The 144,179-nt window shown below is 41.3% G+C and overlaps 2 protein-coding genes across 3 annotated transcripts; one reads left to right on the top strand and one right to left on the bottom strand.

Annotated features, from left to right (window-relative positions):
* The first annotated feature begins 55,832 nt into the window (after nucleotides 1-55,832).
* SBSPON (somatomedin B and thrombospondin type 1 domain containing) lies at nucleotides 55,833-80,434 on the top strand. Its single transcript, XM_035011342.1, has 5 exons — nucleotides 55,833-56,106; nucleotides 65,742-65,936; nucleotides 74,458-74,548; nucleotides 76,179-76,355; nucleotides 78,726-80,434. The coding sequence occupies exons 1-5, from the start codon at nucleotides 55,893-55,895 to the stop codon at nucleotides 78,841-78,843; spliced, it is 795 nt and encodes a 264-aa protein (XP_034867233.1). The 5' UTR covers nucleotides 55,833-55,892; the 3' UTR covers nucleotides 78,844-80,434.
* Nucleotides 80,435-84,825: 4,391 nt separating this feature from the next.
* Nucleotides 84,826-124,231, bottom strand: TERF1 (telomeric repeat binding factor 1). Of its 2 annotated transcripts, none has more exons than XM_035011341.1 (11): nucleotides 123,909-124,221; nucleotides 116,926-117,021; nucleotides 113,249-113,370; nucleotides 111,714-111,800; nucleotides 108,334-108,483; nucleotides 107,348-107,442; nucleotides 105,762-105,818; nucleotides 104,107-104,198; nucleotides 97,591-97,617; nucleotides 97,252-97,358; nucleotides 84,826-86,611 (listed from the first exon to the last, which is right to left on the bottom strand). In XM_035011341.1, exons 1-11 carry the CDS (start codon nucleotides 124,213-124,215, stop codon nucleotides 86,573-86,575), a joined length of 1,179 nt encoding a protein of 392 aa, XP_034867232.1. In that variant the 5' UTR covers nucleotides 124,216-124,221; the 3' UTR covers nucleotides 84,826-86,572. The 2 variants fall into 2 exon arrangements, with proteins under 2 accessions (XP_034867232.1, XP_034867231.1); XM_035011340.1 differs by lacking the exon at nucleotides 84,826-86,611 and adding an exon at nucleotides 89,683-90,687 and having other exon boundaries at nucleotides 123,909-124,231.
* Nucleotides 124,232-144,179: the final 19,948 nt, after the last annotated feature.

Raw genomic sequence — 144,179 nt, 5'->3', positions numbered from 1 at the left:
TGCACAGAATGGATAAACTGCAAATATTTATCTTTCTCAAAAGTATTGACTTAAAAAGATTATTCATTTAGTCTCATGCCATTTTTATTTTCACTGAACAACTACGAGTGATTCTAAAATTCTCCTCTGCAAATATCCTGAAAAGAGAGGAAGAAGAGCAAGTCGTTCTGAATTGAGGAATACATTTGATCCTGTAAATCAGAAAGCTCCCCTGCAAGACTTGGCAAAGATGCATTCGCTGTCAGTGTTGGGGTCTTGCTTTCTTATGCCCCAAAGGACACCATGAACACGTGTGTGGATGGCCAGTTTCCTCAAATAAATCTCCTTGTGTCTCATTCCTGCTCCCAGGATAGACCACCAAGCTGCCTGGGCAAGAATGATGGCTACAAAAAGAAGAATCACCAGTCTGGCACCCCTGGAAAGAGACGACTGAAACACAATTTGTTAATGTTTCAGAGATAGCGGATGCCAATTTCTTGTTTCAAGATAAGAACCCTGTGCCCAGGAGGCTGCCTTGTTGGTTGGAGGTAGAACTGGGGTGTCCTGAGGCCTGATGCAGAGCTCTTCAGCTTCCTCTCCACGTGGCTCCATCACTGTCAAGATCAAAGAAACGGGTGTCCAGGGGCAGCCACTGAGTGGGCATAGAATGCCTATTAATCCTAGTATGTGGTGACTTCTCGGTCCAGAGCTTTCACAGCAAGTAACATAATGAAGGAAAGGTCAAGACTGGAATACAGCTGTTTAGATTTGCAGCTGGAATGTTGGAGTGAGATGGAACAGGAATAGAGGCCAGAAAATTGGCTCTGGCAGGGATCGTGGAAGTAAGAAAGTGAGTGTGCATGTCATTTCTGTGTAAGGCATCTGACTTTAACACCCCAGAATCTGTGTGTGTGTGTGTGTGTGTATGTGTGTAGCATATCATTTAAGAGTGACCGTTGTGGGACCAATTCCTACCTCTATCACTTACTAGTTGTGCACTTGGCAAATTAAGTCATGTCATCTCTCTAGGCCTCAGATTCCGTAGTTCTAAAGTAGGGAGAATTTTCGTAATTACTTCATAGGGACATTGTGAGCATTAAATGAGATTATCTATGCAAAGCACTTGGAACAGTGCCTGGTTATTGGTAAGTGACCCATAAATATGTGCGTTATCACATCAGACAACATCTATGAACCATACTTTTTAGGCTGTTGATTTTCTGGGACGCTGCCCACCAGGTATGCTTCTCACCTGTACACAAAACTAACACCTTCCATATAGACTGCATATCAGCACTTTTGTGCCTAGAAAGGGACAAGTTCACCTAACAGGCCTACTCCTCTGTGGGGCAAAGCCCGGTCCTCTAACCCCCACCTCAAACCTGCTTCTGACAGGGGTTGACGTGATCAGATGTCTACCAACCACAGCTTCTATCCCCATCCCTACATAAAATCATAGTCTCTTTCCTTCACTAAGAAATTTTGTGTCTGAATTTTCCTATGAAATACATGAGATTTAGAACTTATTCCTTGTAGTAGATCTTTCATTAAAAACAAGACAAAACCCTTTTGCATGACTAGAACAAGATCACCACATTGAATAGAAGATTTTTATTCATTATAAAAAAAAAACAACTTGCTCCTTGTTCCTTCTTTCAAATCACTTTATGGGCCTCTGGAATTCCCTGGCCTTTGTGCCTTGGTGACCACAGCTATTGAAATGTCTCTAACTAAGCCAGGCAGTTCTGAACTGACTGGGCACCCAGAGTTCTGCCCTTCTGAGGCTCCAGAGGGGGCTGGAATATGGGCAGGTCAGAGGATCTGGGGCTCTGTGGTTTCAGGAAAGATTCTAGCCCAAGCAAGTTTGAACTAATCAGTAAAACAAGAAACCCAGAGGCAACAAACACCCACATCGAAAAATGGAAGAGGACTCTGTGGTGGCTGGAGAAACTGCATACTCTCAGCAGGGGCTGAGGCAGCAAGGGCCGCTGTCTGGCTGTAGGTCACTGGGACCTGCCTGGACTGAGGCAAACGAGGCTGTTTAGTGAGGACTATACTCAGGCACCCCTGGAGGGGCCATATCTCAGGCCTTACAGGACTTGTGCCTCCCACTGATTATTGTTCACTCAAGGCAACATCACTGAGAGGGACTGTGTATCCTTAGTAGCTTCTGGGCTCAGGGCAAGTTTCTGGTAGGTCTAGAAATGTGGGTAGAGTATGGTAAATCATGGGTTTGGGGTAATCATGGCGGCCAGGACCTGCCCTTATGGTGTGGTATGGCTTCCTCTGAAGGCAGGCCAGGTCCCAGGCTAAGGGAACTTGACTGTAGATTGTGACATTCTGGATTGATAATTTAGTAATATTGTTGCCTATCCTTTTAGTAATTTGCTCCCCTTGCTCACCGACACACTCATCCAACACCTGCTGCACATCTACCATGAGCCAGACCTGCGCTGAGTGACAGAGGGATGCAGAGGAGGAGACAGAGCTGCTGTCTCCAAATGGTTGCATCTACAGTGAGAAATCTTTAGTTATGGGATTGTGATAGTTAATTTTGTGTCAGCTTAGCTAGGCCACAGTAACTAGGTATTTGGTCAAACATTATTCTGATGTTTCTGTGAAGGTCTTTTTTAGATGAGATTAAGATTTAAGTCAGTAGACATTGAATAAAACAGGTGAGCCTCCACAATGTGAGTGGGGCCCATTCAGTCAGTTGAAGGCCTTACTAGAAAAAAGACTGACCTCTGAATAAGACAGAATTCAACCAGCAAACTGCCTTTGGACTCAAACTGCAGCATCAACTCTTCTCTGGGTTTCCAGCCCGCTGCTTACCCTAAAGAGTTTGGACTTGCTGGCTTCCTTAATCATCACATGAGCTGATTCCTTACAACAAATCAATCTCTCTCACTCATTCTGTTTCTGTTACTCTGGACACCCTGACGAATACAAGAATCCAGTCTCCATTTTATTGCCCTCTTGATGACTTTTGCATTCCATAAATGATATTTATTTATTTATTTATTTATTTTTCTGTTGGTAAAATGCACACTGTGGCAAATAGGCAATTTGAACAAAGAGCATCAAGATGGCTGCGGTGAGCATCTTGCTGAAAGCCCTTCTTTTTCCTCTGCGTATCGTGGCATGTATACCCAACAAAATTGGAATCACGGGTCTTTATCCTGTCCTTTTTTTTTTTTTTAATAGCATTAATTGTAAGCACTTAAAAAATGTCATTAAAATATATGGAAAGATGTTTAGGGCCTGCCTACTAGTCTGTTTTTGTTGGGTATTTAGGTTGTTTCCTATTTTTTGTTATTATAAATAGTTCAGCTAGGAAAGTTTTCGTACATAAATTTGTGTCTGCCTCTCTGATTATTTCCTTAGGGAAGATTCCAGGAAGGGGAATTACTAAGAACTCTGGCCTCGTAAATGAGAGAATTATGAAAAATGGAAGGGGAAAATGCAATAAATTAAATGAATTGCGTGGCTCAGCTCATTTTAACTGAGAAAATAAGAAACACCTGACCTCCTCCGGGGCCGAAATCACGTTACTTAGGGAGACCAGGAGGCACGATAGAAAGAGCACCGGATTGGGATCCAGAGCTTGAGTTCTGGGCCCACTTCATTTCTCTTGACAGCCAGGAGCTCCTGGACCTCACACTCTGACATGTTCTGCTCCCAGTTCTTCGTGTAAAAAGTGGAGATACAGTAAGTGCCCTACCGACTTTGCAAGAGATCCTGAAGAGCCATTGGTGGAATGTGTGTGAACCACTCCTTCACCCACGTGGCCTTTCCTCTCCCTTTAGAGCTAGGTGGGACGCTGCTTCTTCTGTGAAGTCTTTCCAAGAAGAAATCAGAAGCTTCTACCCTACCACTTGCTCCAAGCTTTTTTTCTAACATATATGATGTTGAATTATAATGATTTGCTCACACTTCTCTTCCTCCAGTGGCCCCTGAGTCCGAGTTTTATTCATCTTATCTCCCCACTCGTGCTTAGTATAGTGCAAGGCCTGCAGGAGATGCCCAATGAATGTTGACCAAAGAAATTGTCAAGTACTCAACGAATATGGTATCACCCACAAGCATTTATTAGGCACCATAGATGTGTCTCTGAACTCAAGGCACTCACCTTACAGTAGAATAAACGTAAACCCATTGAAGGTAGCATTTGCCAAGTGCCCAATTGGTTGTGCAGATTCAAGACATCGCAGGAGCTTGGAGCAGAGCAGGGAACCAAGGCTGAGGGCTGTGGAGGTCAGAGAAGCCTTCTCGGCCCAAACCTGGGCCTCAGAGACACATTGGCCCTCGACAAGGGAGAATAAAAGATGTTATCCCAGAAGGGGGAGTCGTGTCAGCAAGGTGGTCCCATGTCGCTCCGTAGTCTGGTATGCAGTAGGACCTCCACGGAAACGTGCTGAGTGAGTGAATGAAGAAGACAGTGCTGCACCATTCATTCTGAGAACATAATGGCCAGGTGTACCTTCCCAAACAGGCTGTTTATTTTGTCCGTACAAAAATACCATGTTGCCCAATAAATATTAATGAATTGTCTAATCACCTCGTCGGTTTCCAAATACAGATATAAATGCTGTTTAGCTAGATTTCCTTGGTGCTGTGCACAAAATTACAGGCCCATGTACTTACATGTGCTCACCTACCTCACTCCACATGCCACCCTGGATCTTCACCAGACCCGTGTCAAGGGATGAGGTGCTGCTCTGTTAGATCAGCCTCCATGAGCAAGTGACATGCAACTCCACAGTGACCTGCTTAAGTCACTGTTCTTTCAGACAGATTTTTTTTAAAAAAGACACTCTGTCTGCTCTGTTTCAGCTGACATGGCCCAACCTTTCATTTGTGTAAGTCTTATTGCTTGCCAAAGACCAAGATTTGGGAGTTGTGGGGGTTTAACACAAAGTCATCAGTAAATTGCCAACTAATCATGGGGGATCATATATTTTGCCTCCCAGCATCTTACTTCAGGAAAGAGATTCAAACTTGTCTTTAAAAATGATGGGTCTCAGGGGCGCCAAGTTGGCGCAGTGGGTTAAGCACCTGACTCTTGGTTTCAGCTCAGGTCATGATCTCAGGGTCATGAGATCGAGCCCTGAGTCAGGCTCCGTGAGGCCTCTACTTGAGATTCTCTCTCCCTCTCCCTCTGCCCCTCCTGCTCCTGCTCTCTCTCTTAAATAAATAAATAAATAAATAAATCTTTAAAAAAATGATGGGTCAGTCACAGAGAGGCATTTTTCAGTTAACATTAGGTTCAGCTGTGAATAACAGATACCCACTCTCCCCCTTCCAAAAAAAATTGAAACAAGATAGTAGTTTAATTCTTTCTTGCACATAAGAAGTTCAGAGCCAGGTCATCTGGGGTTTGTTGGTTGACTCCACTGTCGCCAGATACACAAAACCCTTCTCGTCTTACCCTCAGCTTCCCTAGGATGCAGTCTGCTTCCTCACACTTGAGGTGAGAGTTGCATTATCGGCCGTCTTAGCCACTTTCCAAACAACAGGACAAGAGAAGAGAGGGAAGAGAGAGGGTGCAACTCTTCCCTACTACAGAACTTACAGAACTTTCTGGAAATCCCACACAACACTCCTGCTTAACATCTCCTTGGCCAGAACTTCGATGGCCACACCTAACTGTACGGGAAAATGAGACATGTCATCCTCTAGCTGGGGATCAGCATGCTCCGCTAAAAACCCGGCCTCAGTTCGTTCGAAAGAGAAGGAGAAGATGCATGTTTGGTGGGCAGAGAAAATGCAATCTGTTTTCTGAATCCTAGGTTCTAAGGTTCAGAGATGCTAAATCCAAAGTTGGTAGTCCCGGTTAGAGCCCTGACATGTCTGGTACCCTAGCGTGTATGTATATATGCACGGTACTGATATTTGAATAGACACCTTTTGTTTTGCAAATTCAACAACGTTTAATTGGCTTGCAAACACTCAGACCTTCTGTTTGTCACGAAAATAGAGATGATACACCTGTTATATTTTCAGATTCAATTATTTTAGCTTTATTTATTGTGAAATATACATACAGGGAAAATGCTTAAAGTAATGTAACTTACTTTGAAATAGAGCTTTCAAGTGCTTCTACATCATCGTTTCACTCGATCTTCTCCATAGCTCTGTGAGGAAGGAAGGGGACACTTCAAGTTACCATCACCCACATTTCAGAAGTGAGGAAATATGGCAGAGGTCTTTCCTGGGGCTAAGAGCCAAGGGTGGGTCCAGAACTTGAACTCGTGTCTTCCGCCCTCAGAACCCACTGTTGCCTCTCTCAGGGACTACAGAAATCTTGCAAAATTTGGCAGAGACAGAAAGAGGTGTAACTGTCTGGAAAATTATTGCTCTTTTAAAAACGACCAGAAGGGACTAGTGGTCACTGTGGATATTTAAACATAAGATAACCTGAGAGTGGTGGTGTAAATGCAGCATGAATTACAGCTTGAAATAAACAGTGTCTATCGAGAGGAAAGTGCACAACTGTTCTCAAAGATTTAAGATTTTACTATAAATGAAATGGGGGGGGAGGACACATCTTTGGCAACCCTTTCTCCTTGTCACTATTTTTGGTTCCCTGTCTGAAGAAAGTTTTGAAGATTTCCTTGTAAGGACAAGAGAAAAAAAATTATGCCGTGACCTCATGACCTTAGTAGAAGCAACCCTGACTGAATATTCTTCTCTAGCAGTTGGAAAGAATTGGTAGCGGACTGTAAAATCTTCCCACCCACAAATGGCATAAACTGATGAAATAAGTTCAACAATCTCAAAAAGTGGTCTCTGGGAATCATTAACTTCTCCATTTCAGATATGGAATGCCCCCCGGGATTTGAATAAAGGGTGCATCCCAGGAAAGAAGCAGCCTTTCTTCCTTAAGTAGGCATTGGATCTGCGCCTTTATAAGAGATGTTTGGTGATATATATTCAGTTCTCATAAACTCTTTCATTTATGGAATTTCTTCTAGATGGTGGAAAGAAACAATAAAGCGAATGTCTTGCTCCCGTGTATTTGGAGATTAGTTGTAATTGTGTGAACAAGTTGCTGAGCAATAAGGAATAAAGAGCTATTCTCCCCTCACAAAGGAATGCCGAGCTTACCCAGCTCGTTTATTTATTAAACACACACTTAAATAACGTTTATTGAGTGCCAAGTAGGGACTTTACAGATACGAACTCATTTACTACTCCTAACCACCTTCTCAGGGAGGGATTATTTTATTAGTGAGGAAATTGAGTCACACACATTTTAATTAATTGGCCCAAGGTCGAAGAGCTTGTATGTGGACCCAGGACTCATGCCCTGGACCACCATGTAGCTCTCATCTTCCTGTATACGGAAGTCCAAGAAGGATGTCAGTTTGACAATAGGATAACTTGGGGACACAGGTTATAATAAGGTATTTATTAGATTAGCAGCTTGTATAGTACATGACTAAAAAGAAAACTCCATTTCTCTCACTACTACTACTATTGCTATGTCTGAAACAAACATGTGGGGTTGTCCCCTTATGGCCCATAAGGCGAGGTATGGGGGAAGTACAGAGCTTCCATGGCCTCTCCAGATGCTCCACTATTCTGGCATTTCCATGTGGTCACCAGCTCTGAAGTTCCCTGAACCCCTTCTGGTAGGATTTTTTACAGAAGCTTCATTACATAGGCACAATTAATTAAGCCATTGACCATTAGTGGTTAACGTCAACTCCAGGCTCTCCCCCCTCCCTGGAGGTGGAATGGGGCGGGGAGCACTGAAAGTTCCAACTCTCTAATTATAAGTTTGGTTCCTTTGGAAACCAGCTCCCAACCTTAGGGACTTTCTAAGAGTCACCTCATTCATATAAACTCAGGTGGGTTGAGAGGGCTTGTAATGAATAAGAAAAGTTGGTCTTTTTTATCTTTATTGAGCCAGAACAATTTCAGGAACTGGGAACAGAAACCAAATCTTAAAACAAAAGGTGCTCCTTTCATCTGTATTGCTCTGGGACTGTTTTAGGAGCCAGGAATGAAGATCAAAATATATATATATCTTATTATATTACAGTATCATGATGGCAGAGTACTCTGTGCTCTACGGAAGGAAGGGAGGAAGGAAGGAAGGGAGGAAGGGAGAGAGGAGTGGAGGGAGGGAGGAAGGGTGTGGGGGGAGGCTGATTTGGCCATTTCGTCAAAAGGATGCTGCTGCTAAGGATGAAGCTATATCTGATCATCAATTTCCTCAGCTCTTTCATAGGATTATCACAGCTAACATGCCTTCATTATGGTTTATTTATAAATATACATCCAAATCAGCTTAATGCATGTCAAAGCACTTTAAAAAACAAATTGATATGTACAGAAGTACTCTTGCTATTATTATGATCAAGCCAATCTCTTGTATTTGTTTTCAATTTTTCAATTTGACTTTGGGGTGGAAAAAAAAAAAGAAGAAGACTCAAGAAACTAAAATTCTCATGTTCTCCAGAAGTCATTAGAGCTAGCTACTAATCTTTTTCCCTTTGGCTGAACATTCCAAATACTACACCACTTCCCCAAATGCAAAACATTCATTATTATAATGACACCTTCATGAAGGAAACATTTTCTGAATGGCATTCATCCAAAATCTTAAAGTACACTAATCTTCAAATGCTTGAGGATGTTTTATTGGCTTGCAAACATTCAGACCTTCTGTTTGTCATGAAAATAGAGATGATACACCTTATGATTATCTGTTATCTGCACCAGCAGAGCTTCCTTACACGAAGCTTCATTTTTTAGGCCCCTTTCATATTAGGCAGTTCTCAATCACAGAGCAAGGGCTCATCCCCTTTGAGGTGTCTACTGTCTCCTTTTTTCCTCTCCTTGGGCGAGTTTCTTTTTTTTTTTTTTAAAGATTTTATTTATTTATTTGAGACAGAGAGAGAGAGAGCAAGAGAGAGTGCGCACAAGTCGGGGAAGGGGCAGAGGGAGAGGGAGAAGCAGATTCCTTACCAAGCAGGGAGCCTGGTGTGGGGTTTGATCCCAGGACCTTGAGATCATGACCTGAGTTGAAGGCAGGCACCTAACCCCAGCTGAGCCACACAGGGTGAGTTTCAACTGCAGGGCTTAGGGCCATATCTGAGCGGGGGCTGGGACTGAGGGAGGGCTGTCTGAATCTGTGAAAGAACACAGGTTTTCTACGGAGTCTATGTTCAAAGTCAAATTAACTTTTGGGCTTATCTCTTTCTGTTTGTTTCATCCCCATTTCTCTTCTGTTCTCTCGGCTTGGATAATTGAGATTTAACATTTTAAATTCCCCCTCATCCATTCATTCCTCAATCTGTTCCAATCAGAATTCCACCCCCATCACTTTACCGAAGCTGTTCTCAGTTGCCTAAGCCAATGGACATGTGTTCAGATCCTGGAGATCCAGAGACAAATAATCAGCCCCTGACCTCGAAGATGGTGTCCACCCCTGGGGAAGAGACAAGCAGTATATGACACAGTAAAGGCTTTGGCAGGTGTTTTGGGGACTATGGAGGGCATCTGCGTATCTGAGATTGGTGGGCAAGTTCTCTTTACACTTCTTCTTTTGGTTTCCAGAACAATACATCTTGGTTTTCCTTTCTCTGGTCATTCCCTCTCAATCATTTTTCATGGCTCCATTTCCTGTATTCATCCCTTACCTATTGGTATTCCTCCAGGGTCTAGACCAAGACTTCTATTCTTATTCCAAAGGCTTTCCTAAGACAATGTCATCCATATTTCTGACTTAATGTGTCACAATAAGTTAGTGACTTCCACGTTCCCATTTTCCAATTGTACCTCCCTCTTTAGCTGCAGATTTATTTGTCTATCACTCACCTGGATATCCTACAGATATCTCAAACCCAGCAAGTCCAAATCTGAGCTATCATCAGGAAACTTCTTCTCTTCCTGTTTCCTATTTCAGTGAGTGGTACCACCAGCCACCCATCCCCGTCATATTGGAAACCTGGGCATCATCCTTGGCTCTTCCATCTCCCTCACACCCTCAGCCTCCAAATCCCACCAATTCTGCCTCCTCACTGCCACCATCATGGCTCACCTTCAATTGACCTTCCATACTGTGGCTAAGAAGATCTTTCGAAACACAAATCTGCTTGTATTACTCCCCTGTTTAAATGATTTCAAGGGTTGCTCATTGGCCCAGAATAAATCCTAACTGCTAGCGTTGCAGTAAAGGCTCTTAATCACTTGTTCCCTGCCCACCGTCCTGAGAAGCCCAGGCTCCCTTAACCACACTTGCTTCATTCAGTTACAAATTACTTTGCACCTTTTTCTCCTCACTCCTGAATACTCAGCTCAAGCAGTAAGCATTTGGGAGTGCCTTCTTGTGCTAGGGTACTGGTGACTGCCTATTTCCAAGGCTGGCTCATAGTCACACTTCCTCCCTCAGCAGATGTGCCTGTCTTCCAGTTGGCTTGAAATTTGGCAACTGCCACAGGTCATGGTCAGGGCTCGGACTTTGGAGTCAGACAGACTGGGGGCGGGAGAGAGGGGGCTCAGATCCTGGATTTGCAATTTATGAGCTGTATAACTTCACCTCCTGGGAAAATGGGAATAGTAGCACTCATTAGGTGATTGAGGAGATTCACTGAGACAATAAATGCAAAGTATGTAGCATAGATTAAGTGTCCAATAAATTGCAGCTAACAGTATTATTAGTCCTATGCCCAAACCTTGGAAATCTATCAGACATCTTAAAAATCTATTAATTCCAGGAGAGAATGGTGAGCCTGAGCCCTTCCTTTCTACTGAAGAGCAGAGATATGAGAAATGCAGCTGGGCTCTGTTTATTTTTCCTAAAGCCACTTCCAACTGAATAGCCTATCATCCGCATAGCTGGGGCTGTTCTTCTCATGGATATAAACACACTGCAGGAAGCCTGCTCCCCAGCCTGGGCCTGCTGGTCTCTCAGATGGTCACTGCAACCCAGATGAGCCATGCCACACAGAATCAGAGTCCTGCTTCATACAGATTTCCCAGATGAGCACTTAGATGTCTCCTTTTACCTGTGCCCATAATAACTGGGCTGTCACCCGGCCATGCGTCTTGGACAGAAGTGATTTCATTTTGGGTACAATGATGCAATTAGACAGTGAATATGGACCACCCCCCCTCCGTGCTGTAACATTTCTCTTAAATGCCCTGTTATTAGCAGCCGAGTCATAAATGGAAAATAACCTTCATCTCTTCCTTAAGAGGAAAGGGGAAAATATTACTGAAATGGAAAAATGATCAAGGAGCAGCATCAAATTGTTCCCAATGCTTGGGAAATTCAGATTGTGGTAAAGTAGAAGATATTTATATTATTTTTTACACTTAAAAAGTTAAAAAGCAAATGCAGACTATAAGAATTTGAAAGAAGCTTCTATCCAGTGTTAAATTAATTAAACAGGGAGGCCATTTGTCAGAGGTGATTCTGATGTCCTGTCGGCTGGTCTAGGAAGCAATCCCAAATCTAAGCCTATTAATGCCTCAACCTTAGAAAAACAAAACACTAAGGACAACCAGTCACAAAAAGTCGATTAGGCTTTTGTTGTGGCCAAATACTTGCCTTGCTTCCAAAGGTTCTCTGTCTTTCCTGTGGCTCCTGCCCACCCAGGGCCCTAACCACTTCTGGTTTGGTACTGTCTGATTTGAGTAAATAAATGATCAAATAAATTCTTAAAAATTTCAAAATGCCTCAGTTTATCTTTTAACACTAGAAGCAATATAAGACGGGACCTCCAGCAGTGTTGTTTAGAAAGCGGGATCCATGATAATAGAGTGTGGTTGAAGAAGGGATAATGTATTTTCAAAAATGCTGGACTTATTATTGTATTTGGGTTTGAATTGGCCACAGAACTTTCTTATTTTTATTATGTATTACAAAATTGGCATAGAGAGAAACTGGACCCAGGGGCCCCGAATGATTTTCTTTAGTGAATTTCACACAATTTATATAATGATGAATCAGATTAACAGCTCATTTACAAACAAAACAAACCAAGCAACAAAACAAAAGCAAACTCTAAATACAGAGAACTGACTGGTGGTTACCAGAGGGGATGACAGTTAGGGGTGGGCAAAATGGGTAAAGGGGCTCAATTGTATGGTGGTGGGTGGTAACTAGACTTATGATGGTGATCACTTTGTAGTGTATACAAACATCGAATTTTAATGTATGCCTGGAACTTATATAACGTTAGACATCAATTTTACCTCAACAACAACAAAAACAAAAAAGAGAGAGAGAGAAACCAATTATTCTGCATTTTAAGTGAATAAGTTCCAGTCCCTAAAACAAATGTTTTCTATAGATTAAATAAAAATTCACTGTTCTACATGCTCTGTGATTAAAGTTTACATCCTAGAAAATTTGTATTTAATTTTTAAGACCATTCTGGAAAGAAAAACCCATAAAGAACTTGTGAATATCTCAGGAAGCTTCATATTTTTTAGGAAACATAGCAACGGTCATGGTTCATATAGTTCAAATATAAATAAGACATTTTTCTCTCCTCTCTGATTTCTTTGTTTTTTATACTATTGAGATTACCAGAATGGAAATATTTTTCAACCCATCTCCCTATCAGTGACTGGTATTTGACATAATAGAATTTTGCCCCCGAGGCATCAAACTGATTTTCACCTTTAATTTCTTTTAATTTTAACTAAGACAGAATCAAAGTGGTTATGTCTCTGTTTTCTTATCACCTTATTTAATCAGATTATTGTATTTAAAAATTATTTTTTTTCACTACCAAAATGATTCTTCCTCCCTTCATTTCTTTTTTTTTTTAAGATTTTATTTATTTGCGAGAGAGAGAATGAGAGAGAGAGAACATGAGAGAGAGGAGGGTCAGAGGGAGAAGCAGACTCCCCGCCGAGCAGGGAGCCTGATGCAGGACTCGATCCTGGGACTCCAGGATCATGACCTGAGCCGAAGGCAGTTGCTTAACCAACTGAGCCACCCAGGCACCCCCTCCCTTCATTTCTTCCTTCCTTTTTCCATCCGTTCATTTCCACCTCCCCTCCTTCTTTCCTTCAACAAATATAATTTGAGCACCTACTCTGTCATATAACACATTAGATGTTGGAGATTAAAAGATAATTCAAACACAGTCTGTCACAGAAGAGGCAAGTATAGTGGAGAAAACAGATATGTAAACAGAAAATCATAGAACAGGGTAAGTGCAGTGACTGAGACATAGACAGGAAGCACGGATGAAAGGCACATCTCCAGAAACCACAGGGGTTAGAAAGTCAAGCAGGGACTGACTGCCTCCTGGCAAAGTGAGGTCCTTCCCAAGCAGGTGAAGGTGGGTGTGCCCAAGGCTTTCTAGTCAGTGAGCATGGGTTAAACAAAGGAACAGAAGTCTGAAATAGTAGACCAAGATCAGGGAGTAAAAGCAGGCCAATTGTGTCTACAGTATATATAGTGTGAGGTAGGGAAGAGCAAAAAATGATGTTAGGGAATTGGTCTGGTAGCAGATCATGGGGAAATCTCCATGCCATATTGAAGATTTTCAATAAGCATTTGTTGAATAAAGAAAATAATCTTTATGCCCCAGGAGCAGTTTTATTTACATATTAGATAGTTAATTCAATTCATTTTAATTACATATTTAATGAATGTCTAGTCTTATATTGGCCTAAACTCAAGAAATTAAAAAAAAATCTCGGAGCGCCTGGGTGGCAGAGTCGGTCAAGCGTCCGACTCTTGGTTTTGGCTCAGGTTGTGATCTCAGAGTCATGAAATCGAGCCCCGGGTCGGGCTCTGTGCTCTGTCATAAGTGGTCTTAAGCAAGACCCTCTCTCTCTCTCTGCCCCTCCCCCATGCACGCTCTCTCTCTCTCTCTCTCTCTCAAATAAATAAATAAATCTTAAAAAGAAGAAATAAAAAAATTCTTATATGGCTACATCAAATTCACTTATGCATTTCTACAGCTTTTCATAAATAGGTCGCAAGTAAGATGCACATACAAATGAAGCCCCCACAGATTTTTGAGTTCTTTGTATTTGGCTTATGTCCTCTGCAAGAGGATGCTATGTTCTGGAGTAGGCTGATGACTATTTAGAGTACGATGTAAGGCTTACCCTTAATGTGATGCCTTCACCTCAATCCCTGTATGATTCTATTCAATATGAATACATTTCCTTTATATGTATCTAGTTTACAAAGCATGTTTGCACTTGTTAAATTATCTAGACTTCTATGAAATAACTATGATTATCCCCATTTTACAGATCCCACATTCATTCAACAAATATTTACTGAAGTAAGGCAGATACTATTCTAGCTATTAGATTAAAAACTAAGTGCAAATCAAGTTCTCTACTCTCACGGGACTTCCATTCTTTCAAGGGCAGACAGCCAGAAACCAGAGAACTAAACAGAAGATAATGGTAATGGCCATGAAGATGATGAGGTGGTGATGTGGTCCAGAGGGACAAGTGTTGGGGACACGAGAGGCTTCTCTGAGGAGGTGACAGTTGAGCTGCACCAAAATGAGCATCAGGAGTCAGTCCTGGGAAGGTCCTAGGGAATAGTGTTCCAGGCAGAGGATGCAGCAAGTTGAAGGACTCTGAGGTAAAAATAAATCTGGTATGTCTAAGGGACGCAAATAAGGCCAGTGTGGCTGGAGCCTAGTGGAAATGAACGAGATGAGACTGGAAAGATAGGCAGGGACCAGATCAAGTAGGGCCTCTTGGCCCACAACAAGGCAGAGCTGGATGTTACTCTAATGACAGAGGGGAACCACTGAGGGCTTTAAGCAAGCGAGCAACTGCTAGGTGACATTCATCTATGAAATCCTCACGTTCCTGCACGGTCCAGTTTCTTTGAGCAAAGGAATTTATAGCCGATGTTTGTATAAAGAGACATTCCAGGATAGTAAAGCTTAGAGATGTTTCTCCCTCTCTCTGGAAACATCCCAATAATAAAGATAAAGCCCATTTCTTCCCTTCCCCAGAGATTGGCTCGCATTCCAAGGTATTGAGTAAGCTCTCCCCTTAGAGGGGTAGCTGGGAAGGTTACCAGCAGCCCTATTTAAGATCAGATTTTCCTAATTTCCAAGTTCATCTGCTCTAATACACCCCACAGCATGTGCCAGTGCCATTTGCCCCTTATCACATTGGGGACCAAAGCAAGATATTGCTCTAGCTGCTGCTTTTGCTGTGAGGAATAGATGATCTTTGTCTCTGGCCCAGAGTTCTCATGTCTCCTGTCAGTGTAAGTATACAACCAACCTGTGGCAGCCTAACTTTTTAGCTTGCACGTAGGGTAAAATCTCAGACCCTCCAGTTTCTGACTTACCAATAACCTAATCCAATCTGCTTCTGAAAAAAATATCATAATTAGGAGACTGCAGGTTGAAGTAAGCTGAGACCACTTGCCCAAGGTGAGGGAGATGAGGCTCTCATTGGGACTTCCAACACCAGAAGGCTTCTTAGGCACTTTTTGGGTGCTTCTCAGAAGAAACCATCCCGGCTGCTCCTTCTGAACTCCCAGGTGTGTTACAATATAGTTCCTGCTCGCAGATTACTCACACCAGTCTTCTGAAGGTCTTCTATATACTCCAACAGTGATACAAGAAACGGCCCAATGGAAGGAAGACATAGAAAGTCAGGACATTTTAAAACAAGTTATGAAAAACAAGGTAAATAGACATGTTACGAGATTCTTTTGAAAAAGAGGTTTGAGGCTTGATGAATTCCCATTTGAATTGAGCTTATCGACAAAAAGACTTCATATGAAGAGACCCTCACATCGTGTGAAAGCAGCTTCTGAGGATGCAGTGCAATCACCCCCAGACTTCTGTCTGGGATCGTTCCAGTCTGTTGGAGACCCTGGATGCTTGCAGCCCACGCACTCAGCAGCCGCCTCCCGAGGGGCGCAGGGCTCAGCTGGTGTGGGAGGCTGTGTTTGTTTCATGTCACCTGGAGAAAGCAGTCACAAAGGGAAGACTCTCTGGAGGCCTTTTTCTGTTTATTTGTTTTGACTATGTGTGTTGAACACGAAGCAAGTGACACCCTTGGTTGAACTTACTACTTCCAGTTTCTACTGAACATCTGCTCTCCAGTAAAGAATATAGTTTGGATCCAAAAGCAAAATAAAGCAAAACAAAAATCACTATTAAGGTGAAGAATCTTGTTCTTTTGCAAAGTCCTTTCCCCACTAAAGTCTCCTATAATCTCAGGGCTCACAGTGAGTATTTCCATTTTGGACTCACATTTTCAAAGGAATTTGTCCCTTCAGAATTTGTTCTGTATTAAGCTGCCATTTGCTGCAGTATTATGTCCTATTTCAGAGACAGGGAAGCTCTTAAGAACTGATCATTTGATGTGGTAGATATATACAATGGAATATTACTCAGCCATGAAAAAGAATTAAATCTTGCCATTGGCAACAACATAGATGGAGCTAGAGAGAGTATTATGCTAAGCAAAATATGTCAGAGAAAGACAAATACCATATGATTTCACTCATGTGTGGAATTTAAGAAACAAAACAGAAGAATGTAAGGAAAGGGAAAGAAAGAGAGAGACGGAAGCAAACTATAAGAGCCTCTTAACCATGGAGAACACACTGAGGCTTCCTGGAGGGGTGGTAGGTGGGGGGCGGGGGATGGGGAATGGGGGATGGGCTAAACTGTTGATGGGCGTTAAGGAGGGCACTTGTGGTATTGAGCACTGGGTGTTATATGTAAGTGATGAATCATAAAATTCTACTCCTGAAACTAATATTACACTGTATGTTAACTAAGTATAACTTAAATAAAAACTTGAAACATAAAAAAAAAGAGTTGATCATTTAGATCAATTACAATTTTCTCTGGGTGACCATTAGGGCTGTGGTTTTCAGCCTTTTGTACTGAACATCTTACCAATTGCTGGATGAAAAACCTTTGTTCCTTTCTTTATAGAAGCAAAAATAGTACTTTTTCCAAAAGAGCATTTTCACATTGACATGCATTCTGTCAGTGGCTTAGAACTTCTTTGGAAACACTGTTTCCCACCCAACTACTTCATAGAACCAGTTTAGAGTAGCACCAGCTCCCATGGTGCTCCCCCTACCCCATGGTCTTTATCACATCATCCTTTTCATGACAAATCGTGGTGCTTAATTACGAAGCGTCATGTGGTTTTACACTGATGTTTCACCAGGCTTATCTTATCTCCGAGGCCATTGTTTTAAGTGTGGATCTTTTTTTTTTTTTTAAAGGATACTTCATTTTATTTATTTATTTTTTTTTTTAAAGATTTTTATTTATTTGACAGAGAGAGAGAGAGGGAACACAAGCAGGGGGAGTGGAGAGGGAGAAGCAGGCTTCCCTCTGAGCAGGGAGCCTAATGTGGGGCTCGATCCCAGGACCCTGAGATCATGACCTGAGCCAAAGGCAGATGCTTAACGACTGAGCCACCCAGGCGCCCCATTAAGTGTGGATATTTCTTCTACTTCTTCATATCCCGTGGTGCTCACATTGTTCCGAGTACATTATTATAATGTTCAAGAAATAGTTGATTGAATGGTGATTCTTCTCATTTTGTGTATATAGAGACCATCTGTATACTATTTTATTTACAACAATCCTTCATATGCTTGAGGACTAAGGTTGTTCTACTTTTCTCTTTCTTTTTTTTTTTTTATCAAATAGCCCCAATTCTCTGCATGATTCCTGCTGGTTTTCATCTTCCATCTGTTGTGACTGGCGTTGCATTCTTGGAGATACGTTCCCTGAAACATCGTGTGAAAAAGTATTCTGTAGTTAATTTGAGACATGCTATTCACTTGTTTACTGTGTACTCTGTTCCTTTAAAACCTCAAATATATTACAAATCTTCTGAAGGTGAGTCTAGTATGCCTTTCTTAACACTTAGAAGTTTGAGTCTTTATTTTTATTTACATTAAGAATTTTTAAGCAACCTCAATCAACGCTTTATTATGAAAATGTCCTCCAGATTCTCACATCCCATCTTCAGATTTTGTGACTTATATTATTTTTATTTTGTTAGGCAGAGTTTATAATTTTGCAGTCCAAAATACCCCAAACATTAGTCTTAGTTTTATACTTGCATGGAACAATGTTCAGTAATAGTGCTTTTGTTACAGCTTTTCCATTTCTGTGTTCTTTATTTTGATTTTTCTTACAGATACCTGAATTTCACCAAACTAATTTTTTTTAAAGAAAAAATCATAGGGGCATCTGGGTGGCACAGCTGGTTGAGCATCCTGACTTCTGGTTTTGGCTCAAGTCATGATCTCAGGGTCGTGAGATTGAGCCCTGCATGGGGCTCTGTGCTCAGTGTGGAATCTGCTTGAGATTCCATCTCTTCCTCTCCATCTGCCCCTCTCTCCTCTTGAGTGTGTGTGGTCTCTCGCTTTCTAAAATTAATAAATAAATCTTTTTTAAAAAGGAAAGAATCATAAAAACAACATTAACGGTGGCTTAGTCGTTAAACCTCTGCCTTTGGCTCAGGCATGATCCCGGGGTCCTGGCATCGAGTTCTGCATCGGGCTCCCTGCTCTGCAGGAAGACTGCTTCTCCCTCTTCCACTCCCCCTGCTTGTGTTCCCTCTTTCGCTGTGTCTCTCTCTGTCAAATAAATAAATAAAAATCTTAAAAAGAAAAACCAAAAACAACATTAACTGAGTCATTTCAGGTTGAGATCATCTCTTACATTTATAAAATATTTAAAAATATTTAAAAATATTTTTTATTGAGATATAATTGACATGTAAGATTATATTAGTTTCAGGTGTGCAGCATGATGATTTGATATACGTGTATACCATGAAATGATGATCATAATAAGTCCAGTTACTGTCCCTCACCAGTTACAATTTTTTTTCTTGTGATGAGAACTTTTAAGATTTAAATAAATTAAAATATTAATTTAAAAAAATATATATCTATTTTCTGATTTAAAATATTTCCGGGGCGCCTGGGTGGCTCAGTTGGTTAAGCGACTGCCTTCGGCTCAGGTCATGATCCTGGAGTCCCGGGATCGAGTCCCGCATCGGGCTCCCTGCTCGGCAGGGAGTCTGCTTCTCCCTCTGATCCTCCCCCCTCTCATGTGCTTGCTCTCTCTCATTCTCTCTCTCTCTCTCAAATAAATAAATAAAATCTTTAAAATATTTCCATTTTATTTTTAAAATACTTATTTAAAATAATTTATTTTCTTTTTAAAAAACATTTTTATTTCTGTAATTCAAAAAATATGTGGTAATAACAGCAAAAATTCAAAAGTTACAAAGTGGCATTCAATGAAAATTGTTACTCTATGTTCATTGTTCAACATCTTTTTTTCAGTTAACTTTACATCCTGGAGATTGTTTACTATCTCTTGTTCTTTGTTCTTTTAAGTTTACAAAGTTTACATTGTAAGGAAGGAACATAAATTTATTTCTTGCATTTATTTCTGAATATAATCTGACTAGATATAATATTCTTAAATTACATTTTGCCTCAGAATTTCACACACTGTTCAATTATCTTTCACCATTGGATATTGTTTTAGAGAAATTTGAGAATTACCTCATTTCTCCCCTTGTAGGTAGTTTTATTTTCCTTCATGGACGCCTAGAGATTTTTTTTTTTCATTCTTGAGTTTTAATAACCCGAGTATATTTCATTTTGAGTGTTTGGTATGAATTTTCCTGGCATATGGTGTGAACTTTTGATTTGCCAACTCACTTTAGCCTTCAATTCAGGAGAATTTCCCCATATGATAGCTCACAATACTTTTTCTGATACTGATGCACTTATCAGGCTATTTAGTTCAGGGATGCCAATTATTCTTATGTTGGAACATCTGTGTCTTCTATTATCATATTTGAACTGCTTTCATCTCCTTGTATTTTTCTTTGAGTTCATAGTGTTTAGATCTCACTCTCTTCTTTGCCAGCAAGAAAAGTTGTAGTCATAGCTGCCTACAATGCATATTTATTAAACTATCATAAACCTAAGCATTGTGCCAGATGTTCTACTGTTGTGCTGGCTTGTGTGGTCTTAGACACATTTTTAATCTCCCCACCTCAAAATCTAAATCCAAAGGATGCTCTCCAGTCGCCTGGGTACCTTGCCACCTCAGCCTAGTGAGACTCTTGTTGAAACTGTACCTACAGAACTGTAAGATAAGAAATTTATATTATTTTAAGCCACTAAATCTGTGGTGATTTGTTATGGCAGTAATAGAAAATGAATACAGACTTTGGTACCATCAGTGGGGTGCTGCTGTAGCAAATACCCAAAAATGTGGAAGTGGCTTTGGAATTGGGCAATGGGTACAGGTTGGGAGAATTTTGAGGAGCATGACAGAAAAGTCCGAATGGCCTTGAGCAGATTGTTAGTAGAAATTTAGATGCTAATGGCTTTGCTAGTGAGGACTTAGGGGGAAGTGAGGAACATGGTAGAGAAAGCATAAATAAGGAATAAAGAACAGTTATGGGAAACTAGAAGAAAAGGAATCCATGTTACACGGGGTCAGAAAGCTTAGTGGACTTGTGTCTTGCACTTGTGTGGAAAGCACAACCAATAAATGATGATACTGGGCAATGGGTGAGATTTCCAAGGAAGGTGTTGAAGGTGTGGCTTGGTTTCTCTGCTTAGAGTAAAATGTAAGAGGGATGAGATAAATGAGGGAAGAACAGTTAAACCAAGAGAAACCAGGACCTGACGATCTGGAAAATTTTCAGCGTATCCAGATTGGTAAAGACGTTTAAATTCAGAGATTCACTGTCAGGAAAGCGTGCCATAGAGGAAAAGCTGAAGGTATGGCTGAACAACATTTTAATAACACCTTAGAAAGACCAAACATTCAGAATATTGGGTCACAAAAAAAGAAAATCTCATTGTAGATGAAGGTGGACCTCATAGATCCCATCAGCCAACTCAAGAGAGGCCAAAAACAAACATGGGGTTATCGGAGGAAGAGTTGGGGATGATCCTCTTGTCTAATGGAGTGAATCACCATGACTTACATGGAAGACCCACAAGGCTCCTGGTAATCTTATACCGGCAGAAACACCTCCTTGGTCTGAAAGTTTCAGAGAGATTATGAGCTGAAAGAAGCCCATTTGTGCTCCAAAACTCAGCGAACAGTCTGATGCAGCGACTCAGCTGCAAACACATGCACACTGACCTAGAGAGCAAAGGAATGAGCCACCGGAGATTATTCCCAGGTCCTGAAACCAAGTGGAGTTTGCCCAGCTGGATTTTGACATTGCTTGAAATCAGTGATTTCCTTTTCCCCTCTTTCTGTCCTTTTTTGAGTAAGACTATCTCTAACTGTTATCCTATGCCTCTCCTAACATGGTATCTTCAGTAGTTTCACAGGTCTGCAGATGCAGAGGAATTGTGCCCCAGGATGGATTACACCCAGAGGCTCACCCATCCCCTAGTTAGATTATTTAGATAATGAGATTGGGAACTTCTGAGCTGATGAGATTTAAGTGAGATTTTGGACCTTGAGTTGATGCTGTCTGGCGTTGAAGCTTTGAGGACCCCGGTAGGGTGAGTACATCCTGCACGGGGGGCAGACGTGGAACTTTGGGGGCTGAGGGTGGACTGCGGTAGGCAGAATTACCCACCCCCACCCACGTTGTCCACACCTTGGACATCCCTGGAACAATATCACGAGGCATGGCAACAGGGCTGGATGCAATTAAGGTTGGTAAGAGCTGGCTTTGAGATGAGACCGGAGATTGTGTGGGCAGGCTCAATCTAATCACATGAGTCTTTCAAAGTGGATGAAAGTTTAGAGAACATGAGAATGAAAGGACTGGACCCGCATTCCTGGCTTTGGAAATGGAGGATAAGGCCCTGAGCCAAGGAATGCAGGCAGCCCATCGACACTGGAACAGGCCAGGGGAACAGTCCTCCCTCAGAACCTCCAGAAAGGAATGCAGCCCTGACAACCTTTCCATTTCAGCCTGTGAGACCCGCATCAGACTTCTGACCTGTAGAAGGCAAGATAACCCATCAGGGTTGCTTTGAGCCACCAAGTTTGTGGTAATTTGTTACGGCAGTGGGAAAAGAACACATTCAGTGTGCATCAGGACACCTGGAAGGCTTATTAAAATATAGATTCTTGGTGGGGTGCCTGGGTGGCTCAGTCATTTGAGCATCTGACTCTTGATTTTAGCCCAGATCATGATCTCAGTGTCATGAGATCAAGCCAGGTGTAGGGCTCCGTGCTCAGCGCAGTCTGCTTCGGATTTCTCTCTCCTTCTCCCTCTGCCCCTCCCCCTCAAAAATAAATAAATAAATCTTAAACAAATACAGATTCTTGGGCCTCATCCCCCAGAGTTTTCTGATTCGGTGGGGCCCGAGAATTCTAAGCAGTTCACAGGAGATGCTGCTACCATCGGACTAGAAACCATGCTTACAACTTCCGCTTTCTTTCATCGGAGCCCTAAACAGCAGCAGGTCCTTCAGCTTCTCAAGCAGCCCATCCGATGTGTCTGACCATCCTCTGCAGGCTTCGGGTTGAGAAAATGAAGTGAAGTGAAAATGGGCGTTGAAAGTATGGGTATAATGAAGCAGTTATCACCCTAAGCATGCCCACAGCAGTTTGTAAAAGTCACTTGTGCTCCCTGCAGCATGTGCTTGGGGACAGGCCTGTATCAGAGAGATCATAGTGGCGCATTCAAGAGTATAATTAGAGATAACAACATCTGTCTGTGTTATGCTTTTCATGGGGCAGAGCTGGGTGCAGGGGCCCCATCACTCAGCGTGGCAGTAATCCTTGGCATGGAGCTAAATGGAACAGTGACTTCAGAAGGACAACATCGATCTTGATTTTAAACTGAGCTCAGGAATTACTGTATTCTCAGGTTTCACTGCATGTCTGGTATTGCATGAATTCTTCAGGCTTTCTTGCTGGAAGTGGGCCTTTTTAAACTCAAAAATAGTTCTATAGGCTGAGTGGGGCCCTCTGACCCAATGCCAGGCACAACAACGGGTGACTGAACAGATTTCTTATTGTCCTTGGGCAGTCCCAGCCTCACTGAAGCTTGAGAAGAATAGACAATTGTACTCTGTACTAATTTTTCAAAGCACATTTACATCTTTCATCTTATCCTGTCTGTCACAAATATTAATGACAAAGCCAGGCGGAGAATCCAGGTTTCCTGAACCCTAGCCCCATGTTCTGTCCTCCTCAAGCTGTTGGAAGACTTTTATCTCAGTCTCTAGATCACTGTCCAGAATGTTTGCCCATATGCAGAGGAGACATAGCTAGAGAGAGAACGAGACAGAGACACAGAGAGGGAGAGACACAGAGAGGGAGAGACAGAGAGAGAGGGAGACTGACAGAGACAGAGAGAAGAAGAGAGAAAGAATAAAAGGAGTAAAGGAGGGGAAGGAAATAAAAAAAAAACAGAGAGGGAAAAGGAAAAGAAGAAAAAAGAGAGAAAGAAGAAAGGAAAGAGACCCTGAAAGTCCTAAAGGACAATTGGGAGCCATAACCTTCCATGTCAGTGAACAAGAATAATAGTCTTGTTCCCTTGGAAAGAAAACATCATCCGAAGCCCGAGCAAAGCGTAGGGTGTCCCAGAGTGGTTGGCATTATGGATAGCAGTTGTCATCTCCTTCCTGTCCCCTTGTGACAGCAGCTTGGCTCAGAGTCTCTCCTTTCCACCTCCTTGTCTCCCTGGCTCACAGGCTCTGAGACAGCCATGTCTGCAGGTTACTTTGCACCATCCCCCGGCCATACTCGGGGCTATAGTGGGGCCAGGGTGGGCTAGGAAATGACACGGACATGCAGACCATCTCTAGGCTCTCAGGAGTCCCACAAAGCACCCGGAGTTATTTAAAGTAACACCAGATGGAGACACAAGAGGCCAGAAACTGGGAGAACAACCCGTCCCATCCTTTTTCAGTGTTGTCTTGACCATTATAGGATTTAGATCATGAAACCTTTCCGCAGGGAATGTGGGTCAATGTAGCACTACTTGAGTGGTGAAATGGTATTTTTCCGAACATAAATGGAGACCTACGACCAATTGTGCCAGTCTGCTGTGGCAGCTTTCACAATGGCCATGTTGGGGGGGTGGGCAGGAGGGAACGGCCAAGTAGAAATGCCTGTCGGGTATCATCGGATGCGCTGTTTTTTTTTTTTTTTTAAAGATTTTATTTATTTATTCATGAGAGACAGAGAGAGAGAGAGGCAGAGGGAGAAGCAGGCTCCCAAGGAGCAGGGAGCCCGATGCGGGACTCGATCCCAGGACCCTGGGATCATGACCTGAGCCGAAGGCAGACGCTTAACCGTCTGAGCCACCCAGGCACCCTGCGCTGTTTTGTTTTGACTCTTAGTGTCCAGAACCATCTCTCTTTGTTCAAGGATCTCTTTTACCTCATCTGTATTCTTCCTATTCTCTCTACCCACAGAGTTCTCTCTTCAGGTCATCTAGCCCCTCACACAGCTGTGAGCACATTGCAGGCACATAATAAATAAGTAGGGGGATGCACAAGACAGGGAGGGTCTGCTCCCAGGAAAAGCCAGAGCAGAGGATGCTTGACCCTTTATCTCTTGGAACCTGAGAGTCATGGATAAGATCCATGGTTAGACTCCATGACTTTCGGATGCCTCAAAACCCTAAAATTCTGGGGCACCTGGGTGGCTCAGTCGGTTAAGCCTCCAGCTCTTGATTACACCTCAGGTCATGATCTCGGGGTCATGGGATCGAGCCCTGTGTCCGGCTCCCCACTCAGTGCAGAGTCTGCTTGGGATTCTCTCTCCCCTTTTCCCTCTCCTCTTCCTCCTGTTCATGCTTGCTTGAGTGCTCTCTCTCAAAATAAATAAATAAATAAATCTTTAAAAAAAAAAAACCCTAAAATTCTATAATGCTTATGTATTTGGAAAACTTTAGGAATGCTGATATCTGCATCTGAAAGGCCATTTGTTAAAGCTTTATGGTAAATTTGTTTGTCAGAGGTTTATTTTTTTTTAAGATTTTATTTATTTACTTAAGAGAGAGAGAGATAGAGGGGGAGAGCACAGAGGGAGAGGGAGTGGGAGAAGCAGACTCCCTGCTGAGCGGAGAGCCTGATGCGGGACTCAATCCCGGGACCCTGAGATCATGACCTGAGCCGAAGGCAGACGCTTAAGCAATTGAGCCACCCATATGATCTAAATCTTATAATAGTCAAGACAACACTGAAAAAGGATGAGAAGGGTTGTTTTCCCAGTTTCTGGCCTCTTGTGTCTCCATTTGGTGTCACTGAAAACAACTCCGGGTGCTTTGTGGGACTCTTGAGAGCCTAGAGATGGTCTGCATGTCCATGTCATTTCCTAGCCCACCCTGGCCCCACTATAGCCCCGAGTATGGCCGGGGGATGGTGCAAAGTAACCTGCAGACATGGCTGTCTCAGAGCCTGTAAGAGGTTTATTAATAGTACTATTATTTGTCTTTAACATAGTTCCAAAATTTTTATTTTATTTACTTATATTCTATTTTGATAACACAATTGGAAACCGTAATCTGTGATAACTCTTCCTATTGTCATATCTTACTTTACAAAATTGAAAGGGCATGTTTTTAGAATTCCAAAAGAAAGTTGACTACTTCAAATGGAGAAAATACCAGTAAAACATAAATTGCCTCTGCCCAATATATGTGGTAAAAAGGATCAAAACTTGGGTCTTTCGGGGTGCCTGGGTGGCTCAGTCATTAAGCATCTGCCTTTGTCTCAGGTCATGATCCCAGGGTCCTGGGATCGAGCCCCGCGTCGGGCTCCCTGCTCAGTGGGAAGCCTGCTTCTCCCTCTCCCACTCCCCCTGCTTGTGTTCCCTCTCTTGCTGTGCTCTCTCTGTCAAATAAATAAATAAAATCTTAAAAAAAAAAAGAAAAAGATGAAAGGGAGCAAATATTATAACTATGAAATATAAAGAAAATTTGAGAAATATCTGACTTCTAACAACTATCATTTCTTCGTGGAAAGCATAATACCAAATAGTCAGTGTCACCAATATTTTCAAGATTTGCCAGGTTCTATGCTCTTGAGGAGGAGAAAAAACGAAGGGCTGGATAAGAAGAGTGTAGCACACTGCACACACTTAATTCACACTAAAGCAAAAATGATCTAGGCTTGTCTAGGAATTTCCATATCGATCATACCTCCTAGGGGGCTGGAGGCCAGAACCTGCGCTGAAATATTCCATGTGTTTTGGAAGGGAAGTTAAAAGAAATAACATCCCACATAAGAAGTTCCATAAACTCAAGCTTTAGCCAGTTATTGCAGAGGTAACCTTCTTTGACACTTGAGAGCACTTCGTATCAACTCACCCATGATTTGTTGATCACAAATAAAGAAGTGTGTTTTTACAAAGGAGGTTATCCCTTGTCATCACCTGAACCCACTGATCAATTTTCATTTCTCACTGAAAGTGAAAGGATAAGACATTATGCCTCCAATGTCATGCATTAGGAATACATTGCATCATTATCAAGTATCTTACCAAAAAGTATGAACCCCAATTTAATCAAGACTCTGGATCTAACCTAGCAGTTTTTGGGAAATAACAAAGGATAGAAGAGCTAGTTAAATGACACCATAAAGAAGCCAGTAGAGACATCCAAAATGTGGAAGCTTCTACAATACACCTGAGCCATTGTTTCAACATGTCAATGGCAGGGGAGAAAAATAGCATGTGTGTGTGTTGATAGGGGAGAAGCTGTTAAAGATTATGAGAGACTAAGGAAACAGAGCAAACAAATGCAACATGTGGGCCTAATCTGGACCCTGCTGAAAACTACCAACTGTTAACAAATACTGGGGGAATGATTGGGGCAAATTAGAGTATTAAGCGTTATAAGGGAATTATTGTTACATTTCCTCAAATGTGATATTAGCATAATTATTGTATAAAAAACTGACTTTAATTTTTAGAAAGGTATGCTGAACTATTTAGGGAGAAAATAGCCTTTAAAATGCTTCAACGGGTTTTTGTATGATCATAGCATCAGTTAATTCCTTTCGTGATTAAGTCCGTTTGAACTGAGTTTTCTTAGCCGTATGTGTGAATGCTTATGATAGTTACTTAGTAGAGGGAAAAAACTGACGATTCAGTAGAGAGAAGGGAGAATTTCCCTGAATGAGCAAGCTGTGCTCTGGGACAGGCCTGGTTACCCAGGGGGGCTTGTGGACCCATGCCGGCCTAAAGTCTGTTACTGATCCTTGACAAGATAAGTACAGAAGCTGAGAGTACAATTTTTGAAACTTTTATAACGATTGGACAGAGTAATTTTATGCCCATTGCTCTAATAATTTTAAAATTTGGCTTATAAAGCACAGATGGGTTTTCTGTTACTTAGAAAGATTCCTAACCAACATGATATTTGTTATTTTACCATCCCTCTTTCCAAGCGTTCTTTTTTATTATTATTAATTAATTTTAAAACAATTTTTATTATGTTCAGTCAGCCAACATATAGTACATCATTAGTTTTTGACGTAGTGTTCAACGATTCATTAGTTGTGTATAACACCCACTGCTCATTGGCACACGTCTTTCCAAGGGTTCTTGACTTGGGTCCTTGGATGTGCCTCAGGAAGTCTGTGAACCCGCTGTACTTGTACGCCTAATGGAATCGCACACAAATCCCTGCTCACAAATACCTCCATATATGTCGTATGTGCGGCACATACCCGTCAATAGCTTTCATCAGATTCCAGTAGAGGTCCACGACCCACACGGTGTTGGCAAACCTTGCCCCAGAGTTGCCTTTGAGTAATCCTCCCCACGCTGCTTAGGGTTGCCTGTGTGGACACTTTTTTTCTTCCTCTAGATTTCCAGATTTTAAACTTCTCGAAGGCAAATTCCTAGGTCTATGTATGTGTGTGGCCCCACTACCTATAGTCATTAAAGTCCAAATATCTTTGGTTATTCTCATCATTCTGCCAAAAGGTAGCTCTTAAAAACTCTACAAGGAAACCAAACTTCCCTCATGATGGCCACGCTCCCTCACACCCAAGTCAAGTGAGGGGCAGGGCTGTAGGGAGCTTTCTAAAGCCTCAGACACCAAGCATTCAATACTTGCCCATCTCGGTTTTACCAGGTTGGCAGGCTCCATTTGAACAATCCTTTTTGGCTTAGCTACTCACCACACGATTAACTGTTTAAACAAATTCCAGAAAGCACATCAATTATTACTAATGAATTCCAAATCAAATCATCCAGAACTACAAAGGGCCACCAGATGTTTCAGGCAAGGAGAAAAGAGGGGGTGGGAGGCGTGGGGAGAGGGAAGATTCTTTCCCACCGCTCTATTAACTTGGATCTGAAAGCTATAATTTATCAGGCACCTAACACAAAGAGACATCACACATTTGAAAATATTTCTTGGAAATTGTTCTAACGTTAATTTCATGTTGAATATTACTTTATATTGATATCAGCCCTATCAGAAACTTCCAGACCTCTTTTACATATATATCTCATTTTATCCTTACAGTATCTGAGTGAGGGAACGCAAGTAACAGAGAAAATTCAAAGGCTGTGACTATTTCCCATTTTTCCAGAAGCGTCAAGTAAGATAAAGTGAAACACATAGGTTTCTTTTTTTTTTTTAAATAGTAGGACTATATTTAGAAACCAGATGTTCTGAGATTACTGTTGAATACTGCCACTTCCGAACAGCCAGTGAGCTAATAGAAATAAAAACTTTCCAAGGAATAAAGTCACCGGGGCTCATACGAAATGTGCACAGTATATTTTAAGGTATGTATCCGAATAAGATTTACTGGGGCAAGGAAACCAATCTGCAGTGGTGAGCCTGAGGTTCATAGTGAGAAAGTGGGGATGGCCGTGGGCAATTGAAGGTCCCCAGTGGCTGGGCCCCTGGGTTGGGGGATAGGGAGCAGAGGATCTGAGGGCACCAGGATGCCACCAGCAAAGACATAAGAAAATTTTCCATAATGTATCTAAGGGCAGCTCATCAGCAGTCAAGTACACAAGACTAGTCCTTCTCTGAGCAACTTGACTGAAGCTGGTTCCATTATCAAGCCAACTGAGAGATTCTCACTGGATTTGTGTCTAAAACAACACTCCTCCAAATGACTGTAGGATCAGCGATATGTAAAATATGGATCACGTATGAGATGATTAATATACTTGGGAGTGAGAAGTAGGGAATCAAGAAGGGAAGACCAGGAAGGAACCTGAAAAAACATGGTTTAACTCTTTCATCTCTCAGGTGAAGGAATGGGCAGAGAGGGTACAAGACTCACAAGGGCACATGCCTTCTTTTTAGATACGAAAGTGATCATGTGCTAATGAATTGCTTTCTTCTGCTTGTTCTCATTTTTATGCTCATTTTAAATATTTATGTACCTTTGGTGGACTTTAAATATTTAAAATTTGTGGTCCAAAAATATTGGAATGAATAAGAATGAAGTGTTGGTTTTTGTCTCTCTTGGTACATATTTCTTCAAATAACCAAATTTTCTTTAAAGGTAGTTTCTAAGTTTTTGAAATAATAACACGTTAACTATCTCACAAAGGTCCCAAAGTTACAGCTTCATGAAGGGAAAAGTCTTAGTGGCTACACTTTTGTTTCTGCTGTGTAATGACTGCAGAATCAGACTGAATTTTTGTTTGTGAGCGCATTTCATGCTGCATTCCATCTCTACAATACATTTGATTTATAAACTCTAAAAATAAGACATGCTTTAGAGAAAGATGTGGGCTTGCTCAGAGTGAAAGTAATAGAATAAACAATCTCTTGCTATCACTAGCATTCCAAAATCATTTTCCAGGGTGATCATTAAGCCAAGAACTACAAAAACCATTTTCTGTAATATGCACTCTATGAACCAATGCAAAAAAAGGAAAGCCCTACTTACTGATTCAAGGACCCGTTTGTTTGTTTTCTAATTCCAAGATCTAATCATACACTTCTTTTAGAAAAAATGAGGTGATAGGACAGTTGGAACCACACCCTGCTTCTTTCTCTCCTCTTCTTTACTGGATTTTAAATAAACTTTAATTTAAAAATTATAATACATACATAAACATGCACATTAAAAATTTTAAGCTTTTAACATTTCAGTTATTGTTTTGAAATTAAGAAGTGCTGAACGAAAGCACCAAAATCGTACCTCCTGGATCATCAACCTTGTGGTTGATGCCTACTTTCTAACAGAGAGGTCATTCAACAAATATTTATTGACTGCCAGACATTTGCCAGGAGTTGGATTGCAAAGATGAGAAAGGGACAGTCTCTGCCTCACAGGAGGTCCCAGTCCTGGAGAGGAGACAGGTAAATGGATAGATAGCCCCACATTGTAACAAGCATTGAGATGAAGAAATAATAGTAATCACAGCTAATATTTATGAAATGCTTGCTGAGGGCATGGCCTGGGCTAATAATGTACCTGGGGCTGAGATAGCATGGGAAGGGGCAGAAGTGGTTAAGAAGATAGAACAGTCTGTTATATATAAAAACAACCGGCAGGAAACAAACTGAGGGTTGCTGGAGTGGTGGGGGGTGGGAGGGATGGGGTGGCTGCGTGATAGACATTGGGGAGGGTATGTGCTATGGTGAGCACTGTGAATTGTGTAAGACTGATGAATCACAGACCTGTACCTCTGAAACAAATAATACATTTTATGTTAAAAAAAAAAAAAAAAGGAAAAGATAGGAGGAAGGGAAAAACGAAGGGGGGGAAATGGGAGGGGGAGACGAACCATGACAGACTATGGATTCTGAGAAACAAACTGAGGGTTCTAGAGGGGATGGGTTAGCCTGGTGATGGGTATTAAAGAGGGCACGTACTGCATGGAGCACTGGGTGTTATACGCAAACAATGAATCATGGAACACTACATCTAAAACTAATGATGTAATGTATGGTGATTAACATAACATAATAAAAAAACAACAACTGTAGGCTGTGTACTGTCCTACAAAAAGAAAGAAAGAAAGAAAGAAAGAAAGAAAGAAAGAAAGAAAGAAAGAAAGAAAGAAAGAAAAGAAGAAGAGGAGGAGGAGGAGAAGGAAGGAAGGAAGAAGGAAAAGGTGATATATATATATATATATGACAGATGAAATGTAGTGTGGTATAGAAGTCAGACCACCTTCTTTTCATTGCCTCCTCCCCAACTCTAAACAACAGATATTTCTGAGCCTCACTCAGCTTCATCCTCACCCAGGCAATCAAAGAAGTGAAGGTCTGGGATAGACCAAAATGTCATTGGTTAAACCAAACAGCTGAGTTTAATGACCTTTTATCTCCAGTGCAAAATGTTCCAAAGCAAACTGGCTCTGGCATCACAGGGAATGTTAAAACAGTCTCATCAAAAGATGTGGCCTTCAGATCTCTAGAGCTGGCTTCTAAATCCTTCTAAGCCCGCTGAGGGGCTGGCAGTGTGATCCTGGATACGTTTTCTAATTGAATCTCAGCGTCTCCCTCTGTAGAACTGAACAGAGAACACCCACCCTCCGGGGCTGCTGTAGAGATGAAATGAGAGATTAATAAAGAACCATACCCAGCACTTGACACTCAAAATTGGTAGCTGTTACTATTGTCATTATTCAGTCACTTGCTAGTCCCCAGATGACCTTGACACCTGGGACCCACACTCAGATGCCCGAATTCGCTCTGTGTGTGTATGTGTGTGTCTCCTGGGCATGAAGCGTAAGAGAAGGAAAATGATGGGTCCGTCTATACCAGAGCTTCTCAACCTTGGCAGTACTGACATTTTGGACTGGATAATTCTTTGTTGCGGGGGCTGTCCTGAGCATTGTAGGGTAGTCAGCAGCATCCCTGTCCCCCACCCACTAGCTGCCACTACCACCCCCTCCCCACCACAGTCTTGACAACCACCAGTATTTGCAGACATTGCCAATTAGAGGCAACCCCCCGCCCCCCAGTTGAGAACCACACTGCTCTACACATTAGTCTTCTACTCTTCTTGTTGCCAACCACAGAAATCATGGAGATGGAAATGATACTTAGCCTGCCTAGGTCAAGGTTGCATTAAAGGTTTCCAACATCTGCGGAAGCAAAACAAAAACCTGCTTTGAAGGACAGACCTTGCCAATGTGATCCGCAGGCTTTCACTCACACTCTTAGCAGCTCAATGCTTTTGGTTTTTCAAGACCAAATCTTCTGGAATACTCTCCCTCTCCAGGCTTTCTGACCCAGCCACCAGTCACCTCCTCTTTCTGCATTTGTGCATGGGCACATTGTGATGTTCTCATCCCGCTCACCTTGCTGGACTCCTTTTCGCATCTTTCCCAAGCAGACGCACTCGTGACCTCTCCCTTGTTCCTCGGGATGTCTCTGTTCCCCACCCCCGACCCCAGCTGAAAGAGCCTCCCACATACTTCCTGCCTGGTCACCCTGTCTCTTCCCTACAGATCTTTTTCCAAATCCTACTCCACAGGGACATCTCTCCTAACTCTCTGTCTAGCGATCTCTCTTCCTCCAGCCACTTTCCCATGACCGCATCCACTCAACCCTCCATGAAACAGATTCTGAAAAAAGGATCATTTGATAATATGCCTGGTGGAGTAACAGGCCATTTCATTAAACTCAAAGAAACAGTCGCTGCTCTCTGCCCCTTTGCTGAGAGGCATTTGCATATTGGTGGTGGTATGTCATAGTTGTCTCTGATATTTATCCTGGTCAAACATCGGCATGTTCTGCATCTACTGATATTTCAAAATGAATGCCTACACATTAGATGATTGGCTATTTATAAAGTCCATTTACTATCAGACATGAACCACACAGCCAAACCCATGCCCTCGGGCAGTCTGCTCTCAACCTGTTCTTTGCCAATTTTGCTCTCTGCTTTAGTCCAAATTGATTTTGTTTTCCAAACTCCTCCCTTCTTTTCTGGCCTTTAGCTCTCCAGTTTATAACAGTTTCTTATAGAGCTCAATTCTCGCTATGAAGTTATAAGTCATTTTTAATGAGGGAAAAAGACTTAAAAGAAAGGAATAGGAAGTAACTAAAGGGATGAAAGTGGGTGGGGGAAATGAAGGCTTTGGGGGAATAAGCTGTATCTCATGTTCATGACTCACTTATATTAAAACATATTAACATTTTTAGGTTTATTAATGCATTTCATTGAGCCAGCAACATCTTCAAAGACTACTTAGCATACTTTCAGGAAGAAGTTTGAACACATCCTGTGCTTAATGAATCCAGTTACAAAAAAAAAAAAAAAACCTTACTCAATATAATTAGCCTGGCCTTTTCTTCTGTGTTAAAATATAGGACGTGCCACTGAGTTTTTATTTTTTTATTCATTGGTTTTCATTAAGGTAGCACGTGATGACGCATCTATGAGTCTTCCAGCTTGTTCACACATTTTCTCAATGACAAGGGAGTGAACAGTCCCTGGGTTCTTTTTATTGAGTCTTTGGTCTTTTAGCATTCCTAAAGCTGCATTCTTATTCCGCATGTCCTCCATCATCCATCCCATTCATTAGTGGACATTTGTACAGTTTTTCACCGGAAGTTGTCCATTTTACCCCTATGGGTACTTATTTTTGTCAACATCTTTTCTATTTGCATAGATAAAATTTTAAGACTCACATGGTTGCCCCTCTCTTGAGAAAGTTTAGTTCTGTACATAGCAGTTCATCTCTCTGTCATAACAGCTTTGTAGAACTCTGGAGTATAAACCAACCAAAAACCACCTTCTGGGACGATTAATAGGGCAAAAATTTGAGTTGAGGACTACCTCAATCTAATCTTATTTTACCTCTACTAATGTCTATCTACACTGGGTTTGAATCCCAGTTCCACCACTTTCTAGCTATATGATTTGGACCAAGTTACTTAATGCCTTTGGGTCTTGGTTTTTTTCTTCTATGACTTGTATTTCATAGGGTTATGATGATGTGATGAGTTAATAATATAAATAAAAGCACTTAAAACAATGTCTACCACATGGTAGGGACTCAGCAAATATTAGTGTGGTTATTATCTGGGATTGTGATCTCAGAAGAGCATCTCTTGGAATAGTGTCAAGGTAAAGATATAATGAGTCAAGATGCTGACTGTCATTACCCCCAAAAGTTAGAAATTACCAATTATGAATGTTTTTTTGAAGCCATAAACATCACTTTTTAAAGTGAATTACACACAAATAACCCAAGTAAAATATGGATGAAGAACTTAAATACACATTTCTCTAAGGAAGATATACAAATGGCCAATATGCACATGAAAAGATGTTCAAAATCATTAGTCATTAGGAAAATGCAAATCACCACCACAATAAGACACCACTTCACATTCACTAGATTGGCTAAGACAAAGAAGAAAAAGAAAGAAAATAACAAGTATTATGATGTGGAGAAACTGAATCATGGAGATATGTAAATGTTACAGTCTCTGTGGGAAACACATTAACAGTTCCTCAAAAAGTTAAACATAGGGGCACCTGGCTGGCACAGGTGGTTAAGCGACCAACTCTTGGTTTCAGCTCAGGTCATGATCTCAAGGTAGTGAGATCGAGCCCGTATAAGGCTCCATGCTCAGCACAGAGTCTGCTTAAGACTCTCTCTCCCTCTCTGTCTCTCACTTGCTCTAAAATAAATAAATCTTAAAAAAAAAAGTTAAACAGGGGCACCTGGGTGGCTCAGTCGGTTAAGCATCTGCCTTTGGCTCAGGTCATAATCCCAGTGTTCTGGGATCGAGCCCCTAGTCAGGTTCCCTGCTGAGTGGTGAGTCTGCTTCTCCCTCTCCCTCTGTCCCTTGCCCTGCTCCTCCTCTCTCTCTCAAATAAATAAAATCTTTTAAAAAAACATTAAACCTGGGCGCCTGGGTGGCTCAGTTGGTTAAGCGACTGGCTTCGGCTCAGGTCATGATCCTGGAGTCCCGGGATCGAGTCCCACATCGGGCTCCCTGCTCGGCAGGGAGTCTGCTTCTCCCTCTGACCCTCCCCCTCTCATGCTCTCTCTCTCTCTCTCTCATTCTCTCTCTCAAATAAATAAAAAAAAATTAAACCTATACTTACCATACGACCTAATAATTCCATTCCTATGAATATACCCCCCAAAATTGAAAATAGGTATTCAAGGGTGCCTGGGTGGCTCAGTCGGTTAAGCCTCTGCCTTCGGCTCAGGTCATGATCCCAGGGTCCGGGGATCAAGTCCCACATCAGGCTCCTTGTTATGCGGGGATCCAGCTTCTCCCTCTCCTCTCCACTTATGTTCTCTCTCACTATCTCTCTCTCAAATAAATAAGTAAAATCTAAAAAAAAAAAAGAAAAAGAAAATAGGTATTCAAACAAATACATGTAAACCCATGTTCAAAGCAGTGCTATTCATGGTAGCCAGAAGATAGAAACAACCCAAATGTCTATCAACAGATGAATGGAGAAACAAAATGTGATATATCCACACAATGGCGTATTATTCAGCCATAAAAAGGAATGAACTACTGATACATACTACGACCTGGATGAACCTTGAAAATCTTATGCTAAGTGAAAGAAGCCAGACACAAAAAGTCACATACTATATGATTCCATTTATGTGAAATAACCAGAATAGGTAAATCCATAGAGACAGAACACAGATTGGTGGTTGCCAGGGGCCGGGGTGGGGGGGGCAGGGAGAATTAGAAGTAACTGCTTATTAGGTACAGGATCTCCTTAAGGGGTTAGGAAAATGTTTGGAACTCAGTAGAGGTATTGGTTGCACAATATTGTGAATGTACTAAATACCTCTGTTGTCTAGCTTTTATTACCCCACTGCAACTTCAAACACTCTGGTGGTAACTAAATGTACTTTTTCTTCGTTACCTGTCCAGCTCAATGAAACCAAATTGCACTGAGTCTGGCTTTGATGGCTGAACGGCTTATATTAAAATGGTTAATTTTGGGGACGCCTGGGTATCTCAGCCAGTTAAGCATCTGCCTTCGGCTCAGATCATGATCCGAAGTCCCGGATCGAGCCCCGCATCGGGATCCCTGCTCGGCGAGGAGCCTGCTTCTCCCTCTGCCCCTCCCCCCATTCATGCACTCTCCCTCACTCTCTGCCTCTCAAATAAATAAATAAATAAATAAAATCTTAAAAAAATGGTTAATTTTATATTATGTCAATTTCACCTCAATTAAAAAAAAACTGCAATGAATTACTCACTTGCCAGTGAGGGTGATTTTTCGGGGCATTTAATATATTACTGAAATGGCAGGCAGATTTTCTTTTCTACTGTATTTCTGTAAAACTAAGAACATTTTGCAGAAATACTTTCTTTGAAAAGCAAAAATCCCAAGCAAGACTGGTAGTGAACTCTGGACTTGATACTGCTTGTCAGAGTACAACTGCATTCTCCCTGCCAGGGCCGAGCAAAACCGTGACTCTGTGGCCACCCTTGCTTGGGGAGCAGCTGGAGCATTGGCCGCCTGAGCTGAGGATGTGCGTGACCAGGTGGGTGGGTGTGCCTCCTGCCTAGTAGTGCATCCGTGGTGAAGCTTGCTGGGTGAAGAGGGAAACCGAACAGGATAGCTAGGTTACTTTTTTTTTTTTTGATGAAAGAGGAATGATTGGCTCTCTTGTTAGAGTCTTGCAACCTACTGTTAAGGTACACATTATAATAGCCCCTGGAGTGCTTCAACCCAGAAGGGTTGTGGGGGGGAATTCGAGGCACCAAGGCCGAGCAGTAATCAAGCAGATGGCATTCGTGGCGTGGGACTTTCCACTCATTTTCTGTGCATCTCTGCTTTTTTTTTTTTTTAAAGATTTTATTTATTTATTTGAGACAGAGAGAATGAGAGAGAGAGAGAGAGCACATGAGAGGGGGGAGGGTCAGAGGGAGAAGCAGACTCCCCGCCGAGCAGGGAGCCCGATGCGGGGCTCGATCCCAGGACCCCGGGATCATGACCTGAGCCGAAGGCAGACGCTTAACCGACTGAGGCACCCAGGCGCCCCTCCGTGCATCTCCCCAAGCCCAGGAGTGCAGCCAGCAGTATTGGAACAGAACTGCTTTCAGAACCATTGTTTAGCTAATCCGAATGGCCCTTTTGACTAACGATGCAGCTAACTGAAAGCTCAGTTAGCTCTGTGGTTTTAACCACATAAAGCCTTCTGCTGTCCACGGGCCACGTAATATTTTCTGTGATGTCCCATCTCCAGTGCATCTGTCACTTCAGTTCAGCTGCCCTTGTCCACATCGTTACTCTATGTGGCTTCCAATTTCCTATCTCCTATCTTTGGTTGCTGTCCAGGTTTTATTACTCCACTAAAGCCCGAATACTCCAGTGGTGACTACATGTTCTTTTCTTCGTTATTTGTCCAGCTCCACGAAACCAAATTGCACGGAGTCTGGCTTTGGTGCCAGTTGACTGGCTCCTTTCCAGGTGTTAATTATTGAAGAACTTGTCTTACTATTTGATATTAATTACTCTGTGTGGGCTTCAGAGGAAAAATAGAGCCCAGAAATGGAATGTGACATTAGAAACAGATCCAAACCCTGAGTATCCTGCCCACCAGACCCGCGTGTACTGAGCTTTTTAACCCTGGGAGGAATGAGGCAATACTCATGGGTACATTTAAGAGACTTCAAACACGGGTACACCTAAAGAAAAATGAGAAGAGCCCAAAGAGGAAGATCAACGAAAGAATACAGAAAGGTAAGGTCAATGAGGGGGCAGTGACTCCTGAAGCATTACCTCTTAACCATCCTTAGTATTAACATGAGCCATAAATGGTTACATTTCATGTGACTTTGCTAAGAGGCATAATGGTTAAGACCATGGACTTGGAATCAGAACAGTGTGGGTTTTAATTCAGGCTCTACCAGCTAGTTGTATACAGGCAGACATTCTAATCTGTCAGATCCCTAGTTTTCTTATCCGTAAAATGGGGCTACAGTTGACCACAGATTGTCTCTTTCATGAGGAATGTTTCAGTTAATGTATGCAAGATCCTCACCGCAGACTAAGTGAGCAATAACTGATACCTGTCCCCACAATTATTATGGCAGCTGCGCTTTCTATAGCACTTTACCTCTTCCCCTGCTCTTTTTGGATAACTTTATAGAAAAGGAGTCTTGCGTAGGTACTAGAGATGACCTCCTTATTCAATTCTGAGCTATTAATACAGAGCTAACCAAGTACGCTTAAAACAAATGTCCACTTTTTCTTTGTTTGGTTTTTGTTTATTTTGCACTAGACTCAAGCTGAGTTCTGAGGTGCTTGGCTGGAAAAGAGAAAAAGGATGGAACTGACCCTTGGAAAGTCACTGCGGAGCCAAGAGACCACACAGGAGATTGGGCAGCAGGCAGATGCCAGGGAAGTTTACAGGGGGGCAGAAACAAGAGCTCACAGGACAGATCAATGGGAGATGGGGTAGAGCCTGAAGATGACCTGGGTAGTGGTCCCCAAGCTGGAACACTAATGGAAAAACTTGGCGTCCCATCTATGTTTCTTCCCTGTGTGTCTCCTTTACTGCTTTGGTTATCAAATGTATAGAGTTTGCCTCACCACAAGCAAGTCTCTGGGACACCAGCCAGGTGTTCTTTGATTTAATTCAATTCTGACACTCTACGCAGAGATAGCATCAGATTCCACAGGGTAAGGGCTCGGTCCAAAGAGACCGCCTACCCCCTAAACACACACACACACACACACACACACACGCTTCAGATGCCAGGCCCAAGCTCAAGTTGTCACCTGTGCTTCTCACCAACAAATCACAGATTGGAGGCTCCTATAACCTCCTCCTTGGGATCAACTAATTTGCTAGAGCAGCTCTCAGAACTCAGGAAAACAGTTTACTTACATTTACCGGTTCATTACAAAGGGATCTGATAAAGGATACAGATGACCGTCCAGATGGAAGAGATGTGTAGGGTGAAGGTTGTGGGAAGGGGCACAGAGCTTGCATGTCCTGTCCAGGCATGCCTGTCTTCCAGAACCTCCACATGATCACCAACAAAGAAGCTCTCCAAACTCCATACTTTGCCGATTTTATGGAGGCTTCCCTGTGTAGGTGTGATCAATCAGTAACTCTCTTTTCAGCCCTTCTCCCTTCTCAAGAGAAGCAGGGTGGGGTTAAAAATTCCACATTTCTCATCATGGCTCAGGCTTTCCTGTGACTGGTCCTCACCCAGGAGCCATCCAGTGCCCACCCAGAGTCACTACCCTAGGCGATCCTCCTACCACCTGGGAAATTACAAGAGTTTCAGGAGTTCTGTGCCAAGAACCAGAGGCAGAGGCCAATATATATTTTCCATGATCTCACAAACACTTTACACTGGAGTACGCAAAAACTTTCCCAAGAGTGTGCAGCTCACAGATAGCTTTAGGAAAATGATGTTCCTAGACCTCAACATCCATATACAGTAGTAGCCCCCCCTTATCCACGGGGGATCCATTTCAAGACCTCCTCAGGGGATGCCTGACACAGCAGTTAGTATCGAACCTTAGATAGACTGTGTTTTTTTCCTGTACATACGTACTTGTGATAAAGTTTAACTTATAAATAATGCATAGTAAGAGATTAACAACAATAACCAATAATAGGACAATTGTAACAATGTACTGTAATAGAAATTTTGTGAACGTGGTCTCTCTCTTTCTCAAAATACCTTACTATACTGTGCTCCCACCATTTCTTGTGAAGATGTGAGATGACAAAATGCCTGGGTGATGAGACGAAGGCGGGGGAATGACGTAGGCATCGTGATGTAGCGTTAGGCTACTCTTGACCTTCTGACCACACGTCAGAGGGAGGATCATCTGCTTCTGGTCCGCACTTGATCGCGGGTAAGTGAAACCACAAAAGTGAAACCTCGGATAAAAGGGGACTTATGTATATACTTCTTAATATGTCTTTGCCGAGTGGGGCACTTGTAGGCTGGAAGATGCTGATTTTCCATCTCTCCTTTCATAACTGTCCCTCTTCCATTTTACAGAAGAAAGCTATCCTCCGTCTCTAATCTTACTACACTGCATTGTCCTGGGGTGGACAAAACTCTGGGCTGCCTAGCCAAGAGGCAGTTTGACAGCTCGTGCTGGTGTCGGTTGGTGTGGAGAAACTGAGTGCTTCTTAGGGTCAGGTAACACCGTATGTTTGCAACTCAGGTGTTTTCCCAAGTATTTCAATGAAACTGAAGGACGACCTTTTTGAGCTGTAAGCTGCTCATTAAAAACCATTTTTGATGACAGAATACTCTACTGGAGTTCAAAGAGTTGAGGGACTTTCCTGTAACAAAATATCTTCCATTTCATATACTTATTTATGTGAACAATTTTCTCAGTGCTCCTATAAAAAAAGGAATAAAATTTATACTGCCCTATCTCATTATAGGAATAAGTATATTTATTCACGGCTATATGAGTGAATTTTTTTTTTTTAAATCTCAGCTAACTCATTAAGAGAGATATTTTAGGACCATTCCTGCACCCCTGACCCCCTCCCCGCAGGATACCCTAGAGCCTCCTGCTACTGAGATCCCTCCTTGCAGGTTCTGTGGACGTGAGAGAAGCACTCTACTGTCCCTTTCCTGGGAATGTGCACACAGGCTCCTTGGCTGGCCTGATCTACAGGCAACCCTCTGGGGTTCTCCTCGGCCCTTTCACACACCCTAGCTGAATTAACTAAAGGCAAAGGCCTGGTTTTTTCGGTGAAAACATGGTATAAGTAGATTATTGAGCCCTCAGAACTTGGTTAATTACAAACACAAAAGAGTTCAATTTTTTTTTTTAATCCAATTGTTGCCTTTCAAAATACTCTGTCAATACTCTGTCCTACAACTTTTGGGTCACTTTTGGTTTTTAAAAAGTCAGATCTAGGGAAGTCTAAAATGGAGTCTCCTATTCAAATTAGTGATTGGCCTATATTATTCCATCGAAAGTTCCTTTCTCCCACTAAATAGTTCATTAAGACAAGCACCTTTTGGGGCGCCTGGGTGGCTCAGTCATTAAGCGTCTGCCTTCGGCTCAGGTCATGATCCCAGGGTCCTGGGATCGAGCCCCGCATCGGGCTCCCTGCTCGGCGGGAAGCCTGCTTCTCCCTCCCCCACTCCCCCTGCTTGTGTTCCCTCTCTCGCTGTGTCTCTCTCTGTCAAATAAATAAATAAAATCTTAAAAAAAAAAAAAAAAGACAAGCACCTTTCATGCTCATCCCACTCTCGGATGAGGCCACAAGTGCTTAAGGGAGCAGTTTTCAAAATATTTGTTTATGCTCCCACACCCACAAAAAAATGTTGTAAACCTTGTTACTCTCGTGTCTAAAAAAAAATTGACATCAAAAATTTTTTTATCATTGATGTAATTTGATGCAAAGGATGCAATTTCCATTGTAGTATAAATATTGATACTTAAAAATAATACTATTATATTACTCTTTTAAATATATCCACTAACTACAAATACCATCGTTATTGTACAACCGCTGGTTGGTGGGAAAGTTTTCAATGTTCCTTCTCCTCCTTGAACTTGTATTTCCAACCCACTTCTCCCGTAGAATTTTATCCTATTATCTTGTTACGCTTGGAAGTTTTAATTAACCACTCTATCATAATTTTCTACAATCAAAATATGCATATAAGTGTAAACGTTTAGATTTCCTATGACTCTAAGCTGTACAGGTTAAAAATGTATTCCAGAGTGAGTTATCAAAGATTAGGACTCATTGGATCGAAACAGCATACACATATTAAAATTTTTTAATAAATATTAGACATAACACATACAATTTTACTGGAAAAATATTTGAGAGAGCTTCCAACTTCTTCCCCAGCACCATCCTAACCACGGTGCCTGTGGGCAGCAAAGTAAATGCCAGGAGAAGAGCTTCTTTCTCTGTGGCAACAGAGCTGGGAGGTGGCGGGTGAGGAACGGAGGCCGAGACTTGGGCCGGAATGACTGTGCCTCAGTCCCGTCCCAGAGGCTACCTTCTTCCGTGGATCACTTAGCCTCTTTGAGTCTCCATTTCCTGTCTTTGTACCCTGGAGAGAACATAACACACGCCCTGTTTCCGGTGCAGAACTCTAGAAAGTTTCACCCAAGAGAACGTAAAAAATGCTATGCATGCAGCAAAAACAAAATACACGTGTTCATTGCTTTTATTCATAAAGGAGAGAAGTGCTCGTTCTGGAATGTTGACCTGGGAAGCCCAGAATTGAAATAGCAGTTTGATAATTACAAGGCTAGTTTAATCTGACCTGTCTGGTATCGCTTTAGGCTTATTGGTATCTGAGATATTTTTTTTTTAATTTTTTTTTTAAGATTTTATTTATTCATTCATTAGAGACAGAGAGAGAGAGAGAGAGGCAGAGGGAGAAGCAGGCTCCCAAGGAGCAGGGAGCCCGATGCGGGACTCGATCCCGGGACCCCGAGATCATGACCTGAGCCGAAGGCAGACGCTTAACCATCTGAGCCACCCAGGTGCCCTGGTATCTGAGATATTAAAATAAATGTATTTTCTTGAAGAAGAATAAGGGTCTTTGAGGGAGCCTTGAAGTCCTCTTAAAAATAAAATGAAAAGGATTCTTATCAGCCTAAATGATTCAATGTTCATCTTGTGAGAAGTTAGCTCTCAGCCCCCAGCAGGGGCCTGCGCCCCAGGAGGAAGGCAAATCACCACTGGACAGCTAGGAATGAGTTTGTGAATCACAGAATCACACACCGTGTGCCTAACAGCCAGACAGCTTCTGGTTTTGAGGACTTTTCATCCTAGATTCTTGGGGAAAAAAAAAGAGAGAGCGAGAGCGAAGAGAGATCTACAGAGTAAGTAGACACAAGGAAATAAGCAAGTAAGGGAAGAAGGGGAAAGAAACACACAAAAATGCAGCGTGTTTGAAGTCTCCCCATCTTGATTCCATCAGTTCAAGCCCAAGGAGAACACACAAAGTGAGGGGGCGTGTTTGTCGTCCGGCCCTGGGCGGGTCTGCAAGGAGGTGGATGGCAGAGGTGAGGTGGGGCTTGCCCTCCGCTGACAGATCCTAGTCTCAGCTCCACTTTGAAGTTGACCTGAACGATCCTTTCATCAAGTTCTCAGTATCGCCGTGGCTATAATTTAAACTTGAAACAGGAACAAAGTGTTTTTACTATTGAGTAAACCTTCTGTTAGAAGAGCAGATTCTCCCTAGGCAGATGGCGTCTCTCTCTGCTTCTCTTCTGGGTGGTGCATTTAGCCTCCACTTCTCACACTCCAAGTGTGAAGAACCGTCCCTCTGCAGAGCAAGTGAACAAAACATACACCAGGACTGGCCATGGCATCTAAACAGTGAGAATACCATCCCTGAAGTTCTCCCTCCCTCCCTTCCTTTCTTGCTTGCTTCTTTTCTTTTCTCCTTAGAAAAATAATTTTTTTTGGAAGATTTTATTTTATTTATTTGACAGAGAGAGAGAACACGAGAGAGGGAACACAAGCAGGGGGAGTGGGAGAGGGAGAAGCAGGCTTCCCGCTGAGCAAAGAGCCCGATGCGGGGCTCGATCCCAGGACCCTGGGATCATGACCTGAGCCGAAGGCAGACGCTTAACAACTGAGCCACGCAGGCACCCCAGAAAAATAATTTTTCATTCTTTTGTTTTCTTACTGATCATTGAAATCATTTGGGGCTTTATAAGACATAGAGATTCTTGGTGTCCTGTCTCAGATGACACAATCAGAATCTCTGGAGAGAGAATAACAAACCAGGACATCTCTATTCGGGCAGACTCTGTCATGGCTGCTGGCTGGTTGCCCTGCAGTCAGGGGTCCAGTCAGGGCCACTGAGCTGTGCCCAGGGCAGCCAGGCTTCAGGAGGCACATGGGGTCACTTCAGAGTTGTGATTATGGCAAACTCCATAATACGTATTTGTGACCATTCTCCTTCCAGGCCATCCTCTTGCCACCAGGGGATTTTAAAAATATATCCTAATCAGGTCATGTTCGCTCCAGCTTAAAATCCTTTAGTTGATGTCATATCTTTTTAGATAAGGATCAAAATCCTTCACATGGCTTACATGAAGAGAGAGGTAGGGAACAGATTTTTTTTTTTAAGATTTATTTACTTATTTTAGAAAAAGAGAGAGAGAGAGTGGGTGGAGGGGGGCAGAGGGAGAGAGACAACCTCAAGCAGACTCCCTGATGAGTGTGGAGCCCAGTGTGGGGCTTGATCCCAGGACCCCAAGATCATGCCCTGAGCCAAAATCAAGAGTCAGATGCTTAAACGACTGAGCCACCCAGGTGCCCTGGGAACAGAGTTGTTTTTTTTTTTTTTTTTTTAAGATTTTATTTATTTATTTATTTGAGAGAAAGAGAGAGAGACAGAGAAACAGCATGAGAGGGGAGCGGGTCAGAGGGAGAAGCAGGCTCCCCGCTGAGCCGGGAGCCCGATGTGGAACTCCATCCCAGGACTCCGGGATCATGATCTGAGCCGAAGGCAGTTGCTTAACCCACTGAGCCACCCAGGCGCCTGAGATTTTTTTTTTTTTTTTTTAAATGAGAAAAACTAATAGCAGAACTGACTACCTAGGGACCTGGGTTCTGGTTTGGATCCTGCCTAATCTTATCAGTCCTATGACTTCTCTGGCCTCAGCTACCTTACTGTAAAAGTATATGGTAGGATAAGATGATCTCTAATTCTCTCAGAATAATTGGGTCTGTACCACTATTTGGGGGACAGGAGGTAATTCCAGAGTGGGGGATAGGATTTGGTTGGAGCAACTTGGCTCATGAATATGTTCATGGATATGTTCTCATATTAATTGATGAGAAGTAAAAGTGAAAAATCAGTGGTAATAAAGGACCCTATGTGCAAGATCTCGACCAAACATGGTGTTATAGACGACAAACAAACTAACATGCTCCTTCTGGCTTATGATGATGCAATTAAATGGATCTAATGAAAATTGGGATTCTGAGATTGTCCTTTCAAAGAAATAATTCCAAAGCCTGCTTATGAGTATGTCCAGGTTTTAGCTCAGTGAGTACATGGCAAGTGCTCAAATAATTCAGTCCCAAACAAACTGTGAGTATTGGTACAAGTGGAAATGTTGTGAAACTAACTACCAAGAGAAAATGAAAAGTTTCTATGGATGACTGGTCACATTGCAGCTCTTAATAGTCATCTGCAGGGTAGATGAAATAGTGTGTCAACAATTCATTGGTTGGATGATTATAATGACCTTGTAAATTGATGAAGAGGCTGGAATTGCAATTTTTAAAGCAAGTTCAGAAATACTTCATTCACTTCCATTGGGCAATGTGTATGTCGCTGAGGTCAAAAATGGCATCCATCACTTTGACATACTTGGGCCTTTAACCAAGCAGTAGACGGAGACCAGTTGTTGAATGGAAGATTGCTCAAAGACTCTGTCATCTGCTCTCCCACTTGTATTCACCATTTACTTTCCAGTTTGCCCTCAATGTGCTAAAATGCCCTTCTCTTCTGCATGCCAGACTTTCTCTCTCATCATTCAATCATTTTACCTTCACCAAGAAGACTGTCCTTTATCGGATGTATAGGGGCTGATGACTTCTGATTCCTAGTGCTTAATGAACCATTCCATCTTCTGTTGCCATATCATCTTATAAATACCACTATTATAAGACTTGGAGTATTAGCTATGTCTGTCTGCCCCTCTATATTGGATATTTTTTCATAGCAGACATCATCACTCACACGTTCATATCTCCCGCATCTACCACAATGCCCAGCATATAACTGTTACTCATAAATACTTGGAGAACAAGAACTGTAGTGATGACTTGGCAGGCGGAGTGTTAGTTACCATCTCATAAGGACTTTTATTCTAATTTATTTTATAACAGGTAAAATACTACATATCAACAATGAAAATATAGCAGAATGTAATACAGTTTGAATATTAGTGATTGAAGCAGAAAAATGTTGTGTAGGAAATGCTTACTTTGAGTGACGGTGCTTAAGGAAGAGAAAACAAAGTGGTTTAAATAGAGGGGGTGAGGAAGGATCTTCTGAAGAGAGATCTTGAGTGATTCTAGGAGTTGCTCACACCTCTACCCAGGTTAAGTTACATTTCAGAGCACGTGGCCTTCTTTTTCCTAGACTTGGCCATTCTTACATGTTCCCGTTATATATAGGATAATTTACAGGCTGACAATGTAGGTAGGAGGAGGCAAGAACAGAGAATGAAATAAAAGATTGCCTTGAGGTATTTGAGCAAGTTAGAAGGAGGGAGGAGGGGAGTTTTATGGGTTGAATTGTATCCCCCCACATTCACCTTTTGAAGTCCTAAGAACCTCAGATGAGTCCTTATTTGGAAATAATATCATAGTTGTAATTAGTTAAGTTAAGATGAGGTCTTTGGGGGCGCCTGGGTGGCTCAGTCTGTTAAGTGACTGCCTTCAGCTCAGGTCATGATCCCAGAGTCTTTGGGCTCCCTGCTCAGTGGGAAGTCTGCTTCTCCCTCTCCCTCTGCTCCCCCCTTTACCCTCCCCCAACTCTCAAGCTCTCTCTCTCTAAAATAAATAAATAAAATCTTAAAAAAAAAAAAAAGAAGAGGTCTTTAGGGTGGCCCCTGGTGTAATATGACTGGTGTCTCATTTTAAAAAAGGGAAATTTGGACACAGAGACACGCATAGAGGAAGAACGCCATATGGACACAAAGATGGCCATCTGTGAGCCAAGCAGAGAGTCCTGGAACAAATCCTTCCCTCACAGCCTTCAGAAGGAACCAACTCGCTGACAACTTGATTTCAGACTTCTGGCCTCCAGGACGGTGAGACAACAAATTTCTGTTGCTTAAGCCAGTTTGAGGTGCTTCGTTACAGCAGTCCTCGCAGATGAATCTAGGAATGAAAGAGAATGTGTGCATACATGGAAAAGGACAATTGCCTAAAACGGAATGAACTGAATTGTGAACTGTGAAATACAGAAGTAAGCGGGAGTTCTGGGAGCTGGTCAAAGAGAGTTCTGAGGAAGGAGAGGACATTGAGTCAGTTCCCGGTGCTAGCCAGCAGATGGCGCTGCTGATTGGACTAGCTCTCGGGTAGGGGAGAGAGCCAGTGGGTCTTTCCAATTCGTCAGCGGCTTGCCGGTGAAGTAGCTGGAGGTGGTCATTGCTGGACACGCAGACCACTGCTAAGCTGTGTCCAGCATCCTCTGTGATTCTTGGAAGACTGCAAACAGGGACTTGTGGGAAATATTTCTGGTGGTTATAATCAGATGGGTGAGCAGTGTGGTATGTGGCATGGAATTTAAACTTTTGCTGCCTCCGACTAAAGTGCAAACTTCTAGAAGGTTTGTCACTGTGGCTGTGCCGTCGCATAGCATCTTACACAAAGTTAGAAAATAGTTGTTCTTTGTGATGATAATTTTATCCTTTTAAGCCTACTAAAAAGAGGCATCACTTTTTCTTCTTCTTCTTTTTTTTTTTTTTAAAGATTTTATTTATTTATTTGAGAGAGAGAGAATGAGAGACCGAGAGCATGAGAGGGAGGAGGGTCAGAGGGAGAAGCAGACTCCCCGCCGAGCAGGGAGCCCGATGCGGGACTCGATCCCGGGACTCCAGGATCATGACCTGAGCCGAAGGCAGTCGCTTAACCAACTGAGCCACCCAGGCGCCCTCTACTTACATCTTTGAGGCATGTTCCTATTTACTTCTTAGAATATTATTAAGTACCATTTTAATATAGAAACTTCAATATATATATATATAATATATATTTTTTAAAGAATCCAACAGTGACCGAGAAATAATAAGTGTTTACAAAGCCCTTTGCAGTGTTCTATAGTGTCATCAACATAGACCTTGTGCCCTGTTTTACAGATGAGGAAAATCGAGACTCCTGGAGTGTAAGCACAAGTAGAAAGTAGCAGAAGAAAAACCAAACCCTAGTTCTTCCAACCCCCAGTTCAACATGCTCTATCATTGATTGAGTGTTTAAGGATTTAAGGAACTGTTAAAAAATGCAAATCGAAACCACAGTGACATATCCCCACACCTGTCAGAATTGCTATTATCAAAAAGACCAGAAATAATAAGTGTTCATGAGAATGTGGAGGAAAGGGAATCCTGTGCACTGTGGGTGGGAATGCAAACCGGTGGGGCCACTCTGGAAAACAATATGGAGGTTCCTCAAGGATTTAAAAACAGAACTACTGTATGATCCAGCAATTAATCCTACTTTTCAGGATTTATCTGAAGGAAATGGGAACACTAACTAGAAAACATCTCTGCACCCCCACGTTCACTGCAGGCTTATTTACAAGAGCCAAGACATAGATAGAAACAAGCTAAGTGATCATCAGTGGATGAGTGGATAAAGAAGCTAAGATACGTATAAATACATATGTACACATACATATCTACAATGGGAAATTATTTAGCCATAAAAAAGGAGGAAATCCTGCCATTTGTAACATGGAAGGACCTGGGGGGCCTTATGTATGATGTCACATATATGGGGAATCTAAAACCAAGAACAAAAACCAAACTCACAGATACGAAGAACAGATTGGTGGTTACCAGAGGTAGAGGGAGGAGGGAAGGCAAAATGGGTGAAGGGGGTCAAAGGTTACAAGTTTCCAGTTAGAAAGTAAATAAGTCATGGGGATGTAACGTACAGCATAGTGACTACAGTTAATAATACCGTGTTGTGTATTTGAAAGGTGCCCAGAGAGTAGATCTCAAAAGTTCTCATCACAAGAAAAGAGTTTGTAACTAGAAAAAAAAAAAAGAATTTAAAGAACTGTTAATAGAAAATTATACCATATAGTTTAATGTCCTCAGTTTTTTTAATGATTGAAGTGTGTGCTATTTCTCAAGATATTTATCATAAAGAGCCTATGAAATTTTAATAGAAATCCAATTGTTGATTATATAATTAGCTCTGAGTAGGAAAAAAAAATGAAAACTGTTGAAAGTGCACAGAACGGGTTTGAACCTCTCTAGGTTGGGCAAGATATTTAACGTCATCGAGCTATAATTTCCTTAACTGTCAAAAATAAATAGTAATACTCGACCTCATAAGCTTTCACAAAATAAGATACATTATTTAATGTAGTTCCTGGAACCAAGTAGTGTTTTATAAATAAATGGTAGCTCCATAATTCCCTACAAAGGAGAGAGTATCTGGAGGCCTAGCGTGCAAAGAACATGTCTTCTCTCACGCAAATGACTAGGATCAAGGTCAAAGTCATAATATGCAGCCATGGACCGACTTCACACCTGCCAGGCTGCTGGGCGGTCAGTGAGCACACTCACTTCCCACTTCTTAGAACTAAATGGAGTAGGAACATTCCTCTGCCTTGAAGGGGCACATTTCTGTCCGGCTTGTCATGTGGCGGGCACGTCTCAGGGCTTTGTAGCCCTGCACTGACCAAGTGGGAGTTTTGAATGTAGGAAGCAAGAACAATTTGATAGAAAGATCCCTGCTGTGGATCGGAGGAGGTTATTTTACCGTAAAAGGAGCAAATTACATGACTTCTTTAATGTCATCCAGATGATTTTCTCCTTCTCATCTTTTAAGCTTTGCTTACAATTCCCCCGTATTCCTTGGCAGCATGGGCTTGACTTGGCACCATCCATAGCTTCACCCGTCGTAAACAATGCTTGCAGGGCATGAGCTTTCTGGCTGTGCCTTTTTAATTTCAGAATTCCATTTTATGTGACCCTTCCATACAGATGAATGCTATGGAGTTTACAAAGTGTTTAATGGACATTAGTTCACAGAATTTTAGAACAGATGTATTGACTAGAGGTCGGCCAGACATTTTCTGTAAAGGCCCAGGCAGTAAATATTTTCAGTTTTACAGGCCTTGTAGCTTCTATATGCTGCAACCACTCAGCCCTGCCCTTGTAGCAAGAAAGCAGCCGGAGACAATATGCAAGCAAATGGGCGTGGCTGTGTGCCAATAAAACTTTATTTGTGGACACTGAAGTTTGAAATTTGTTTCCTCTTCCCATGACACAAAATAACTTTTAGGATTTTTTTTTCCTTAGCCCACAAGCTGTACAAAGATGGTCATAATTTGTCTATCCCTGCACAGATTATAGTCAGAGAATCAGTGGTAGATCTGCTGGAGACCTTTTAGAGCTTCTCAAGGCCCCTCCTTGTAGAGCTGAGATTCTGGAGCACAGAGAAATGAAATACTTTCCTCAAAGGCATACAGCCTGTGAGTTATAGAGACGAAACTATAATCCCCATGTCCTGCTTCCTAAATCAGATTTTTTCAAAACCACGGCGTTCTTCAATAATTACCATGACTTGCACACATCCATGCAAGCCTCTATGATGAGCTTGTAATTAAACTGTGGGCATAACTGTCTGTCTCCTTGTTAGTTAGCTCCTCTGACCTCAACTGGGAGAGACTCGGACTTTGCGTAATGACTTCCTCAGCTGTTGCTTGCGGCCTACTATTAGGGTCAAAGACAACAAGTGAGACCTCTCTCTCATGACTTAAACTGCTGCTTAAGTTAAATATTAGAATTTTTGAGCTAAAAGCGTCCCTGGAGATTTTCTTGGCTCACACCGTAACATTATATGGGGGAAATTAAGATCCAGGGAGCCTAAATGAACTACCCAAGACCACTCACTTACGGTTCCAGAAGCCAGGTCTTTGGACTCCTAGGACAGAGCTGTTTCAATTGCACCATATTGACCGACACAATAGTTTATGTAAAGGCATGTTATTACTCATAATGAAAGCACACCTTTTGTGTTAAAGTCCAGAGCACAAATAGAATGATTGCCATCGATTGCCAACTCATTGTTCTGTATTAAGAACCATCCCAGGCAAACGCGCATGACAAGCTTTCCTTGCTTATCTCCACTTGATAGATCAGGAAGCTGAGGCTTGAAGAGTTTACAGGAATCTGTTCATGTTGCATAGCTCATATGTGATAGAGCCACAGCTCAAATCCACTTGTCTTTTTAAAATCTGAGCTCTTCACTCTCCATGGCACCTCTGTTGGGTGCTTTTGTTCGAAGCCACAGAAATCCCAACCAAAAAAGGCATAAATAAGAAAGACTTGGCGCAGGGGACTGCAAAGGGGAAGTGTGACTTCAGGCGTCATCCAGTCCAAGCCCTGCAACCCCTGGCTCAGACTTCCTTGGCTTGTTGGCTAAGATCTCGGGCTGGCTTCACTGAGGCCACTTTGCATCCTCATTCACATCCGGTAAGGGTCAAGGTGAAGCCCGATCATGTATGGAACAAACATCCCGAAGCTGGAGCTCTGATCGGGCCCATCCCTAGATGGGTCCTTAGGCTGAGGGTGGAATTAACCCTCAGAGCCCATCCCTAGAGCTAGGAGTGGGGTCCATCCATCCAAAAAGATCTGCTGTCACACAATGGAGGGAAGGGGTACACTCTTCATAAGCGAAAATCTGGGGGCTTTAGAAAAAGAAGGGAAGAATGAATACTTTGGGGGCAACCAAAGAATTTCTTTACCACTTCCATATCCAGTCTATGTTTGTTTGTTTTTTTAAAGATTTTATTTATTTATTTGACAGAGAGAGGAGAGAGAGAAAGAGCACACAAGCAGAGGGGAACAGCAGACTCCCCGCTGAGCAGAGAGCCCGATGCGGGGCTCCATCCCAGAACCCCGGGATTGTGACCTGAGCCGAAGGCAGACGCTTAATGACTGAGCCACCCAGGCGCCCCATCCACTCCATGTTTATTTGGTTGATACGGTCAAAAATGCAAAACTGGCAGCATAAACTTTGGCAGTGGTGTTCTTGAACACTTGGTGGAAGGCTGTAAGGGGAGAATTGCTCCAGGTACATGGTGTACACCAATCTTAAACAAGTTTCTTTGGATACTTGTCTGCATTTTTGGCATTATTAAATGAATATGTATTGGCCCATGAAGGCAGGACCTTCCCCAAAAGTATTCAATCTTTTCCTACCGGCTATATCTGTACTTTCCAGGGAGAAAGCGAAGGGACCCAGTCCTCGTCTTGTATGACTAGGATTTTTGTAACTCCTCCTAGTCTTTATAACTAAGAATTCATTATAATTCCATCTCCCACTTGTCTGGCCAGCTCCAGTGTCTCCAACACCCCAGGATCCCCATTCAGGACCACTCTCATCACAACACACGGTGAAAACTTCATATGCCTAGCATCTCCATTCGACCTCAGTCTCTTTAGTTTCCTACCCATTTCTTACCATTTCTTACCCATCTTTGGTCCTCAGCCTGGAGGAGCATCTGACCCACAGGAAGTGAATGACTATAACCAAATGAGCAGAGCTGGTTCTGAGGAGAGAGCTGGGCTTGCACCCACAGACTACTGGGGAGGTCATTTAGCCCCTCGGAAACCCACCATCCACAAAATGAGAAAATTAACATCTGCCTTACAGGATGAACTGAAAAACATGCTATAAAATGTAAATGATGAAAGTGCTATCTCTTCCTATTTCTCATTAATTCTAAGATGAACATTTTCTCATATTTTAACGTCTCTAAAACTGAGATCCATTCTTGCAATGGACTGAACATTTATGTCCACCTCGAATCTATATTTTGGAACCTAATGCCCACGGTGGTGTTATGAGGATGTGGGGCCCTTGGAAGGTGCTTAGGTCATGAGGGTGGAGCCTTCGTGAATGAGATCAATGCTGTTATAAAAGAGACGCCACAAAGCTCCCACCCCCTTCTGGATCTTTCTGGATGTGAGGTTACAGCTAGAAGGCACTGTCTATGAACCAGAAAGCAGGCCTTCACCATACACCGAAGCTGCAGGCCCTTTCATCTTGGACCTCCCAGCCTCCAAAACTGAGAGAAATAAATTTCTGTTGTTTCTAAGCCACCCAGTTTATGGTTTTTTGTTACGGCAGCCCAAGCAGACTAAGACAATCCTGCAATCCATGCATAAATATGCACCATAACTTATTATTCTATGGTAGTTTTTTCCTTATGTCTTACGTACCAGATTTTAGTGTTGCATAAGATAGGGCTGACTCTTACAATCAAAGGTGGCTGGTATTCAACAAAATACAATGCTATCAGTATCCATGCAGTACTCTGCCTCTGACAAATGACCCCAAACCGGCCTCAGATTCGACTGCTCTGTTTGTCAACTTCAAGAGGGTCCCTCCACCTCCCTCACAGCATTCTGGGTGCCTTTAATAACCCCCGATCCATCTTATATTCTAAATGTATCCAAACGCTTTGGGAAATGATTTGTATTTTCATTTCCCCATAAACTAGTTACAGTATTTAGTATAAGCACTTAATCTTACTTGTCTCTACTTCCCATTACCATCTCCCCACCAGCAGCAAGCTTGAAGTAATGGGAAGAACTCTGTAATGTTTTGGAAAGAATAATTTTAGTTCTAGTCCCCTTTTGTCACTAATTAGCTACATGTCTAATCTCTGTCATCTGTTAAATGGGGGTGCCAATATTTTCCTCACAGTTATGCAAGGTTGAATGAGATCATATATGCGGATGTCCTTTAAAATGACTGCATTCTGGAATCTGATGAACAGAAAGGCCTCTGTTCCCCTCTGTAATTTTACCAATCTTGAATAGCTTCCAAAGACAACACTTCAGAAGAAAGGGTGACTTTTAAGGTGCATTTGATTACTTCCTATATTCATCCACATGACCACTGAGATGACTCCTGTTCTCCAAAAATCTACGGGACATGGAAAACAAAGTGACAAATTGTTACATTTGCCTGCACCCAGTTTCCAGTAAGTATGTGGAGTCCATTGCTTTAAGTGTCAGTGTCGTGGACTTTGCCCCATCCTGCAGGAACTGTTTCCTTTGCTTGGGCCTGCTACGGAGGCTTATCTTGATGTTTACAAGACAGTGCAAGCTTTAACTTGAACCATGAATTTTTTTTTTTCAATGTTACTTATCAGAGACAAGCTCCCTTTTATGTTTGGCCTTAACATAGTAATGTTTATTTGTTGTTTTCTTTTTCACATTGTGCTTGCCTCTACTTTGCACATGATTAAAACCAACTTTATCTTTTACTTGGTTTTAGGCTTAAATTATGGGGTGGGAGTGGGGGGAACATTAGGACACTAGTAGATATTAGTGCCCACTTTGTGCTCAAATTACACATATTGTCTTGTTTCTGTAGACAGCTCAGCAAATGGAAAAGGTGTAGCGCTCTGTGTTGGAGGGGAGGATACTGAGGTGATCTGTCAGAAGTCAGAGACTCAGAAACGGACCCAAACCTCCTGAGCACAGACCACCAACTTTCTGTTTTTTCTTTTCGGTTTTGGTTTTGTCTAGGCGTAAGGAAAAGGGCGGGGCGGGGAGTGCGGTGGGGAGGAGAAGGATATTTGAGCAGGCATTTGACATTATACATTTAATCCTTTTAAACCAGAAGTCATCTTCTTCCACTCCCCGTATCACTTCATTTCATGTTTTATTCCTGAAAATAAACTTAGTGGATCCTTTTCCTTTACATTTATCTGGAACAATTCCAGATTCTTAAGGCATTACAGAATCTGTCTCCAGCTAAAGGCATTCCATAAAGGAGACAGCCTTAGGGAAGAAGGCAGGGGATAAATTACATGAATGAGTTAGTACAAAGCTGCTAATAAAACCTACAACACAGGTAAAAGGCAGAGGGTGTAATTTGCCAACAAAGTTTTAGTACCAACTACCGAGAACTTAAAATATAAAACATTTTAAAAGTATGTATTATTTATTTAAATTGCCAAACTAAGAGAGACTTAACCAAAGAGTAAGACAAAAATGAATTTCCAACCCTGAGATTTATTTGTATAAATAATCACCAAGAAAGAATTTCTTTTTGACTTTACAGAGTGTTTTCCTTAAAGTTCATAAGATACAGTTCTTACAATGTATGAAATCTTTTCCACTTCACAACTTTTTATTTTTTTTTTTGTCTTACTATTGGTACAGTAAAAGATTTTTTAAAAATTTTTTGTTATTTGTCTCTCTGAAGAGTAAAGGAAAGTCCTCTATAAGAAATCTTTGCATGAGAAAGAAAAAAATCAGTCTCTGAAATTCATTAGAAATCTTAGGTTCACATATACAGAAAACTTCATATTCCTGGTTTCTCACCAAAACCGTAATAGTCTAAATGATTTAAGAACATAAAATAAAATGAAATTTCCAGGATAGTTTTTGGCTAACAAAAAGAGTGAGGAGCAGAAAATGTAATAAATTTGGAGAGAAAGGGGGAAGGAAATGTATGAGGAGTTAGATGAGAGCTTTATTAAAGCGGGAGTTACTGCAGAATATCATTAAGCAGGGCTTCTTTGGGGAAATCTGCTTTAACAGAAAGCAGAGCACAGTTTATTTTTTCTTATCCTTTCCTTAACATTCATCAACTGCCTCTTCGGTGAATCAAAGTGGCATTTTCTTGGTCCAGGAAAATCTCATCATAAAATATAGCAAAGAAAGGATGCTTCTTTGGTGTTATTTCCTTGCTTCTAAGGGGCCTCTGTGGCCCGCGGGGACTGGTGTCCCGGAAAAAAATACAGTATGAGTTCTCCTGGGCGAAGACAGGGTGCCCCGCTCACACTGTGCGGCGGAGACCCGTTTGTTGCGCATCGAGCGCTATTCGTCTCCAGTTTGAGAGCAAAATGCCCACTCATGAACGTGACCCCAGGCGTTAGGAAACAGGCTGGAGGCAGGAACTGTGGCCTCCCTGGCCGAGCTAGTGGCGGACCCGACGCTCCCCGGGCCGCGGGGATCCCCGAGCACCTGCTGCTCGGCTCTCTGCCGGGGCGGTCCCGCGGGCGAGGGGCGCAGGGCCGCGGGCGGGCTGGCGGCGGGCAGGGGGCTGGTGCTCCGAGCGCTGATGGCCGGGCGCCCCGGGGAGACGCGCCCTCTCCGCCTGGCAGGGGGCAGCCGCAGCACCCGCCCGGACCGGCGCGCCGCCAGGGCTGGGGAGGGGCGGCGCGGAGGGCGGGGGCCGGGCGCGGGGCAGGGCCGGGCCGGGCTGCGCGTCGCCGGCCGCTCGGGCTGCTCGGGCCCGCCGCTCCCGGACGCGCTCACCACTCTCCCGGAGCTCTGCGGCGTGGCAGGCGCCGCCGGAGCGCTGGCCATGAGGACCCTGTGGATGGCGCTGTGCGCGCTGGCGCGGCTGTGGCCCGGGACCCTGGCCGGCTGCGCCGAGGCGGGGCGCTGCTGCCCGGGCCGGGACGCCGCCTGCTTCGTGCTCGGCTGGAGGTTGGACAGGGTTTACGGGACGTGCTTCTGCGACCAAGCCTGCCGCCTCACGGGGGACTGCTGCTTCGACTACGCCAGGGCATGCCCAGGTGGGTGGCGGGGCCCGGGGAGGGGGGCGGGGGGCGCCAGCCCTTCGCCAGCAGCCACGGGGTACAGGATCCCACACCAAGAACCGCAGCCCGGGAGCCAGGATCCCCCCGGCCCCTTCCATCCTGGCGTGTCCGGACCGTCTATCCTGGCCTACCCCTCACCCCTCCATCCAGGTACACCTCCCTCCATTCTAGAGTCCGCCAGGCTCCTTCATCTAGGTGCACTCAGCTCCTACCCCCCACCCCATCCTAGAGTCCTCCAGTCCCCTCTCTCCCTCCAGGTACACCCAGCTCCATCTATCCTAGGGCCCTCCAGCCCCCTCCATCCAGGGATCCTCCAGTACTCTCCATCTACACATAGCACTCCAAAGCACCTCTCCCCATGAGAACCTGGATGGAAGGGGCTGGAGCTATCTGTTCTCCTGGAAGTGTGTGGGGTTCAGGAACTCCAGCCTGATAGGGCCCCCTCCTACCTGGAAAGATGGCATGTCCTTGGGCCAGGCTCCACTGCGTTCATTCTGTTAACCTTCAGGGATCTTCAGGGCCTTGTGAGCCGTGCAAAGGGAAGGGATGTGTAATTACCCCACTGGGTGCCCAGGGCTTGCTCTGGTAGGGTACCCACTTCTGCAGAACAAGTTCTCAGAAGACCACAGCGGTCCTCACTTCTGGACTCCAGCATGTGCCACAGCCCCTTTCTCCCAGGAGGTGTTTGATATGCTCGTTGAATTCAATTTTATCTCTATAGCATGATGAAGGTTTTTATCTGGGGGTTCCTATTATGTTTTAATCCTGCTGGTTTTCCTGTAGGGTCAGTCTTTTGCATCTTTCAATTTCCCACAGTATCACAGCCCCTGGTAAGGGCTCAATAGATGCTGATTTAAGTAAATTAAAAGATGAAGAAATGGTGAGTATAGTCCTAAAGAACAAGGTTTACCTGAGAGAAGCCAGCTCTAGAAATAAAAGTAACCTTGTTCCCTGCTCATATGCCTCACGTATGTTAGGGTTTGGCCTCAAGGATCCCCGCGTTGATATCCACGGCGTCTTCTTGGGAGAATAACCCGCAGGTCCGTGTCATTATTCGGGGAATCGGATGCCCTGTCGAGAAGCTGGAAGAGGCCACCAGCCAGGCAAGATAGCACCCAGATCTTCTCCTGAAAGAACACAATTGAAAAACATGAAGATTTTTTTGATCCTGTTTGAAAGCTAATGATTAACCTACAAATATTGATCCTCTTTTTGATAAGCCTCTCTCCCTTTCCTGCTTCAAGGCCAGGGTATTTTACTACTCAAGTAAGGTGAAGAGTCAGTGTTTTAGGAAATGCAGTGCCCCCGGGCCCAGGGTCCCCAGGGTGTCCGAAGAGCATTCGATGCAAACTCCTGTCTTCCCGTAGACCAGATAATGTGCCCCGCCCTGTGGGAAGCACAGGGCTACAAAGAAGATGAAGACACAGTCTCTGCTCCCTACGAGTTCACAGTCAAGCAGGGGACTACCCCTGCGAACCACCTACAACATGCTTGGTGCCCAAATGAGGGGTCCAGGAGGCTAGGAAGGGAAAACTCGGAAGACCCAAGGGATTCAAGGAAAACTTCCCGGAGGAAGTAACATGCAAGCATGGTCCTGGAGAATGAGCAGGAAGTCTCCAGAAGGGGAAGGAGAATTCTAGCAGGAAAGCATCACGTGGTCACTCGCAGCACCTGTGGTGTGGGAACTGGGCTCGGTCCTGAGGCTATGCTGGTGGACAGGGCAGGAGGCGAACCCAGCTGGACCCGGAGAGACTCAGGCACGGAAGAGGCATGCGTAGAACAGCCCTGGGTCATGAGAAGAACTGGCTTTCCAGTGAGGGATGGCAGAGTCCTCAAAGTCTTCATTTGGTCACAAATAAATCCTGTCTTTTCGGTGCAGGAGGTTGAACTGTTCAAGCAAAGAGCCTCTCATTGGAGCGGGGATGTGTTGGGTAAGGAGGAGCAGAGAAGAGATGACCTGACCATCTTGGGAAGGTCTCAGCAAGGAGTCCCGGCACCTTGGCGCCTGAGGAAGAGCTGCGAGCAAGTGGAGGGCATGGGAGCTGAAACCAGAAAAAGAAAGGAGCCCAAAAGAATTTTTAAAAGGAGCATATTCAGCCTAAACTGCCCTTCCCCAGGGAGTTAGCGGAGGCCCTCAAAGGCCCTCGAAGAAGCAGACACGGGACCGAAAAGGCTCCTCGTTGAGTAAATCCTCTGCGCCTGGAATTTCTGGGGAGGAGAGGAGAAAATAGAGACGGTTGGAAGTTGGCCACTTGGAGGTTGGCCTGCTTGCTCTGCCGAGCTGAGGGTGAGAAGGGGCATGGCAGAGCCAAGATGCTCCATCTCCTTAGCTCCGGCCAGGCGTCCTGGCTGTGCACTCTCCGCTGGTCTTGCCGGAGCGTTGTACAGACTCGGGAGCTGGGGTGTCCCAGGGCTCTCCCATCACTAAGTTAACATGAATGGGCAGCACAGGGACGTCTGAGCCCATGGCTGTCCGACTTCGGGCTGCCATCTGCCACATCTGCTGTGCATGGTTGATATTGATTCCTAAATATATCAACATTCGGCAGCTCAGGGCCCGCCAGTCACTCCGTAGACATAGAACCATTCTGCCCCTTAGGATCTCTTCTCCTTACCCAATGTTATGTTACCTGTCGATGCCATCTGAAACCTTTTTGACTGAAATTACGTTACATGTGAACCAAAAAGCTGTGTCAGTAGAACTAAGAATGCCTTATTTCTCTGCCTTCTGATTTTTTTCTTCTTTGTAAAGACTTTTTTTTTTTTTTTTTTTTGGTGTAGCTAAGAGATGAAATACTGGAATTTCTTTTTCTAAATAGGACTTTTTATTTTTACTTAGTCAAAATAAAAATAAGTTATTGGATCTGTGGAATTACTGAACTGCCAAAAATATCTGTTCTGAAACAAATGATCTCAGAAAAATCTCATTATGATGTTGGTATTGGTTTCAACACCAATTATATATCTCTATACCCCTCCCCCCCCAAAAAAAAGGAATAGAAAATTCTCCATTGGCTGTGCCTGACCAGGGGAGAGGTAAAGGAGGACACAGATCCAAGTTACCTGCCCTGGACGAATTTCTTAGAAGGCTTCCTTTATTAGGCTCACGACGCCCCGGTCTCTAGCTCATCACCTGGGTTCCTAGAGCCTCATTCCAAGATCATAGAAACAGTAGGCTGCACTGGATTTTTTGATGAGCAAATTCAGGAAAGAGTAATAATGAACCCAAGGGGAGCAGGGCAAACATTGAGTAGCCCATGTGAGCCAGTCTTTTCATGTAGATTTCCCGGGGAATCTAGAAACCTAACTGGCCCAAATCTGCTAACCACATATCTGGAAGGAGAAAGGGCAAGTGTACTGGAAAATATGGGCTCTAAAACTCATGCAGAGGAAGGATGTCACCGTCTACGGTGATTTAGAAAAGTTGAGGCTTTACTGGGAACCATAGCGGCCTGAGAGACAGCATGTGGCTTCCCCTGCCTTTGTCTCTGTAGGAAAAATGAGCAGGGCCTGGCGCCAGCATTCAACATGACTTGACTTTGCAGGCTTGGGCCGCAGCCCTGGGCATTCAGTGGAGGAGGGTAAAGTTGTTAACCCTTCTGCCACACTTCCTCCGTGCCAGGCACCTCACAGTTCTAGTCTTACTTAAGTCTCCCAACCCGCCGCCGTGGTCATCAGAGCACTGGGAGGTTGGGAGATTCATCCCAAGTCATATGGCTAACAAGTGATGGAGTGAGATTTGAACCCAGGAACTCTAAGTCCAGAGCCCTTATGTTTAAATGTTATGCTTTGACCCTCCAAGGACTGAGGCTTTATGAGAAGCTGTGTACTTGGCAGGTCAAGCCCCAGATAAATACTGGTAGAGTGAGTGAGCCTTCTCTCTCCTTTGACTGATACTCCTCAAGGGCAAAGAAGTGTGTCCTGCCCCCCCTGAGAGCCATGGTGGTGTCACTGAATTATGTTTGTCTCAATAGCCCTAAGGGTCATTCCACCAAGGGGATGTTATCTGTGGCTGCAGAGGGCGCCCCCAGCTGGGCTGGAGCCACTTGTCCTTTTAAATACGACTCTTTCCTTCCTTGTCTGCAAAATATGTTTGTTGCAGAAAACTTGGGAAATACAGAAATGCACAAAAGAAGAACACAACTCACCTGGACACTGACTACCGAGTAAAAGCATAATTATCTTTGTGATTTGTATGCCCTTTTTCTCTGGGCTTACATGGTGTATAAAATTCTGTTTTTTTCTAATGAGGGAGTCCTTTTTATTGTCCCTCTAGGATTTCATGAACTTGTCCAGTTAATATCTCAAAAGAAAACAAAAACCCACTGGGGGTCAGATAACATGGTTTCTGCAAGAGGAAAAAAATACTTGATCATTTTATTGGAGCTTTCAGAGGGGGCGGTAAATAGGCACTTGGGCAATGTAGTCTCATTTGACCTTCAGGGAAGATTTGACAAGATTTCTCAGAAAAGGGGATACATGAGGAAAGACAAAAAGGCCTATGACATTTAAAATCATGTTACCATGAGGGGTATGTGTGTGTGTGTGTGTGTGTGTGTGTGAGAGAGAGAGTGAAGGGGCTGTTTTATTTTTCTTCCGCAGAATGTCAAGAAACAAAAGCTATTCGTAAATGCTACTGGTGTGGGTAAAGTGCAAGAAGAATATTTTCGTAGCAGTGACTTAGGACTATTTGAACTTAACAACGTGAGGGAGAAAGCACTTGCTCGTGGGTGGCCTTAAACTTTTAGGGGGCAAAGAGCCAAGCAGGCAGGGCCAGATCCGTGATTAGCCAAGGAGACACTGCATGAACATGAGGGCAAGGTTTTATATTAAGACGAAAGAGCCCAAACTCTACGTAGGAAAGGAAGGATCAGCTGTCAGCTCAGTTTGTTGCTGTGAGTGTGTGTGTGTGTGTGTGTGTGTTATCATCAAGAAAAAGAGTAGAAGATGGGTTTTTTAGTTACCTTTTGGCACCTAAGACTGAGGATAGTGTGTCTAGTTCTGGTTGCTCCTGCTCACAGAGGCTGTGAATGGACCTGGAGAGGGCCCACTGGTAATTCTGAGGCGGGGGGTGGCTCTAGAAAGATGGGTCCCACAGCTAGAGTCATCAACCTGAAAGGTTCCTGCTAGAGAGGAAAGGACACCTCCTGAGACATGAAGTCCCTGAGCTGCATGGATAAGATAAACATAGATGGTTTTTTTTTTACCATATTCTGAAATTCTTGAGTGAGGGAAATTTGGATCAAATAAGAGGAAATACCGCTCCATGCCACTGATAATAAAATGAAACAAGCTTGTTATTTTCAAGATGTGGTACTGGCAGGAGCTATAAATGGATTTAAAAGCATTTGAAGGATTTGTGGCTGCCAGGAGAGGCTGGGATCTACATAACCTGAAGGCACAGAAAGCCACGCTCCTTCCAGGGACACCTTTTGGGGCCGCCATTGCCGGGAGAGCCCAGACAGCTCTTACCTTGTTAAGAATTCCCATATTTTTGGGGCACCTGGGTGGCTCAGTTGGTTGGGCGACTGCCTTCAGCTCAGGTCATGATCCCAGAGTCCCGGGATCGAGTCCCGCATCGGGCTCCCTGCTCAGCAGGGAGTCTGCTTCTCCCTCTGACCCTCCCCCCTCTCGTGTGCTCTCTATCTCTCATTCTCTCTCTCTCTCGCAAATAAATAAAATCTTAAAAAAAAAAAAAATTAAAAAAAAAAAAGAATTCCCATATTTTTGGCTCTGGGAGCTTCTGATTTATTTTGCTCCTGTCCTTTAGCCGGCTTTCCTTTCCCACTCTGGAGCCTTAGTCAGTGCTTTGGCTTCTAACTAATGATATGAACCAACCAGAATCTGTGTCAATGTAGAAAATTTGTTTAGGAAGGAGGAGGAATTTGTCCAATGCCATTTCTTTCATTCACTCATTCATTCAACAAATATTTATTGAGCACCTACCATGTGCCAAGCACCAGGCACGAAATGAAAAGCTCAATGACAATAAAAAAGTAAATAAATATGTAAACTATGTAATTATGAATTAGGGAGATATTAGAAAGCAAGGAACACTGAGCTCTGAGAGGAAGTAATTTTCAGGTGTGGCAGGTGGGAGGCTGGAGGTGGCACTGGGAGAGTCCTTAGATAATCTGGCCAGAGAAGGACTCCCTGAATAATTCATCTGGGACTTAAAGGATGAACCAACCCCAGCCGTGCCCCATGTGAGAAGAACATTCCCATCAGAGGGACACACGGCCAAGGTTCCGGAGTGTGAGAGAGTTGGTGTAAGGAGGCCAGACTGGCTGGAGCTTGGAGCAGGGGGGGCACCTCCAGGTGGGAGGGGAGGGACACAAGCGGGCTCACCCAGCACCTTGTCGGTTGCAGCGAAGAGTTTGATTTTTTTCCAAATTCAATAGCAATGCACTGAGAGAGTTTTAATTATTATTATTATTATTATACATTTAAAGCTTAGTGGAAAATCTTTTAAGGTACTTGTACTTGGATATGACTGGCCATCCCTGTGAGGACATGTGAAAAGGTGCTCTACTCTTGCTTTGGGCAGATTCCCTACTGAAATATATAACGTATTTCTCTGTTGTTGGCCATTCTCCTCGTGGTTGTGGTAGGGACATTTGATAACCAGAAAGCTCTTGAGGAAGAGGGACTAGCCAGAACTCCAGAAAGGACTTGATAATTCCTTGTACTCTGGATCTATCCATTATCTCGTTTCCTAGTGAGCTGAGAGCCAGGCTTGCCCACCGGGCCTAAAGCAGGAACTTAGGGATCTATGTCTCTGTTCTTTCTGTGCCTACTTCTCTGTCTCTGCTCTTATTGCACTTCTTGGGACCAACTCCCAAATAAATTACTTGCATTGAAATCCACGTCTTTATGAGTCTGCTTCTGGGAAACTCCACCTGAATATTATATTGAGTTTAAACAAAGGAAAAAAGAAAACAGCTTGCCGAGCATTCTGGCATCCGTTAAGCCTAAGCTTCTTTTTCTTCTGAAAGGGATGGGATGATGTCATTAAGTCCTAACCATTAGGACTTTGGGAAGCTGGGATGAGCTTGGAGTCAGGGATGATCACGTTGCTCACTAGGTCTATTGGCCTCCAGTAATAACTAGGGAAATGTGAAGATTGAGAAAGTCAGATTTTAAGAAAGAATATTTTGACATGCTGGCTATAGATGTGAATACTAATGGAATAATTCAAAGGAAATGTGTGTCATGCAGCTGTAATATATGACTTGAGATGATAAATCTGTCAGAAGTTCTCGTACTTCCCCTAGCCTCTGTGGCCAAAGATCTCTTATGATCTATGATGAATTGCACTCCAAACAATCAGAAGTTCACAAGTTAATCATGAATATAATCTTTTGTGTAACATAGGAATAAATACCTCAGATTCGCCTTCCAACTCGAAATATTTTTTGGAACCCCTTTATACTTGTATAATTCTATGTGAACTTTTTTTCATTTTGTCTTATAATGAAGCCGTCAAGATGATGCTCAGGACCCAGAACTTTCTGATTTTCTTTATGAAGCTGTTAAAGTCATGGATTGGAAATATGAGACATAGCATTTTCCAAGGTCAAATGTTAACTGATAGGAACAACAACTGATTCAGTGATTCTGTGATTTGGGGATGTTAATTGTGGAGCAAACCAAATAAAATAAATAAACATTGCACATGAGACACAAATGTTGAAGAAATACCGAGAAACTAGCTTCTTTCAGAAAACTGTCCCCAGTATCATCTTTTACCGTATGGATAGAGTGTCTTCAAACCGAGGCCATATTACTAAATTCTGAGTTAATGCCACGGCAAAGTTGTATTCTATAGTGATGTCCAATGTTAATCTTTTTTTTTTTTTTAAGATTTTATTTATTTATTTGCGAGAGAGAGAATGAAAGACAGAGAGCATGAGAGGGAGGAGGGTCAGAGGGAGAAGCAGACTCCCCGCTGAGCAGGGAGCCCGATGCGGGACTCGATCCTGGGACTCCAGGATCATGACCTGAGCCGAAGGCAGACGCCCAACCGACTGAGCCACCCAGGCGCCCCCAATTTTAATCTTTGAAATAAGTGTCCCGTTTTGTTTTTTTAAAGTATAATATTAAGCGTCGTTCAAGGCCAACACATCAGGGCAAGACTAACTAGGCTCAGGGATGAAGAGATTTGGGTGACAGAGAGAGTTGTTGGAAGACTTAAGGCCAGAAGGAGTGCTTCTCATTCAGCTCCTAGCCCAGCAGGCAGTCTCTTTCAGTGTGGCTCTAGGGCCCAGTGAAATCATGGGATCATGAAAATAAAAGGGGAAAGATCCACAAGAAATGACAAGAGCAGAAAGTGGCCTGTAACTGATTTTCCAAAAGATGTGTGTGTGGCAGGTATGGGCGACAAGTCTCACGTGCCTCACCCTTGCTTCCTTACCTACCTGATGTGGGACGCCTGTGAGTTTTTAGATGATTAATAAAAGCATGTTTTAAAACAGTCTGAAGTTTTTGAATTACTGACAGATGTTTATGTTGTATGGGACCCTTTTCGTGTCAGGGTGAGCTGCGTGCTGCCAAAGGATTGGTCTTCCAAAATCCATGAACCCTAAAGAGAGTGTGCTGAGAGGTCAAATGAGTTTTCAAGTACAAACTGTCAGCAGTCCAAGTCAAGATTTCAGAGAAGTTAGAGTGCTTTTTTGGTGAAGACTCTGTAAGCTTGAAAGTATGAGGATGGTAGGGAAAGTGGGTCACATTTTGTGGGAAGGAAAGAATTTGGGCCTCTAGTTCGGAGGTACATCTGTTGTTTTCTTATTCTTTTTCTTATAAACAGTCTCAAGTCCTGAAGTAATTCCACTGAAAAACTCATTATATTCATTTTAAAAGATTTGTTAGGACTTTCAATGGGAAAGTTAAGTATGCAACCACATAGATTTTCCAGTCATGGCCAGAGAATTGTCACTATAGCCAAATTCTTGCCCCAGACCTGCCCTTCATGCCCGACCATGAAAGCCCAGTCTTTACCTCTGTAGGCTCTCATTGCTCTTCGGCAAACCCAACTCTGCTGTGTAGGGGTCTAAAAGCCATGGAGGATGAGAATAGAGCGCCTAAGAGAAGTCCCAAGTCTAGAGGTCCTTTGGGGTGGCCCTAACCCATGACTGATGGAGAGACACACTTGGGGATAAGAAGTGACCTGGGCATTTTCTTTTACATTTTTCCCTCGATGCTTTCTACAATGAATACGTATTGCTGTTACAATAAAAATGTTCTGGTAGGGGAGGATAAAGTTATAATCAAGGAACTGTAAGAGCAAGGATCTTACCTAAGCCCACGGAGTATGAGGAAGTGCCCGAAGGCGTCACTCTCTTAACTCGGGGGCATCCCTGGCTCAGACCCACCCTCATGACCCCAGAAGAGCTGCCCATCTGCCCCGAAGAGGTGCGGGGTACCAGCTAACCATCCCTGTCCACTGAGCCCTGCTGAGACCGTGCCGCCCTCCCCACCCCACCCCACCCCCCGGGGCGCAGTCAAAGCGCGGTCTGCGAGGGCTAAGCTCGGCTGTTGGTGTTGGCGGCGCAGCCTGGCGGCGGCTGGGCTCACCCAGCCGAGAGTCCCATCCCCGCCGTGCTGTTTTTCAGCTCGCCCGTGCATCGTGGGGGAGTGGAGCCCCTGGAGCGGCTGCGCCGACCAGTGCCAGCCCGCGGCCCGCGTGCGGAGGCGCCGGGTGCGGCAGGAGCCCCGGAACGGCGGCGCGCCCTGCCCGCCCCTGGAAGAGAGAGCCGGCTGCCTGGACTACTCGACGCCCCAGGGCCAGCACTGCGGGCGCTCCTTCGGTACCGAGGGTTTCGCGGTGGCCGCCTTTGTTGTCTGTGTTGACTTTGCATGTCGTCCTCCCCTAAAAGGCCATGTGCCGGGCGGGGGGTGGGGGTGGGTGGGGAGTTCCGTGCGCGGCGGGGGAGTGGGATGGGCCAGGCCACCCAGATAGGAAGCGCAGGACGTGCCTGATAAAGAAGTGAGTGTCAGCTGCATCAGGGCCTCCCTACTCCACCCTCTCCGTGGTCGGTGTGTTCTTAACCCCGGGATGGCCCCCCACTTCTGTGTGTGCCCTCCGCGGAAAGGACACGTGCGTTGTGATGCTTGGCAAACTCAAGCTGGCGACAAAGGACTTTAGGTAGGATGACAGTGTTTCACACCGGATAGTAAGTGTCCATAAGGTAAGTATTCATCTTGCACCTTTAATTCCTGGGTAGTCAGGTCGGCTCATCACACACGTGTGAAGGTAATAGAAAAATTATTAATTCCTAAGCAGTGATAAATTATTCTCATAAAACACCTGCTCCTCCTCTCCAGCTGACTGCACTGGGGCTGATGTGATCAGATTTGTGATTTGAAAAGATCATTCTGGTTGTGGAGTGGCCAGTGGAGGGGCCAGAATTCCGCCGATGAATGAGTCGGGAGCTGTACAAATCTCACAAAGAAATAAGCCAAAAGACCAACACCAATGTGTTGACCTCGATTGAATCTGATAGCCGCAACACTGACTTCTCAGGATAACAAAGGTCAGGTGTTTTTCATAGGAACTTGGAAATGTTTATACCAATATGACACTCATCAAGCCATTTTGCTCCTTTTTTTTCACTCTATGCACAAATATTTATTAAGAGTCTACTGGTTGCTGGGCACTGGGCTGGGTGCCAGGGTTCCATTGGTGACATAAGCTGATGTGAGCCTGCTGTCATGCAGATCGCGGTGTGGTGGGGGGTGGGGGGTGATAATCATGATCTTAGGAAATCAGTCCCAGAAAATTACAGCTGCAGTTTGGTGCAGCTGATCCTGAACAAGTGAGTTGTCTGGAGTTATGAGTGTGTGTAATAAGCTGATTTCCATAGGTCTTGGGGGAGGGGGGGAGCCACAGGAGTGGAGAAGGGAAGGGACTTCCCTAAGGAGGGGGAGGTAAGGCAGAGAAATGTACAACTTCCCAGACAGAGACTGGCATGATGTACCAGGTAGTCAGGTATAGGGGTTCGAGGGATTTGAGGGCTGATGTAGGAAAAACCGGACCACAAGAGGCGGTAATCCACAATAAGCTTTTTTGGTTGGTGCTTGGACAGAGTTGCAAGAGAAGCGGAAGTCCAGAGGCTATGGTGTGGGGACCACCATCCAGAGCGGGAGGAGAGGAATCTGCCAGGGGCTCTGTGTCTAGGGGATGGCAACTAAGCAGCATGGTCGGGAGTCTCTGGGTCAGAGAGTTTTGAAGGGCAAAGGGTGGTAGCAGCTTGGGGTCTTACAACTCCAAGGCTTTTTAGCTCATCGATGGCAGCAGATGCCAGGTCTGGTTTCACAGGGTATGTAAAGCAGGCAGGGCCTAAATGGCTAAAAATCTGCTTGTTTGGCAATTTTTAAAACAATTTGGGGGGCGCCTGGGTGGCGCAGTTGGTGGAGGGGCCGACTCTTGGTTTCCATTCAGGTCATGATCTCAGGGTCATGGGATCAAGCCCTGCATGGGGCTCTGTGCTCATTGGGGAGTCTGCTTAGGACTCTCTCTCCCTCTGCCCCTCCCCCCATGTTCGCTCAAGCACTCTCTCTCTCAAAATAGATAAATGAATCTTTAAAAAGAAAAACAATTTGGATGCATAAAAATTTGAGTTTGCTGCCAGTAGGCTTTGGGGCTAACAGTTGTCAGCCCGCTGTGCAGAAGTAAACAACCTAGAGACCATCTTGGGCTCATCTCTCTAACCCCGGGGAAGCAAAGGCCCATTTGCGAGGCTGAAGGAAGGCCGGAGTCTGGGGAACACAGAGAGTGGGGCTGGCATTGAGAGGGGAAGCGTCTGTCCTGAGCTCTGCATTTAGGATTTTGGTCTTTATCTTAGGAGCCCTGGAGAACTACTGTAGCATTTTCTGATGTGGTCAGATCTATGGTTTGAAATGATGCCTCTGGTAGGGGAGTGGCTAATGGAAGGGCCAGGGGGGAGGTGTCTCGTGGACACGGCAGTCAGATGAAGCTCCCAGGGAAATAATTTAGTGCTCCCAGAAACAGTCGTGTAACAAAACCACAATCAGCTCACGTACTCTGCAGAGCACGACAGAAAAGGCTCGGGGAGGATGTCGTTGTAGGACATTATTGGTTTTTTCGGATGACTCTTAAAACCTATAGCTGATCTATCAGGAAGCAGCTGCTTTGCTCATTTACTGGGTCTGGCTGCTAGAAAGGAGATCGTAAGTACGTTTGACTCTTTAGGGCTACACCAGTCTGTCACAGAACCCCTTTGCAGCCCCGTATCTCTTTATAACAGCATAATGCAGGTCACGGGAAAAGGGACAGGAAGGTCAATGAAGAGGACGCTATGGAACATGGGCCAAGGGCACCAGGGAGCACTGGGCCCACACCCTGCCCCCCAGGGTTCTCGTCTCTGCATGGAGGTGTCCTCTCCTCTGTCCTCTGGGCAAAGCCCCCCGGGCCTGTCCATCTCCACATGTTCTCGTGTTCCCAAATTACCCCTCTCACCCACACTTCCCACCAAGCTCCAGTAAGAGGATTTTATAAAGCAGCAGTCTTCATAGGTGACTCCCCGCAAGGTGTTCGTGACTTAGAAATAACACCAACAGGATAGATCTGTGCTCAGTGGCCGCCTTTCCTAATAAGGTGAGGTAAAACCCGGTTTGGGAAGAGAGGAGAAATCTCTCCTGGCATTTGCAGCCCTGACTTGCGTTCCTGAGATGCACGTTCCTATGGTAATTCCGTGGAAATGATGACTGCTATCACAAGCTGGGCAGGGAAGACAGGACCCCTCGAATATTCCAGCAGGGTCTGCCTCAGCTGGGAAATTGTTAGAAAGGCAAGTTCCTCCGGCCTCACCCAGACCCACGAGATCAGGGTCGCTGGCGCTGGGCTTAGCACAGTGCTTGGAACCGGGCGTCCAAGGGACTCCGCTGCTCACCGATGTTCCAGAAGCGCTGCTCTAACCCAAATGTGGGTGCACACCTCTTCCCTCAGCCCTTGACTCATAGCTGGATCCCTTACATGCCACTTTCCTGAGGGCAGAGGCCCCCAAATGCAAAACAGGGGTTTAGTCAGGAAAACGTGGGGTAAATCAGACCATTTTCTCTAAGGAAGAATTTCTCAGAGGCTTTCTTATGCTAATAAGCATTTTCATTCTACAGGAGGGAGATAGGATATGCGATGCTTTCCCACCTTATTGGATTAAATGGCCCCTTTCCCCAGGGGATCTCACCGAATCACTAGTGTTCTGTGGAATACACCTGGGAAAATGATGGACAACAAAAGGAAACAAGAGCAGTGACGCGAAAATGCAGTTTGGTGGATCACCCTGAGCCCTGTGTCACCGCAGTTCCCACACATTCATTTACGTGGGTCATTCATTCAAGGTTCACTGAGCATCTACTACAGCCAGCGCTATGCTGGGTTCTGGAGATGCAGACTCGAATACCGAACCTATCAGCCAACTCCAGCTCAGGGTGCTGAGCGAGCGCCGTGATAGAAGGATGGGCAGATTGGTGTGGAGGCACGGAAGAGGAGCACCCTCCTCCACCCGGGGCTCTCAATTGGGCTGCGCGGCCACCTGTGCCCGCCTCCCCGCTCCACTGGACTTGCTGCTGGCAGGGCGGGAGGCCTGGATGCAGGGCAGAGCAGTCCCTCACAGCTGCAGGGCGGAGAGCTTTTATCGACATTACTGATTCAGTGCTCATAGCGATCCTGTAGGAGAGCGTGCTTGCTTCCCACGGCCACTGTCACAAATTACCCCAAACGCTGTGGCTTACAACAACTCAAATGTATTATCTCAGGGTTCCATGGGAGAGAAGTGCAACCCAGGTCACCCTGGGCTAAAAGCAAGGCGTTGGCAGGGCCTGCATTGCTTTTAGGGAGGCTCTGGGGGAGAATCCGTTTCCTTGCCTCTTCCATCATCCAGAGATGGTCACCATTTCTCTCCTCAAGGCCCTGCCTCCTCCTTCACAGCCAGCTACATTGCATCTCTGTGCTTTCTTCTGTAGTAACACCTTTCTCTTCCTCTTTTTTTTTTTTTTTTTAAGATTTTATTTATTTCTTTGCCAGAGAGAGCACAAGCAGGGGGAGCGGCAGGCAGAGGGAGAGGGAGAAGCAGGCTCCTCACTAAGCAGGGAGCCGGATGCAGGGCTCGATCCCGGGACCCTGGGATTTTGACCTGAGCGGGAGGCAGACACTTAACCCACTGAGCCAGCCAGGCGCCCCTCCTCTTCCTCTTTGAAGGACCCTTGTGATTACACTCAGCCCACCAAGAGAAGCCGGGATCATCTCCCCATTTTAAGGCCAACTGAGTAGCAAACTTCATTCCATCTGCAACTTTAATTCTTCCTTATGAAATAACATAACATATTCATAGGTCCTGGGGATTAGGGTGTGGAAATCTTGGTGGGGCCAGTATCCTGCTGACCTTGAAAAGCCTCATTATCCTTGAGACCAAGAGGACATTGGAGCTCAGGGAGGTAACAGCATTTGTGAAGGACTTTCAGAATCTAACGCTGGATCTCAGGGCTCTAAATCCTGCAGGGTTTTCCCTCTTGATATTGCTTTGCTGCTCCTGTTATCATTGGAGCTAACATTGCAATTGCAGGTTCTGGTAACTAAGTATAGAACTAGAAAGGCTCTGTGAGACCTGTGAATGAAACAGGATCACCGAAGCTCTCTTATTAATGATCAAGTAGCTATTGAATTTTTTCCATTTCCTTTAATGCAGATCTTGACTCTATCTTTACCATAAAAACAAATCCAAAAAGCCCTATTATTGTATTAGTTGTACATCCTGACTCCTCCTAAAAGGAGATCGATGTGTATCATAAGCTGTATGCTTCTGGGCCGCTGTTATTTGTCACATTTTCATTCTGTTCCCTTTTCCGCTGTATCTACAGACCACTGGTTCTAAGCCTACCTTGGTGACAACCCATTGTGTCAGAGGGCTTTATGAAATTCCCTGAGCAAATTCAATTTATTTTCATGTTCAAAGTAAGTATGCGTGGTGCCCTGCTTTTAGAAGTGGAGTTGTAAAACCGAACAATGGTAGGCTGATAGGACTCCAGAAAAGTTGGCAAATGGCCTCTTAACACAGAATCTATTACATTTGGATATTGTTGCCAGGACGGGGGAAGATGGGGGACCTGGCTTTTATTGCGAGGCTTTGTCCCTGGGCACCTGGCTATGTTCTTCCACACATAAGCAGCAGTGGGACTGAAGGCAAAAATAATTTCTAAATTACTTACCACTCTTAAGTAATGGAAATTAAACTGGGGGGAGATATTAAAAAGTCACGCTGGCTCAGAGACCCCCAAGCAATGTGGCTGCTGGTCTGGTTTCTGGAGGTTTCTAGTTCAAGGAGGAAGTGCCCCCTCTCAGTAGAAGGTGCCACTGAGCCAAGCCAGGGCTCGACGGGGCAGGACACAGAAGACACAAGGCCCGGGGTTCCTGGCTGGCTTTTAGGATAGGTCTTACGTACTGCAGAGGCTTGGCACTGAACGTGGACAGGAGATCGAAAAACCAGAAGCAATCTTCTGTGTTGGGGTCCTTGCTTCATCAGTTACTGTGAATTTTCCCTTCCTTTAATGTCCTTGAGTCTCAGTTTTCTGAGAACACATCAGGGCACCTCTTCACAAAGCTTATGTGGGGACCAGTCACAGAGGATGAGAAGGTACTTTGTAAAGAAGCAGGCTGGAAACATACAAGGTGCTGTCCTAGCAGGCATTAATCTGGGCCCACCGCGAGCCCGCCCCCCACCCCGGGAGCCCCAGGCCCCATCCCAACCCTCCCCCTCTCCCAGGGGGGCCTGAAGGGACACCAGGTAGGGGCTCACAATGTTCCTTTCCTCCTTTAAAGTTACTTCATATTAAGGACACATTAGGGACAGAAAGGGAAGATAAAACAGATGGGAGCCTTGAACATCTTCCTTAACCTCTCTGTGCCACAGTTTCCTCATCTGTGGAATGGGGAAATAATAGGACCTATCCCAGAGGGTGGTTGTAAGAATTAAATGCATTCACACATGAAAGGTGCTCAGCATTATGCCTGGAAACTTAGAAGTGTATCATTGTTAGCTTTCATTATTATTATTATTATTATTATAGAACTTTTTCTAAGGATTTTATATCAGATATTATAATCATATACTTGCCCTTTACCTCCTAACCTCATTTCCCCTCCCTGCCCCAAGCTATATATTAAGTGCGTTGCCTTTGAACTTCTGTAATAATACATGCGGTACAAATAAGGAAATCAAATACGTGTTTTGAGCTAAAGAAACACATCCTGAAAATTTCATAGTTTGACTGGTCCAGTGCCACGTGGACTGAGCAGCAATTGTATTCTTCACTTGCTGAATAAACTCTTAAATGCGTCAGAAGAACAGAAATGGAAACAATACGTGGGAAAGCGAAAATCCTTTCAATGTTTGTGTTCCAGAGAATTAGATCTAAGAGAAACAGTAAGTTCCTAACATACATGCGCTCCCTTGTTCTTTCTGATTCTGTCCACAGGTTTGGGAAGTCCCAAAGCTATGGTCACATTTAGAAGGAGTGGCATGTTCTCTGGAAAACAATTAAACTTGTTAGCGCAGCAAGGAAGGATCTCACAGCTGGGACTCTGAGGGCTAATGCTAGATGGGAGTAATTTTCACACCAAAGAGATTAAGCACCAAACTACGTAGGACAAGAAGGATACCTGCAACTCTCAGGAGCAGGTGACTACCTGGTGTTTGGCCACTCTGGTCTTACGTTCCCTAGTCATAGCAAAAGGCCTCCCTGAGAAAATCTAAAAAAGAATTCGGGCTGCCATCTTGTGGCCAAAAGGAGCCAGTAAGGGGCCAGGGCAAATGAACACGTAGGCTTGACGCATCTGTTTTGCAGCCCTCTTGCCATTTTGCTCACATTGATGATGACTCTGGCAGCGCACGAGCCAACATCAGCTGGTCTCTACCCTTCCTGGGACGGTCCAGTTTCTGAAACGAAAGGTAGGAAGGATTGTTGAGTCATCTCAGCCACAGGGCTCAGTGTAGGAACAGAAGACCACAGGGAGGTAGGGCCCGGAGGCTTGGTGGCAATTCCGTGACTTCATTCACTCATTGAGCCACCATTCGTTGCCTATGTACTTACTGAGTGTGTCAATGTGTGAGGGCCACAGTGATGACCAGGGCAAAACCCTGCCTTCCTTGAGTTGACCCCAGAATGGCATCGGGAGGTTATCTGCAGGTGCTGTACGTACCTAGCATCAGATGCTTCCCCACAGTTAGCGGCCAACAGGAAGGAGGCATACAAACAAAATCAGTGAAAGGAGAGAGCAGAGGTGGGAGGATTCCTGGCTCCCTTTCTTCTCTCCGGGCCAGAGTGTCGGAGTTGGGTTGGGGCTGGGGACAGGGAGGGGAGGGGAGGACCAATCCGACTTTCCTTCCTCACACCGCCCCACCCCCCCACCAGGCTGAGGGTTGACATGGGGAGGATGCTGTGCTGGCCGGCACCAGGCAGTCACCCTGAGGCCACAAGGCAGGTGGGGAAGCTTCCGGGCTGGGGTCGCGAGGACCTTATTGGGGGGGGGGGGCACTCACACCTCTTCCCTTGGTACTTCTGTTTTCTCCTTTTCACATTTCCTCTTTCTCTCTCTGGTGGTCTTTTTTTCTCCTTACATCCCCTTTTCTCTCTCTTTTGTCTTCTTCCTCTGTCCTTTCTCCCTCCTATTCTACTTTATTCTTCCTGTCTTTCCCTTTTCTCTTCCATTTCTCTTCCTTTCATCTTTAAAAACCTTCTCTCCCGGAGTGCCTGGGTGGCTCAGTCGTTAAGCGTCTGCCTTCAGCTCAGGTCATGATCCCAGGGTCCTGGGATCGAGCCTCGCATCGGGCTCCCTGCTCGGCAGGAAGCCTGCTTCTCCCTCTCCCACTCTCCCTGTTTGTGTTCCTTCTCTCCCTGTGTCTCTCTGTCAAATAAATAAATAAAATCTTTAAAAATAAGTAAATAAAAATCTTTTCTCCCTTTCTCCATTCCCTCCTTTTCCCCCTGACTTACCTGCATCTTTCACTACTTCCTCTTGGTTTTTATTTCTGGCCCCCCTTCCTCCCCTTTCACACAGTATCAACTTATTACCAAGGGCAAGCCTGCCTGTCAGAGGCCTGCAGTTCTCCCTGCCCATCGGCATGCACACAAATCTTCTTCGAACTGGGTTCTGGGGACACGGTAACTTGGCCCTGTCCCATTCCTGGTGATGTGCCGCGGCCCTTTGCACTTAGGGATGGGGGGCTCGAGACAGGATTGACATCAAGTTTGGGAAAGGTCGTTCCGAGTACTTTAGGCTGCATGTGTCCAACGCCCTTCTCTCTTTCCTAGTCCCTGCCTTTATAACTACCTCTGCATTCAACAAGGAGAGAACAAGACAAGCTGCCTCTCCACAGTGGTCTACAGTCACAGAGGACGCCGGGTAATTTAGTGTTTTTGTTTTGTATGGTTTGGTTTGGGTTTTTCAGCTTATGCTTTTCCAGGTGTATGGCCAAGTCAGCCCGCAAAGCTTGTCTTAGTGTGATGGGGGTTCTTCTCTTACTTGTTTGTTGACTTTGGGTAAAACATGACTCTTTACCACAAAACTGGGACCTACTTGTCTCTTCCATTTTTGTGAGGCCGCAAAGATTTGTCTCTGAGGTCTCATCAACAAGAAACACGCTATATAAAATGATGGTATCACTTCATCAATCGTACTCAGGATGTTCCTCTTAGAGTCATTAGGAGAATATGGACTCTAGCACTACCTGTGTTTGGTTAATTTGAAAGTGGCCCACACATCAGCTCTGAGAATTTCTGTCAGGACAGAAGGCACAGCCTGGGTAAGCCATGGTTACCTGAAATCCGTTCTTCAGCTGTCAGCAGAGGGACCCCAGTCTGCTGCATGTTCAGACCACCCCCACCATGGCCATGCACTAGCCGTAAGACCCTGGATGTGCTGTCCCACCTCAGGTTTTCTTCTTGAAAAATGAGAATATGAACGCCTACCACATGGCGTTGTAAGGAGAATTTAATGAGAAAATAATGAAGAGATGTCTGGGTTAAGCTGTCTGACTAAAGTTAATTGAAGCTTCGCCATAGAATTTCTTACCTCACTACCTAACGGTACCTAATAAATGGTCTACCCCTGTTAAAGCTCGCGGAAGCAGACCCTCCAATCACTTTCCATCTAACCTAGGACAGCTCATAATTCTATGGATAAGAAACTAGCCCAGTGGAGCTTAATTAGAACCAAAAACACAACATGCAGGAGTTTTACTATGTTTTGCTTCCCTGAAGAATTGTAAAATTATGTTGCTTTTTAGTACAAGACTCTAAAGTATTCACCCATGTCTGGATGCTCCCCCCAGGCCTTCGGAGTCTAGTCACTATAGTGCTAGAGATTTCCACAGTTCAGTGTAAGGTGACACTAGGCTCTGTCACAGAAAAACGTCTCCAGCTTCCCATTTCCTTTTATCTGTGATGCCCAATATAACTTTGATGCTTGGATTCAAGTCCAAACTCATCATTAGCCCAGATCCAGCAGGTGAGCTGGGTGGGGAGCATGGGGAAGGTCCCTGGGAACATCGGTGGGGCAGAAAGTCATGGGTGTCGGGCAGGGCACTGAGGACCAGCCCTCTAGGGGCTCACACATTCTCAGACTTAAGACTCAGCAAGTTCTTACTCCATTTTCTTATTCTTTATCAGCAAAGTTATTAAGTGCTATTTTCTTACTGAAATGTGCTTTTTATACACAATGTGGTGGTTAGATTAGATAGAAAACAGTATATCCAAATTTCTGCAGACTCCTGTTGACCAGGTAACTCAATCAGGGGTTGGAATAGAGCCCCAAGCTTCACTGTAGTTGCCAGTCGGGCACCGTCCATCATCACAGTTCGGCAAATGAGAAACTTTACAAGGCATTCTGTGGCCAGTGCATTGCCTGTGAGGATGCACCAGACCACGTTCTCCAGTCCATCAAATGTCCGTGGGGCTTGCAGGCTTCCTAAGACTTTACAGCGTTAGGCTGTCTCTCATTACGGCAGGGGCAAGTGTCCCGTTTTCTGCTCTAGATACTGTGTGGAGTTCAAGACAGAGTCATTGACTCATCACTGCGCTATGGAAAATCACCCCCTGACTCGATGGATGCAGTATCTCCGAGAGGGGTACACAGTGTGCGTCGATTGTCAACCCCCAGCTATGAACTCTGTGAGCCTTCGCTGTTCCGGAGATGGCCTGGACTCAGATGGGTAAGGGAGGAACACTGGTTGAAGGACGTTCCTTATTTTTCATTTGAAGAGATCTGTCCTGTGTCCCGAACAGCAGACTGTTACGTAGCATATCAGGGCGTGATTTGGGAGTCTAAACACCAAGTAAGGAGAACCCTCTGTCTAGCAATTCCTGAATCCAGGGCCCAGTTTACACTATGGGACTCAGAGGCTCTATAGCAGAGATGAGTGGGTAAATTTGGATATAGGGGTTCATATCATGCTCCCAAATGACCACTGGAAACCTGATCACTCCAAAGCAGTGTTTTGAAAACCACTTGAATCAGAACCTCTTGGGATGCTGATTCAAAAAATTCAGATTCCTGGGGCACCTGGGTGGCTCACTTGGTTAAGCGACTGCCTTCAGCTCAGGTCATGATCTCAGGGTCCTGGGATCGAGCACCATGTCGGGATCCCTGCTCAGTGGGGAGCCTGCTTCTCCCTCTCCCTCTGCCCCTCCCCCCCACTCATGCTCTTTCTCTCTCATAAATAAAAAATCTTTTAAAAAAATAAAACATACAGATTCCTGAGCCCCACTTGAGATGAACTGAATCAGAATCTTTGGGGGTGGATTTTTTTTTTTTTTAAGATTTTATTTATTTGAGAGAGACAGAGATAGAGAGAGATAGGGCATGGATGGGGAGGAGAGGGAGAAGCAGGCTCCCCACTGAGTAAGGAGCCCCATGTAGAGCTCGATCCCAGGACCCTGGTATCATGACCAGAGCTGAAGGTGCTTAACTGACTGAGCCACCCAGGTGCCCTGGGGGTGGATTTTTAACCATCTTTTAGGTCAGGAGTAGGCAGGTAGTCGATAATTTCAGCTTTGTGGGCTCTCTGGTCTCACTGCTCAACTCTTGCTATCACAGCATGAAAGCATCCCTAGACTTTATGTGAACAGATGAGCTTGGCTTTGTTCTAAAAATACTGTATCTGTCGGGGCGCCTGGGTGGCTCAGTCGTTAAGCGTCTGCCTTCGGCTCAGGTCATGATCCCAGGGTCCTGGGATCGAGCCCCACATTGAGCTCCCTGCTCCGCGGGAAGTCTGCTTCTACCTCTCCCACTCCCCCTGCTTGTGTTCCCTCTCTCGCTGTCTCTCTCTCTGTCAAATAAATAAATAAAATCTTTAAAAAAAAAAATACTGTATCTATGGACACTAAGATTCAAATTTCATATAATTTTCATGTGTCATGACATATTCTTCTTTTGATTTTCTTTAAAAACAAAAAACTATTCTTAACTCACAGACCACACAAAAACAAAGGGTGGGCTGGATTTGGCCCGTGGGTTGGGGTTTGCTGACCCCTGCCCAGATGATTCAGTCCCACAGCAATGTTTCAGAACCACTGCCCAATGGGAGTAGTCCTAAAACCATGACTGAGAGGGTGGTAGGCTCAGCTTTGCAGGATCAGAAACCTACAGGAATCTATAGATAGTCCAGAAGAATTGACTCTGAAAAATCTATCCCAATCCTATACTCATTTATCAGTTAAATCTGATAATAACACTCTTCCTAAGAGAAGAGTAGACTTCATGCTGGTCAGCTATTGGACAAAGACCAATTTAAGTCACACGTGGATTATGGTTTTAAGTATGTCAGGTGGAACTCGTAAAAATACAGATTAGGAAGTAAAAGAAGGACCTTCCCAGCTAGTCATTACTCCCATAATATATTTTAATATTTAATAACTTGAATTTATGTTTACTAGTCACTTGTGCCTAATAGCCTTTGTAAGGAGTATACCACATGGATAGTAAAGTAGGTAAGACATTCATATCAAATAGAAACCAAATCTTTAGACTTAATATTTTTCTGAATATCTCATCCATATTTTGTCTTTAGGTGAATTTGTAATTGAATTTGTCCTCAGAAAGTACCTTAAACCCTGGCTGAGATTCCAATGACTTTAAAAGTAATAATTTCAACAATCTGGCTTTGCTTTTCCTGCTTCTCCCATTTTTTCATTATGGAATCAAAGAGTTGAGGATTACAAGAGCTCATTTGGGCAGACCCCTCTAATTTAAATATACATGAAACAGGGACCCATTTTCCTTTATGTAATACTTCGTATAGTCAGATCAAGTGGGAGAAATGAATACAGTAACCTCAAACCGCTCTCTCAACAAGAGGGTATCCTCAAATAGAGATTAATTTGTAACTTGTTTTGATGGAACCCCTAAGAAGGGAAACTCAGTTTGTGATCATTTTTTTTTAATTTCAATTTTTAATGCACTTTAAAACTCCAGGTATGATCATTCTTTGATCAACAACAAAACACCTCAATTTATGATCCTGTAAATTAGAATTTTTTGGTTTGCTTTCAGCGTAACTAACATTTTCAAAATATCGTTTCAGAAATCAAACTCTCCATTGGCAAGCAATTGGCAATCCTCGATGTCAAGGAACTTGGAAAAAAGTTCGGCGAGTAGATCAGTGTTCTTGTCCAGCTGTTCACAGTTTTATTTTTATATAGATTGCGATGTAAATATTTCACAGTGTGTTTGTCAACATGCTAAACCTAACCAAGTCATGTGAAGTGCTTCATAAACCTTCAAAAATCATCTGGCCAAAGTCCCTAGAACACTTGTTGTTGCCACACTCCGAAGTAGAGAAAGAAAGTGCACGGGCCCATTCTCAAGATGCCCAGTACCTTTGTTTTTATGTTTACTACATTGAGGACCTACCCTAAAGGTTCCTGTGGTTTTGTGACCTTGGCCTTCTACAGAGTCCTCTCATTCAGAGGTCGCCCACACAACACAGAATGCATGTCCATTTGCACTAAAATGACTACAATATGGTCCATTTATTGGTGAGTAGTTGTCATTTAAGGGCATCCGTGCTTTGAATCTTGCATTCCTTCTTTCTGTTCTGTAATCTCTTAAAAACTTCTCACTTGAAAAAATGTATACAGATATATGTATACTCTCACACGTACAGATTCCCATATATTATTCCATAAATTGTGAAATAATGATTTTAAGAAAATAGTCACAAATGATTTTCACAGGACAAGTTAAGATTTAGTAAGCGTTTTGTAATGAAAAGCCAACAGCTATGTTAAAAACACTTTTTTGAAGAAGAAATTTTCTTTGGTTAATTGACAATCAAATGTTCATTCTAGGTCAATAGAAGTTCCTTAAATGCTATAATTTTCATGAAGAGAATTTTGGCACCGATGAATGAAACAATGCTTTAATTATGAAAATTTTACCATCATTAGCACCTAAGATTATTTCCAAGGCTTAAAATTTGAAGCTGACTAAAATAATCTTTCAGATTTAAGTTTAAACTAACTTCAAGCTTAATTGAGGTAAACTTACTACTTTTTTTCTACAGCATACATTTTCTCCTGTTTGGGGTAGAAGGCAGTTATAAATTACGGAAGACGTGGATTTTATCACAAATGCGATGATCACACACACACACAGAAGTATTCGTCTTCTATTTTATGATTGGAAAACCAGTGAGCCAGAGACAAAGTGGCTTAAGGATGGGTTATTCTGCAGGTCAGCCAGAGCCCACTCTCAGTTTCTCATCCAGGACTCACTCAGCTTCGATGAAAAACCTGACTATGCCAAAGATAGCTGGGAAAGCTAAGTCCTTTTCAATTCTGAAACAAATTTTAAATTTAGGGTATTTCTCTGGAGAACTGCATCTTAAAATTTAAACTCCTGCAGTTTCATTTATATAAAATATTATTCACTAACAAATGATTTACTAAAATACATATTTCTTGGTACTTACGCGTAATGACAAGAATGACAATAGCAGACTTAATAGGGCTGGAAAAGTCCCTAATATTTAATGCTGAGGGTAGCAGTATTTCTGACTATATATTCATTTAACTGTCAGAGTTGTTTTTATGGTAAATTCTTCAGGGATTAATAATAAAAAATTTGAGTCTCATCAAGGTTAGGACCTTAAACTGTAAGTTCAGTATTAACATTTTAAGACCATTTCTAACCTTTGTAAAGCAAGATTTTTGAAGATATATCTGGGTAATTTTAACGTTACTTAATTAAAATTTTTATACCAGTTAATAAACTCTCTGTTCACATTTTTAAGAGGTCTTTACTTGTTTGACTTGAAAATACCAACATTTTCTGGACTGGTCAGAGAATGAACAAAATTTCACCAAAAACAAAATTTAAAAAACCCCTCAGAATTGATAGGCATACATATGGAGACTATCAGCCATAAAGCTGCTGTATTTATGGTTCCAGGGTGTGTTATATCATTTAACATATTTGAGTTGTATAAAATCATTTTTCACCTTATGTATTTAGTTTTTAGTGCTGACCATTTATTACTTTCACAGTGAAGTATATTTTTGTTATTTCTATTCTTGAGAACAACTTCATAGGCTAGAAGACTTAACTATTAGTGTTTTTTAAAAGCTTGTTATTAATTCTAACGGAGTCCTAGGAAACAGTTCAGAACTGAAAATTGTAGTCCAAGCGATTAAGGAAGAACCAAAAGTTTTATTTTCAAGGTTAAAGATCAAAGTATTTAAGAACTCTTCAGTATTCGTTCTCATTGAGTACAAAGGGCTGGCCCTGCCACAGGCATTCTACAGTGATATGCATACCCTAGAATTACTTAATAGGTTGATTTTTCAAAAGTGTACGTGGTAATTTGAACAAAAATAAATATACCAAAAAATTATATGTGTGTATATATATATATGTTTATATATGTGTGTATACACACACACACCCCCCCCAGGAAAAATGAAGAAAGGAATTAGGGATGGTGATCACTCAGAAGGGGAGAATGATAAAGAGATGGAAAAAAAAGAAAAGAAAAGAAAAAGGATCAAGGTGAATTATAATCACACTATTCTCTTTTTAGGATCTTTCTTGGGATGTTTTTGAGAATGCTATAATTAAGCATAAATATCAACAGCAATAATTTAGCCATCTTCTCTGGTTATGCGCAAAAATGATGCAAAATAAAACTGGTTATATTCTCTAAGAACATTCTAGTGAATATTCATATAAATAACTCAAGTTGACTTAGAAAATAAAGACCTGGACATTCTGAGGTATAAGCAATCAGGTGATGAGCATATTGAAAGAGAGGTGAACTGTCTAGACTAGTGACAAATGGATACACATTTACCCTCTCTCCTTCCCCAAATCCAATTGAGATTACAGGATTCACAGCAGAGAAGTCCATAACATAGCTGGGGAGGGCGGAGGTGGTGGTAGGAATCACCCCAAAATCAGAAACTTTGAAGAATTTTTTTGAAGACTGCAAGAAAATGGGCTTCTCCTGATGGCTAAACCAAAACAGAGAGTGCACATGTAGAAAAGAAGGTGGAATCAGAGGTGAGAGCCATTCTTCCTGGGGTGGAGAGGTCCCACTGAGCAACAAACAAGATGCATTTTAAACATCCTACCACTAGAGACAAATTTGTGAAATTTAAAATCAAGGATAAAGAAGAAAGAGAAAGAAAACCCAGATTACCTACAAAGGGACAAGAATTTTCATGAGAAGACACAGTGTTCTCATCAGTATCCTTGGATGCTTGAGGTCTAATGGAATAAAGCCTCCAAGCACTGAGGGGAAAATAATTTTGAAACTAGCATTCTCTGTCAGCCAAACTACTAATAAAGTGTGAAGGCAAGATACTGATTTTCAGAAGTATAAGGACACAGAAGCTTTAGCAGAGTCCTAAATAGGGTTTTGTTTTGTTTTGTTTTTCATTTAAACATGGCAGGTTGAACATATATTTGCCTCCCAATTTCCAATAAACTTGAAGGACTTTTTTTAAAAGATAAAAAATATAATGATAAGAGGATCAAGAGAGACAAAGATAGCAGGAAAGGGATGGCCACCAGATTTTGGACCAGAAAAGCAGATGGCTGTCTAAGAAGAGAGGAGAAAGCCAAATGCCTACTGGAGTGAATCTGGATGAGCAAGGTAATTTACAGCACCTTGGAAAGGTTCCAGATACTTCCTTTAATGGAATGGTTGACAGTTGGTATAAGAAACAGAGCCTTAAATTCTCTCCAGCCAGGCAACAGCCTGACAGGTCTACTCTTGGGAGGGACTCCAGATTGGAAACACCGGAGACAGCAACTGAGAACGGAAACTGAGTGAGTCTCCATTCTGAATGGTGACCCCCAAGTCTCTCCTCCACATGCTCTGAGAATACTGCAACCAGGGGTGTATACTCCCCTCCCACACTCCCACTCTCATCCGCTCACAGCAGTTTGTTAGATTCCTCTCTGAGGAAATCGATCATCCAAGAGAAACGACTGCAGGTACTGACAGCTAAAATAGCCAAGTTCCTGTCCCATCACTATACAGGGATACCTTGATCTTGACATGGGAGCACTCATCAGTGCTCACAGAGCCTCCTGTCAGCTTTTTTTTTTTTTTTAAGATTTTATTTATTTATTTGACAGAGAGAGAGAAAGCGAGAGAGGGAACACAAGCAGGGGGAGTAGAAGAGGGAGAAGCAGGCTTCCCGCTAAGCAAGGAGCCTGATGCGGGGCTCGATCCCAGGACCCTGGGATCATGACCTGAGCCGAAGGCAGATGCTTAACAACTGAGCCGACCAGGCATCCCTCCTGTCAGCTTTTTCATTCTCCCTCATAAATATAAATGAACAGCCCAGGACAAGCAGATATTTGAGGAAAACCACTAACAGAGAAACCAAAATTAAATAGAAAAAAAGCAATATAACAAAACTCAGAGGCAATAAACAATGCCAGGATCAAAAGAGATGAAATAATATCAATCATGAAATAAGAACAGGATGCCCAGAGAAGGAAACATTAAAACTTCTTAAAAAAGGAGAATTAAAACCTCTTGGATATTAGAAAGATTGATAATAGATAAATGTTGTAACATTTGGAAGTTAAGCAATATTTTCCCCAGAAAGTAAACAAAAAAATTAAACACAGAAATTAGGAGACAAAAGATAAAAAATTAGAAGATCAAAGAGACCCAACATCTGGATAATGGGAGTTCTAGAAAGAGAGTACAAAGAAACTAGGAGGGAGATTACTCAAGAATAATATTTTTCAGAACTTAGCATATACATTGCCAAAGCCACTGAGTGTCTGTCTCATTAGTTAAAAAAAAAAAAAAAAGATTCCTATTAAAGCACATTGCCATGAAATTCTAGATCACTGGACACAGAAAAGAATCTAAAAGCTTCCAGAGAGAAAAATGTAGGTCACATGCAAAGGATCAGTAACCACAATGGTTAACAGACCACTTGAAGCAATATTTGACCCTAAGGAGAAGAAAGCAATGCCTTTGAAATTCTGAGAGAAAGTATTTTCCAAATTAAAATTCTATATCCAGTAAAACTGTTAGTCAAATACAAGGATAGAATAAGAATATTGTCAAACATGTAAGATAATAGTTTTCCATTCTATGCATCTTTTCTTGAGAAGGTACAGGAAGAGGAGCTCTACGTAAATGAGAGTATAAACCATAAGAGAGGGTCCAGGAAGTAGGAAATCGCATGAAGGAGAGATGATTGGGATCCCCAGGACAAAGATAAAGGGACATGTAAGCTTGACAGCTGTGCAGCAGGCCTGGAGGGCAGCCAGACGCATGAGAGCAGGAGGAAGGAGGTCACCAAGAAAACAACGAAATCAACGGAATATCTGACATATTTCACAGTATATTCAGAGATTTTTCAGCTGGGTCAGAGAATTTGGAGATCATAAATGATGGGTATACACAGCTCAGGTGTACGTAACAGAAAACTATTATAATACAAACACTGATTACTGACTTAACCAAAAATGGATACAAATACTCTGGAAGAACTGGGGAGGAGAAGCATATGTATGGTGCAATGTGTGTGTTTGCAGGGGCTGGGGGGAGAGCATGCAAGAGACCTAAAACCTCACCCTATATAGTGGGGGGGGGTCAATAATCTAATATCTCAAACTGGAAAATAAACAGCAGTGTGAGCGTATTTTTTAATAAAAATTTTTAATTTTAATAAATTTTTATTAAATTTATAAAATTTTAATAAATTTTTAATTTTTAATAAAAATCCGCTCCCTTGAGAAAAGAGTTGAAAAAGTTGAGAATGGTCACCTTTAGGGAGAATTGAAAGGCAGTGGAAGGGAAGAAATGTTTTCATTTTAAACCATGTAGAACAATTTTATTTTTAAAACTATGAACATGGATTACTTTAGTAAAAATGGAAATAAAATTTCCAAGAAAAAACTGAAAATATAAGTATGTCAAAATGTGAAGCAAACTAAAATGTGACATGGTTTTGAGCTACTAGGGTAGGGGGGATGGATAGAAAGACACAATGAGAGAGAGAGAGAATACAATTTACCTTGACACTTCTTTGAGTTGCAAGAATTCATGATTACAAGATTACATTTTTTGAGTTAGTCACACTCCTAGGATCTCATGTGAATAATACATGGTATAGTCATAATACAGGTTTATTGGTTTCTGATTTTTTAGAATTACTCCATATCGAAGGCACAAAATATTTCACTATAATTGTTAGACTGAATGCTAAAAATGAATCAAACCAATCCAAACAAACAGAACCCTTGGCAATGTAATAGGGACGGGCATGGGAAGCTGGGGAGAGCGGAAGTGCTGAGTTTAGGGGTCCTGATTTCCTCATCCTACATTGGAGTCAAGGAATCCTGTCTACAGCTGAGGGCATAAGAGAAGCTTTAGTAACTCAAAAAATAAATACATTGGAGGAAGCTCAGGAGGAGCATGGGAGGGAAGGAAGGCAGAGGTGTGAGGCGAGTTAAATGTCTCCTGTGTCCTATCGGGGAGTTACGGTAATAGCAACAGCCAAGCGTAAGTTATCAAGATATGGAAGCACAAGCAAAAGGACTCATTATAGGATTCATTTGGATAACAACTCATCAAAGTCGTTACTGTTGTTTTTATCCACTTGGTAGTGGTAGAAAGCCTTAGAATTAGAGAAACTTAAAATAGCATCTCTGAAATAATGAAAAAATTCTTGACAGTGAAAAATACACTTCAATTACAGGCATATTTGAGGAATTCTTGTATATTTTACTTGCTGCTGCAGCTGCCAAGTTCCACTAGTATTGAGAACACTGAGCTAGGCTTTTTTATGAGGGACATCAACATTCCTGGACTAAAGAGGGAAGAGAATTCTGCCCCTTTTTTCTGATAAAGAAAACTTCTAATTGCGGGACATCAGCAGTACAATAAAAGTTCTGTCACCAATGCGATTCTGCCAATGCAAGTTAGAATAAATGAAGCTTGATTCCTCATCTGTGCCATGTAATTATTAATACTGTTCTGCCTCCTCATCAGGGTTTTGCAAGAGTTATAATCCATGCAAAGTAAAGCGCTCACAAATTTATAAAGACAAAGACAGATGTGAGCTCTTCATGGACTCAAGTGGAAGGGAAAACATTCTTTAAATAATTTTCTTGTAAAAAACAAAGACACTGAAAAAGTATTCTTTTCCTTTGAGAGGTGTAGATTATATAAACCATCACACTTCTTGTGTCAAATTGTCTTTTTATTCTTGCTCTCTCAACACAGGATAGGTTTAAGTGAAGGCTTGCTTTAAAGTATTTTGACATATGAAGGTGTTATGTTATGTTTTTTGGCTCTCAACTGCAAATCCCTTTCTCTGCCCTGCTTTGTGATCCTAGAGCTAGAACTCCTGCACACAACTCTTGACATAACGGTTAAGCTTTATCAACAGAGGGCGCTGGAGTGACTCCGAGTGTCGGTGACAGCAAGACCACTCCCTTCCAGTTCCGGCCCTGTTACATAGTGTGGGAGCCACGTGGATGAGCTCCGTCATCCCCACACCGCCCAGTAATGGTGGGCTGCTTTTTCAGACCAGCACCACCTGTACCCTCTGCCAGTCTCTTCACCTGCAGCAGGCTGTGCTCCACCACTCGGCAGAGGGAGGGGGGCCCATATACAGCCAGTAGTTACCATCTTCTCTTGCTCCGAAATGGGGGCAGAAAGCAAAGCCCAAGGCCAGACCAAGGTGGGATGTAATTAAACAAGGATGCCAAAAGACTGTATTCTTAGAGGAAGACTGAGCTGGAAGTAAATCCAAAACGGTCCCCTTCTCCCTAAGGAATTGTGGGAGTATTACCTTGGCCTAATGAAGGCTGTCACCACAGTCTGCTGTCTTGTGAATCTGCACCCCAGATTCTCATCACCAGGCTGGTCTTTAGAAACCCCACGCTGTTAATTTACTTTAAAAGTGGTTCCCAACTTGGAAATTTCCAAACCTGGAAGGAAAAAAATGAGAATTGAAAGACATTCCCAGTTTCAGAAGTAACTGCTTCCCAGAACAAAGTCCTACATATGTTAAAGAAAACAAAATCTAGAACTCAAAGGCCAGGGCCAGCAAACTACAGGCTGCAAGCTAAATCTTGCTGCGGGCTGTTTTTGTAAATATAGTTCTACTGGAACACAACCACACCCACTCATTTAGTATTTACGTGTATGGCTAATTCCAAGCAGACTCGGCAGGCCGTTCTGCCCAAAAAGCCTAAAATATTTTATCTGGCCCTTTATAGAGAAATCTTGCCAACCCCTGGCTCAGACCACTGACATTTAATATAATTATTGACGTGTTTGGATTCCAGTGTGCCAATTCTTGTTTGTCCCTGTGGTTTCTTTTTGCTTCCTGTTTCCCCTACCTTTCACTTTCTTTTGAATTATTTGAATAGTTTTTAATATTCCATTTTTAATTTATCTGTTGGCTATATATGTGTTCTTTAAAATGGTTCCTCTAGGGATTACAGTATCATACCCAGCTTTTCCATTTATTTAGGAGTTAATATTATTCCTAATATTAGACTTCATGTAAATTGGAAAAGCCTTGCAGCAATAAACTGAAACAACTTTGAGCCGGAATATAAAAATGGACAATGGGTAGACCTTATATGACAACAAACTCTGACCCTATGACCTCTGCGGCAACCAGTTTAGGGCACCGAATGAAACCCCTGCAGCCGCCCACTCAGAATGGTCGAGACTCAGTTGATGACTGCCAACATCCTGATTTTTTGTCCAGACTCAGGACCGAGCAGAGAAAGGCAAATATGTTCCCCCAAACAATCATGTAAGATGCGTGCTGCTCCAGCTTCCTCATGCCAATGACCTCCAGTCAGAGCATGCCTGCAGCTTTGTTTCTCACTAGAAAGCTTTCCCATTACAAACTTCAGCCTGCGTCTCTGCAAAAGCCCAAGTAGTCGATGGCTGCCTCCCTTGCTAGAGCAAGCTCTGAATAAACAGCCTGAATGGTTAAATTTTGAGTGGTGTTTATTTCCATAACTCAAATGTTTAACAACATAAATGTGATACAATCATATATTACTGTATACATGAACAAACTACAGCTACATCCACGAATTGAAAGAAAAAAGGCCAAAAAATTAGAGTTATTTCATTTAATTTCCTTAGATGTCTCAAGTCAAAAAGAAAAGATTATTTTCCTGGCCTTAACAGATTGGCTTAGTTGGGGCTCATTCAACGGGTAGCCAGATCACTTACAACTCTGCTTTATCCTTCACCTCCTGTACTTGTGAAGCTCAAAGATCAGAGGTGGAGGCCTAGGGTCCTCCCAAGTCTTCTCTGAGACTGTGCAGTCCTGGACATGCGGGCGGCCTTCCGGATTCCTACTCAAGTCCTTCAAAGCCTTTCTTAACCCCACACCACCGCCCCCTACCCCCTTGTATCTTCCTCCCCAGACTTCTGGTTTGTGGGGCATATGACACTAGACAGCTGTGGGTAATAGGTTTTTAAAGCCTGGAGACCTCAGAGGGGGACAAACAAAGGCAAATTTCTGAATTAAACCCTTAGGGAAATGCCAGATAGGTCAAGACACAACAATGTGAGAACAAAGTGTCCCCTTTGGCACCATCAAGCCACACCAAGAATTTCTCACAAAACTTAGTGCCTCTTTATTAAGCACTGTTCCAGTTGTTTTGATTATATCCCAGAGTTTCAAAAATTAGATTTTAACAGTTTCTGTCAGCTTAATAGCTGTCTCAGTAAAGGGAAAAGTCTTTGGAGCTCCCTACTCCACCATTTTTGGTGATGTCACTATGTCACATTTTAGAAAGATGACCTTTTAGGGCGCCTGGGTGGCTCAGTTGGTTAAGCGACTGCCTTCGGCTCAGGTCATGATCCCAGGGTCCTGGGATCGAGTCCCGCATCGGGCTCCCTGCTCAGAGGGGAGCCTGTTTCTCTCTCTCCCTCTGCCTGCCACTCCCCCTGCTTGTGCTCGCTCTCCCTCTCAAAGAAATAAAATCTTTTAAAAAAAATAAATAAAAATAAAAAGATGACATTTTAGAAACGGAGGACAGATGAGTGGCTGCCAGGGGTTGGAGGAATGATGCAGGTGGGAGAGGAGCAGCAACAGGAGGGATCCTTATGTGTTGGAGCTGTTCAGGATCTTGCCTATGGTGGTGAATACATGAACCTACTCAAGTGATAAATTATTTAGAACTAAATACACACATACCATACAAGTAAAACTGGGGAAATGTGCATAATGTTGGTGAATTGTATCAATATCCTGATGGCGATATGCTGTAGTTTTATGAATATTCAGGGGAAGAAAAATCGGAGGAACAAAAGTACAAGGAATCTCTCTATCATTTCTTAGCAACTGCATATGAATCTACAATTATCTCAAAAATTTTAATTAAAAAATTCAGATTTCAGATTTAAGATGAGGAAGTTTTAGAAACACATTATCCAACTTATTTTGCTTCCCTTTTTATATGCATCCAGAAGTTATATGATAGAAATTTATCTTTAAATAAATCTAAAATAGCTCTTTTAAGAAGTAAAATACAATTCTCAAGAAAGCACCATACTATAGTATAATTACACTGATCTTTTTTAGTGGCACATAAAATAATTGAGCATCTCCCAGTTAGTGGAAACAGGATTTGATGATTTATGGTATGTTTGGAATGAGGTTTACTTACAGGTCCATTTTGGTTCATGTCGCTAGCTTTGGCACTAACCATCAACATGTCTGTAATAAACAGTGACAGTGACTAGTGGTGTAATAGGATAGATGGAGCCAAGAAGCATACAGTAATTATCCACATTTCTGTTTACTATATGTATAAAGACATAACTTCAGGAACAATGGGAAAGTAATGTATGTGACTTTAATACAAAATGAAATATAAATTATTAAATACTACCATTTAACTCTGTACACCAATACTTCAGTATTTCCACTCATTGAATAAAGCACATATAACTCAAAAGGCTAAGTAATTCTTAGTTTATGACTAAATTCTCTAAAGAATAAAATGCTGGTGAAAAGTCAAAATTGTTCAGTAAGATATGGATGACCTTATTTATTTAGCAATTATCACAGACATCAAAATGATCATGGGTAACACTAATTTAAGCACTTACAGAATACCACTTAGGCCCAATACTGATTTATTAAATGAAAATATAGAGGGGAAAAAAAAAATCAAAGAAACTGGTATTTATGGCACCAGGTTAAAGGCAGATTTAAAACCACCTTTGTCAAGGTTTTAACACTGGAACAAAGTTAAATGTACCTAAATGGGACATGAAGCTGTTCTTGGTAATAGTACAAACTTTGTCCTCCTATGGGTATTACTATTTTTAAGTTTTCTCCTCTATATGAAACAACTGAAAAGAAAATTTAAGAATGTTACAACTCATGAATTACTTTGTACATGCATCATTCTATATACAAATGTATTAGTAACTAATATATTAAGGCCATAAATCAAGTCTTAAAAAAACTTCACTTTTATGTGTGTTACAAAGGTCAAGTCAGCTTACAGACACAGAATAGGTTAATAGGAATAAATATTTTTTCCCTTACCAGATTTTCAATTTTTTTTTTTTAATTGGAATAGGATTTGGGGGTAGGGTTATTGAAAGCACCAGGGTTCAACAAATTTACATTTTATCAGAGGAAAAAGATCCTTAAAGAATGCAATGATGGCATATAATCTTACTCTTATAGCATAAATCTTCATATTAGTTGAAGTGATACTATAGATACTGTAATGCTTTAGACAAAAATTTTAAGATACATCAATGACCACCAAGTTTCAAACAAAATGCAGTGATCAAAATATTTAACTGTCCTTCTATCAAGCTTTTACAAACACATTCAGTCTTCACTGTCTGAGCAAATCAGTTTTAGCTTCTTCATAGTCCTCCATCTGTCTTTCAACATGACGCCTGTTCGGTTGTTGAATTTATAATTTAACAGTATTTTAGACCAGTTTCCCTCTCCGTATTTCCTCACACCGGATCTCAGATTCTTGTCTTCTTCCCAAAGCCATGCCTTTTGATAAAACGCGAACAGTTATTCACAGAAACAATTCTTTAAAGAACATACTATAAATCCAACTGTTTTTAATCAAAATAGTATTAGTTTCTTAAGGATGGAAGAATTTGCATATACATTTCTTAGATTTCTGTAAGAGCTTATGTTTATAAGATTTCTCAGGGTCCTTACTATTATTGTTCATTTTACATAAGCACAGTATGGCTCAGCTGCCCAAGATCAGATGGCTACAAAGTGACAGAGCTAACCCAATCCAATTTATCAGACTTTAAGCCTACATTGTCTCTTACAATGCTTTTCTACAATTGTTATCAAATTGGTACTCCCCCCCACCTTTAAAAAAAGATTTATTTATTTTGAAGAGAGAGAGAGCAAGTGCATCATTCGGAGGAGGGGGCAGAGGGACAGAAGCAGACTCCCTGCTGAGCAGGGAGCCCAACCCGGGGCTCAATCCCACAACTCTGAGGTCGTGATCTGAGCCAAAACCAAGAGTCAGACACTCAACCAACTCAGCCACCCAGGCACCCCCAGATTGGTACTTCTTAATCCCACTAAACAGAACTTATGAATATTTAATACTTCAATAATGAACTCAGTGAAAACCCAGTTCTATGTTAGGCAAAGTATACACAGCCATAAACCTCAAATCTTCCTTAAAAACAAATTCTTAAAAACACAACTAAAAAAGACTTATTCAAAACATATTATTTTATTTTGGAGAAAATGGCTGAAAAATTTTAAAAATCAAGTTAGCACCATACACAGAAAAAAACTGATAGTTGGCATTTGCTATAGTGACCAACTAACCTATCCCTTTTGCTGACATGCTGAAGGAGCAAATGACTGAGTGATTATTTACTGTGTCTAGACTATGATTACTTTCCCCAGCTGAATTTCCTATTTTCTTTAAAAATCCATTCATCATCAAGTCATGAAAAGATAAATAGTGTATGATTTCGCTTACATGAGGTATCTAGAATAGTCAAACTCACAGAAACAAAGTAAAATAGTGGCTGCCAGGGGATGGGAAGAAGGGAGAATGGGAAATTGTTTAATGGGTACAGAGTTTTAGTTTTGCAATATGAAAAAGTTGTAGAGATTGGTTGCCTAAACAATGCGAATGCACTTAATGCCACTAAACCATACACTTAAAAATGATTAAGATGATAAATTTTGTTATGTATGTTTTACTACAAAGATATAAAAAAGTTAAAAAATGAGCAAGGACTTGATAGACATTTGTTCAAAGATACACAAATGGCCAATAAGTACATGAAAAGATGCTCAACATCACTAATCATTAGGGAAATGCAAATCAAAACCACAAAATATCACCTCACACCCATTAGCACATCTATCATCAAACAAAACAAAACAAAACAAAAAACAAAAACAAAATACCACAGAAAATACTAAGTGTGGGTGAGGATGTGGGGAAATTGGAATTCTTATGCACTGTGGGAAGGAATGAAAAACTGACCGCTGTGGAAAACAGAATGGTGGTTCCTCAAAAAAATTAAAATTACCATGTGATCTGGTAATTCTACTTGTGGTATATATCCAAAAGAACTGAAAGCGGGGACTTGAAGAGAAATCTGTACACCCATGTTGGTAACAGTGTTAGTAGGCAAAAGTTGGAAGCAACCCAAGATATCCACTGATGGATGGATGAACAAAATGTGGTATATAAATACAGTGAGATTTTATTTAGCCTTAAAAAGTAAGGAAATTCTGACACATACTATAACATGGATGAAACTTGAGGACATTATGCTAAGTGAAGTAAGTCAAACACAAAAGGACATATATTGTAGGATTCCACTTGTATGAGAGGTACCTAAAACAGTCAAACTCAGAGATAGAAAGTAGAATGGTGGTTCTACTTTCCACTTTACAGAGGCATGGGAGAGGGGCAAATGGGGAGTCCGTGTTTAACGGATAAATAGTTTTTGTTTTGCAAGTTGAAAAGAGTTCTGTGGATGGACAGTGGTAATGGTAGCACAACAATATGAATGTGTTTAATGCCACTGAACTATATACACTTTAATACAGTTAAGATGGTAAATTTAATTATGTTTATTTCACTACAATTCAAAAATTCCAACTCAGCTGTCTGATGCACTATTAAAAAGAACTCAAGGTGCCTTCAAGAAGACAAACCTGAGATGAAAACTCTTGTGTATGGCTCAGTGCCATAAAACTGGCAGTGACCATAATTAAACCCTTGTGTAAGTTTGTCTGAGGTGCCTCGTCTTGGCAACCGTGCTGTCTTCGAGTGCATGGTATGCATGGCTAATTGATCTCTAGACAAAGACAAAGAGGACATCCTCCTGTGGCGGTCTACCATGACCAACCCAGCCCACTTCTCTTATCAGTCATCACTCCTACAAGCTTCAAGTCACTGCTTGTCACTGATGCAAAACCAAAAGAGATGTAAATTTTCCGTGTGTGGGTGAGGAGTTTAAAAAAGAGAGAGATGGACTTACCAATTAAAAGTACTTCAGCAGTGGGTTATTAATCTTTGGGGTCATATAGATCTTTGAGAATGTGATAAAAGCTATGGATCCATCTCACAGACAAGTGAAGATATACAAAATTTTACATAACATTTCAGGGGCCACTTAGACTAAACCTAAAATATCGTTTTTACAGTCCCCAAGTTCAGAATTTCTGTTGTGTAAGAAGTTGCTATAGTTTTGTTCAATTTTAAAAAGTAGTCCTTGGTTTATGTAAATTTCATATATACAACACAGTTTTCTTGTTCAAATATGAACTAATTACTTTTAATAGAGTGCACAGATGATATCTGATACAATACAAAAGCTCATTTATCTCAAGAAATAAGTAATATTCTCTGCCTGAATCCTATTTAGGTTCCTGGGTACAAGTTTAAGCAGTGTTTTCCAGTGGATCCCATACAGCAGAGGTAGCAAGCTACTGCCAAAATCCACCCTCAGCCTGTTTGCACTGCCCAGAAGCTAACAACAACAAGCTAACAATATTCAGTGTTAGAACAGAAAGAAAATATAAAGGTAGTACAATTTCATGAGTGTACTCTTTTGCTTACTCTTTTTCATTTCTTCGATTTTATATCCTTGACTTATTGTTCTAGATACCATTCATAATGTCACAGAGTTAACAAAGAGTTTAAGATGATCTATTTTAGGACATAAAAAAAAAAAAATCTGTGTTCTTTGTGCTATTCTGTCTTTTCCTTTCCATGAAAAATTAAAAATAGAATCAATAAAAAAATCATAACAATCCTGGTCAAACCCAAAACCCAAAAAGATACAAAGAGCACATAAATTCAAACACACCAATCCTTTTCTTTCCTAAGGCTAAAAAGTTTTTATATAACTTATATTTGAAAATTGTCTATCATTTTTAATGCCTTTCAGAGGAAAAAACAATGGTCTATAATGTCTTAAAATGATACTATTTATAGTAAAAAAAAGTTATAGTAATTCCATTATATACCATCTCTGGGGAAAAAAGTCTTCGTTGTTGAAAGACATTTACTTTCCTTGTTTAATAGAATAAATTTACAAAAGGAAGTCTCTCTGTAAACTGGGATGAGGCTGGCAGAAATACCTTTGTCTGTTTAACAGACAAATACAACAAGGAGAAATTGTCCAATCTGGTACAGACTACTGCAATAAAAATTTTTTTAAGAACCAAAATGTTAACACAAAATAAGATAAGATCTGTCACTCATCTGAAAAAAGTCCCACTCAAAAAGCCAACAGGGGAAAGTGAAAAATAAAATGAGACACTTGTGATAGCCACAGAATTCTTTTTTGGCATAGTAAACAGTGATAGACAATATCATCTATATTCTGTTCTTTAAATTACATAGTTGATTACCCACATTTTGTTTTGAATACAAAAAAACAAAAAACCAAAAACCAGAGTAATTTTTTTTTTTTTTTTGATATACGTCTATAAATAACACCTACAATCCCATTCAGAATTGTTGCCAGAAGAACTACAGGGAAAGATCACTTAAAATATGAGGCAGAGACTTCTAGTTTTGGGACCGACATATAAAAACCTTGGAAATATCACTCCAGTCCTCACAACAAGAAAAAAACTAAACCAACTCAAAGTCAACAACTCTTTGTAGATCCATCAGAGAACTAACGTCAACAGGCAAACTGCTGCCATAAAAACTAGAAAAACAGAAAGGTAGATACAGAGAATCACAGCTTACCAGGAACAGAAGCTCATACCTGGAGCCAGTACTGATAGAAACACTTAACTATCTTGGATGAACTGATGGGGGCTTACTATGGGCAAGCCTGAGTTAAGAAACTCCAGGTGCCCAATCTTAGTGGGGCCCACAACTCCAACTCATTTCCACCTAACTCCAGCCCCCTCTAGCCTTCCATGTCAGGGAGGCTAGAGTATTTCCGGAGGGTATTTCCGGAGGGAAATACCCAGCTTCAGCCCCTTCTAGGCTTCCTTTCTCACTGAAGAGGGGGAAATAAAAGCTGAGAAGCACATATGAAGGTCTTAGTCCAGGACACAAACTCACTGAAAATCACACAAAACTAGAGAATACTTCTCTCCTTCATCTTACCATATTATTTGGGATCCTGTAAATCAATTGCCTTAGTTGAGAGAGCTGCCTCAGACCCTTACTAAGGAGTCTAGGGAAAACCAAAGACAGCAAGAGAGACAAAAATAAGGAAATTTTAGCCTCTGACATCTATGGCTGCAGCGAATAGGAAATAAAGCCTAACTCCTGGCTAGACAAACATAAAATCTCACACCAAAGGTCAGTTTACCTCTGCTCTTTTACCTGATACATCATGTTCAGCTACCAGCAAAAAATGGGTAAGGTACACTAAAAGGCAAAAAACCACAATCTGAAGGGACAAAGCAGCATCAGCCTTGGCTATGACAGAGATTTTGGAATTATCAAAGTGGTAATTTAAATAACTATGATTAATGTCAAGCGCTCTAATGGAAGAAGTGGACAACATGTAAAAACAGATAGGTAAATGTAAGCAGAGAAATGTAAACCTTAAGAATCAAAAGGAAATGCTAGAAATCAACACATAGTAATAGAAATGTAGAATACCTTTGATGGGCACATTAGCAGACTAAACATGGATGAAGAATCAGTGAGCTTGAAACTAAAAAGAGAAACTTCCCAAACTGAAAAGCAATGAGATAAAAAGAATGAAAACAAAAAAAAGAGAGAGAGAGAAACAGCTAAGTACTGTGGGAAAATTACGAAAGAGGTGACCTATAGATAATGGGACATCAGAAGGAGAAGGAATAGAAGAAAGAATTGAAGTAATAATGGCTGAGAATTTTCCAAAATTAATGACAGACACCAAAACAGACGCAAGAGACTTCAGGAACACAAAGCAGGACAAATTCCAAAATATCTACACCTTCGTACATCATACTCAAAGTGCAAAAATTCAAAGACAAAAAGTATGTATGACTTTTGGCTGCATATAGTGTCATATGGTTGGCATTTCCCCATTCTCCTTTGGGAATTCATCCAACAGCATCAAGGAAAGAAATAAAATCTTAAACTCTTAAAAAAATTCAAAGAACCCTATGACCTGGAAGGGGTACACTATTGGTGGAAATTGACAAAAGATATGCAAAGAAGCAGGGCAGAGCCACTCTGCCTATAGATCTCAGAAAGCCTGTGATGTGCAATTTTCCAGAGTAAAGAAAACATAGCCTGAGGTGCACACCTTGAATCCCCGGTCTGCCAACAGCAGGAGCCTCCCTCAACCTGCAGTTGCTCTAAATAATAAAGGTGGTGGTACTAAATAAGGAATCACATGGATAAGCAATATTTACAGGAAGCAAATCAGAAGTAGGAATTGCTTGCTATGTTCACTTGAGACACAAGAGATATTCCTAGTAGCCTGGAATTTGACCCTAGCCCCAGTGTCTCAACATGGACCATTTACAAGTAGCTTTTTGAGAAAACAAAACAAACCAAATCACATCTTAAATAAAGGAGAATAAGAAAAGAGCACACGGCCACCTTCAACTTCTAGCTAGATTTATTTACTTGCTATAAACAACTAGAAAACCAAATAAAATACAGGAAACAATGGTTTGAGACACTGGACAGATGCCACAAGACTATAATCACTGAGTGCAGAAATGAAGTGAGTCGTAAAACTGACCCATCTTAACTTTCTGTATAGAAAAATTCCCTATCAAATGGTTTCTTCTTTTTTTAAGGCACAGAAGGACCTTATTTAAATTGGATCCCTATTAGGAAAATATGAATATAAAAGCTTATAATGTGGATTTAAGTCCCACTTTACATTGATATATAGACCTTATGAGAGTATCACAATAATTCTAAATAAATATCATTATCAGTACCCAACTTAAGGCTATTTTAAAAATACAGGTGAAATATTTTTTTTGGAACTTAGAACAGGTGGATTGGCCTGTTGGCAAAATCAAAGATAGTTAAGTGGAAACATTTTACATTCAAGATCTTTTACGTTTGAGCAGAAATAATGTGAAATAATCACAATTAATGTCCATTAATTCTTATTTAAATATAATAAATACCTGTTTTTTCCTAGATCGATGTTTTTTAGAAGTTACTGGCTGACTGTTCAAAACATGTCTTCTCTCTTTTTCAGCAGCTTGTCTCCTGAGTCTTTTCATTCTTTCACCTAAAAGTAGAAATAATCATCAAAAATTGCTTCACATTAAAATAAAAAGGGGGCTATTTTTAAAGGTTACCATTAAATTCCTATCTATTATTTAGCTATTTTAAATAAAAAGAACTAATTTTTTCCCCTTTGAATCTGGAAGCAGCACAGTACAATGCAAAGATCAGTTTCTGAAAATCATAGGGGGTTACTGAATGCTGATTCTTTTACGTCTTTAAATAAGTTATCTCACCTCCCAGAACGTGTCCTTTTTCATTACCTGTTAAAAAAAGGAAAAACATTTATCTTACAGGATTGCTAAAATTTTCTTAAGATAATGTTTAAGGAATATTTTACCTAGTGTAAGAACTATAGCCCTTCCCTCATTCCTTCTTTCTTATTCATAGTCAGTTTAGTAAGAATGTATATGTAACTGAAAAGAGAACTGTTAACTACTGAAAAAAATTGTTTATATAAAAAACCTTAAAGAATCTACAAATAGAATTAAAAAGAGTTTAGATGGTTGGATAGAAGATCAATAAACAAAGCTCAATAGTATTTGTTCATTAGCAATAGTTAAAATATTTAAAACAATCAAAAGATAATGTTTACAATACTAACAAAAAATAGAATATTCTTAGGAATAAATCTAGCAGTGGTCGGGCGCCTGGGTGGCTCAGTTGGTTGGGCGTCTGCCTTCGGCTCAGGTCATGGTCCCGGGGTCCTGGGATCGAGTCCCGCATCGGGCTCCCTGCTCTGTGGGGAGCAGGCTTCTCCCTCTCCTCCCCACTTGTGCTGTCTCTCTCACTATCTCTGTCTCTCTCTCTCAAATAAATAAAATCTAAAAAAAAAAAAAAAATTAAATCTAGCAGTGGTCAAGATCTATATGTAGTAAATTATAAAGTTTTACTATATATGTGTATATATACACTATACATTATAAGAAAATATATATGACAATCTAAATAGAGTAATATAGGGGCACCTGGGTGGCTGAGTCGTTAAGCGTCTGCCTTCGGCTCAGGTCATGATCCCGGGGTCCTGGGATCGAGTCCCGCATCGGACTCCCTGCTCAGTGGGAAGCCTGCTTCTCCCTCTCCCACTCCCCCTGCTTGTGTTCCCTCTCTCACTGTGTCTCTCTCTGTCAAATAAATAAATAAAATCTTTAAAAATAAATAAATAGAGTAATATACTTCTGTTCATGCATAGGAAGACTTAACATAATTAATATAAAGTCTATAATTAATACTAATATATAATAACTGTGTCTGTTCTTTCCAAAAGTATCTATTGTTACAATGCAATTTCAAATGAAAATTTCAACAGGGCTTTTTGTAGGACTTAACATTATTCTAAAATTATGTGTTATGAGAAGTAGTCCACCACTGGCCCCGAGCATCCCTGCAGATTTTGCTGAATGTACAAGGCTTATTTGTTCCCTGATACTAAACAGTTTTGTAGTCATATAGGCACCTAAGTAGATCAAAGGAACCATAGCCTAACCACCATGTAACTACCTCTCCTGGGAGGGGACTGGCTGGTTTGCTATCCTGTTTTGCTGCTTACTCAAAAAGAGGTAGGCCCTTGGCACTAAGTTTCTCAGTTACAATACAACCTATCTGCCTGCACAGCATCTACCTGGGGCCATTGCACTGCCTATGGGACTTGGAATAAAGAAACCAGCACAATTATGCTGATGCCATGCTATTTGTTGTGCTGTAACTGTTTTGCTCTGACTCATTAAGTCATATTGCCTACTTTGGGCACCTATGGAGAGGTAGCAGGTTTATTGCTTGCAATCCTCTATGAAGTTGGGTTTTTTCCCTGACAACATGGAAGACCAAAACAGTCAAGAATAGTCAAGATATTCCTGAAGAACAGTAAGATGAAGGGAATGTCCCTGTCACATACTGAGTTATTATGAAACTACAGTAATTGAGATAATATGGCATTGTTGCAGGAACAGACCATTATGTGCTGGTCAGGCTCCAGTCAGGAAAATGGAAACCACACTAGTTATGAACAGAGATTTTCATATTGCAAATTGTTTAAACAGGTGCTAGAGGACTAAAAAAGCAAAAAAGGAAATTAACAAATTAGCAGAGATTAATAATTAACACAGAAATTTATAATTACAGTTGGAGGTTTCAATACTGTCTCAGTAATTGTTGGAACGAACAGGCAAAAATAAGCAAGCATACACAAAATCTGAATAGCACTATGAATCAATTTGACCTGATATTTTACAACAGAATTCACATTCTTCTCAAGTATATATCAACACTCACCAAGATAGACCATATCATGTACTATAAAGCAAATCTTAAGGTAAAAAAAGAATCTTAAAAAAAGAAATCCTACAAAGTATATTCTCAGTCCCAAACAGAATTAAATTGGAAAGCAATAATAGAAAGATACCTGGAATATCCTTAAATATTTGGAAATTAAGCAAACAGCTTCTAAATAGCCCAGAAGTCAAAGAAAAAGTCTTAAAGGAAATGAAAAAATATTTTGAACTAAATGAAAAAACATCTCAAAATCTGTGGGATGAAACTAAAGCAGTAATTAAAGGGAGTTTATAGCATTAAATGCGCGTATTAAAAAAGATCTGGGAATCTATGAGTAAAACGTAACTCATATACAAAGGGAGGAGAAAGGCTGACATCAGACTTGTCCACAGCAGCACACATAAAGTCAAAAAATGCATCAATATCTGCAAAGTTGTAAGAAAAGTTTCTCCCATGGGGCGCCTGGGTGGCTCGATTGGTTGAGCGTCTGCCTTCGGCTCAGGTCATGATCCCGGGGTCCTGGGATCGAGCCCCGCATCAGGCTCCTGGCTCAGCGGGGAGCCTGCTTCTCCCTCTCCCTCTGCCTCTCCCCCTGCTCATGCTCTCTCTATCTCTGTCTCGAATAAATAAATAAAAAAATCTTAAAAAAAAAAAATATCTCTGAAGAATATTATATTTAGCCAAATTTCCCTTTAAGCAAAAAACAGTACACACTCAAGGTACAGCATAGTTCCCTATGTCAATGGTATTGTAATAATGTTGTATGGGGACAGATGGTAGCTACCCTTGGGTAAGCATAGCATAATATATAGAGTTGTCCAATTACTATTCTGTACACATGAAACTAATGCAACATTGTGTGTCAACTATACTTCAATTAAAGAAAAAAGAAAAGAACATCTTCCACTTCAGTGATGATAGGAACATCTATCTGTCAGAGGTTGCCACTTGAAGAGAGTCTGCCTGGAAGGGAAGCCATCACAGAGGAAAGTAGAGCTGAGAGACATAGAGGAAGCAAGTCTGATGAAAACGCTTGAGTAGCTGGATCCAGCCACACTTGTAGCTAATGTACCTCTGAACTTATGAGCATGAGGCAGTAAATTCCCTTTCTCACCCCAAAAAGAAAAAAGAGCAGACCTAAATTTAGAAATTATAGTACCTATAATCCCATCTTTTAAAAAAACCTAGCAAACAAGAAGTAAGGAATGGGGACATAATGGTCAAAGGGTTGGTAACCAGCAATAAATCAGTTTAAACAGATTAAACTACTTTGGGATTTACGGCTAGAAAAGAGAATTCTACAAACCTTTATCATATAAAATAAAACTAAGAAAAACTGGAAACTGGTGGGAGAGGTTGGTTTTGGTTTTTTTTGCTAATATCACTTTAGATAAAGTCAGTCAACAGTCTAAAATTTAAATTTACGACTACAGAGGCAACCTGATCCAACCTCTTGAGGTATTTCATATTCTATATCCTTCATTTTGGAGGAATCATATAGGTTACTGATATACTTCTTATGAAACAGCATTTACATGAAGTTCAAAATGGAAATGTGTTTTAAAGTAACATGTAATCTAATCACATTTTCCTAAATTTTTATTTGACTATCTTTCCACTGACATAGTCTAGCCCAGCAATTAGAAGCATAGGCTCTGGAGTCAGAATGTCTAATTTTGCCTGGCTGGCTCATTTGGCAGAGCATGAACCTCTTGATCTCGGGGTTGTGAGTTCAAGCCCCAAGTTGGGCATACAGTTTACTTAAAAAAGAAGGTCTAATTTTTTTTTCTTTTTTTAGATTTTATTTATTTATTTGAGAGTGAGAGAGAGAGTGCACAAGCAGGGGCAGCAGCAGACAGGGAGAAGCAGATTCCCCACTAAGCAGGGAGCCAGACTCAGGGCTCGATCCCAGGATCCTGGGATCATGACCTGAGCCGAAGGCAGACACTTAACTGACTGAGCCACCCAAGTGCCCCAAGAAGGTTAATTTCAAATTCTAGTTCTGTTTACTATTTCTGTGACGAAGTATATTTTACTTAATCTCTTTTTGTGGTGGCTTCCCATGTATAAAATGGGGATGATTAAAAAAAAGTACTTGTAAGATTGTTGAGGATTAAATGAGTTTACACATCATTTCACTGAATGGTGGTAAGTTTTTTTCTGCACAGAAAGAATTTAGGTGATTTTCTTTCTTTCAAGTTTTCTGAATCACTTGATTTTTTAAAAGTACATGGCAATTTTGCAAATCTGAAAAAAACTGTTTAGCATAAACAAAACTAATATTCTCTAACTATGAAGAGAGGATACTGCATGCCTTTTAAGCAAACTGGAAGTAAAAAAAAATATATGTATGTATATATTACTAACATGTAACAAAAAGTCAAAAAATGTACTAAAACTCACAAGATCTTCTAGGCTCAATATCCATAGTCACTGTCAAACCAGTCTGCAATGAGGTTATAGTTCTCAGAGTTTAACCACTAATCAACTATTTAGAATCTAAAAAAATATATGCTTCCACTTATTTGAATTTTGTATTATGAAATTAAAAGTCCAGAATCCCCAAATTATTTTATTTTAGAATTATGATTACTAGCCATTTTGCAGCAATAGACGCAGAACAATTTTGGAATAACAACATGAAGCAATTATTTCTTTGAGCTTAACTTTACCATCTTTAAAATGAGGATGATAATATCTATGGATGTAAATGTTTTAGAGCTATAATTTACAAATATTAGTTAATACTGGCCCTGTCATCAGCCATCAGTTATGAATAAATTTATTCAATTAATACTTATTGCAGCCTTACTATGTCCCTGGCATTAAGGTGGTACACCTATTATTTTTATATTGACCTCAGGCTGCTAGGTATGGATCAATTAAGTTTAAAAATCCTTGCTTTCATTCATTCATTCCATACAGTACCTAGAATGTAGTGTAGGTTCAATGAACATTTGCTGAATGAATACATACCAAGGAGAAACTTACAATCAAATTGTAATTTAAAACAATTATGGACTACTTTCTTTTTTTTTTTTAAAGATTTTTTATCTATTCATTTGAGAGAGAGACAGAGCACAAGCAGGAGAGAAAGTGGCAGAGGGAGAGGGAGAAACAAGCAAACTTCCCACTGAGCTCGCAGCCCAACTCGGGGCTCGATCCCAGGACCCTGGAATCATGACCTGAGCTGAAGGCAGATGCCCAACCACTGGAGCCACTCAGGCGCCCCTATGGACTACTTTTAAGATATATATATATATATTTTTGGTTATTGTTGCTTGTTTTTTAAATCCAGTGATGCCTTTTATAAGAATAAATTCTAAATGTAATAAGGAAGGTAGCTAGATTCCACAGTCAATCCTCATTATTCATGGATTCTGTATTTGTGAATTTACTTCCCTGCTAATAATTTGTAACTCAAAAATCAATACAGAGTGCTTTTATGGTCACTGGTGGACACGCACAGAGCAAAAAAAATTCATCTCACCTGATGTGTGTGTTCACAGCTAAGGTTAAGCAAGGTGATGCTCTGCCTTTGTGTTTTAGCTCTGTCATAAATGTCTTTTTTAGAGTCTATTTAATGCAACATTTTGTATTTTGGGGTAATTTAGCTGTTTAAAATGGCCCCAGATGTATTGTGGAAGTGTTGTCTAGTGTTCCTAAGTGCAAGACTAGGATGTTCCCAACAGAAAAAATCTGTGTTAGAAAGCTTCATCCAGGGACGCCTGGGTGGCTCAGTCGGTTAAGCATCTGCCTTCGGCTCAGGTCATGATCCCAGGGTCCTGGGATCGAGTCCCGCATCGGGCTCCCTGCTCCGTGGGGAGCCTGCTTCTCCCTCTGCCTCCGTCTCTCTCTCTGTCTCTCATGAATAAATAAATAAAATCTTTAAAAAAAAAAAAAAACAACAACCCAGGTGGCTCATCGCTACCATATAAAAAAAAAAAAAGAAAAAAAAAGAAAGCTTCATCCAGGCATGACTTACAGTGCTACTTGGCCACAGGTCAAGGTTAATGAATCAACATTATATATTAGTATTTTTAAACAGAAACACATAAACACACTGAACAAGGTTATGTATTTATCAGTTGACAAAACTGTAGTGACAAGATTCTCAAAGGAATCTAACCCTGTAATTCCCCAGTAATGGTTTAGTAGTCACCAACCACAGCGACTTTATAGAACATAACTATCGTGATAACAACTGTATGTTTCAGATTAAGTAACTATTTCAAGTTGCTGAATAAAGTTAAGGTAGAAAATCAGTGTACCATCATAGCAAAAGTACTCTAAGCTAGGCAATCAGAATAGCTTTCTAAATTAAGCACTAACTTTCTAACTCTATGAAGGTACGGCATTTAATCCATTGTGCTTTAGTTTTCTGAAGTGTGTCTGAGTGTTGTAGTGGGGAGGTCAAGGGCTGGATCACTTTCAGGGACAAATCAATTCTCCACTTCTAAAATTGTAGTAAGAGTACTCACTTTGAAGAGTTTCCATTCTTTCTTCTTGCCTATTAAAATCCTGTTGTTGGCATCCGTGTTTTGACTTAGATACAAAGAGCTTCTTGTGAGACCTAAATTGAACATAAAAGCATGGGATTGGTTCCGCAAAGAGTAGAAAAGCTATGAAAGAAGGTAGATGATTTGTCTTAATCTCTATTTTAGGACCTTCTTCTACTTTGGCCTGTTTCCTTTGGTACTCTCCTTGCTGAGTGCCCCATCTTAACCTTTGGCCTCTTAAGATTTTTGTTGTCTGACTTCCCTCTTCTCCCATCACTTATTTCCTCCATTTCATCTACTAAGAAACCAAGATTCTTTTGGCCTTTTAATTAGATAGGTGAAGAAAAAAAAAATCCTCAGACGATCAACTATTGACTTTCATTCTCCCCTAGGGCTTTTAAGTTTATTTCCCAAAAGAGAAATTCCAAAATTCCTTTACACATAATGGTAGGTATCACTTATCTTTACAGCTTCCAAAGAGAGCATTTTTGAAATGAAGGCTGTTTGGAAACACAGAGTGTGGCAAAATTTTGACAACCCTGCAAAGTTGGTATTATTCCCACTTTATAAAGGAGCTAGTTTAGATGAAAAAATAGTTCACCTAAGCTTAGGAAATGATTTTATCACCACCTAAAATCTGTATTTTTACCTAAGTACACAAGAAACCTGCTAATCCGTTCCCTCCCTCCCTCCCAAAACCTATTGTGCTCTCTGGAATGCCATTCTCAACCCCTTTACCAGTTCCCCTACATCTTCGCTTTGTCTAAAATCTCCCTTAGGGAGAATATTTCTTTGTGGCCTGCTCAAGTAGACAGGCTTAATCTTCTACCTTCTACAAACCCAGGGTCCCAGAGGTGGGTCTCTATACTTTCCATTTCCTAACAAATGCCACTTTCAGGATACTGCTTCCATAAGAAGCATTAGCCCTTGAGGATTCATCCTACTGATGTATATCACCAACTACCATACTTTGCCTTGCAAGCACTTCCCATCATTCACAGATCTTTCTCTACCCCAAGTGATGATTTTATCATGTTATTTCTGTGTTCTCATGGATAACCCATATACAATCCTGACCTCTCAATTCCTCATTTCCAATGACCTCCTCCCCCACACTAAATCAAAACCTCCCATTATGGTCCCTATTCAGCATCCTAACTGCTCTAACTCTGAAATCATTCATGCAGACTTTCTGCTCTCTGAACATGTTATATTGTCTGTCACAAAATTTCCAGTAGATTAAACACAGTTTTTCAAGTAATTTCATAAAATTAGAATTTGGGATGTTCACCAGAACTATAACTGCCCCCCACCCCCCCGGCAACATATCCTTATTTCTAGGACAGAATAAGAGTTTATTAAACATCTGCTTTAAGTTCAAGCACTCCCTATACGAGTATGCCAATAATGGCCTTGTGGGAACAATGTGTAACAGCCCAGGATCCCAGAGGCAGGTCTCTATAGTTTGGAATTTCAAGACACGTCAAGGTCTTGAATACCTGTTGAGATAAGCAGGCACCTATGATATTCTCAAAAATCACACCATTTATATGACAGTTATAAAATATCTAGATCTGCATGAAGTGCTTCAATCAAAGATTTTAAAGATAGAGAAGAAAAATGTCCATTTACTTCACCTCGATAAGGATACTGTACCCCCTGAGAATTCAGTTGCAGACCGTTTGTCACTAATACTTTAAAAAAAGAAAAAATATGTTAAGAATGTAAACAAAAGAAACTTCACAAGGTTAGTACTTACTACATAATCAAGTCATATTGCAATTTATACAAAATATCTTTGGAAAGAAACTCTGTAACATTAGGACATACAGAGTCTCCATTACAACATAGATAATTTTTGCACAGATGTACCTACCAGATATTGAATCAAGCTTTCACAAACATAAGTTAAGCAGAGTTAATGTTGTAATCAAGTATTCACGTCACTCTTTCAAAAACTCTCCATGGATCTTTATTTCTATGGATTCAAGTTTAATTTCTTGCCCTCCCTACCAGTCTCCAACTGAACTTTTTAACAAATCCCCCCCAACTTTGCTGAAGTTAAACTTAGCTTCCAAAAACACAGTATAACCATTTACGCCTTTGTGCCTTCACTGGAACTATTCTTCTATCCTAAAATGACATTTCCTCTTCCATCCAACTGAAAAAATCGTAACTATCCTTCAAGGGCCTGCACAATGCCCAACCCTCCTTGAAGCTTCCATCTCAGCTTCTTCAGCATTTAAGTCTATACATTTTTAACAACAAATTATATAACGTTTGCTGCTGTACCTGTTTCCTGTCTATAATTATTGCCGCAAAATAGTTTATAAGCTCTAGCAGAGCAGTTTTTATTTCATCTACCACTGATAACATGAAGGTTTCATCTTTCCTATTATTTGTCTGATTTCACAATCATACTTCTATCCTTGTTCACTTGTGTCCTGCTGATTTTTGTCCTGAAACTGGTGAATCTGATGCTTTACTTGTCCTGATTCTATTTGCCTCCAGGATGGTCTTGATATTTGCTTAGTTCTTGACCTTCATTTTTTCTCTAGTTTTAGTTTTATTCCCTGTGTCTAGTGCATTGCAAATTCTAATGTATGCCTGGTAATGAACTAAGTACCAAGCACACAGCTAATTAAGAACCTTTAAAGGATTCTCAGTCTAGTGAGAAATACGAAAGGTAAACAGGTATGTTACCATCCAAGATAAGTCCTTTTAAGAGATGTGACTCAGTGCTGTGGGAGCACAGAAGTGACAACTGATCAGAGAGCTCAATAAAACATAGGTGATCTTTGAGCTAGACCCTGAATGGCTAGTAAGGGCCTGCCTTGGAGACAACAGAAAGAAGGGAATTCAAAATTGAAGCAAGAGACAGGCATGAAAGACCTCGTAATATTTGAGGATCAGGATGAAGTTCTGTGTTGCTAGAAAGTACCATTATGTGGGCAGGGAGAGGTTAATGCTTAGGGATAAGGTTGTATATGGAAAAAAAAAAAAAAAAAAAGAACAGAAAGGGGCTATGTACGGCTTTGTAAGCCAAGCCAATAAACTCTAACTCCTCTAGTAGGAAGTAATTGTACAGTACTCCAAATATCCAAATGTTAATAATCAGTAAAACATACCCTCTATAATAATTTTGTTAAAAATGGTTCACTAGCAACACTTTCACATAAAGATGTATCCATGAGACAAAAAATATATTAATGAATTTACAAACCTTTTTCCTATATCCAAATTAGCTTCGGTTTCCATTTCAATAGGTTTATCTTGAGTTGTTCTTGCCCTTTTACTTTCCACTACTTTTGCTGCTGCCTTAAAACACAGGGTTGTAGAAGAGAAAGGAATCCATTAAGCCATTTTGAACAAATAGCATTAAAATTAAGCCTTCTAATTCTTTGATAGTCGTAACCAATATATCTGTTCACAGGTCAATAAAGGGACTGTGCTGTGTTTTCTCCAGTAACTATGATATCAACAGCAGCTGCTTTAGTTACCTGCTTGGTTTATAAGCCTTATGGAGAAGATCTTTCCTTGTACATGTATTTGATACATACAGTGTTTACTAGGCAATTTTTAGATAAAAGGTTATTTAAAAAGAAAAATCAATAAAAATTCCAGATAGGGGCACCTGGGTGGCTCAGTCTGTTAAGCACCTGCCTCTTGATTTCAGCTCTGGTCATGATCTCAGGGTTGTGGGATCAAGCCCTGCATTAGGCTCCAAGGTCAGCACAGAGTCTGGGATTCTCGCTCTCCCCTGCCTCTCTAAACAAACAAACTCTTTAAAAAATTAAGTAAAAAAATTAAAAAAATAAAAATTCCAGGTATTTATACTCCCTTAAATTAATCAGTGCTCCACTATAAGTTAAAATTTTCTGAGGCCAAGACTGGGGCATAAAATGTTATTAAAAAAAAAAAAATCTTTTTAAAGGCCCTTCTTTAGTCCAATTTTATTTTCCAAAAACATGCTAAAAATTTCTTTGATCTGTTCTCCCAACTTTTTATTTTGAAAAATTTCCCCAACTCTTATTTCAAAAAAGTTTAAAAATGCTGCAAAAATCACCAATAAACCCTGTAGATTTACTAATTTTAACATTTTGCCCTTCTACAAAATCACTTTTTTAAGGATTTCTATTTCAAGTATTCTCCTCTATTATAACAATTTCTAATTACTCTATTGTTAGAGTCTCTCTGAAATATACATACCTTCATAAGAAAGGCTGATGATTTTTCATTTATCACAAAATTCACATAACTCTTAATTTTCTCCATCATGTTGTTGTAGCTGAAGTGTTGAAAAATTGAGTGGAATGTATCTCTCTGAGAGATTACCATAAGCAATTTCCTTTTTAAAGGCTAAAGACAACAGGAAAAATGAATTAACACATAAATCACAAGTAAGATTATAGAAATTTTGTCTTATTTAAAAAAAATCACATTATAAACTCAGAAACACGAGACTTTTAAAAATTCTCATTTTAAATGGCCCACGAATGTATTTTTTTCTTACTTAAACTACTTTGTATTTCACACACATACAAAAGGATAAAAAAAATAAATTATGAACCTGAATGTCCATTGCCAAGAAATAAAACATCATCGATTACACCTCCAGCTTCTCCTCTCCTCAAGGTAGCCATTATCCTGAATTTAGAATTTACCGTATCTACGCATTCCTTTACATACTTGCACTAAGTATGAATGTACCCATAAATATGCGGTACTATTTAGCATATGCGTATTTTTCTGAAACTTGTTATATTTGCTCAACTCTGTGACATTTATCCCTGTTGATCTGATTTTTTTTTTAAGATTTTATTTATTTATTTGTCAGAGAGAGAGCACAAGCAGGGGGAGAGGCAGGCAGAGGGAGAAGCAGTCTCCCCGCTGAGCGGGGAGCCCAATGCGGGGCTTGATCCCAGGACCCTGAGATCATGACCTGAACTGAAGGCAGATGCTTAAACAACTGAGCCACCCAGACGTCCCCATGATTTGATTTTTATAGAACTAGTTACTTTCACTATCATACAATATTCCACTGATCAAAAATACCATTTGTTCATCTATTCTTCCAGTCTTTTGAAAGCTTTTAGAGGCTATTTTCTATTATTGCAATACTGTTAAACATTTTTCTACAGGTCTTCTTGTACACAGTACAAGCTTCTCGTGGACATTAGTTCTTTCAAGACTGGTTGCACAATAAAAGCTATAGAACCTTCAAAAAATTCTACTTCTCAGGCTGTATTCCAGACCAACTGTCTTAGTGGGGCCTGTTTGTTTTTTTTAAATAAAACTTCATGGCTTTTAGGGACCCCTGGGTGGCTCAGTCAGTTGAGTGGCCAACTCTTGATTTTGGCTCAGGTCATGATCTCAGGGGCCTGGGATTGAGCCCCAAGTTGGGCTCTGTGCTCAGTGGGGAGTCTGCTTGAGAGTGTCCCTCTCCCTTTGTCTCCCCACCCCACTTGGGCACGCTCTCTCTAAAAGAAATAAATAAATCTTAAAAAAAAAAAAAAAAAAAAAAAAAAGCCTTCATGGCTTTTAAAATGTGCAGTAGGGGCGCCTGGGTGGCTCAGATGGTTAAGCATCTGCCTTCGGCTCAGGTCATGATCCCAGGGTCCTGGGCTCAAGCCCCATGTCTGGCTCCTGGCTCAGCGGGGAGCCTGCTTCTCCCTCACCCTCTGCCTCTCCCCTGCTCATGCTCACTCTCTCTCTCTCTCTGTATCTCTCTGTCTCAAATGAATAAATAAAAAAAAAATCTTAAAAAAAAAAAGTGCAGTAAAAATAAAAACAGTTACTCTAGGGTATTTATCTAGAAGTAGAATTGCTGGAATGCATACTTACAGATTTTGCTAAAATGCTCTCCAAAGTTTAAGCACTAATTTACAGCACTAAGAAGGTATGGCAGTCTTACCATTTCCCCACTCTTCAAACGAACTGTTAGTATTCTAAGATATTTTAATCATTGCCAGTCTGAGGTACAGGAAATACTATTTCAATATATTACTTGGGATTGCCCTGATTACTCATGCTAGTGAGGTTAAGCATTTCCTCTTATGCTTACTGGCTGTAAGCTTTCTTCTGTGAAGTATAGAGTGGGCTTTTCCAATAACCTCACAGTGCTAAGGCAAAAAAGTAGGGGCAGGGAACCCAATAAACAGATCAGGCTTTCATCTGAAATCTCTGGAGGGTTATACCCTAGGAACAGCGGCAAATTAGAGATAGACTGAGCCTTAATAAAACTTCAACCTACTCTTGACTCAGCTCAGTCCCTCAAGAGATTAAGGTAATCACCCCCCAACTGTATTGAAGCATGCTCAAAGGTGCTCAACTTCACTAGTCAAAGAAAGAGAAACCAAAACCCAATGTGATACTCCTACCTATTTGCCAGAATGACTAAAAGGAAAACTACAGAGAAGGTCTGTGAAGCAAGCGGAACTCTTCCACACTGCTGAAGGAACGGATGTAACATAACCACTCTGGAAACCTGTTTGGCAGTATCTACTAAATCCGAGTATGTGCATATCCTACAACTCATCAATTCTATTCCTAAGTATATATCCAACAGAAACACATATATTTGTTCTACAAAAGATATGTAAAAGAATGTAACAGCCCAAAACTGGAAATAATCCAAATGTTTCTCAACAGCAGAATGGATAAGTTGCATATTCCAACAATGGAACAATGAGAATAAATGAACTATTGTTACAAGCAACACCATGGATCAATCTTACTTAAACTTGCTATGTGATTACATAAAGTTTGGAAACAAGTAAAACTAATCTTAGATGTTATAAGTCAGGACAGTGGTTATCCTTGAAAAGATGGGAAGGACAGTGACAGGAGGGTGCTGGCAATGTTCTCTTGATCTAGGGGGTCATCACAAAGCGTGTTTCTTGTGAAAACGCATCTCTTTATACACTTATAGTACATGTATGCTATTAAAGGTATGCTACTGTTCAATAAAAAGTTCGCTAAAAATGTATAAAACTATTTTTTATTTCTTTAATAAGCTTAATTTATTCCAACACTTTTTTACTATTTAAAAACTAAGTTCAATTGACCTTAACATTACACATAAACACAAAAACTACTAATGATCATGTAAGAACCCTCAAGAAAAATAAGCTAATTATAATGCTTTTTTCTGGGGGTGCCTGGGTGGCTCAGTCAGTTAAGTGACTACCTTCAGCTCAGGTCATGATTCCAGGGTCCACTGGGCTCCCTGCTCAGAGGAGAGCCTGCTTCTCCCCCTCCCCCCACCCATGCACGTGCTCTCTTTCTCTGTCTCAAATAAATAGAGTGTAAAATATCCCATCAATACTTTTTTATGTTGATTAAATGTTAAAAATGATGTTTTTGGATATATTGGGCTAAATGAAATATTAAAATCCATTTCACTAGTTCCTTTTAACTTTTTTAATGTGGCTGCTAAAACACATGTGACTTGCAATTACATTTCTATTGGACAGCACTGTTCTATACTGTTTAAAAGATAAAGCATCCCTTTCTTCCTCCAGTGCTCTTTCATTTACCTCACTCCATATAAGCAGTTCTAAAATTCTGATTCTAATATAAACAACTACCTCATAAGAATTCGGGTCATCAAATATTCTTTCAAAGACTTCTTCCGCTTCTTTAAAATTGCCATTTTCCATACAAACAGCTATAGCCTAAAAGACAGGATGACAAATACAAACCTTAGATTGCTTTTTAAAAATGTATAATTGTTGTTTAATATTGAAATAAGTCCTGGTTAAGTCTCAACTACTTCACTTAAAAATCTTGATACATGACATAAAATATCTTTTCAAAGATGAAATAACTGTGGTTTGAAAAAGATGTAAAAATTTTTCATTGGCCCCTTTGCATATTTACTGATAAATGCCCAAAAATTCTAGCTCTTTCAAATTTAGGCCAATTAAAAGCAGACATTAATAAATAAATTAGGAGCTACATTATGTATATTTAGGACCCACCTAAATATTACTTTGAGCAAAAGGGAAATGAGAGAGGAGGTAGATGGCGTTCATGACAATTAGGATATATAAAATTAGCTAGCAGGATCCCTGGAAAATCTCTAACAGAAACCTAGGAAGCCAGATGCTTCTGAATGATCGATTGATAAACTGGTCTTTCTAATACAGTATGTAGTAAAATAGGGAACCATCGTTACCATCTGGGTAGCTTTGGCAAGCAATTTAACCTCATGTGCCTCTTGTTTCTTTGTATGGAAAATGGTGGAGATAATAGTACCTATTCGTAGGGCTGCCGTAAGGATTGGAGTTCTACATGAAAAGTGCTTAGAACAGTACCTGACAAAGAGTAAGCAATGTATTGCATATTTGCTATGTATTTATGGCAACCCACTCAACTTTATACTAGTATATTAATGATGGCCTCCTTCTCTAGAACCCCCCAAAACTGAGATAACATAACAAATTTCTTTGTCCCAGGCTGAAATTCTTAAAAGTAGCAGTCATATTTCTGCCATTCTCTTCTGGTCTTAATTCTACTTGGCAGTCATCATACTAACAATAATTAATTTTGGGGAAGGTGAGATATCATCTCGATTTTCTCTCCTACCCAACCATAAAATAATTTTCTAAAAATGAGGACAAATTTATTTAACTAGAACAATCCTTAGTATTTGCTTTGCTTGTTAGCAAAACATACTTTCCCTGCTACTGTATCTTTGAATAACTTTTTTAGCTTTTCACTCTTTAATAAGGTGACTCCTAAAATTCCCTCTACATAGTTAAAATTTTACATTCTCTTATTTACAAAAATCCATTGATTTCTTTTTAAATATTCTTATTTTTTTCATATTTATCATCTTGAATAGAAATTGGGAGAGCACAAATCACTGGTTTTTGAAAGCTGCTTTATGATCTTTAAATCAATGTTATGTATTTTCTCAAATGGGGGCAATATATACTTACGTAGCAAACAGTAAGTCCCCGTTCTCAGAGCTTGCGTGAAGACTATAAACCAAAGGTCAAATTTCTGAAGAGAATGATTATATTAAATTTTACTTTGGGTTTACTGCTCAACTTCTATTAAGTGGTTCTTAATTTCTTTAGATGTTATATGCAAAATAATAATAATGTAATACACATACCTGAATTTTAATTAAATTCTGTATCTCTTCATGAAGTTTGTCATGTTCTTTTTCAATGGAAGCCCAAATTGTCAGAGCTGATTCCAAGGGTGTAATTCGTTCATCAGTTTCAAACTGTGCATCTTTTAAAATCAGGACAAAAATAACTTAGGAAGTGAAGTAGAACCTTACACTTTGTCAATTTTTTATGATTTCATTTCTTTAAATATTTACTGAGTATGTACTATGTGCCAGGTACTATTCCAGTCCGTATACAAAAGTTTAGGCAAGTGATTTGATTTTTCAAGTTAATTTCCTTTTTTTTTCCTTTGAAAAACTAGAAGGAGCATGTAATTTAAATGTTAGCAGTTTCAACAATTTCTACTTTGTAGAAACAATTTCCTGTTTTCTCCTAATTGTTTCTCCAACATTTTAAACATAAAAATATCTTAATTCATATACAAAAAAAGTCTCTTTATATCCCAGGCCCTGTGCCAGATACTTAGGATCAGACCAGGAAGAAGAAACAGTTCCTGCCCTTATGAAATTTGCACGCTAGCTAAGAAGAAAGACAAACCAATGTGACTGGTACTTTACTAGAATTATGTATTATGCTGGTGATTGTCAACCGTACCTATATCTCAAAATCATCTGAGGAGCTTTTAAAAAAACTCAGATGCCTAGACCCATCCTCTAGAGACTGGTTTAGTTAGTACAGGGTACAGCCCATGCATCTGTATTTTCTAAGAAGATTAGTTCTATTAAAGGATACTAACAAAGAATCTTTTATGAAAGAGAAACCATCCAAATTAGGACATTGAGGATAAACAGGAGATAACTAAGTGAAGAGGATAAGGATGGGAAGGAGAACATTTCAGGAAGGCAGCAGCAGAACATAAGACAGAGGACAAAAGATATTCACACTCATAGTCAACACATATTAAGGTCCTACTATGTGTTAGGCACTATGCTAAGTGTTTAACATGCAGTAGCTCCTTTATCCAAACAGTTTCTTTAAAAGGGTATATAACATTATCAACCTTGTCTTATAAAGTAGGACCTGAGACTTAGAGAGGTCACACAGCTAGCAAGTAGAAGAAGCAGACACCAGAACCCTTAAAAACCACTTACTGTGTCTCAGAAAAAAGGTGTGTTTTCAGGAATAACAAGATGCCTGGTAAGGCTAGAGTATGTGCTGGAAAACATTAAATATGAAAATGCAAAGGCAGATTGCCTAATCCTTCTTCATTTCACATTTGTTTTTCTTTTAAAAAACTCACTTCAATATTTGTATTTCCTATTAAGTCTTTCTTGACTGATATTATCTAACCCATCTCATTAATCTGCTGCCTTCTTATAAATGTGAGATGTAGAAAAAAATGTACTTATAGAAAAAAGTGTTAGATCTTAACTTCAAAAATTTTAGAGTAGCCTTTTACTTTCAGGTAGAATGCAGGATATTGCAGTAGGCCAATGCTCCCATTACGACCAGAAAAAAGTGGAATAAGTTGCAAAATTATATTGCTAAAGACATGGGATAGTAGTGGAAGCAAAAAGAACTAGATGAACTACATTTCCAGGGGTTAGCGGATGATTTGCAGCTTTTCTTTCCTGGCCTCATTTGCTTATAAGGATGAGGATTCAGTGTATTCCAGGCAGGGAGATTTTACTGGGGTAAGAGAAATGAGGAAAAGCTCCTGGTGGTTTCCTTGGGACTAGTTGGTGGACTGGAAACTAGAGGAACTGAAACACATGGTTGGTTTTCCCCTCAGGACACTTGCTGAGTTCTGGGGCGCTGTAGAAAGCTGGAGTAGAAAGGAAGGGAAGTCTCCCAGAGTTGTACAGATCTTAAAAAATAAAATCCCATGAGATGAGGGTGGCTGTCATAAACAAACATTTCCCCTCCAAGACATTTACCGTATTTTAAAGCTATTTGCGGCAGGAAACTAAAGCTAATGTGGTAGCCACTGGCCATATATAATTAATGAGCCGTTAAAATATGGCTAGTTCCAAATTGAGATGTACTTTAAGTTTAAAATATACCCCAGATTTCAAAGACTTACTGCAAAAAAAGGGGTAAAATATCTCATTAACATGTTTTATATTGATTATATGTTGACATATATTTTAGAAATATTGGGATAAATAAGATACTGCTAAATTTAATTCCACCTATTTCTTTTCAATTACATATGTAGCTCATCTTATATTTCTAGTAGGCAGTGCTGCTGCTGAGCAACCACTTAAAAAAAAGGCAAAGAGTTATGTATAGCTAAAAAACCAACATATAAATTGAAATAAAATTTTGCTATTTTCACTTGAGTCCATTATGGTGAAATACATTGATTCTTGATAATTGACATGGGCCTATTCTAAGATATACCTACAAGGGGATCCTGGTGAATTTCAATATTAATGGGGTTACACACAAAATCTGCATTTCTTTTCAGAAAGAAAGGGTTGTCAGGGGAGAAAGTAAGATCCACTGAACAATTGCTAACATGTGAAACACAGTTGGGCATTTTATGTTGTCATATTTAATTTAGAAAACAAGTGTTAACAACCATGCTAACTTATTGTCTACATGGTCAGGAATTCTCCAATTACGTCCACATCAAGATGGTTTTCTTCTTTAGCTACAGGCCCAGACTACCTATAGTTCTGTCTCCCCTACATTTACTCTGCTTCTAGTCCTATTCACATATGGTCATGGCACCAACTCCAGACCTGGCCTCACCCCCAACAAGAAGCATGCTATGTGAGCCAGAGCTAGGTAGGGAGGGCCATGAGAATGGTACAAACACACTGGGATTTTATGTAACACAATAGGATTGTAAGTAAGTGGTTTCATTTTAAGTACCGCCTACCACTTGGCACTGTTGGGAAAGCATTTTGTATACTGTAAAAACCAACATAAATATGTAATTATTCGGGCTCCCTGCTCGGCAAGGAGCCTGCTTCTCCCTCTAACCCTCCCCCCTCTCATGTACTCTCTCATTCTTGCTCTCTCAAATAAATAAAATAAATAAAAAAATCTAAAAAAAAAAAAATATGTAATTATTTGCATCAAAAGATCCTTTAAATGACCATGTTGTAAATATCAGCCATTACTCATAAACTGAAGCAGGCTTACCCATTACAACCTAAAATAACCTGTGGAGATAAAAGAGAGAGCTATTATAGCAAAAATCATATTCGCCTATCTAAAGAAGTGCTGAAATCCAGTTCAAATAAGAGGTGTCAATTATCAGAGTTGCTACTAAAATCAGTGTGTATAATAGTAAGAGTCACCACAAAGTTACCGTACAGTCAAATCTGACGTAAACGCTCCAAAAGACAGTCCTTGAAGTGTGACTCCCCAAGAGCAGTGTCAGAATCACCTGGGAACTTATTAGGAATATAAACTTCAGGGCCCCTCTTATCCAACCTATTGCATCAGGAATTCATGGTGGAGAATTTTTTTTTTTTTTAAACAAGTTCTCTAATAATTCTGAAGCAAGCTAAGTTTGACAACCAGTGCTCTAAGAAGAGTGGAACTATATTTCTTTTAGTTGCTTTAGATATGCTTGTGTAGATGAACGTACCAAACACATAGTGCCAACTCTCAAAAATAACAGATCTCATCTGTTTCTTCTAATTGTTTTACCTTTAGACATAGATTAAAATATTTCCAACATAAGATAAAAACACATACTTACCGAGAGATTTTCCTGCTGCAATTCTTGTCAAAAACTGACATATGTATATAGTTCTCAATTGATAAGCTGTTAGACTGGACATTCCATGGATAATAGCTGAAAAAGAAAAACATTAAAACATTTTTTTTAAAAAAGCCAAACTTGACCCAGCAGTGCCTCTGTGTGGTTGGTTGAGTAATTAGGTTACAAACATGCAAAAATGATCACAAACTGAGAGCTGTATGCTTTTGTTTATAGGCATTTTTTTTTTTTAAAGATTTTATTTATTTATTTGACAGAGAGACACAGCGAGAGAGAGAACACAGCAGGGGGAGTGGGAGAGGGAGAAGCAGGCTTCCCGCGGAGCAGGGAGCCCGATGCGGGGCTCGATCCCAGGACCCTGAGATCACGACCTGAGCCGAAGGCAGACACTTAACGACTGAGCCACCCAGGCGCCCCTGTAGCATTTTTTTAAATGAGAAAAAACAGCAAAGAACACTTTTCTTACAAAGTAAAACAGATTTCCACATGCAGAATAATAAATATTTAATAGTACTTCCACAGGTAGCACTCCATACTAACAAAAAGGGAGATTTAGATTCAAACTGTAAAATGTGTCAAATCATTAGCTGGAAGCTTTATACCTTATACTCCTAATATTGTAGGAAATATTTTATATTATTTTGGTCAAGGTTTCAGTTAAGTGAGTCTGTTAAGTTCACAAAAACTTAAAAAAAATATATTTATTGGGGCAAGATGGCCGCAACAGGGATGGCCCAGGTGGTGACGGGGTGCTAGACCCTAGGCCCCGAGCCTTTCCCAAGGGCTGTGCGGGTCCAAAGAAGTGAGCTCACAGCCCAATCCAACAAACGTGTGTTGGCCTTTCTCGCCATGGCGATGTTGCAATAAAGCCTCTGCCCCAACAGGCAACTCCAGCATTCTGCAGCACTGACCTGGAAGCCCCGACCTGCAGTATAAGCGCCAGAGGGAGGCAGGAGGCCAGTCAAGCTGGTCCTGCTGTCCCGACAGATGCATGCGACACTGAGCACCCCAGGCCTATGGGCCCAGGGAGGCATGGCCTCCCTCAGGGCAGCCACCTCTGCTGGTTGCACTGCGCTTTCACCTTAACACTCTGCTATAATGCTCTGCTAAGCAGAGGCTCCTGGGAAAGCGGAGAAGTGAGCACGTCAGACCTTCCATGCTGGCTGGTGGAAGAGTCTGTGGTGGCAGAAGAAGGCACTCCATGTTCTAATTCCCAGGCTAAAACCACCTCGAGTGTGGTTTCTCAGGGCATGTGGAAAAAAATCATATTCAGTTCATCTAAGAGGAATGTTCAAAAGCTGCCACTCAGCTCTAATGTAAAAACACTTATTCTGGAAATTCAAAGGGGCTGTGGTGGGTGTGGCCTTGGTTTTCGCTTTGTTCATTGGTGACAGCTGGAAAGAAAAGCAAATCGAGTCCATCTAGCTACCTCTTACCCTTTGATAGAGGTCTTAAGGATTGTACCTGACACAGAGACAGTACAATGAATGGACTTATGCCCTTCATTCTTGGGAACTTGTGGTCACCCCCTTCTTGGTCTCCTGTCTAGATCATCAACCTAGCAAAATAAAGATAATAGTTCCCTTCCCTATTGTAATTTGGTTTGGGACAGGAAGTCATGGGGGCAGGCATGGAAAGGGGGTAGCAACTTTAGGCCCCAGTTTACCAACTACCTATCTTCCCCTTCTGCTATTGGTTTAAAACTTTCAGGATACAATTTCAGCAAAAAAAGTTTATTTCTCCATCAAAACCTCTGTTTCTCCACAACCCTAACTCCAAAGAAGAAAGAAAATTGCAGATGTATAAAAACAAACACATTTATTAATATTAATCTCCCAAATATTTGAGTGCCCACCCAGATGTTATGTTAGGCAGTGAGTATAATGGTGTGTAAACCATAATTCTGGACCTCAGTAAATTTATTACTATGTAAAAATGAAAGACAAATGATTAAGCAATTAAAGTAAAAACATGGAGAAAACTGAAAAAGACAAGTACGGAGTGCTGTGGGTGCAATATAACAAACCTTAGAGTGTGTTTTAGTATAGTTGGAGGGAGAAGATAGGAAAGCTTCTCTGAGGAAATAATGTTTAAAGTAAAACCTGAAGATGCCACTGTTATACTTCACCCAGGGCTTGGTTGGTGTATTTAAAGATTAAATCAACTAGCAGTCCTGCAGCTACTAAGGAGATAAAAGACAAATACATTTATTTGTATTTATTTCCTCAATTCAAAAATAGCATAATCTTATACTATACTAGAGATTATCTGGGCCAAATACAGCCACAATTTAATTAAACAGGATGCAGAGAGAGCACAAAATTTATATAAAATTTAAACAATTCATTCAATATTTATTAAACATCTACTGCTAGTCAATGTTAGGGGCTGATAAGACAGTCAGCCCCCTGGGGTGCCTGGGTGGCTCAGTCGTTAGGTGTCTGCCTTTGGCTCAGGTCATGATCCTAGGGTCCTGGGATCAAGCCCCGCATCGGGCTCCCTGCTCAGCGGGGAGCCTGTTTCTCCCTCTCCCACTCCCCCTGCTTGTGTTCCCTCTCTCGCTGTGTCTCTCTCTGTCAAATAAATAAATAAAATATTAAAAAAAAAAATAGGACAGTCAGCCCCTGCCCCTCAGGAAGGTTTTAGCTTGAGAAGACATAACCCAAAATTTATGCAAGTTATTAATTAAAATCTTAATGCCACAAAGGTTAAAAGTATGGTATAGAAGCAAAACAAAAGAATCTACTCTTTTCTAGAGAAGAAAGTCAGACCTCTATCTTCACTTCCCTCCGCCTTCAATTTAGTCCACTATGCAATAATGACGAATCTCTTATACACCCCTGCCCTTCTGTTCTTTGTACCTGCTAGACAAAAAACAAAACAAAAACAATGAAAACCTCGTTGAACCTTGCTATCTGCTTTTTCCTCACCTGTAACCAAACATTGCTGACAGAAAAACACATTAGGGAAATCTAATGACTAGCTACAATAGCAACCATATTTAAGCACTTGTAATACCAGGCACTAGTCTAAGCACTTTACACCAGTGATTTTCAACTAGAGGTCATTTTTGTCCCCTTGAGGACATCTGGCAGTGTCTGAAGACAATTCTGATTATGAGTGGAAGGGGGATGCTCCTAGCATCTAGTAGTTGAAGTCAGGGGGGCTGCTAAACATCCTACAATGTACAGAAGCCCCACCTTCGCCCTCCTCCACTCTCATGCATACACAGAACAAAGAATTATGTGGTGCAAAATGTCAACAGTGCTGGAGGTTGAGAAACCTTGCTTTATACCTATCAACAGCTCTGTGAGGTAGATACTATTACCACGATTTTACAGATGAGGAAATTGAGGTACCAAAAGGTAAGTAACTTGCGTCAGGTCTTATAGCTAGGAAGTAGCAGAGCCAGGAATCAAATTCAGACAATTTATTCTGGAGCCCATGCTCTTAATCACTATCTTACACTGCTTCCCATGGAAAGAGACAGGTTAGGAATAACAGTCCGTAAAAGGCATTATCTGAGTTAAGTGAGGTGTGAGAACAATTCTGAGTCAGAATGAAAGAACTAAGAATTTTCTAGAAAGCATCAAGAGTTGTGTATTTTTACAACATTGAAAAGTGTAATAAATGAAATCCTATAAAAGATAAAAGGGAGTCCTTTCAGTCAAAAATGGAAATACAGAGACAACACCATGTTCACAATTTATGTTACTGATTAGCAGTGCAACTTTAAAAATAGTTTACTTGCTCTGGGTTTCTGTGCCCTTAACCTTAAAATAATAGAGGTGGCCTAGATTATTCCTTGGGTCTTGATCTAGAACCTCGAAAGGAGTCTTTATTTTTTAGAACGGTTTTTAATTTACACAATTATTGTGAAGATGTAAGTCCTATATACCCTCCACCCAGTTTCCCCTATTAGTAACATCTTATATTAGTGTGAAATATATACATTAACAAGCCAATGTTAATACATTAACTAACGTCCATTCTTTATTTGGATTTCCTTAGTTTTTACTTAATGTCCTTTTTCTGCTGCAGATCCCACCCAGGACACATTACATTCAGTTACCAAATGTCTCTTTAGGCATCTCTGGCTATGAAAGTTTCTCAGACTTTCCTTGGTTTTGATGACCTTGGCAGTTTTGAGGCATTTTGTACTGCGACTTGTCTGATATTTTTCTTACAATTTGACTGAGTTAAGGGGTTTTGGGAGAAAGATCAAAGAAGTTCCATATTTGACACATCATATAAAGTGTACATACTACCAACTGTCACTGTTCCTGCTGACCTTGATTACCTAGGTGTGAAGTAGTGTTTGTTAAGTTTCTCTACTACAAAATTATCCTCCCGCCAATTCCATACTGTAGTCTTCAGAATAAAGTCACTATGCACAGCACACACTTAAGGAGAGGGGTGTTATACTTCACCTCCTTGAGGACATAGTAGCTACATAAATTACTTGAATTCGGGCGCCTGGGTGGCTCAGTTGGTTAAGCGACTGTCTTCAGCTCAGGTCATGATCCCGGAGTCCTGGGATCGAGTCCCGCATCAGGCTCCCGGCTCAGCGGGGAGCGTACTTCTCCCTCTGACCCTATCCCCTCTCATGCTGTTTCTCTCTCTCTCAAATAAATAAATAAATAAAATCTTAAAAAAAAAAATTACTTGAATTCTTCTGCATGAGACTTGTTTCTTCTCCCATTTATTTTTTCCATCATTTATTTACATCATTATGGGCTCATAGATAATTATTTGACCTTTGGGTTCTAATCCAAACTATTTCCTTGCTTGAGTTGCTCTGCCCATTGGGAGCTTTTGCAATTGGTTCCTGTCCCTTTGTACTGCCACCACTATGGATTTACTTTCTGGCACAAGATGCTCCAGGTTCATCTTGCACATTTCCTGTCCCAGTCCCAGAACCAGGCCATTTCTCCAAAGAGCTCTAGTTGTCTTTTTCAAGGAATGGTATTAGAAACCAAGACTCGAGTGCTAGGTTGCTATTTAGGTTTACATTGCTTCTGTGCCCTTTCTTTTTTTTTTTTTTTAAAGATTTTATTTATTTATTTATTTGAGAGAGCGAGCGAGAGCACATGGGGGGGGGGAGGGTCAGAAGGAGAAGCAGACTCCCCGCTGAGCAGGGAGCCCCATGCGGGACTCGATCCCGGGACTCCAGAATCATGACCTCAGCCGAAGGCAGTCGCTTAACCAACTGAGCCACCCAGGCGCCCGCTTCTGTACCCTTTCATCTAACAGAACGAGGAAATATATGAGTATATACTAACCCGTGTCTACATATGTATAGAAATACCCATATATACTTGTATATGTAACCACCGTTAAAAGAAAACCACTGGCCCAAACTCGGGCTTAACACCAAATCTAATTGCACTTTCAACCTCCCCCAGAAATATAGTCTTAACCTGTTGGTAAGGAATTTTGTGACTGGAGCCAGAGAACCTGCCGAATGGGTCCTCTCCATCCCCCAAAGGAAGAGGAGGTAATTTGCCTAAGACCCCCTTCCTCCTAAGGGAAAGTACCTAGCCTGGAACAATCCTTTTCTTTTGCTAATAACTTTCTTGCCCCGCCTTCCTTCCTTTAAAAATCTTCCATTCTGTACAACTCCAAGCTCCCCCCGCCACTTGCTGGTGGGATGCTGTCTGCCCAATTCATGAAATTGCTTATTAGATCTGCAATTAGATCTGCAAATTTACTTGGTTGAATTTTGTTTCTGAACACCATCTATACCTGTATTAAGGCAAACAGGAGGTCATACTGATGTTTCCAACTCAAATTCATTTTGAGGTAATTCTACGTAGATAGATAATTCTACCCTCTTCCCCAAAGTGGACTTTTTAAATAAATCACTATAATAAACTAATTTAGGATTTAGCTTTCTCATTAATGTTAATTAACCATGGCTCCAGTGTTATCTGATAGAGTTGGAAGAAGGGTTCTTGAATTGGAAGATAAGGCACAAGTGTGGAACATTCCTTTTAACCTACCAGTGTTTGAGGTTGCTTAATTAGTCCATTCCTCTATAAACTAAAATTACTTGCCTAAGGAATGGGATGACCATGAAGATGAAATGTGTCAATATAGTTTTCTGAAGTATTTAATTTTATATTAAATAGCAGAGCATCTTTCTGTCATCACTGAAAAAGCCAGGCTAGTCTTCTCTGAGTCTGTGTCTCTGTCGATCAGATACAGTCTGTGTTGGCTAGGGAGTACATTTCATTGACAGTTATTTTTATTCTGCAGCCTATACTGTGCAAGCAGGCCAAATGGGGTTCTAAAAGCTCACAAAAGCGTCTGGGTGGCTCAGTCGTTGGGCGTCTGCCTTCGGCTCAGGTCATGATCCCGGGGTCCTGGGATCGAGCCCCGCGTCGGGCTCCCTGCTCCGCGGGAAGCCTGCTTCTCCCTCTCCCACCCCTCCCTCTGCTTGTGTTCTCTTTTTCACTGTGTCCCTCTCTGTCAAATAAATAAATAAAATCTTTTAAAAAAATAAATAAAAGCTCACAAAATAACAGAAAACGCCGATGCTTGGGTCACTTGGAGGCCATTGTGACCGCTTCATAAATGCCATCACGGGAATGTTTCGAAAGAAACAATTACAAGCGCCAAAGAAGAAAAAGGACGTGGGACACTGGGCAATTTTATACGTTTTCACTCACTGAACCCTGTATCAATTCTAAAATGGGAGTCTTATTCTTTTTACCGAAGAGAAAAACAGAATCTGAGAAAAACTGAGAAGCTGGAAATAGGCGGATGCGGGATTCGAACCACCGTTCACCTCAGAGCCTCGGTCTCTCCCCGGTCGGCCGCCGCAGCAGCCCCGGTCCCTCGACCCCACTAGGCGCACCGCCGCAAACCGGGCCTCGACCGTCCGCCGCGGTTCTCGCCCCGCTGCGCGTCGTCGCCCCCGGCCCCAGCGCAGCCACCCGCCGGTCGCACCCGGCGCTCACCCTCGGCACTGTCGCGGGTCCGGTGGAAGTCCTCGGAGCGGCCGTCGCGGAAGGCCCGGCAAAGAGACAGGCAGAGGAAATCGAGCATCCAGCCGGCAGCTACCGCCTCGGCCTCGGCCACCGGGCCCGGGTCCTCTTCTTCCTCGGGGCCCCCCACCTGCACTTGCCACTCGAGCAGTTCCTGGCACTCAAATTGCTCCTGATCATCTCTCGGCATTTCTGCCATCCCCTCCTCTTCGGGCTCTGCGTCCTCCCCATCCGCACATCCCCGCGGGCTCGTAGCCTCTACGGCGGCAATTTCCGCCATGTTAAATTACTCGCGCGGGTCCGCCCCTCCAGGCGCCGAGCGACGATTGGCTTGCGCTGGAGGACCCTGGGCGGTGCCCCCAAGGGTCTCTTCCGCCGATGGGAAACCACCAATCACACTGCCAGGATGGGCGAGCGACTTGAGCCTTGCTTTTGATTGGCCGAGGCCTGCTCCCGCCTCTGAATAAATTCCCAGCCACGCTGGGGCCGGGCTTTGTAGGTAAACTGGACTACAGCTGGCTGAGCTACCAGAGAGGTTAGGAAGTAAGGGGCCTGCTTTATACTCCTGATAAAATGCAACATCGACGGGAATGGAAACACGGTTAGTTAAAATAGAAAAGCATTTTACCTGCAGTGTACTTCAAAGAGGTAGGTTATTAGAACTTGTCACGTTATTCAACGGTAACGCTATATACGCTAGTATTCACCTAAGACAGTACGCAATCACCAGCTAAAACCATTCCAGCGGACTTACATCCATGCCTCTCCAATCTGAGCGTGCATCACAATCAGCTCGGGGGCTTGTTTAAACATAATTGCTGGGCTCCACTCCCAGAGTTTCTGTTCTGTAGGTCTGGACTGAGATCCTTGAATTTGCAAGTCTAACAAGTTCCCAGATGATGCTAGGCTGCTTGTCTGGGGACCACATTTTGAGGATCACTGCTCTAGAAAGAGTATATTACTATGGAAATGAATTTAATTAGGGTTTTAAATAGATTATGGAGTTCAGCTTTTAAACAATAAGTGAATAGTTATTTTGAACTTTGAAACTTAGAGCATAAGAGGGAACAGGGGGCTCTGGTTATATTCTGTTTCTCTACGTGAGTGGTAGTTATTTTGAACATGATTTATGCACTTCTCAATATTCAATATGAATAAAAAGTCTACCTTAAAAGCCTTTTTCTTTATAACACATCCAACATTATCAAGGCTTTATGTGTTTTAATTTTACACATTTGTTATTGCCTTAAGGGCATAGTTTAAATGTTGAGTCATTTAAAGCACTATATTGTAGCCATTAAGGATGCCTAGGTTGGAATGTCCCCTGCCAGTTATCCACTAGCTGGGTGGTGATCTTGGATGAGTTGTATCTCAGTTTTCTCTTCTGTATATTGGGCATAATAATAATATCCCCATCATAGATTTTTTGGGAAGATTAAAGGACTTGACAAATGTAAAGAGTTTAAAAGGAAACCAGGTACATAATAAGTGCTTAATTAATATTAGCTGGAAAAGTGGGATATTTGGACTATCTGGAAGAGAGTGATGAGTCAGAAGGGATTGCACCTTAAGGCTTTAATGGTCCCATAGAAAGTGAGTCCTGTTTACAAACAGTACAGGGGAACAGGGTCTAAGGGAGTAAGGGTTAATGTACATTATGAGCATAGCAAACGAACCCCAGGTTTCCAAACTGAAACTTTTTTGTCATTCAAGGCTCTCACGTGGGGCCTGCTTTTTCCTCTTTCCTCCAAGGCTCCACTTCTTCCCATCCTGGAGTTAAGGGTTATTCTTAGGTATAGCACCAATTTATTCAAAGCCACAAAGTAAACATATTTTCCTAAGGCATCCATTTACTGAAAGGTTCAGGGAAATGAAATATTTTTTAATATTTAAAGCAATGCTATATAATGAAATGGGGTAAATAATTTCATTAGGATTTAATCATAATCATGAACAAAATTTTAGTTTAGGGGCTACTTCCAGCTACATATTGCACTCTCTGTCCTCTTCCCTTACTGGTATTTCACTGAAGAATATTTAAGAGGGACTGGCCTAATAGGATGAATCAAAAATTATTTTAAAATTTTATCCCACCAGAAAATCAATAATATAGAATTTTATTGTGTTGTGGGCCAGAAAATAGGCCCGGATGAGGAGGTCTCATAAAAGAAAAAAAATTATTAATTTTTTAAACCTGCCTATCAACTTGAATGGTAGATTTATTCTTCTGAAATAATAGTTTGACACTGCTATGATCAGAAAAATCAGCTGTGATCAGTGTAAAATAGCTACAATAAAACTTGTAATATATAAAGTCCCAATAACACTTAAGCTGTATGTATTTTAATTTAATGGTATGATAGATAAATCAAACACATGGCATTTCAGGAAATCTTATGTAATTAGTAAACATTCTGAGATGGGGAAAAATTTTTTTGGCAGAAAAGTTTATAAGGTATCATTTCCTTCATGACTGCTTTTCAGGAGATGGATCTAGTAGTTTGAGGTGAAGGACTGGGTGAGTCAAGAGAAAATCTTGAGTGTGATTTTGAAGTCCTCCCTTGGGTAAAATTAAGAGATTATATTTCTTGCAAACTTGAATTTGTGGATTGAGATCCATAACTGCTACACTTATCTTTAGTTAAAGGAGTGTTATGAGAGTAGAGATTTGATTTGTTTTGGGATGTTCCTAAGAGCACATCATGAACCAAAGACTGAAGTTTGGGGAATACAAATGTGACTTCATATCACATGTGCTTTCTAACCATTAGAGCATTTCCACAATGAAGTATTGCCAGTTAGTGATTTCTCACCACTAGAACCATTGGTGTAATGGCTGGCTGATCACTGGACAAAGATACTGTGGAAAGATTCTTCTGTGGACTGAATTGTATCACCCACCCCCAACCTCAAATTCATCTATTGAAACCCTAACCCTCAATGTTACTGTACTTGGAGATTGGGCCTATAAAGAGGTAAGTAAGGTTAAGTAAGGTCATAATGGTGAGGACCTGGTCCTGTAGGATTAGCATCCTTGTAAGAAGAGACACCAGAGAGCTCTCTACCCTCTTTCTCTCCCCAGCCATGGGAAGATGCAGTGAGAAGGTAGCTGTCTGCAAGCCAGGAAGAGAGTCCTCAACAGGAACCAAATCAGCCAGTACCTTGATCTTGACTTGCCAGCCTCCAGAACTGTGAGAAAATAAATGTATGTTGTTTAAGCTACCTAGTCTGTGATATTTTATATGGAGCCCAAGCTAACTAATATAGATTCCCATAAAGTCTAGATGGCATTCCCCAGGTTGTAGCAATTCCCAAGATTGTTTTTGCCTTGGACTGTTTTCTAAGGAACACCTTGAAATCCTTAAGTCTCTTAAATTATGTTTACCATGTTGAAAATTTGTCACTACTATAAGCTAATGGTCTCATTATGAATAATATAAACTGTTTTATTTCTGTACTTATAAATGTCTTTTCATTATCCAAATTACATACAGATTTTCCTTGATTTAAGATGGGGTTCTGTCCCAATAAACCCATCATAAGTTGAAAATACTGTTAAGTCAAAAATGCATTTAATACATGTAACCTACTGAACATCATAGCTTAGCCTGCTTTAAAAGTGCTCAGAACACTTACATTAGCCTACAGTTGGGCGAAATCATCTAATGCAAAGCCTATTTTATAATAAGGTGTTGAATTGATCATGTAATTTATGAATACTAAACTGACAGTAAAAATAGAGTGGTTGTATAGGTACAAAATGGTTTTAAGTATATTGGTCGTCTACCCTTGTGATCACATGGCTGACTGGGAGCTTCAGCTTGCTGTTGCCCGGGGTCGTGAGAGAATATCTTACCAAATACTGCTAGTGGGAAAAGATCAAAAGTCAAAATTCAAAGCACGGTTTCTACTGAATCACACCATCATGAAGTTGAAAATCATAAGTTGAACCATTGTCAGTTGGGGATCATCTTATGTACTTTTAAAACATCCTTTTTTATGAAGTACCTCTTGTGTGAAGTGCACTTGGCTAGAATGGTGCATGGTAAACATAAAGATGTTATCCCTCTCCTTCAAGAATCATAAACCAGTTGGGACACACTCATGCACACAGACACCCACTGTACATAGACATCAGACTAATGAATGATGTCTATAGTAACCCTAATAGGAGTTTGGTGGAGGGAAAGGGTCTAAGGCAATGATATTTTGGTAAGAAGGTTTGAGCAGAGGTCCTTCTATTCTTGCAGGCAGAGAGGACAGAAGAGAAAGCTGGGTGCACACTAATTCCTTTTTCAAAAGTCAGCTTTATGGAGCCAAAAACACTAGTTTTGCTGTCCTCACAAATAGTTCTCAACTTCAGTTGTGCATCAGATTTTCTCAGTTGGCTGAGGTAGACTCCAGATTCACTAAATCAGAATTTCTAGGGGCAAAGTTCGAGCACTTGTGTTTTTCAAAATTTCCCCAGTTGATTCCAATACCGAAACAGGATTGATACCTCCTGAACCACAGAAATAAAATGCTACTAGATAAGGGCCAGATTGCCACGCCACTTTGAGGTAGTGGACACTACTGGTAAATAAACACACACACACACACACACAGACACACACACACAATAATAACAGTAAAGAAGCACGCTCTTACTTATGAAGACTTCTTCCTTTTTCAGAATCAATAAATTAATACCAAGGACTAAAGGAATGTTTAGAACTAAAACGAAGCAGGTTTCAGAAAAGAACATATTATTTTAGACAATTCTAATTCTTTAGAGCTTTAAAAATATTTAGAAGATCTTTGTAGCCCCTTGAGATATTTTAGGAGGTATTACATGCATTTCAGTATTCGCGTGGGATGTGGCTGACAGAATACGGGCATCAGAGAGGGGCCGGCTCGCCCTGCAAGGAGATGCAGCAGGTTGAATGCTAGAGTCCAGGATTGACTCCCCATGATCATTGTATTTCCCTGCTTTATTTAAAAAAAAAAAAAAAAAAAAAAAAGAAAAACGTTCTGGTGTATGCCTTTAACAAGTCATTGATTAGCTAATATTTTTAATGAAATGCATCTGCCAAAAGTGAAAGCAGTAACATTGTGTGGGAGCAAAAGAATACGGCTGCAAACAGCTGGGGACCAGAGGAAGAATCCCGTTTCTACCTATTTGCTCTGGAAATAAACCGACTCTGGATAAAACAACATATCCCGGTGAAGTATTATACCCCCGGATAGAAAAATAAAGGGAAATCTCTTGATCACAACACTAAGCAATAAATTCTATGGACAGCCTCTACTTATTAAAGCAGTGCATGAGCCACATAGGTAATTTTTAATTTTCTAGGAGCCACATTTTGAAAAGTAAGAAGAAAGAGGTGAAATTGGTTTTAATATCATAGTTTATTTAGCCCAGTATATCCAAAATACTGTTCTAATATGTAATCAGTATAAAAAATTACTAAGATATTTTACATTTTTAAAATGTCTTCAAAATCCTGCATATATTTTACATTTATACACAGATCAATTTGGAGTAGCCACATTTCAAGTTCTCAAATAGCCAAATATGGCTAGTGGCTACTGTATGGGACAACATAGTACCATGCAGCTAGAATTTCAGGCTCTGGATTCAGAAAGATCTAGATTTGAATTTTTTCTCCACCAATTTCTAACTCTTTACCCTTGAGCAAATTGATTACCCCTTAACACCTCTTTATGTTCCTATGTGTTAAGAATAACAACACCTGCTTTGAAGAGATGCTTGATGGATCAAAGACTCAATAAATAGTCTTAGCTGTTGATAGTTTATCCCAGTGTTATTTTTCCACTGTGCCAAGTGAAAAGTGGATTTGTTTGAATAACTGTGTTCAATCTACCTCTTTCACTGAGTAGCTTTGTGTGACCTTGAATATGATTCTTTACTTCTCTATGCCTCTTTTTCTGTCTTATAGGAAATAATGGTACTGCAAAGCAGGAAAAAGGTTTTCTCAACACTCTTCAGGTCCCTGGCTGTGTCTGAAAATTAAACTGACAAAGACAGATTCATAAGAGAAAAATATACAAACTTTATTGAATTTTTACATGTACGTGGGAGGCTTTACAAGAGAATGAAGAGCCAAAGAAGTGACCAGACTAGGAAGATTTTATACCTTTCAGACAAAGAAACAAATTTATGAAGCACTGACAGACAAAAGGGTTTAGGCTAGGGGTAGTAAATGGTGAAGAATTATCTAGGAAAATAAGGGTTAGTTTAACAAGGCTTGTCTATATAGATTTCTTGGCTCCAAATTCCTTGTCTCTAATGATGTCTTCCCTCCTCCTGGTACGGGGAGGGGACCTTTCACGTGGGAGTTTTATGGCCTGTTTCAGGGAAGAAGTGTGATGGGGGCGGGGAGGTCAGAGTGACCTTCTTCTGCCATTTATACACATTTTTTTCAGTTTAAGATCTTTAACATGCCAAGGTGCCACATTTTGGGGTAGCAAAATGGGGTTTGGGGTTACATCAGTATGTAACTCAGAGCTGGCGTGAGGGTTAAATGGGGTAATATATGTGGAAGTGCTCTACAAACCCTCAATAAACATTTCCCTAAGTGGAGCTAGAGACATTCAAAGTTGACCCGATCCATGATTTAAAATCAGTTGGGGTGGTGGTTACATGATTTTATGAAAACTCATGAAGTTGTATACCTAAAATGGTTAGATTTTACTGCTTGTGAATTACTCCCAATAAACTCGATTTAAAAAAAAAACACACACACAATTTGGGAAATTCCTGGTTTTAAAAAAGTAGCAGTTCTCCTTTCCATGGACTTCTCAGAGCCACATACTAATCCCATCCCTTTCTGGTTTTCCTCACACCTCACTAGCCACTTCTCAGGATTCCCATTGGCCATGTCATGTCTCGCTAAACTCTAAATGTTGGAATAACCTCATCCTCAGCTTTTCAACCTCTTCTCGATTCTCACTATATTCATTCTCTAGTTGATCTTCTCTCCTCCCATTGTTTAAGATCTTGTTGAGACCCAAACATAAGTCTCCCTCCCTAACATTTCTGCCAAGCTCCCCCACATCACTGCTTGGATTATTACGCATCTAAATTTGGCAAGTCCAAATGTAACCCCCACCCTGTCAAACTGGATCCACCCCTTATCTTCCCTCTGATGGGGTTCAGGGCAGGCCACCTCAAAATATGCCACTTTGATTACTGATTATGATATTATTTTGATTGATATTGATTACTTTGAATTAAAGTTACTTATGAAACAGCTGGTACAAGGACACCCTGACCCTTCTCTGTCCCCCTGAAATCAGGAAAAAATTTCTATGTGAAAGGTAAAAGGCATCCTTCTCACCAGAGATGGGGAATTCAGGGCCCAGGAGGCTGTATAAACAAACCTTGTTACTTCTCCATTCATTTGCTCCTTCAAGCCCAAAACCCCTTGACTTATCAATTCTTCACAAATTTATTGTTTCTTTGTCTCAGGTATAAAAGCTGCCTGCTTTGGTCACTTCTTTGAGTCTCATTTTTATGAGGTCCTTTATGTACAAAATTAAATCTGTTTTTTTCTCCTGTTAATCTATCTTATGTCAATTTAATTATTAGAACAGCCAAAGAAACTAGAGGAGAAGAAAGTTTTCCTCCCCGGGACCTCAGAAAATGGCAGCTCCATCCACTTAAGTAATTAATTGGCTCCCAAACACAGGTTTCATCCTTAATTCCTTTCTTTACCTCGCAGAACACGTCCAGTCCTTTAACACCTTTGGTCGGCTCTACTTTCAGAATAGATCCAGAATGTAGCTACTAACCATCGTCTTCATCTCCACCCTCAGCCATGGATCTTCATCTCATTTGGACCCCAGTAACCCCCAATGGATCTCTTTGATTTTACCATGGTCTTTCTTTTTGTGACCTGCTCAAAACCTATAATGATTTGCTATAGCCTGCTATAGCCATTCTGACCTTCTTGCTACTCCTTAAATAAACTACATTCACTCTTGTCTCAGGGCCTTTGCACTTGCTGTTCCCTCTGACTTGATTGTTCTCTCAAATAATTGCATAGATCTCTTGCCAACCCATTGCATTCAAATGCTACCTTCTTCAGAGAAGCTTTATTTTTTTTTAAGTTTTTGTTTAAATTCTAGTTAACAGAGTGTAATATTAGTTTCAGGTGTACAATTTAGTAATTCAGCACTTCCATACAACACCCCGTGCTCATCACAACAAGTGCCCTCCTTAATCCCCATCATCTATTTAACCCATCCTCCCACCCACCTCCCCCCAGGTAAACCATCTGTTCTCTGTAGTTAAGAGTCTGTTTCTTGGTTTGCCTCTCACTCTCTCTTTTCCCTCTATGATCATTTGGTTTCTTAAATTCTACATATGAGTGATATCATATGGTATTTGTCTTACTCTGTCTGACTTATTTTGCTTAGTGTAATACCCTCTAGCTCCATCCACACCATAGGCAAAAAATAAATTCAAAATGGATTAAAGACCTAAATGTGAGACGGGAAACCATCAAAATCCTAGAGGAAAACACAGGCAGTAACCTCTTTGACATTTGGCCGTAGCAACTTCTTTCTAGATATGTCTCCTGAGGCAAGAGAAACAAAAGCAAAAATAAACTGTTGGGACTTCAGAGAAGCTTTCTTTGATCACTCTTTCTAAATACCGCTCATCTGCAGTACTCTGCATAGCATGTATCACTAACTGATCATATTTATAGTTTTTCCTTTGTCAGTTTCTCTCATTAAAACGTAAGATTTTTGAGGGGAGATATTTTGTCTGTCTTGTCCACTGCTGTATCCCCAGTGCTTAGAAAAATGCCTGTACATGGTAGGTGTTCAATTAATATTTATTGAATGAATGGATTCATTCAATACAGTTTTCTTAGACATAGCTAGAAGAAAATTGATACTCAAAGGAATAGAAAACATTCTTACCAGTGAAATTCTTTATAGAATTTGAAAACTTCAGCTAGTAAGTACTAAATGCTACACTAAGATTTGTTGTATCCATTCACAAAAAACCCAGAGCCTTCCATTTCTGTCTTTACCCCCTTTATCTTTAGGAGGTCAGACCAGGTTCCATCAGCTAGATACTAATGGTGATGATGAAAATAATGGTCATATCAACCACATCTAACATTTATTGCATGTTTAATGGGTGCCAGGAACTTTCTAGGTGCATTTTATGTATTGCCTCATTTAATCTTCACCTCAAGTTTATTAGGTAGATACTATTATGATCCTACAGTTTTATAAAGGATGGACCTAGAGCACAGAGGGGTGTTAAGTCACCAATGACCTGTAAGTGAGTTAGCTAGTTAGTAAGATAGAGACCCAGGACCTGAAAACAGGTGTTGTGACTCCACTGTTCCTGCTTCTCACTAGAAGTCTCCCCTGGGGAAGCAGACACCAGCCAGAGTTTATTTTCCTTGTTGCTCTTACTTGGGCCTAGAGGTCTACTTCCCCTTTCTCTCTGCTAAAGAATTAAAGCCAAAAGCTCTCATGCATATCAACTTATGCAAATAAGTGCATAGCCCTGCTAGATCCACCTATTTAATGACTTAGGATGTCACTGCACATTAAATTATTCTTCCTCACAACAAGATTATTTCAAATGGAAAAGGATAATATTTTGCCTTGTCTAAAAGAATGGATCCAGAGAAATTATTATATTTGACTTATCTCAGGTCATAGTTGCTGGAGTCAAGAACAAATCTCAGTTTTTCTCGTGCCAAGGGACCAAGAGGTTTTGCATGGAGGAGGGTGCTCAACTTCTGGTCAGTGAAATTTCAGAATAGAGAGAAGAAAGCCACTGTCAGCACCCTTTGGGGCCTGGCTAGGAGTCTCAGAATGCTGCGAGGAGGGGAAATTGGTAGAATTCAAGTGCATCCACATCGGCACTAGATTACAATTCTTTACAAGCCTCATCTACACATCATAGTTGAGAGCACGGAGTCAGAGGGGGTTGGCTTCCTGGCCTGGCTGGCTGCTCAGCAGCGTGACCTACTTGTTACCTACAAATTAGGTAACCTCTTTTCACCTTGGTTTCCTTCTTTGTAAAGTGGAGGTCACTGCAGAAGTTGTCTTAAAGAGTTGCTGTGTGGATTAAATTACTGAACCAAAGAAATCACTTAAAATTCTGTCTGGCATATTGTAAGCGCTCCATAATTTTAGCTCCTACTGGTTTTCTCCTTTGTCCTGATTTTCAAACATTTCTGTACAGAATCCCACTGGAAACTATCAGACCTACCTCTAATATGAAGAATCATGTTTTCCTTATCAGTTTAAGTCTCAATGTTTTGGTTTTTTTTTTTCCCTAAGGGAGGGGGGGACAGGATCACAATAACAGGACAATTCAATGAGCAGAAAAGTGTAAACTTCAGAATGGGGTGTGTGTGTGTGTGTAAGCATATTTGTATAAAAATTTAAAACTTGCCACACGTTACTCTATAGTATATATGAATACATTCATGTGAAGGAGAAGTAGGAAAAAATTCCTGAGAAAGATGAAGGCCACGTCGTGCCCTCTTGAGAGGGGAGGAAGGAACTGTTTTCAGGAAGGGGGATGTAAGAGACCTAACAAAGATATAATTATTTTACTAAAAGATCTGAGTTAAATATGGAAAAATGTTAACATTTGATAAGAGTGGGTGGCAGGTATGTATTTATTATATTTTTCTCTATCCTACATAAGTTTGAAATACTTCCCAGAATCTTTTTAAAAATAAAAATATTCAGAGTACAATTGGGCCTTAACAATTCTTTTTTTTTTTTTTAAAGATTTTATTTATTTATCTGAGACAGAGAGATTGAGAGAGACAGAGAGCACATGAGAGGGGGGAAGGTCAGAGGGAGAAGCAGGCTCCCTGCCGAGCAGGGAGCCCGATGCGGGACTCGATCCCGGGACTCCAGGATCATGACTTGAGCCGAAGGCAGTCGCTTAACCAACTGAGCCATCCAGGTGCCCGGGCCTTAACAATTCTTACTAGCAGATTTGACCAGCATTGCCTTTCCAATTTAACCAATTCCTTGACTAAACTGACTGATTTGGCTACTTACTTTGTCAGCCCTGGTGATCTATTTCTTCTTCCCAGTAGAGGTCACTATGTAATGAAATATTTGGTTACACAATAGAATACATAGTATAGTGCTCCCTCATGCAAATATTTTCAATCTTAACAACAACAAAAATTCTGTGAAATTCTTTCTTACTAGCTCGCTTTAAGTCCAACAATCAAAAGAGTAAAATGTGAGGTGGGATGGGGGCCAGAGATCTGCGAAGCTGGTTTGAAAGCTTCTGCACAAATACAAGTAACATACATCTTGTGGTTTACTATGTTTCTTTCCTGTTTTGGCAACCAACATCTGGAAAAGCATGCCCTTACCCTATGTATGGGAGGTGACCATTCTTGCCTAGAAATACAATAATTCTCCCTTCTCACTGGAAGGATAGTTTGAATACAGGATGCACAATTGGAAATTGCTGGAAGATAATTGCTCCATTGTCTTTTAGCATCCAGGAATACCATAGAGAGCTCTGTTGCTATTAAAGTTTTTAATCTTTGTCTGGAAATCAGTTTTTTTTTTTTTCCTGTCTGGAAGCTTTTACAGTTTCTTCTTTATTTATAGTCATCTGCAATTTCATGATACTCTTTTTTGGTGTAGTTTTGTTTTTATTAATTGTACTAGACCCTTTGTGATTACTTTGAATTTGGCAAGTCTATCCTATCTTGTGTGATGAACTATCTTGTATAGCTGATAAACTTGAAATGACAAATTACAATGCATATTTTTAGACATTTAAAACAAGCAACATAGAGGTTTCCACAGAAGTTTCTTATAAATCACTTTTTGTAAGTTTAATGTTTCTACCATTGACTGATTAACTCAGGATTGTTTTGTCCTATTTGAGAATTATCTTTCCATTTCCTATAATTTTTGTTTTAAAGTTCTATCTTCTTCTAGTTTTTCATCTTTGTTTGTAGCCTTCAATTAAATACGTAACAGATGTTAAAATGCCAAGTAAGGTGCCACCAAGAAATAATAAATGTGAAATTTCAGAGTGAGAGACCAAATCACCATAGGTTTTCACATTTTCAGAGGAAATAGTTTAGAACCTATTCTCATTTCCTTACCCATGTTAAGGCTGTAGAAGGGTCCAGAGAATGGGAAGGGGGATTTGTGAACTTTTTTTTTTTTTTTTTTTTGCAGAGTTGTCATTATGTTATGAGCCTGTACCTCTTCCCTGTAGACGGTGTGAGAGTAGTTTCTATGTCCTTCATATAAAGTCTAATGAAGCTTCCACAGAGAGCTGGTGAAGTTTCTCACACAGGGGTCTTAGTTTGTGGCCCAGCAGTTGTGGGCATAGTAGACTGGGGTCTACTCCTGCTCAGAAAACATAGAGTTGACAGGAAGAGCTACCTCTTGCTTTGGTGGGAGTGCAAAAAAATACAGCTCTTTTGGGAGTTTGTTAGGGCAAGGGAGGTGTGAGTGTTTCTCATGGGCCAGATGTGGGCAGCACCCAACAGAGTCAGTGTGGGTGCTCTTGGGTCTCACCAATTAAAGCTGCCTTGAATAGTTAAGGCACTCCCAACAGCAAGAAGCTGAAGGTGAATGCCTCCAAGACAAAGCAATGCTAAAGACCCATCTCTCATAGAGATAATCCTGCAATTTATCAAGGGAAGAGGGAAGTACTGGGTCTCTTGCAATCCACTAACCACCTGGAGTCAGCATCAGACTCTACAGGTTTAAGGGCATGGTCCTCAACAAGACTGCCTTTACTTAAGACACTGCCTGCACTTTGGAGGTCCCCAGATCACCTGCACTTCTGACCAACTGGCTATAAATTTAGGGGTTTCCACTATTCCCTCATTTATTTGCCATAATCTTACAGAACTCAGCAAAGTCCTGTACTTATGATTATGGTTTTATACATAGGACGAGGTCTGGGAAACAATGCAGAGCTTCCACACCCTCTCCTTGTAGAGTCAGGGTCTGTCACTCTCCTGCACATCAATATATTCACCAAGCAGGTAGCTCCACTGAGTCTTTCTGTCCAGTTTCTACTGGGGTTTCTTATTGCATAAATATGATTGATTAAATCATTGGTCATGTGATTGAACTTATTCTCCAGCCTAATTCCCCTCCCCAGAGGTCTGGCCGGCCCAAAGTCCCAACCCTCTAATAATGATTGTCTCTCTGCTAACCAGCCCACATCCCAAGGGCCTACTAATCATCACCTCATTATCATTACAAAGATTCTTGTCTTTCAGGAAATCCCAAGGGATTTTAGAAGCTCTGCACCAGGAATCTGGGACAAAGACAAAGACAAGATACTATGCCCTGAAAGGTTCAGTGGGAAACTCTGAAGAGCCCATGAAAACACCAGGAGACAAGAGAGTCATCCTGAAACTTCTGCCTGACCCAGAGTGTGAAAAACCAGCTGATGACGGTAATAGTTCAAGTAATACCTTTCCTACTTCTCTTCTAGTGTGCCAGGCCTGGAGGGATAACACTTAAGGGAACAGAGAAACAGAGATGCCAACTGAGTTCCCATCCCCCATCCCACACCAGGCTTCCCCCTGAACCAAACTCAAGCTATGGGAAGAGAGAAGATTTGACATTAAATCAAATTCAGAGTTTTGATTAGCTTTCTGGACTGAACATTCTAATTCCTGAATTTGGCCTGTGTTTGCCCATTACAGTGACCATAGGACCTAAGAGTGAAGAACAGAAAAGTCAGGGATTTGGCAATAATTTTCATCAGGGGTTGTGGTGAAATGATCCACACTAAATGAAATTTAAAAGAAAGATAAAATGAAAAAAATACATGAGTTTTGATTAAGTCATGATTGGTGCTATGCAACATACCAATTTCAAATACTTAAATACACACAAAAAAGTGCATTTAAAGCAACATTTCATATTCTCAGCACTGTTGCCGTTCGGGGTGGTGCCTTCTTTATCGTGGGGTGCTGTCCTGTGCACTTAGGGTGTTTATAACAGCCCTGGCCTCTACCCACTACATGCCTGTAGCTCTTCCCTGGACTTCCCATCAGTTGTGACAATCAAAAATGTTGCGGGGGGGGGGGGGGTGGGGGGGGGGGGGGGGGGGGGGGCGGTGGTTACAAATTGCCCTCAGTTGAGAAACACTGATTTAAAATAATGCTTTTTTATTTAAATGAAAAAATTTTTGCAATTCAAATAATCTTCTAATTTGCTTGTTTTGAAAATCTGGTTGGTCACACATTATGTTTTTGAAAAGCAGGAATAGCTGCAATCCTACTTTTGTAGTTGTTCTCATCCTGAAACAAGTTCATAGAATTTTTGTGGAAAATTTGTCTCATATTGGTCAAAAACACTGACAGAGTTTGGGGCCAGTCAAAACGAATAGTCTGTTGCTTAATAGCTATATTATGTTTACAGTGCCTTTAATCTTATTATATGAAATTTAAATGATATCAATGCTACCTTTTATTTTGTGAAATATCAAACGATGATTACATTAGTCCAATTTATTATTGCTATTGGTCTCTCTCTTTTTTTTTTTTTTAAGATTTATTTATTTATTTTAGAGAGAGCATGAGCAGGAGAAGCAGTTGGAGAGAGAATCCCAAACAGACTCCATGCTGAGTGTGGAGCCCAATGCAGGGCTCGATCTCACAACCATGGGATCAGGACGTAAGCCAAAACCAAGAGTCCGACGCTTAACCGACTGTGCCACCCAGGCACCCCTTATTGTTATTGGACTCATGACAAAATATTACCCAAGGAAAACCCTCTTGCTGGGAAGAAAACTTAGATGTATCTTTAAAAAACAACAGCAACCTGTTTTTTCAAGATAAAAAAAACAATGGGAGCAACCATTTATTTCTCATTGCTACATTGCAGACACTGTGCTAAATGCTTTACAATAGCATCGTGCTAATCCTCACACAGTCCGTGTCATATGTTATCCACTTATTCTAAATGTGGAAAATGGAAGCTCACAAAGCTAAATAACCTGGTCAAAGCCATGTGTTTAGTAAGTGATGAGCTAGGCTTAGAGTCCATGTGCGGTGACATCAAATCCTTACTCTTTTCACTCTTAAAATGACTCCTTAGAATGTACAAATACACAAATAAAATGTTCCACTGAGAAGACTAAATCTTCTACATTTAATATCTTCATTAAGCGATGCTCTCAGGAGGGAGGCAATCATGCTATCTACTACATCAGTACTACTTACTCAGAATGTGGTCTGCAGGGCGCCTGGGTGGCTCAGTCCTTAAGCATCTGCCTTCGGCTCAGGTCATGATCCCAGGGTCCTGGGATCTAGTCCCACATTGGGCTCCCTGCTCTGCAGGAAGCCTGCTTCTCCCTCTCCCACTCCCCCTGCTTGTGTTCCTACTCTCGCTATCTCTCTCTCTGTCAAATAAATAAATAAAAATCTTTAAAAAAAAAAAAAATGTGGTCTGCAGCTGGTGCCATTCTGACGTATTGATTACTGGCCCACAAAGTACAAAGCTGAGATTAAGTATTTAGAAACTTTCATAGCAATTAAATATTGCTGTGATATCCAAGTGCATAATCAATGGACTTGTCTTGTTGAACAAGGTCTAGACAAGTTCAGGTGTTGAACTCAACATAGTCTCATGGGCATATGGTTAGGGTTGTGAACTATTTGTACAGAGTGGGGCTGCATATTCCTCTGCAGAGATTGAAATATAAAAGAAACAGACCCTTCACTACAGATTGTGTTACTACTATTCTAAAATGACATAAATAAACCAATTAGGCCAATTCAAAAATTAGTCAGTGTTAATATTTCTGTCAGATTTCTTAATGACTACTGTACATTCTCCTGGTTGCAAGAAATAGTGTGACAGGTCTTGCATGCAGTCACTACAGAGTTTAAGACTTTGTGGGTGGTAATGAGTGTACAAAGAGGAAAAATGGTTGTGGAGCCATTGTGTATGGGAAGGGTGAGGATGTTGATAGGCTAGACAAGGAGTCACAAATGTGTGTTCAGGTAGTTGTCAAAACTTCTCCAGGTTCAGTCTGAAAAGCAGGAAAACACGTAGTGATAAGATCATAAGCCCAGCACCAAACAACAGGTAAGAATTATGTGATTTGCAGGAACAAGGTAGGTGGTTACACACCAAAGTGAAGAAACCTCAGGAGGATTATGGGGATGGTACACAGCAATATTCAGAGAGACAACTGTAATGAGGCAATGGATTATGTTTATAAAATTTCCTATATAATCAGGGGCCAATCCCCTGTCTCGGTTGATCTGGGGTTAGTAGGTAGAGGTAAGTGAGGACATTTGACTGGATCAGGAAGTGTGAGGGAAGAGAAAAAGGCAGCTCTTTTCAGGCAGAGATTGGGGTCTTAGATTGGTATCAGATTCTTGGTGATAAATTTTACATAGAAAATTGGAATCACTTAAAATCTTAGTTGTATTAATTTTGTTGCCAGAGAGGATTATCTATTAATCTATCGATCAATCAATCTATTATTCTCTGTCACCTGCCTCCCTTCCTATCTCCTACCTGTCATCTGGCCATCCATCCATTCCTCTTCCTCTTCCCAACATCCATCCATCCATCCATCCATCCATCCATCCATCCATCCATCCATTCATCCTTCTTTCTATCCATCCAGTCTCATTCCACAAAACACTGACAGCAAAAATAAGACATACTTTTATAAGAATGAGATGAAGAAAAGATGGTATTCTTTACCTTGATATGATGCTAAAATATTAACCACATGAAACTCCATTAATGAAAAAAGTAGTAACTTCAGAAAATACATAAAATTTAAAACACAGTGCTCAAAGGGTGAGGATGTTGACTAGAAAGATCCTGGTAAATCCTAAGATACTAATAATGAATGTTAAAAATATTCCAGGTGCCATCATTATTTTATTTAGTGTGTCAATGGCCTGGCAAAAATTTCTTGGTATAATTTTTGATATGTTGTAATATAGAAATTGGAGTAGAAATAAAAGCCGTTATTTAAATTTCTTCTACTGATTTGCCCCAGGGCAACTTTCTCCTGAAAAAATTTTCCTATAAAGCATTATAGCTATGTAATATATCCATATATTGATTCTTTAAAAGTAATATTCTTACCCTGTCAAATGCATTGAAACCTTACATTTATTTCAGCAGTGTTATGAAAGGATCAATAATTATGTTCTTTTATGTTCTTGCTATAAAATCTTGTAATTCTAATTTATGTTTACCATGTTATTTTTATTGGCATAAGAACTGTAGAAATTCTTCATGTCAGATTTACTGGTAACTTTGTAGGTGGCCACAATGCACTGCAACTAAAGGAAGGGCCTCCTGAAAGGGCCCATTGCCACCCAAGGATCCTCCACTCTACTCCATATACCAAGTAATATTTGAGAATAAACTACAGAAGTGTTTTATCAAGCACATAATACTACTTATAAAGGTGCTAATCTCTGCTACTCACACTATTGGATGGTTGGATGATGCGTTAATTAAAGGCTGGATAGATAGATAAGATGACAGTTTTCTGTTGCTGTGTAGCAAGCCATCTCCAAACTTAGTGAATTCAAAAATAAGTCATTTGTTTGTCTCATGAATCTGCAATTTAAATAGGACTCAGAGGGGATGGCTCATCCCTACTCCACACAGCGTCAGCTGGGGTGGTTTGAGGCTGGAGAATCTGATTTCAAGATGGCATGCTTACATGACTATCTGAGTTTGTTCTAGTTATTGGCTGAGACCTCAGCAAGGGCTAAGAGCCAGCTTTGATTCTTCCCTATGTGGGTTCCTTTTTGTGGCCTGGGCTTTTCATTGTGTGGTGGCTGGATTCCAAAGGAGAGCAATCTCCCATAGAAAGAGTACTAGGCAAAAGTTGTATGGCTGTTCATGACCTAGCCTGAAGGGTTATAAAGCATGACTTCCACCATACTCAATTACAGAGTTGCTCAGTCTCCACACTATTGACATTTTGGGCCACATCATTCTTTGTTGTGGGGCTGTTCTGTCCTCCTTAGGATATTCAGCAGTGGTAGCACCCTTCCCACCAGTTTGTGATGACTAAAAATGTCTCCAGACATTGCCAAATGTTCTCTAGAGGAGAAAACACCACTGCTCTATGTTTTGAGGCAGTCACAAAGGCCTGCTCAGGTTCCATCTATTTATAGGGAATAGCAAGGGTTTGGAAGAGCATGTAGGACAAAAAATATATATATATTTGTGGCCATTTTTTGGAAAATGTAATTTGCCACAGTAACCTTTTAACTAATGCTATGGGCTGAATGTATCCCCCGTCCGCCGATTTATATGTCAAAACACTAATCCCCGATGTGATGATATTTAGAGATGGGGCCTTTGGGAAGTAATTAGGTCATGAGCGTGCAGCTCTTAGGTGGGATTAGTGCCCCTAATAAAAGGAGACTTAACAGGAGAGAGCTTGCTCCTTCCCTCTCTCCGTGCCAACAAAGACAGGAAGAAGGCTCTTATCAGGAACTGAAGTAATGGCACCTTGATCTTGGACTTCCCAGCCTCCGAGACTGTGAGAAATAAATTTCTGTTGTTTAAGGCACCCATTCTATGGCATCTTGTTATAGCAGCCTGAACTTAGACAACTGAAGAGTATACATTTTTTTTCTACATATTTTCTGTGCTGATTACTAAAAATATCCCAGAGCTGTCGTGTCATCTCTGGCTGCGTAGAATCCTCATCTTGTTTCTTCTTATTACAGAAGAGGCCTCATTCTAAATGCACCATCTTGATAATTTTGTTGACATCTCAATTACATGAAGCAATACTCAAGGCAAAAGCCCTTAATACCATTAAATGAAATTATTTGCATTATCGTCCAAGATATTGGGGCATTTACCTTTATCTTGCCTGGTATTCCCAGGCTACAAATTCATGATGCATAGATGTAATATCTTTTCATTAATTTTCAATCTTCATTGATTATTTTCTAATTTTTAGAGCTGCATAATTCCCTTTCTGTGCTTCTACTGTCAGATCACCTCAGTGAAACCTCTTACCCTATTCTATGAAACTTAATAAGAATCCCATTTTCTCTAGTATATCAGTGTAATTTCTCTAGTTTATCAGTGATTCTGTTGTGCAGCATCAGAATAAAATAAGTGTATTTGATGCCTATTTTCATATGAACAGGAAGTCTGAAATTTTAAAATTCCTAGTTTAAGAAGTAATTAGAAGTAGCAATTTTCTTTTTTTAAAGCAGAGCTTAAAGCTTTGCCCCAAAATATTTAAAATTATCATTTAGAAGTATTCCCTCCTACAGATCTATCCCGTGAAAGATGCCCTGTACCATTTCTTCTCTAATCCTTCCAGTACTACCATGACAACTCCCTGAAGAAGATTTGGAGGGCTATGGAATGTGGGCTTTCATTCTCAGTTTCATTTTATAAAAAGATTTTGAAGGATATGACTTCATTTCAAAACTTGTAAAGACTTTCCATAAAAACCTATCTCATGCTTTTGGAAAATGAGGCTGTCTACCATTTCTGAGTAAATTCTATGTAGATTATCTCTTAAATGTCCACAAGAACTCAGTGAATGCTTACTATTATTATCCCTATTTAACAAACAGGATAACTTGCCTCAGGTTGCTCATCTTATTAGTGGCAGAGCCCTAATTAACTTGAGGGTTCTATACTTCCAGCAGTCAAAAATGGAGGCAGAAGCTTGGCTACATTGTTGGGCTACACTGTGTACTTAGATTTAGCATGGGAGTGGGGGGCTGGGGGAGCCAGGCCGGATGAACCAGCCAGGAGCCATGTGAGTGGGCATTTTTCCTAATTATCCTTTGCTATGTAAAATGCCACTCCAAAATTTAGTGGCTTAAAACAACAGTTGTTTCTCATGATCCCATGGCTTGGCAACCTGAATAGTCTTGCCTGGGGTTACTCATATGTTCACAGTCATCTTGGATTGGGTTCTAGATGACTCACTCACATGTCTGGTTGATGGTGTTGGCCGTTAGCTGAGGTACCTTGACTCTCTTCCACGTGGCTTCTCCTCCTCTACTAATTTAGGCTTTTTCCAGTGTGGTGATCTCCAGGTTCCAAAAGTGAGAGTTGAAGCTGCATCATCTCTTGTGGCCTAGGCTCTGGGACTGGCACATTCTTTTGGTCAAAGGAAGTCACAGGCCTCCACCTCTGGATAAGAGGGGCAGCAGTATTGTGTTGCAAGGGGGCATAGACATAGGGTATCATAATTTGGAGGGGGCATTATTA

The sequence above is a fragment of the Mirounga leonina genome, unplaced genomic scaffold (genome assembly GCF_011800145.1).
Source record: "Mirounga leonina isolate KUSES-001 unplaced genomic scaffold, KU_Mleo_1.0 Mir_165, whole genome shotgun sequence".
NCBI lineage: Eukaryota > Metazoa > Chordata > Mammalia > Carnivora > Phocidae > Mirounga > Mirounga leonina.
This window is presented reverse-complemented; position numbering and strand designations above follow the sequence as displayed.

Coding starts and splice junctions, on each gene's coding strand:
- SBSPON (XM_035011342.1), top strand. CDS start 55,893: ATGAGGACCCTGTGGATGGCGCTGTGCGCGCTGGCGCGGCTGTGGCCC. Junction 56,107..65,741: donor CTACGCCAGGGCATGCCCAG/GTGGGTGGCGGG, acceptor GCTGTTTTTCAG/CTCGCCCGTGCATCGTGGGG. Junction 76,356..78,725: donor GATGGCCTGGACTCAGATGG/GTAAGGGAGGAA, acceptor ATATCGTTTCAG/AAATCAAACTCTCCATTGGC.
- TERF1 (XM_035011340.1), bottom strand. CDS start 124,215: ATGGCGGAAATTGCCGCCGTAGAGGCTACGAGCCCGCGGGGATGTGCG. Junction 113,371..116,925: donor TGCAGCAGGAAAATCTCTCG/GTAAGTATGTGT, acceptor TGATTTTAAAAG/ATGCACAGTTTGAAACTGAT. Junction 105,819..107,347: donor AATTTGGATATAGGAAAAAG/GTTTGTAAATTC, acceptor CTTTTTTTAAAG/TATTAGTGACAAACGGTCTG.